Source organism: Nipponia nippon, unplaced genomic scaffold (assembly GCF_047370975.1).
Source record: "Nipponia nippon isolate SJK-2023a ecotype South Korea unplaced genomic scaffold, ASM4737097v1 scaffold_22, whole genome shotgun sequence".
Taxonomy (NCBI): Eukaryota; Metazoa; Chordata; class Aves; order Pelecaniformes; family Threskiornithidae; genus Nipponia; species Nipponia nippon.
The window spans coordinates 870,008-1,014,186 of NW_028262339.1; the positions used below are offsets into that span (position 1 = coordinate 870,008).

Consider the following 144,179-nt stretch of genomic DNA (forward strand, 5'->3'; position numbering starts at 1 on the left):
GATGTACCCCCCACTTGCCCCTTGATGACCTCCCCTTTGTATTCGTCATCTGCTGTTATCATGTCCCTTATTCTTAAAAACACTCAGAAACCAAATCTAAGGTGGTAATACTCCCTGCAAAAAAGCCCTTTCCTACAGCAGAGGAGACCATACCATACCTAAACCTGAGGCCCCAGACCAGTTCTCCAGTATGCTTGCAAGTGCTCCTGCCCGAACTTGGCATTTTATGGACTTTGTGGTTGATGCTTTCACTTATCAAGAGACAGGAAACACAGGTTTTGCACAGGAGTTTCTACATACACAGGAATTTTGGTCTTGGAGCACCCCAGATTTCTAGATCTATAGATAAATCCTCTTCTCAGGTCTACACTCACCTGTTGCACAGGACCTGGACTTTATGTCAACCCTCCCATGACCTCTTTCTCATACCTCCTGGAAAAACTGGCCCAAGCAAAGTGAGAGGACACTGTAGCAGATCAAACTACTGTAAGCCCTGCCTTTGGTGTGAAAATCAGTGAGTTCAGATTATTAAAAAGGTGCTTTGAGTTCCAAGAGCCTCACGAGGTGGAGAGTACCTCCTACCATGTGCTTGTCATCCTCTCACCACAAAGGGGTCCTGCCCTCAGCTGGGGCTCTCTGCATATGGGACAGAACATAACCTGAGGGAGCTCCCCAAACAACTGATGACTACTGCAAGAAGCACATATTCTCTCTTTTTTTCCCTTAGACCTCACTGACAGGTATGGAAACCAGGCTGGAAGAATAAAAAAATTGGAGCACACTTTAGGATGAGTTTTGGAGCATGTGACTACATGGGCCATGTGTGCTCAGCCCCCAGCACAGCAGAAGGGGGAAGGTGTATGCACGCACCTTGTCTAAATTACCAACATCCTGTAGAGTATGGTCTGTGGAGCTGAAATATCCATCTAGTTATCACTATATGCAACAATAAAAAAAGCAATTACCCCTGATAATTCCTCTGCAGTGTCTATATTGAGGTCTTTATCCCTTTTTCCTTAAAAAAAAAAATTAAAAAGTCACAGTCAACTCTTCAGCTCTTATGATAGCAAAATTTTAGATCCAACTTAAACACCTAAGGTGAAATTTTAGATCCAGCTTGAACACCTAAGATGAGGATGTAATAGCTAACTTTTTGGAATTTAATCAAGGCTCCTCTATCTCACCCAAATTACAGCCCACTTAAAAATCTTCTTTATGGATATTGGGAACAGCACTGAAAGCTTTATCAATTTCCACGTAGCACAAAAAGACCTTTCTGAAGTCAGCATCTTACATCAATATATTGCCTTTATCTACCAAACCCATAATCTCCTTAAAGGAATGAATAGGGTTGTTTTGACAAAAATCTGCCATATGGCAGCAGGGAGCCCAGCATTAATAGTGCCAAATCCTTGCTCTGCATTTTAAACACAAGAAACTTCCCCAACAGCTCAGTCATGATCAAGCATGCTTCAGCATCACAAGAAAACACTACTTTTCTCTTTACTTAGCTAGTTTGCCCACTACTGTTTGCTGGTTATTTGTCACCTGCAGGTATGATCAGCTCTTCACTAAGCCAGTGAACTGGTCCACATTGGCAGAAGACTGGGAATAGGAGCAAAACTACTGGTTTTCCATATTTAAAGCAGGGGAAGAGAAAACGAAGAATTAGCTAGTAAAGTCATCACTGCTATGCAGTAAAAAAAGAAGGAATCTTGAAGAAATTGTATCAAACACTGTAGCATTTGAACCCCATTTGCTACCAAGGAGAACAAGACATATTTTTCTTTGTCTCTCATAAACCAGGTTTCCAGAGTCTGGTTCTGCAATATGTTATTTTTCTTGACCGAGTTGAAGGATAATCCATTTTTCTCTCATCTGGAAACATCTCACAACACCATACTCTGCATTTATGGAGTACCTTTAGTCTTGGCTGAAATGTTTATGGACCATGGGCCTCACTCCAGTTTCAGCTGTATCTGTGCAAGCCCGTGCTGGTTGAGAGAGACAGAGATATGAATTAGAGGAGGGCAAAAATCACTTCAGTGTGTGCAACAGCAAAACAAGAATTAACTCCATATGAAGCCCATTTGGCTCTGGCAGGGCTTATTTGTTTTCTCTGTTTTTCTTTATTCCTGCTGCTCAGCATACAGAGAAGATAAAGAGATGGCTGTAGATCACCTTGCATAATAGAGCAGAATTTCTTCCAGGGGATTTAATTGGTACGGGAAAGATAGTAGATCTTGGAGGCCTCAAAATAGATTGAAATCCCATTTCATCAGGTGCTGTACAGCTACCCACTAAATAAAGAGTCACTTCCCCAGGGACCACATTGCATAAAGCAGCCATATAAAGTGTGAGAAGGGAAATTAAAAGTATAGAAAAAGTGAGGTGAATCAGCCAGGTCACAAACCTCATCAATAGCTCCCAGTCCCCTGCGGTACCTACTAAATACCTACTCACACAAGCACAGGTTAAATTATCTTCCCAGGGAAGCACAGCCTTCCTCCCGCACCCTCCAGGCAGTCTCAAGAGCTTGAGGTCTGACCACATGCAGTGCCTTAAGAGAACAAAGATCCCATAACACTAACATAACATGCAATGTTCCTGAAACACCGAAGTCTTTTAGAAATTATTAGGAAACCTTCTAGTTTGAAGCACCGGGTCAGCCGAAGGCTCAGCGCCCCGATGGCATGCAAGGCTTGCTGCATTTGCTGCGGAACTGGAGTGATAAACCCTGTGTGTGAAGCACATGCTTCTTCACACTGCTCTGCCGACAACCAGGTTTGTTCGGTGGGTCTGCAGAGGTTGAACATCTGTTAAAGTTTCACCTAGAGGAGCAGAGATGGCACCATTTCTCTTTCAGAGATCTCCCCAGTGTGTTCACTGATGGATACCGTGAGGAACTCCTTTGCCAGGAGTTTTCCCCAGATCTCCATGAGTTTTAGACGAAATGCAGAAGTTGGGCACACTCAAGGATTTTTGCCTTTAAAAGCCCAACACACTGGCACTGTTTCTAATCCAACTTATTTCTCTGTCTAGATGAATCAAGGAATTTCTTTTCCAAAACATCCACTGTGGGATTCACTAAAGTTTCAAACACCTTTTTCTCATGACAAGGACTGCGTTGGGGGCAGAGAACTGGAATGAGATAGACCCATGCTCGTGGCACACAGTGGGTGATGGTGCAAACCTCTCCTGCTCTCACTGCTGCTGTAGCACTGTGATCCTGGGGTCCTCTCTGGCTGCTCCCAGCCCCTGAGAAAATAAGAAAGATCTTACAGAGGAACTATTTTGTTTGAAGGGCTGCCAGGTGGAACCTGGCCAAGAGGCAGCAGACCATGATGGACAGACCCACACCATTTAGACAGCAGCAGCTACCCAAGGGAAGAATCCGGCCAAGGAGGGCAAAACACACGCACACACACAGACTCACACGCAGGCCCATTGCAGCTGGAGGTCAAAGTCCAATTAGGCACTTTATTACTCATTTAAGTCTTGTCTGGCTTTCAGGGCTAGAAGAATTGTGGTGTGTGCACGTGAATCCACGCCTCTGCTGGGGATGAACAGTGATTTGCATTTGAAGCGAGTCACTGATCCCATTCCCAGGAGGTTTACTTGATGCATGGCTTAGCAGAGGGGCAGTTCAGTTTTATTTACCACCGGACTTGGCACACGCTGGCGGCTCCGTATTCACTGGCGGCTCTGAGGACATCAGCCCCGCGAGCTGCTTCTCATTTTCAGAGACCACATAGAAAGATGGTGACTGCAGGTTTGCACAGGAGTGTCAGCTCCTTAGGACTTCTCACCTCCTGAGCCTGGTCATCTCCTCTGTAACTGATACTCTGAAGAGCTGAAGACTTTCCTGAGCACTTTTGGCATTCTGGGTAGAAGTGATGTTGTTGTTCTCCTTAACCATGTTTTAAGATACCACTGTCAGAAGTAAATATACTATTTATATAGGAACTTGCTCATCTTTAAGTATGGGCAGCTGGGTGTGAAACTCCGGCTTTTGTGCTCCTGGAAGAAGGTGGTTCTGCTACGTGTCACTGGAGAATCAGTTGCTTCTCAGTCAGCACTAAGTTCTCAGGTCTGACCTTGATCTTTTAGCATTAGCTAAGGCCGTGTTGTCCAAAACAGAGTCCCAGCTTCTCGATTTCTGTGTGACTGCCCTAAGCACAATTAAGACAAAAAGTGTGTGACATGCGTGCAAAAGTAAAGAATTTCTTATTCAACAAAAAGGTCACATTGACCAAATAACAACCTAGGTGGGACTTGTACTCACTCTTCACCTATTAGGTAGTAAGTGCTTTCATGAAGTTAAAAAGTCAAGTGCCTGCACCACAGAGCTCCTACTCCGGGAAAACTGTAAAATCCTTTTTACATTAGCCAGTTTTGAAAGCTGGAACAGGTATTGGGAAGATCACTGTCCTTAGGCTTGCAATCTTTGATGCAATCTACGTGATAGGTGGCTGCCATGATATTCTTGTTCTGCTAGTATAGCACACATGCAATATAAGATGTCCTCTCTAAAGATATTTTAGCTATACTCAATGCTGCATAGTTTTTGTGGGCAGAGGAATATCAACTTCAGTATCTCAGCAACTTGCATGCCCAAATTCCTAGTCACCATATTTGTCCACACAAGGCACCAAAAGCTTGTGAAGATATGACAAAAAGTTTACCAAGAGTGTGTATGTGTGTGTGAGAGGGGTTGTCACAAAACCAGTTTTAGATCTACAGGGTATTGTCCAGGTCACCAGTTATCTTCTTGAAGGGTTTTACAAAATCCCCCATCTTTAAAACAAACAAACAAAAAAACCCAACTCCCAAAAAAACCCCCCAAAACCACACCACACCCACCAGCAGTAGTAGAGGAACCAGCCACTAATGATTCAGTTTCAGGGATCTGACAAAGAAACTGTCAGGGTTCAGTGGAAAAGCAAGGACAGCAACTGAAAAGCAACTGAGAATAGGAGATTACTCTAACCTTGCATTTTTAGGCTTCTAATTTCTGTGTTTACAAACTGCAGGTTTCCTACTGAAAAGAAACATTTTGCACTTACAGAGAAGATGGTGGTTAAATGTCTTCCCCTCCCAGGGACGTGGCAGTTCAGTTTTTGAACAACACCTCCCACCAATGCGCAACTACTCAGCTGGTATTGCCTGGGTAAGGATGAAGATTTTGATCCCCCGTCCAGAAGGCGCCTACAGAAATGGTCCAAGCTCCTTCAGTCATAGAATTATTTAGGTTGGAAGATCATTGAGATCATCAAGATCATCAGGTCCAATCATTAACCTAACACTACCAAGTCCACCACTAAACCATGTCCCTAAGCGCCATGTCTATGCATCCTTTAAATACCTACAGGGATGTTTAGTTGATTTTCAAAGGTCATACTGTGTGTGGCAAAAACAGCACTAAAACATGCGAGGCATCAGCCAAAAAGGATAAAAAAAAAAAACAAACCAAAAAACAAAACCCAAAACAACTTAATTTGAACCTGAGCAGCTTGTTGAGCTGGGATTGGTGGCCTCATTTACTTGGTGAAGATAAGAAAGAGCAAAGCATGGAAAAGCCGAGGTGGAGCAGAAAAGGCAAAGTGACAGACTCTAAAACAGAGGGTTAAACCCCCTGACACAAAGATAATCAAGAAAGGCTAGGACAGATGTAAATGTCAAAAAAATAAACACAGAAGGAAGCAAGCGCATGGTAGGAACTAAGGTATTTTGAGTCTTGGTTCAGAAATACCACCAGCCTCAGCTGGCGGGAGCTGAGCAGACAGAAAATGATGAAATAGGGCAACCAAACAGTCCCAGGGAGATGTGGCCCAGAGGCTACCAGAAATGAGAGGTTGATCAAGGACAAGGGTGGAAGCTGGATGTGGTCGACACGCATGAAAAACCTCAACACTAACAGGGAATGTAACAAGGGAGCAAGTGAGAGGATTTAAAAATAAAGCTTTATCGGCTTCCTAAATATATTTATGCTCACTCAGATCTGTCCTTGCACCAGTCTCCTGTGTGATAGAAACAAGTCAAGTGCAGTCAAACAGCTGAGAAGGTCAGTTCAACAGGGTGAACACTGTGTGTCCTGGTTTCAGCTGGGATAGAGTTAATTTTCTTCTTGGTAGCTGGTATGGTGCTGTGTTTTGGGTTTAGGATGAGAACAATGTCGATAACACACTGATGCTTTGGTTCTTGCTAAGTAGTGCTAAGTTGTTGCTAAGTAGTGCTCACACTGGTCAAGGACTTTTCAGCTTCCCATGCTCTGCCAGGTGCACAAGAAGCTGGGAGGGGGCACAGCCAGGACAGCTGACCCAGACTGGCCAAAGGGCTATTCCATACCGTATGACATCATGCTCAGTATATAAGCTGGGGGAGTTGGCCGGGGAGCAGTGATCACTGCTCGGGGATGGGCTGGGCATCAGTTGGTGGGTGGTGAGCAATTGTACAGTGTATCACTTGTTTTGTATTATTATTATTTGATTTTATTATTTTTTTATTATTGTTATTATTACTATTACTACTGTTCTATTTTTATTTTACTTCAATTATTAAACTGTTCTTATCTCAACCCACGAGTTTTCCCCTTTTACCCTTCCGATTCTCTCCCCCATCCCACCGGTGGGGGAGTGAGCGAGCGGCTGTGTGGTGCTTAGTTGCTGGCTGGGGTTAAACCACGACAACGTGGAAATATAAAGCAGTTGTTTCGGATGACAAATGACTGAAATAAGAGAGCTACCAGGAAAGAAGAGTCATCAATTCATCAGATGCCCAGGCACATGGAAAAGTGACCACCAATATCAAATTCAGCTGCAAAAAAAGTTATTTAGACATCAAAGTAAAGGCCCTGGATCTTGAAAGGAATACAAAAATACCAAGGGGTGCATAAAAACTGGCTGAAAGGATCAAAACTGAAGTTGCCTTTCCTCAGCAGTCTAAACAGGACATACACTTTTTAAAATCCATTCCAACTTGCAGTACTTAGGCAGCTGAAAATCCAGCACAGGCTGGGGCTGTGTCACAGGAGGAAGGGCTTTTCCTCCCAAATCTAAAACCATGTGCAAATAAATACACAGGCAGAAAACTGAGACATCCAGTCCTGGAGCCCGGCCAGCAGCACACTGATGCACAGAGACCACTCTCCTGAGCTTAAAAAAATAAATAAAATAAAATACTCTCTTTGCTTTTGGACTTTCTACCTGGAACATTAATTTGGAATATTATCAGTTACACGTTTGGAGGAGTCTGGTTGTTTAATATCCATCTGTTCCTTCTGGTGTAGAGACACAGATTTCCCATATCTAGCTGCTTTTCTCAGGTCAGCACTGCACTGGTTGGGACAATATATTGGGAGCCATAGCCCTGCAGTAGCTCAGATCTCGGCAAAACCAATGCTCTTCTCATACGGTGGAGCACCCAATTCTGCAACTGGTACATCCTAAAAGGAGCTGCTTAGATTTATCCGACTGCCTAAATGCAATATGAGCTTTTTCTAAGTCTGGCCCTCATTATACATCCTGAGCATCTGAAAAATGTTGCCTGAGTGCTTGGAAATGCACCCCAGAGTGACTGCGTCGTAAGGGTTGGATCAGCATCTGAAAGCCTGAGTCCTCCAAATGTCCTGAACCTGCAAAACTGGGCAAGAGCCACTGCCTGTATTACTGGTATTCTCTGATTTTGCTTGGAATGGGCCCATACCACAAAATATAGACTCAGTACAGTTTCAGGGGTTTAGTAAACACTAGCTGGGATATTCGCATCTCCATCTATTAATTATTATCCAGTGTGTGTGCTGCCATTACTTATAGGTCAGCTAAAGGGCTTGCTATGCTGAACCGGGCTCTGCACAAGTCCAACAGCACCACCCCAAGGAGTTTGTTATCCAGAATTTGCACTGGGGACTCAGGTTACACCAGACTCTGGGGAATTAGTGGTAGGAGCTGGCCTTTTCATCTGGCCACCTCTTTAGTTTAAGCACCTGGAATCTGGCTATTCAGAAAGTCTTGGAAAAAAAAGACTTGGGGAGATAAGGGGAAACAATCAAAATACTAAACATCGAAACAGCAGGAGACAAAATTCAGCAAAACTGAGGGGCAAAAAAAGATAAAATCATGATGATTGCATGAGAGGAAGGGGAAAGAATAATTTGGATTGATAAAAACGTTTCAGATACAGCTGCTGAGCAGAATCATAGAAAGTCCTGAGTTGGAAGGGACCCACAAGGATCATCGAGTCCAACTCCTGTCCCTGCATAGGACAACCCAAAAATCACACCATATGTCTGAGGGTGTTGTCCAAATGATTCTTAAATGTTGTCAGGCTTGGCACCGTGACTACTCCACCAGTGCAGAGTAGAGCGGGACAATCACCTCCCTCGACCGGCTAGCAATACAGTGCTTGATGCACCCCAGGACACGGTTGGCCCTCCTGGCTGCCAGGGCACACTGGTGGCTCATGTTCAACTTGCTGTCGACCAGAACCCCCAGATCCCTCTCTGCGGGGCTGCTCTCCAGCCTCTGGTTCCCCAGTCTGTATGTACATCCAGGGCTGCCCTGTCCCAGGTGCAAAATCCGGCACTTGCCCTTGTTAAACTTCGTATGGTTGGTGATTGCCCAGCTCTCTAATTTGTCCAGATCTCTCTGCAGGGCCTCTCTGCCCTCGAGAGTGTCAACAGCTCCTCCCAATTTTGCGTCATCGGCAAACTTTGATAACAAACCATCCAGTCCTGCATCCAAGTCATTTATGAAGATATTGAAGAGCACTGGCCCTAAGATGGATCCCTGCGGAACCCCGCTAGTGACTGGTCATCAGCCTGATGTAACCCCATTCACTATAACCCTTTGAGCCTGACCCGTCGGCCAATTGCACACCCATTGCATTCTGTGTTTATCCAGCTGTATGCTGGACATTTTGTCCAGGAGGATACTGTGAGAGACAGTATCAAAGGCTTTACTGAAGTCCAAAAAGATTACATCGACTGGCTTCCCTTGGTCAACTAAGTGGGTAACCTTGTCATAGAAGGAAATCAAGTTAGTCAAGCAGGACTCTCCCCTCATGAATCCGTGCTGGCTGGGACCAATGACTGTGTTGTCTTTCAGGTGTTTTCCAGTAACTCCCAGAATAATCTTCTCCATGATTTTGCCAGGCACAGAGGTGAGACTGACAGGCCTGTAGTTACCAGGGTCATCCCTGTTGCCCTTCTTGAAGATCGGGACAACTTTTGCCAGCTTCCAGTCAACTGGGACCTCCCCAGATTCCCAAGAACATTGAAAAATCATTGAGAGAGGTCTCGCTATGACATCAGCCAGCTCTTTCGGTACCCTGGGATGAATCCCATCGGGCCCCATTGACTTATAGGGATCCAGCTGGAGCAGCAAATCCCACACAAGTTTGGGGTTGGTTGGGAGTCTGTCGTTCTCGCAGTCATGGTTCTCTAGCCTAGGGCTCTGGGGGTCCCAGAGCCCATCATCGGTGTTGAAGACCGAGGCGAAGAAAGCATTAAACGCCTCTGCTTTGTCTATATGTCCCTGTTTGTGAGGTGACCGTGCTCATCAAGTAATGGGCCAATGTTATTTCTTGCCTGCCTTTTGCTATTTACATATTTTAAAAAGCCCTTTTTATTGTCCTTCACAGTACTGGCCAGCTTCAGCTGTAGTTGAGCTTTGGCCGCATGTATTTCCTCCCTACAGTGGCAAACGGCATCTCTGTGGTCCTCCCATGTCACCTGACCTTGCTTCCACTGGTCATACATTTTCTTTTTTTGTCTTAGTTCTAGAATAAGATCCCTACTCAGCCAAGCCGGCCTTCTACCTCGCCTGCTTGACTTCTGACATTTTGGAATTGCCTGCTCCTGCGCTCTTAGGAGGTGGTACTTAAAAAGTGACCAGCACTGATGGACCCCAACACCTTCAAAAGCTTTTTCCCAGGGGACCTTACTGAGTAGTTCCCTGAGCAGCCTGAAGTCAGCTCTCCTCATATCCAGAGTTGAGGTCCTGCTGGCAGTTTTCCTCCTGTTACCATAGATTTTAAACTTCACTGCTTCGTGGTCGCTGTGGCCAAGGCAGCCACCAATCGCCACATAACCCACAAGACCCTCTCTGTTAGTAAGCAGCAAGTCAAGGAAGGCACCTCATACAGTCAAAAACCATTGCATTTTCAAATACAACTTTGTGACGCAGCATGCTCTTAGGAAGTCGCCTGATGGGTCTATTCCTTTATTTCCTGCCCAGGGACACCCCTTAGTCTTCAGCAACTACAGCTCAGGGCAGAAATCTACCCCTCATAATTTCTGTTTACTGATTGGGCTCAAGAGCACAAAATGGGGCTAGGCATACTGAGATGTCAGTAGTCCATTTCCAAATTGCTCCATGTTCTTCAGAACTTTATAAGCAATAAGCCACCTCCTGTCAGATATCTTCATCCCTTGCTATCTCCTTTTTCAACAGTTGGGTTGAGGCTGCATGAATCAGTGAGGTGTAAGAGAATAAAATTATTCCTTGAGTCTTGACTGGGTAAAAAGTGATTTTACATGTTAACCTTTTCAATATTCTCTGGAAGTCAAATTATAGCTAAATAATAGTCTGGGGCACTTTAGAAAGGAATAAAATGTACTGAAAACTAAAATGCTTCCATATTTGTTTGGCGAAGGTGGTACAAGACTACTGAATAGCTGCTCTGCATGGGGCTGAAGTTTTCCCCTCCTGGGGAGGATGTTAGCACAAGCTTTCAGTTCCACATGGAAACCACACATTATAGCTTCATGTACTAAAAATCAGCAGCACCATCGTATCCCTTCACAGAGTTGGAAACATGCCCAGAGAACCTTCACAATCATTTAGCAGGCATCAAACAGCAGAAAAAGACATCTCTGTTTCCATTGTACATCTTCTTTATAAACTAAAAGCACAGCCAAATGGTGAAATTACACACAATCTGAGCCTTGCATGTCCAAAGCAGACTGGTACCTTTTACGATGGAATAATAAATTAAATCAGAGCTGCCTCATTCTTCTTCACTCTTACCACCCCCTGAGGTTCATGGTGTTTAGTGGTTTCTTTAAAATCTTAGCTCCTGGGCTTCTGTGCTTACAGGAAAAATTTAGCTGTTGCCAACATAAAACCAAAAACTGTTTCTTGTGGATGCTGGAAAAGCAATGATCAAAAAGCGCAAAAATTAAAAGGTAAACAAACCTCACTGAATATGTTATTTCAAACAAACCACTGTGATTTCAAGCAATTTTCTGTGTTTGGAAGAAGAGATAGGGAAGTGATTAACTCTTAATTAATATAATAAGTGATAGAGTCAGGGCTAAAGCTGACACTGAATTCAAGTGCTCCTATAAGACAGAGGTGAGGAGGGACTGTTTCAGGAGACACCTTCATTTCTGGAAATGTGCTCCTGGTCGAGTTCAAGATCTCTAAGCACTCTAAGCAGCACTACTTCTACTGTATTTTCCCCATAATATAATCATTTTAAACCAGAAGGAACTATTGGGAAGCAAAATTTTCAGTTTCTCTTTTGAACTCTACCATGCAACAGTTACTTCACCAGGAAATAAGTGGCCAACAAATTGGGGTCAACAGAACTTTTTTTCAGGGTTTTTTTTCTTTTTTTTTTTTAAGTCTAAATTCTGATAACTACAAAAATGAGAAACTAATAGCACCAACAGCCAGGAATGATTCTGCAAATCCAAATTTTTTTTTGAAAAAAAAAAGTTTCAAAGTGTCTATTTCAGCAAAAATATTAGCTCCTGATACTGTGTTATTTGAGGATTAGGCTACAGAGATGCTAAAATCAGACAATGGAATAATTTCAAGGTAGATTGTTATAGAGGGGACTATTTTGTTATTGTCAGATTATAGCATTTACCTCATGAACATCAGCTACAGGTGAAAAGCAAAAAGCATCTACCTAGGAATGCAATCCATCTATAGAGATTGGTTTGAGGGGAAAGAAAAAAAAAAGGGGAAAAATCATGATTGAGGATGTAGATTTCTTCAGAATGGTAAAACTAAAGCTGGGTATTAATAAGCTTCAATCAGTAAAATTGACTGACATTCATTAATGAGTTTTTAAAAATGTGTTTTATGAATGCTTACATGCAGGACTGATATATTTGATTCTCCCCAAAGTCATACCTCCCAGGTTATAGCAAGCAATCCAGGCATGGGACTAGGGCTCAGCAGATTTTTTTTTTATGTTTTACTGATATGAGATTGCACTGGGGGGTTTCTTTGAACAGCAGCGGCTGATGGCAGCAAACCAATTTCTCCAGCTAACATTTCAAGGAAGTAAGAAGTGTCTTAGCCTGTGTTGAAAGCTTCTTCTGTCACTGCGTAGCATGGGCATATCCGCTGAATTAATTCTGCAAAAATCCCCCTCTCAAGTAAGTGCTCTGAAACTTTCTCACAAGATGAAACACCGCGAATTTCTCTGTAGTGAGAAATTTCTGTGTCTGTCAGAAGCGTAAAGTTGCCAGGAAAAAAAAATATAGCTTTGCAGAATTTACTTAGGGAAAGACTTCATAGTTGGATTTTCTTTTAAATATTTGTATGATGATAGGCTTTCCCTTCTGCAGTCAAAGATCTGGAGAGGGACCGGGAACCCCACCAACCCTTCCCAGCTTGCAGGACAGGATGCTTTAATGGCACCTGGTGCTTTTACAGGCTGGTGCATTCCTGTAACACCCATCTTATGCAAACAGCAACAACCCGTCGGGTAAAACACCGCTCAGCCCAGCTCGAGGATGGGCAGTTCCTGGCTCTCAAGAGGCACATTTGGTTCATCGTCTCACTGGGAACCTTCCCACCCCGCAGGGCATGATGGGGTCCCTGAATAGCCACTCTCGTTTATAGAATCATAGAATGGTTTGGGTTGGAAGGAACCTTTAAAGGTCGTCTAGTCCAACCCCCCTGCAATGAGCAGGGACATCTTCAACTAGGTCAGGTTGCTCAGAGCCCTGTCCAACCTGACCTTGAATGTTTCCAGGGATGGGGCATCTACCACCTCTCTAGGCAACCTGTTTCTTCCCTTGAAGATGGGCAGCACACATACATTGTGATTTTTGGCCACGGGGACTTATTTGTCCATGGACCATAGGATGAGGCTTTCATCAGAGAGATCCTGATGGTGATGCGCCTGGTTGTCATTTCCAACTGAGTCTCCTTCCCGCTAACCCTGCATATAAAAGCTGGGTACTTTGAGTCCCTGCCCCAAGCCTTTACCAGTTAATGTGAAACACATGCAATGGCTAAAGAGTGATAAATAACAGGAAGAGGTAACAACAGGGAGATTAGCTAAATCTGCTGGCTGAACCATGTCCAGATAAGTGCTCCCAGCTCCCCCACCCATCGAGGGAAGCTGTCACGAGTTGAGTCCCATTTCGACTCTACTCGGCACACAAGCCAAATCTGCCCCAGCCGCAGCAATACCTTCAGAGCAGAACATGCTCAGCCCAAATCTTGCTCTTATTATTCACAAACCATAATTAGAGAGGGCTTTCTCCACCCATGTGGTACACAGCAGAGCTGGCTGCATCATTTACTTTGATGCTGAGCTACATCAATCAATTTGTCCCTATCCAAGGAGCTATTTGGCCAGGAGACCCCCAACCCGGGGAGGAGATCATGTACCTTGAAGGGTACCAGCTCAGAGCTTCCCTTGGACATGGGAGAAGCAGGATTGTACTGTTCTTTGGAGCAGAGCCATGAGCAGTCATTGCTACCAGCTCTCCCTTTAAGGCAGATCTGAAAAAATTATTTTCTAGCTCCTTTCCATATGAAAAGCCCTAAAAATGTGAATGAACCAGTCGGTATGGCTGAGACCAGCTGCACTTTGTTTCTTCAGCAGGATGAGAACAGCCTTCCCAACACATATATTTGATGGGAAATTACTTAGTTTAGTGTTGGTAAAGCTCAGGATAACATCCTGCCTGGAACAGCAGCAGCAGATAGGTGGATGGGGTCTTTTAAGCCCTGAGGAACAGCAAATTTTTTTTTTAAGTCTCATTCCAAAAATACTACAACAGTATTTGCTTGTAGAAATATTTAGTTCAGTCTGGGACTGCCCTTCCTGAAGCCAGTGTGGGATTATTTACCTAGGCAGAAAAATCACAGGTAGGAACAGCATGACCTCAGCTGGGATCTGATCCAGTCATCGGTCAAACAATCAGCCTGGCAGAGCAGCCCGTGGGGCCAGATGATAAGTCTTTTCCCTCCTGCCCCGGAGGAGGGTGCAATGTGAAAGCTATTGCATCTCCTTGCAGAGCCCCCGAGCAGGGTAAGAAGATGAAGGTAATTTTGCTCATACTTCCCCCATGCACATGGGGGCCCAGTGTCCTGTGGCATCCCCCTGTACTACTCAGCCTATGGTGGTAGAGTCATGGAGGATTAGGGGAAAAACACCCATTTCAAGCAAAGGCAAGGGTTCTTAGAAGGTCAAAGGCTATGGAAGAGAAAAATCACTGTCCTACTCACAACTCTTTAACAGGAGCATATTAGGACAATAGACATCTCCTGTTTTCTGGGTATGTGCATTAGGTAGAGAAGAGTCCATCTGAAGACCTAACCAGCAGCTTTTGATCAGATCTGTGTTGCAGCTCCCTAAACACACAGAGGGACTGGGCTGAGCCTTGCTGAATGCTTTCACTCCCTGACAAAGTTTTGATCAAATTCTGTTGGGAAATTGTCTCAAGCAGTTTTCCCAAGACAAGGGAGGCAGCTCCCACCCCCAGAAGTTGCCTGCTTCAGCCAAACACCATATGGGTCCCTCTCTCCTTTTCTTTTCCACTTCCGATCTGATGTCAGGAGGTGTGTAATTTGCCCCTCTTTCCATCCTCCCCATCATTACTCTTGCACTTTCCCTGGCAGCTGCTGCTGCGGTAGCAAAGGTGTGTCAGAATTGCACCCATTTCTCTCCTGCAATGAGGTATGTAGGTCAGGAGGGTGGCAGAGCATGGGCTGCAGGGACAGGCGTCCTCAGGCATCCCCATGCTTGCTGTCCAAGGGGGATGATGGTCTGATGGCAGAGCCAGGACTATGGCATTTTGGTGAGGGTACCACAGATGGGGCTGCAGCCCCCTGTACCCTGTGACATCTTTTTCCTACAGATAAAATAGGGATCTCATCATCTTTGGTTCTGGGATGTCTCATGCACACCAGGAGGAACATAGAGAGTAATATAAACCAGAAATATTTCCCAGACCTGGCAACCTCATAGCAGATAATGAGAAACATTTTCTCTAACAGAAGGCTTCCAGGGATAGAAACATTAAGAAATCATCTTAACATTAAAAATCAAGACAAATTATTCCAACCCAAGACAAGGATTATATAAATCTGTGAATTGGTCCCAGCGGTAGAAGGGGAGAAACAACAAGCATCTTGTTGAGAGGCCATGCAGAGGTGGGTACTGCTCCAGGAAAACCCTGGCTAAGCTGTTGGGGGCTGACCAGTCCCTCTGTTTTACCCCAATGCCGAATAGTAATAGGGTCTCGGCCAGGGTCACCATCCCAGCCAGGCAGCACTGCTGGGGGCAGCAGGCAGGACACCGGGGAGCAGCCCGGAACAGGAGGTGGAAACCTGCTTCAAAGCAACCTCAGATAAATGCCACAGCTAAAAATCCTCTGGGCCAATTGCTCTGCAACTCCCAAAGTTTCTGTCTTTGTCCCAGACGACAGGAATTTTGTTGTAAGAGTGCCAGCAGGTATGCGGAGCCCACAGAGCATTTACAGGATTGTATTTCACCCAGGATAGCAGTGACTCATGCTTGGATAAGTAATATTTTTTTTCTCCCTCTATACTTCTTCCCCTGCCCCATCTACACAAACTAACGCGGGTGCAGAACTATAGAAACTGCATTAATAATGGTCTTTTATGTGGGTTTAATCATCTCTCAGGATCTGCCAGACCACAAACTTGAAACTTTATGAATGTGACTCACTCCCAGAGCAAATGTTCATTGGTCGACAAACTCTCCTGATCTCGTCCTGTAAAAGTCCTTTTACTATTGGAAGAGAGGGCCTGAGGTGTTACCTATGCTGCAACTGAAGTTCACTGACTCGAAGTAACCCCAGATACTGGTCTCACATGATTTTATACTCATTCATTCATCTTCGAGCAGCCTGACAATAAATACTGACCTCTTCAGCAAAAACCCTTGCAGAAATTCCCCTTTGTACGGACACACTTCCTACTTTTGCAGCCAACATGTTTTAGAGTAAGACTATCTGCAAGACTAAAAATAAGTTATTTTTCTCCTCAAATGTATTAAAAATCCAGATTTGCCACGGTGCACTTAAAGAAAAGGATTTTGATGAAAAGCCTCAGTCTGTTTTGATTCAATATCAGATCCCACTTAGGAGCTGGTGTCTGACCTGGAGATAAATGCAGTACAGCTAGAGATGAATGAATTTTAGAAACATTTCTAGAGTCAAATATGGGCTTTGCAAGTGATTCATAAAGAAGAAAGCTGATACATATGGATGCTGTACAGTTCAGCACTGGCAATTTAAGGTGAGCCGGGGTTCCTGCAATATTAAAACTTATTGAATTGCTGTACTGTACAAAGATCTCCAAGTTCCTGCTCTTCTGCCTCTCCCAGAGCTGCAGATGGATGGAGGATCCCAGATCAGGCTAACAGACAGTGTTTTGCACACATAAGCCACGGAGCGGATTAGAGGCTCATGAATATCATCACATATCAATCCTAGCCCAGAAAAACAGAAAGGAGAAATTTCCTGGTTAAAAAGAGCCAGGAAATGTCAAACTTGGCAGATGTGTCAAATTCAAACCCTGAACACAGGTGATGGGCTCAGCTGCTAAAGAGGAAACTATTCACAGAGGGGTCATATAGAGATGTATAGATTTGACCTCCTTAACAAGCATCTGTTTTTCAAGTTCACCATGTACGTGAGCCTAGAGGGGTGTCTCCTTTGTATGTGTTTATTTATACATCTGCATTCGTAGCACTATATGGAATATCTCCCACCAGGACCAGGGCTGCTTTTCAGGTAACCTCCCAGGTTACAATTCCAGTGGAGCAGAAATCAGCCCCAAAATCTGGACCAGCTCATTTCAGTAACACATTTACACCAGTTAAACTGCCTTATTAGAAAATTCAGAGCAAAGCAGACGTGAGAAGTAAACGCATTCATAAATTGCTTCTCCAAGGCACGGTGCTTCTCTGCAGAACAGGACATAATAAAAAGCTAACATCACCACGGCTTGTCCTCCCCAAACTGAGCATTGGCTCGCACATTAAAGAAAACATCTTGGATGTCTGTATGGAACATAGCCACTTGCTGGCAGCCTACCATAACATTATATACATGGTTATTTTACCTTCCAATTACACATCCCCAGGGTGTTCCCTAAATAGACTATGTTAGATTATATTAGGTAACCTTCCTTTTTTTGATAGGCACTTATTTCTGCCCCTCCCCCCCAATTTATTCCAACCATACTGGAAGGCTGAATTAAAAGCACTGTTGAACTCTGAAGCACGCTAAAATCTTACTTTAAAAACATAACTTCTGTTTTACATGCTTCTCAAAAGCCTTCAGCATCCTGGTGTATTATGGTGATTACTGTCCTGGTTTCAGCTGGGATAGAGTTAATTTTCTTCCCAGTAGCTGGTATAGTGCTATGGTTTGGATTTAGTATGAGAATAATGTTGATAACACACTGATGTTTTAGTTGTTGCTGAGTAGAGTTTACACTACTCAAGGACTTTTCAGCTTCCCATGCTCTGCCAGGTGCACAAGAAGCTGGGAGGGAGCACAGCCAGGACAGCTGACCCAGACTGGCCAAAGGGCTATTCCATACCATATGACATCATGCTCAGCATATAAGCTGGGGGAAGAAGAAGGAAGGGGGGGACATTGGGCATGATGGCGTTTGTCTTCCCAAGTAACCGTTACGCGTGATGGAGCCCTGCTTTCCTGGGGATGGCTGAATGCCTGCCTGCCCATGGGAAGTAGTGAATGAATTCCTTGGTTTGCTTTGCTTGCGTGCACGGCTTTTGCTTTACCTATTAAACTGTCTTTCTCTCAACCCAGGAGTTTTCTCCCTTTTACTCTTCCGATTCTCTCCCCTATCCCACCGGTGGGGGGGAGTGAGCGAGAGGCTGTGTGGTGCTTAGTTGCTGGCTGGGGTTAAACCACAACATTACTCAAGTTACCAATACATTTTTTCCCAGAGCAAACATCTTTACTGAGTATTTTTTCTCCCTTCTCTGCAAGGAAGCTGGTACTAGGGGTCAAAGAGGAGTGGAAAGTCCCAAGGATGGATGGATGGAGAATGAAAGGATGTCTCTTCTCTAGCTATCTGCTTTGGACACGATAGCCCACTTGCAATACTATAGATTTTCTATCACATAGGAAAGGTCACTCACATCACCATTTTTTCCATTCTGTATTTGCACAACATATTTGGCTTCCCAGTGAGCTGTGACCATGTCAATGTTAGCAAACTCCAATCCAATGTTGACATCTTTTGCAAACACCTGCTTCATTCAAACGGCACTAAAAAGCACATTAAATTATTTGAGATGTCAGTGGAGCTAATTAATATGCACATGGATATTTTTCCAACATACTCATGAATGGGAGAAAATCCTTAATTACCACAGATTAGCAGATCTCATCTGTTAAAAAACTAAAAAAACCCCCAGCCTTAAATAGAAACAAACATACTTATTTGGTCATTGTGACACCAAGGTCAGTCCCGTCCTTCTGTCAAGCTCTTTGTCACCCAACCTTACAGAAGTCAAACATGCCTACAAATTGTTGTGATTGCAGTCATCTGTATGTGGTTAGTAGTTGGGCAATGCTGGGAGACATCGCTGTACCGCATCCATCACACATTTCAGAGCCTTGAACCCCATCCAACATCCCCCAATTGCTGTCATCCCATGCTGAGCAGGAGATGCAGCAGGGCAGCTCCTGAAACTCACTATCTAACTGCTTTCTTAGGAGCTGATACAAGAGAAAAAGAGGTGCAAAGCCAACCTAGCAATAAAATAAGTTCCCAGTCTCCAGCTGCCATAAAAGCTTCAAAAAACCCCAAACATAATCAGTGATTGCCAGTGCTAACATCTGGATTCACTGGATCCATGTCATGGCTTTGCTTTGCTGTAATTCACCTGTGAGATAAATTGTTCAATGAGCTGCATCAGCTATAAGGTAAAATAATATATCACTATATGCCTTTTAGAAAACCTGAAGCACATAGATATCTCGGTTGAGGTCAGGCTTTCCAGCACTCGAGGATACCTGCCCCATAAGCCTATGGGGCTCCCCAAGGCAGCGTGCATGGCAGACTTTCCTAGAAGCCTGCTCCAGTAATTTTGTTGTCAGATCATCTCTATTTAAGGGTGTTCATAGAAGACAGAGAGGGATAATCATCGCTGAGCAGGAAAGCACAGGCTGCATGAAATCCAGAGCAAGTGTGCTGTGTTACCACGAGGTACAGCTGTTTGCCTGCTCTGGCCCCCCAGTCCAGTTAACTGCTGGGAGATGGTTATGGAGTGATGTGCTGCAATAGAGGCATTGGGTTGTTGGTTTTTGGTTTTTTTTTCATAGAGCTAATATCTTGGGAAATTTTCCAAGGCGGCTAGAAACAGAGATGGACGTGCCAAAACATGATGCACGCTGGACACCGCTCCCCACTACAGCCTGCCAACTAGCTTCTCCAGCCAGCTGCTTTATTAGATGACAAGTTTTTCCATGCGCCAGGATCAAATTTAGAAGCAGTGATCAAGCTAGCAGCAAGACATACAGATGGTTTCTTTGTCAGGACAGCAGCAGGTATAGCTCTTCCAGCTCAGAGGCTTAGGATCCATGCCGTCTGGCCTGAGGTCTCCCTGTTGACTCAGACCAGTCATCCATTTTCCTAGGAAAAACCTTAGCAAATGGGATTCAGGTTGGAAGAGCCAAACCCACCCCAGGTAGGAGATGCCGGATGCTTTTATCTACCCCATGACCTGCACCCTTGTTCTGTGACCCATACGTTTATTTGCTCTGCAGGTGTGGCCGATTCCTGGCCTCTTTGGAGAGCCACCCCCTGCTCCAAGAGACCTTGGTGACTGCCGTTTTCCAATCATTATGTTTGCAATAAAATTTGAGCAAGCCCATAAAACCAAGGGAAAAATCCAGCTTGAGTGCTAGTTCAGCCCAGGAAGAAGCAAGAGTTACACCAGGTTTAGCTCGGAGGCGCTCAGATCTTAGCCTGGGCTTGCTGCCAGGAACAAAAAGCTTCCTGCAAACCCAGTCTGGAGACAGAGCTTTGTCATGGCCTGGATTTGAAATACCTCTGAAGGGGCTCCAGGAATCCCCATGCACTTGAGCAAGGACCCTGCCTGGAGCAAGGTGGGATGGACGGCAAGGACCCAGAAGACAGCACTAGGCAGCAGGCTGGGAGGGTTTAAAATTTTGAAGTTTAGGTCTGAACTCCACCTAAATCCCATCTTAGACACCTGAGCTTTGTGGTGGGTCACACTCCAGAGTGGGACAACTGCTTTGGCTCACTCAGTGCTTGGGCTGCTCCCTAGGGCTGACCAGCATGAGAACAGCAAAATCTGTCTCCATCTCTAGCACAGAGTCATTTCCTCACCTTGAGTGAGGACCAAAGCTGCGTGCCTCAGTTTGCCTACCTGCTACTGGAGCCCAGCAGCACTTATCTAGCAGTGCTTTGAAGTCTTTCAGTGAAACTAATACCACATGTGAGACCGAGGTATCATTGCAATGTAATTATAACAATTTCCCTTATTAAATGTAGCTTTTTCATCTCTGCTGAGCGCTTTCTCTGCTGGTTTGCAGGAGGCAGAGCACAACCGCAGGGAGTCCTGCTCACACCACCACTGTTTCAGGCCATGTCGTTCAACTCATACCACCCTCCTGCACCATATTGCCTTCTGGAATGCACAAAGAGAGCATGGGAAGCGTGGAAGGACCAACCCGTTGATCTACAGCACTCAGAAAAATCCTGTTGTGCTTGCTCCTTCTCCCTTGCCTCTGCTTCTTTGTAGTCGTGACCTCTCCCTGGTGAGGCCAATCTTCTCCATGATGGCATTTCAGAGCTGACCAGGGCACTGAACAGAGAATTAGCCAGAACACAGCATTCTTTGTTAAAATACTTATTTTAATATATGTAAATGGAGCAGGTTACTGTTCAAACTCTCGTGCCCATCAGCAGGTATGGACCTTCCTTGAGTGGCAGAAGCCAGAGCATAACAAGCCTACATTTCTGTGTGAAACATAAGCTGCATTCCTCCATCCCAGCAGAGAAACCTGACTGCCTAAAATAAAATAATCAAACTTGTGATATTTTGCAGGGCAAGAATGCCCTTTATCCTTTCCAGGAGGCACAGGGTTTTCATGTCATCTCTCCTTGCTGCCAGATTACTGTCACTCAGCTGGCTTAGGGATCCTGAACATGGCACAACACCCCACAGTGCAAGATGGCAGTACCTCCAGACCCTAACAACTCTTGTTGCTCCTTGTCCTTGTTTTCCTGATGTTCCTTTGTCCTTTACCTTTACACAATGTGGTGACACTAGTTGTCAATGGACTGGAAACCTTCACAAGAAGGTAGCACTACTCATGGGACTTCATTATCTCATCATGCTTTGAGGCACTGAGCTGATATTTAGATACCTCCTGGTGTCTGAGATGGGAGAAAAGGGTTAAAGCAGTCTCATTCACCGTATCTTTCCTGTCAATGGCAAAATACTTTTTTCAGATGCTGACTGCTACTATCAGGTTCATGCTGGGGCTTCATGGACCCAAGAGCAGGACATTCAGACCCCCATTCACAGAACCCTGTCACTTGAAGCCCAGGACTTGTTCCATGTTTTGGTCAACCTAGTCAATAAACACAAAAATCAAGGTTTGACTGCGGGACATGGAAATCTTTCGTACATGCAGGAAGGGAGCTCCAAGATAGATCACAGGCTTTCATGCCATGGTGTTTTAGTGACTAAGAGTATTGCAACACTATCCCATGGCAGAAAGCAGTTGAGTGGAGCCACCAAAAGGAAAAGCAGGGTGGGATTTTGTTCTACGTGGCCCCTGTAGCACTGCACATCGTTATTTTTTTGCTTTTAGTAGCTTTTAGGGCTAAAAGGCAACAAAGAAAGCAAAGGAAAGAAAAAAGGAAGAGGAAGAGACAGAGGGGGAGGAGGATTAGAGGCTAAAGGGCACCCAGAGCCTCGTACAAAGCACTTCACTTTCTTTTTGATCTTGTCCTTGATCAAGAAGGTCCATCCCACTTTTGTACAGTCACAGGTCATATTGTGACTTGTTTTCTTGACCGAAAGAAATACAACACCAGATATTCGCAGATATCAGCTCTCATATACAAACCTGAATAAGGGTCACATTTTCAAAGAGGTCGGTGTCTATTATATCCTAAACCAAGGACATAAGAGGGCCCAAAAGATCTGGGGTTTGTCTGCAGCTCTGCTTTCCATGTGAATGTAGACAAGCAGTTTAGGATCCCTCTCCCTCCACCATGCCTCACGTTGGCAAGTTTTTAAGCAAACTGGACAAAGAAGGAGAGATCTCAAAGAATTAGTTTTTCTACAAGATTTCTGAAAGTTTGTGTTGGGGAGAACAGAGAGAGAAAGAAAGACCCTCTAAGTGTATCCACTCAGAATAAGAATCAATCTATGGGTCCATATCCTATTAAATATTGGAAAAACATACACCACAGAGTCTTGTCCACCAGAAAGCTTTCAATCAGAGTTCATACTTTCTTAAACGCCAAAGTCAATCAACCTCAAGACACAAAACCATAGGAAATCAGGCTTCCTAGTTGCAATGCTCACAGGAACATGGGTTTTTCTTCTCTTTTGGACAACATACAAGAAATAGAAAGCTAGTTTCCAAACCATACAAATTTGAAATGAGCAACTGTTCACCAGGAAAAGACCCAGAGCTAATTACCAAGCTTGTCTAGCAACCTCAACATTAGGCTCATAGGATGATTCAGGTTGGAATGGGCCTCAGGAGGTCTCCAGCCCTAACCCCTGCTCAAAGCAAGGTCAGCTATGAAGTCACACCAGGTTGCTCAGGGCTTTGTCCAGCTGAGTCACAAAATTCTCCAAGGATGGAGGCTGTACAACCTCTTTGGGCAGAGGCTCTCCCTCAGATCCGTAAGTTGCAATGCTCATGAATGGGAAGGTATCGATTGATGGCAAGTGAATCACAGAAATCTCATAGTCGGAGAGTGCCAACTGATCTCTCTCTTGGGGTTCCTCATCTTATCAACACTTATTAACACCAGAAGGACTAATAGTTTTGATGGAGTCCAGAATAAAACCCGCATTATTTAAAAACATCTCTGCAAAGTAAAGTTCTCTAGGGAAAGTGCAGAACAGTCTTTTTCCCTGCAGCTGCATTAAAAAAAAATCCACTCACTGCTCACAGTGATCTCAGTCCCTAAATTTAAACTAGGAAATCAGCTGTCATTGAGAAAGTAACCTTGGTTCCTGACATAGCCTGGAGCTCCTCCATCGCAATAACAATGCTCCAGTGATCTGCATTGCCTTATGTGGGAATATGCCTCCTCTGGTCCCTGACTGGCCCCGGGAAGGAGGGGTGCACAAGCAGGTTCAACTGGTGTAAGGTATGATGGGTGCAAGTCTTAGCCCATGCTGAGGCTTACTTCACATACCCTGCCATGCTGCAATACGATCAAGCCCTAAAAAGACTTTGGCAAGACCAAATGCATCTTAAGAGTGGTTAGTAGATCCAAAAAGAGTTAGCCCACGGCTACTGCTAGCAAGCAGTCCATGGATAGGTCCATAAATGCAGCTATATGAGATTACAGCCCATCACAGATGGGGACTGGTCTCAGCCACGAGGTTCTCCCAGTTCGGGTATTTTTACGTAATATTTTCTACATTGCATATATATTTACATACTTATTCCCTACTTTCCCACATGAGTAGAGCCCATTTCCAAGAACCTGATGCACATTTTATGCGGTGGGTTAGAGACAGCAGGAATTAAACAGTTTAGATCCTGATCCAAAATGAAGAAAGCTGTAACCACATCGTTATTGCAGCCCTGGTTTTGGCTGTCTCAAAGCACTTTCTGAGGTTCAGTTCTGCCCCAATGTTAGAGCAAGCCCATGTGCTAAAATTTGGATACGATTAGAAAAAGAAGGTGTCTTGGTATAACCAGCAACTTCTTACTTCAAAGATATGACTGCAATGCGTAACTGTGCCGATGGGGAGGAATTGGTGCTAATTTTCATTCCTGTATTATTCACAGGCTCATTTCCCTCTGCGGTTCATACCTCGCCAGAGGCAGCAATGAAGACCCGTCTGTGGGATTATTCTTGTTAATGAGTGAAAGGGAAAGAGCCCAGAATGACTCGGTTTCCAGACTGAGTTTCAGGGATTGGCACTCAAAATAACTACCTATTTATCTGTGATTTGAATTTGTTTTAGTTGGGAAATCTTGTTTAGGCTCAGCTTTTATCTCAGCTGACAGTCCCTTAGTCATCACTGTTAGAGCACACGCACATCCTGGTGAGACCGGAGTAGGGTAACAAGCACAACACTGCTATGGGTCTTTATATCTCTCTAATCCTTTCCTTCACACAAAAATACGGCTCTGGTGACACAAACCTAAGCACAAGGCATCTGGGATCAGCTCAGCTTTCTTGTACTTATTCTAGACTCTTTTGCAAGACTCTTCTTCACACCAGTGTTATGAAAGTATCTGTGATAAAGTTGCTGACTCAAGCTTTTTTCTCGTGTACCGCACCTCTGCAATACATAAATGAAAGGTTACTCACCCCATTTTTGCATTCAGCATCTCCCAGCTCCTCTCCCCCTCATTCACTGGACTGCTGGAGATTTTTCCTTTGCACAGACTAACAGTTGTGATGCTCCTAGCAAGGGGACTCAATACTGAAATGCAGACACCGCTTCTCCACTTTGCTTCTATCAATTTGAGACATTTTCCTTCCCTCCTCTTTAGTCATCACTGCCTCTTTCATCTCCAAGAGCTCATACTCAAGAATGCCACAAGCCCAGTTACTTGACTTCTTGCTCTTAGGTGCAACTCAACCATCCTTGCATGTCGGTAACCAGAGCTCAATTTTCCTCTATCCTCCCTCCCAATTTAAAATCTAATTTCTTAGTACTATCTCAGACTTTATCACTCTTCCCCCCACTAGCACCATTCAAAGCCACACAAGTTTCTTACTTTCCCATCAGCATTACGCTCCACACCTCCTGGTAGTGGAGACATCAGGGGAAGCCAAACCACAGGGACAAGTGCTGGATGGCAGCAATGCCAAGAAACTTGCAGATTTCCTGTTGGAGCACCTATGGAAAAGGAACGACTTATTTTTCCTTTGTGCGTTCCCATTTATTCATGCCGAACACTCCCCAGTGTTTCCCATCTCGGCAGAAGCTACATTTGCTGTATGCAAAACCCTCATTCAAAAGACAAGACAGTCATATGCCATCAGGGTAGTTGCCCCTGAATGTTTCCTGGGATCACAGCATCAAAGTGTTTGTATTTGTATTGTTTTAATCAAAAATAATTCTCCCCACCCTCCAAGAAGCGAGTTCAAGAACAGTATTTTTAAAATAATAATTAAAAAAAATTCTTTAAATTATTTCAGAATTTCTTGAAGACCACTTATTTTACTATCAACAGAAATAATCGGATTTCAGAAACTATTTGAAAAACCTTGCCTTGAATAAATGAATCCCAGTACACTTAAGAAGTCACATCTACCAGTTATCAGAGGCCACACACATTTGTAAGTACTTGTATATAAATTATTTCAAAAATCACCTCGCAGTATTAAATGCAGTATTTATTAGAGCTACGGAGTGCTTTAAAAAAAAATCCTGTTACTTGTTTAAGAACTTAAAAGCTTTTTGGGGAAGGGGTAATCCATTTTGGAAAGCTTGGTCCACATTTCTGAACCTGCTGATAAGGTCAGTGTGTTTGTACCAACATATCTGTCACTTCCATGAAGAGATGAATAAGGTATTTCTATACTAAAAAAAGTTGTGAATGCAACTTCATGTATATACTTAATACATATAAAATGCCTCATTTTTAAAGATGATAGAGCTGGATGCATTTTGCAACTTCTTTCTATCACATCTTAACTATTTTTTCTTCCAATAAACCAGAGATATTTTTATTTTCTCTTGATTTCTTGAAACAAGGAGACTTCATGCATCATTTGGCAGCTCTGTAAAAGCAGTTTGTACTTGAATTTCCAGAAACACAGTGTGTTATTTACATTGCCAGTTGCAACACTTTTTTTCTGTGTAAAAGCTCCCTTAGATTTCACCAATCATTGCCTTTTTTTTTTTTTGAATAAACAGTCACTGAAGGCAAGAAGAACACTGCACGGCAGAAAAATATCCCAGCTGCTCTTAGAGCTGGAGGCTAAATACAGATACCACGCTCACTGCTGGCTTAAGTTGATAAACTTGCTGGGAATTCGTGATGCAGCCCCAAAATTTCAGCTTCCCACTGACAGGGTTGATGCACAAAATATCTCTGTCTTTTAATATGATATTTTCCAGGGGAATGTGTTGATTAGCCCTCAATTTGTAGAAAATGCTTTGCTCACTGATGTTTTTCTGCCCTGTGAAAGTGTTTTGGGATTCTCCAAGGAGATGGTTGGATAGGAGAATTGGCCAAACGTTAAGGAATAGTAGGGAAGGTAAGTTGTAATAATCAAATGATGCCGATGCTCAAATACCAAAATACACAGATCGCATATTGCCATCTGCTCCTACTCAAATGCACCGACTTCAGTGTCTGTCGCTGCTCTCATTAGAGCAGGTATCAGCTCTGCTCAAACCTCTACCCCTTCCCAATTGCTTTCTAATGGGAGGCCACAGAAGAGCAACACTAGTTACAGGGAGACGTTATCCCTGAAACACTTACTGGAGTCTGCAAACATCCATGCTCATTTTTCTTTAAGCAGGCCAGACATTATAAAATGGGAGATGCCATGTGATTGCAGAATTAAGAGTTGATGTTCCACATTTACAAGGTTTTAGAAACAAAACAAGAGCTTGCAGTAAATTAACCCCATTGGAACAATATGTAGAAAAAGAAAAAAAATAAATCCTGGAACGTACAACTCTGCAGAAGTAAGACATGATACCAGAAAAACCTCCAGAAAGCTTGTTTTTAGCTCTAGAATTTCACATTTCCAAAACGCGCAGCTCGCCCCACATTCCCACCCCTGCAAAGGGGAGAGGAGAAGCTCAAGGTATTTAGCAGACATTAGAATCTATATTCTGCAAGTGGCAGATGCAAAGGAAGGGATTAATTTCCCCTAACATAAGTTGTCTAAAAATCAAATGGCTTCTTGGCATCTTGGCTTCTTTTTTAACACAGATTAAAAAAGCTGCTATGTGCAGGTCTCCATTACTTTCTCCCCAGAGATTGTAGAAAGCACTCAAGTGCCAAACTTAAATAGGGGGATGAAATTAAATCAGAGGTATCCCACCCTCAGCACAACTCCCGAATGCATGGCCCAAATCCAAAGCGCACTGGAGTCCCTGGAAAAATCATGGCTGTAATTCTGGAAGGGTGTTTTAGTCCTCTGCTGCTGCTGCCCAGAGGTTTGGAGAGGTCAGGATGACTCAGAGGTGCTGCGGCAGCCAACCAAAGCAAACTGCCGTGCTGGCTGGCAGCACCTCCAGCATCCTCCAGGAGAACACGCCAGTGTCCATTTGCTTTGGTTCAAAAGGAAAGGCAAACATGGAAGCAGCAAGGTGTTTGCACTCTTACCTGCTCTGCTGAGATTAATTGCTTGGGATATTTTTACTGTTTGATACTGCTGACACCTACCAGAGCAGCATTGCTCTGCAAAGGCATGCTCTGAAAGCATTTGAACGAGTATCTCTGAAGTTCAAATGCAGGAGTTATAGCCAAATCCATAAAAAGGTTCAACAGGGAGAAAAAAAAAAAAAAGAAAAAAAGAAAAAAAAGTTTAAATTTGTCTGTGACTTCACAGGATCCTCCAGCCTGAGAGTGTTTTGCCTTTGGGGGCTTCTGCACTGTAATAACTATGCATGCATGCATGCAAGCAAGCAAATGTGTGCGTGCATGTGTGCATGCACAAACCCAGAAGAGAATAGACTCTGACCAAACCAGCTTCTCCTCCTGACAGCAGCACCCTGCATGACCCCCACACTTTTAGTTGAGTGCCTGAGGCAAAGGGTATCCCACTACCATCACCCCAAAGGTACAGTATGGTAGCATAGGTGTGTGCAGGGTGCTCCGGTGAGCGTGCGAGCAGCAATACAAGCCCTCAGCTGCCAGAAAAGCCTTCCTGGATGAGTGAGGGTGACTGGGAGACATTTAGAGATCTAAGGGGGGCTGCAGGGTTAACACCTGGGAAGGAGAAGTCCTGGAAAGGAGCCCCCATTTTTATTGCTGGAGCCTTGCACTGCAAAACCCAATATAATGCTTGCAAGCAAGCACTTTGCCCTTTATCAGTCACGTATTTAGCACCCAGCTGTCAGGGGAAGGTTTGCAGGGAGCAGAAGCAGCTCATCCACATTTTTTTTTACACGGCAGATGCTGGTTTTCCATGCACGCTGCCAGCTCCACACAAACTTTTTTTTTTTTTTTTTAAACACATTACATTGAGAAACAAAGCTTAGACGCAAAACAGTGCCCCTGATGAAATGTGGAAAGAGCCTGGCCTGGCTGCTGGTGACTGCTGGTATTCATCTGACTAAGCAGCATTTGACATTTGGGCTTGGTGGGTCTCAAGTTTCCCTCTAGTAAGATATGGGCTGACTCCGCAGCAGCCAATCTTGGTTGGAGGCTGCAGATGATGCCGGAGGGAGGCGAGGCGAGTTATGCACACATCCCAAATGACAGAGCACGCTGCCGGACCGCATAAGTGCAGCTCCAGTGAGCCCGACCTCAGTTGCACCAGATGCATGGCACCACTGCCCAGTCCTTCTGCACCTTCTGGGGATGCTGTTCAGCTGAAAATTCCTCTCTTTTTTTCACATTTCTTGGTGGCTTGTACTGGTTTTTGCTTTTCTTTACCCAGTTACGAGAGTTTTGTGTTTCCTGTTGCCACGTGGTTTATCTTCTGTTGTAATCGGAGGCAAGTGGAAGCTATTTTACAAGACCAGCATTGAATTTCCCAACCAAGGTTGAGCTTGGTGCAATATAACCAGCAGCATAAAGGGAAATCCTTTCTGTAAGCCAGTGTTTCAGAAGAAACCTGGTTAAACTGAAATCATACCAAAAGTGGCAGGCTTGCTGAGAGCTGGCTGCGTGTTGCAAGGAGCCTGAGCTGAATCCACAACTCAGACATGTCTTCCCTGGATGGAGAAAATCCAAGCCAGACACCAATACCACAGTTGAGTCTCCTGAGAGGTGTAACCCACAAAAAAATCCCACTCTGGACAGATGTGTCACTGCTCAAGCACAGCGAGTCAGCTGGAAGGAGCTGGCTGTAGCGTGTTTTCCTTTGATGCCTAAATCTTTAAGTACAATTTAGTAGAGAAACTTTGTGGTACTGAGAAGATCTATAAAATCCTTTAAGCTTTACATTTCTCTATTTTTGCTGCATCCACATGTTTCTTCCTCCTCCCCACCCCAAGATTTTGCATTAACTACAAGCAAGGACTAACACAGGGGAATTGCAGCATAACTAACATGAATACTAAAATAAGTGCCATTATAAGGGTTGTTAAAAGTATTACCTGTTCCCGATTCGAGTACTAAAATCCTTCTCGACAAAATTTAAAACAGAATTTTTACAACAGTTTTTCAATGAGTAAAAATCCTTGATCACCTTATTTTGCACCAGACCCCTCATGACTCTTGCTTGCAACATTGCCATGCAGTCTCCCAGCTCCTAATAGCGCTGTCCCTCAAGACCCGCTTGTCGCCCTCACTTCCACTTGAGACCCCTGATGAGTGGAAATGAAATTTGCAGAACTGGTTGCAGAACTTGTGCAAACTAAGTTGAGCACGAATGTAAATACATCTTTTGGATGACAATAAGCTTCTATGAACCCTAAAGTCCCAACAGGCATCCAGTCATCCAAAAAGCTATATAGGGGCCCCTGATCCCAATCCCATTGAAATGAGTGGGAAAAAAACCCATTAACTCCAGATCACAAGTGCTGTTGAACACTGCAAACCCACAGTTCATAAACTGTATTTGCCAGGTATCCCCATCCCTTGCCTTCAGGTGGTGGATGGCCTCATCCAAGGCTGGTTTTCTGCATGGCACCTGGCTGTCCCAAAGCAGAGTCCCACTGCTCTTTGCCAGCCCAGTGGCAGCCATCAGCAAGACCTTGGGCAAAGCTCAGCCCACCACCGATCCCATTTCTTTGTAGGAAGAGATGCTGGAGCCCTCCTAAGTGGAGTCTCAGGCCATCGTGTCTGCCTGTGATCAGCCATGTGATGTGACTGCAGGGACACACAGGTTTCATGGGTGCTGCACATTATCACAGTCCAGTCATGCAAGATATGGCGCATTCCTGAGCACAAAGTACATCTGAGATACTCATCTCCTCTGCAAATACCAGGTAGGCCTTTTCAGAGGCAGCTTTGAGAATGCTAGTGTGGACAAATGATGGCTATGAACAGTCTAGCCTCAGTGGCCCACATGAACAGCTCTGCAGACGTTAGAGGGAAGGGTTACCAAGTATCAGTTATTATTTTTGGCAGACACATGATGTCTGTAACAAAAATGTTACATTAAGGGCTGCACTGATGGAAAAAAGAATAAGCTATCAAAAAATAATAAATCTAAAAAGGAAATGTTAAAATTATCTGTGGGGATGTAGTTTAGACCTTAGTAATAATTCAGTTTTGGTATTAAACTGAAAAAGGTCAAAAAAACACAAATGAAATTTTAGGAATTATTTAGGCAATGAGTAGAGAATAAGATAGCACTTGACTGTGCTACTGTCCAAAACACACATTTTTAACACTTTGTGCAATTTTGGTTCATTCATCTCAAAGTGCTACAGCAGAACTAGAAAAAGTTGAGACAGAGTAAGGAAGGTGGGGCATGGCCTCAATACAAAGGCTAATTAAGTAAATTAGGACTCTCTGCTCTGGAAAAGGGATGTCTTAAAAGAAAACAGTAAATATATACTAGAAGGGGCATGGATCAGGCTGATGGAGTCAGTTGTACACTGTTTTTTACAATACATGAGTTAAGGCTGTCTGATGAAGCTACTACATAGCTAGATCAGCACAAACAAAAGAAGGGACATGGTTTAGAGGTGGACCAGACAGTTAGGTTAACGGTTGGACTCGATGATCTCAGAGGTCCTTTCCAACCTTAATGATTCTAAGATTCTAAGGTGGTTCTTCGCCTAGCATGTACGCAGGTGCAGATCTCAGTGCCGCGGAGTGGCAGATCTTTAAAGTTAACCTGTGTTCCCAATCAAGGTCAGAGAAGAGAAATCCGCCAAGGATTACTAAACACATTGAAACCTTCCCAGCCTATGAAGACCTTGAGCTGCAAAATGGCTGGAGGCTGGAAGAGTGCTTTTGGGAAGCTGGTCATCTGCTTGCCTTGGTCTTATGCTTTTCCCTTGATATCTGCTTTGACTGACATCAGAGACAGGACTTGGTACTGCATAGACCTTTGGTCTGACCCAGTATTGATTCTTTTATGTGTTTCTGCTATTGGGCTACTTTATTCTATTCAATTGATTTAATTATAATGAATAATCAGGAAGACAGACTTCTTAGCATGTATAAGGATTGGTTATTTTTAGTATTTAGCTCCTTTTATGATTTAATTCCAAGCCATTATTGAGAATATCATGGTTGATTTGACTAATAGATATATTTCTGTATTCTTAATATTGTATTATTAATAAGATAATTGCTTTCAAGATGGATTCCCCTCTTGGGAATCTGCATAGAGGGCAGAAGATTAGTGACAGTTGAAAATATCCTATGGTCTTGCTTCCTTTTGAAAGTCTCTGCATGTAAATGGTGGACAGCTAATTCAGGCAGGAAGACTCCCTCTATGTAGGTTTCAGAAATACCTACACTGTCAAAGGGAAAAGCAGTCATTTAGTTCAGGAGGACTGGTGTGTCAGACACCTAAAGTAGTATGCAATATGTAGAGCGATGTGTAAAGTAGTACGGCAAGCCCCCTCCACAGGCACACACACATGCACACCCTGTATGAGGCAAACTGAGCCCCATGTTAGCACCAGTTCCTGAGCTTAGTGTTCGCAGTTGAAAAGTCACAAGGTACAGCGGTTAATGGATCATGTCTGCAATAGGCAACATATTCTTTCTGTCTAGCTCTTTGGCTGAGGTTTTAAACCAAGGTAAGTCTGGACTCAGTCTCCTCTTTGCCCTGGCCGCACATTCCCAACTCCACCTCTTGTGGTGGCACTAGCACTTGTACAAGGGCTTAATGAGGCAGTCAGGGGGTTGGTGTAGCTGAAAACTCACACACATACACACACAAAGGAAGTTACAGATGGGTTAATTCTGACAAAAGGCAAATCGATTTAAAATGTGTGGAGTTGCCTCCTTTACCTCCCCATGCATCCCAAACCCTCTGAGAATCATCCAAATCCACTTTGGGAAGCTGATTTTCTTACACAGTGATCAAGAGCAACCAATCTTGTTACACATTCCAGCCCAGAGTAAAAATTTTAAACCAAGTAATCTGTTTTCCACAAAAAATGTTAAAAATTAACAGAAAAGGGCTAATAGGGATGACAAAGACTCAACATAGACCATGGCAAAATGTTTGAAAGTCCAGCTGGGTCAGCATGCACTTGATTTCTTAACCAGATGATATGAACCTTGGAGGGACTAAACAGGATTGAATAGTGAAGAAGTCAGGATTTTAGGGAGAAAACACAGAAGCCATAGTTTAATGCTCCTTTTCAGTACAGACAAAGACAAGTATACCAGTGTTTTGATCTGAAGAGCAGTCCTGCAGGAACAATATTCATATCCTTTAAAGTGAGGCTCTGAAAAATAAATATGAAATTGATATTCAAGTCAGGGTTCAAAGTAAAACCCTCAAAAGGCATATAGTGTGGGTGTCATGTCCTCAGCAACAGCTGTATCACTATCCAGTCCTGCTCCTCATGCACAGCACTGCTTCCTACTCTAGACGTACCAGCACGCATTTACCCATTACATGCTGTTTTGACTGAACTATGTCCTACCTAGCACAGAGTATATACATATTTTTACCGCTTCTTTTTCCAGGTGAGCAAAGCTTGTGCCTGTCACAGGGAAATTATATTCACAGGAAATAAGGTAGCCAGTAAAGAAATGTTCCCATTCACCTGTGATTCCCAAAATTGAGACCTGATACAGGAGGCTGCTAATGCAGCCTACATAATTTCATGCTCTCTAGAGCAGCCGGTGTGCTCCCCCAGCAGCTTCAGCCCATTTACCAAAGCATTAACCTTGATACAGCTCCAATAATCACTTGAGCTCATAACAATAGTAGGTATCTTCCAAATATTTCTCAGACAGGAGTTATAAGTACATGATGAGAAGCTGAGAACCTCTATCTCCTCAGAATATGCCTTTATTTACATTTTTGACCATTTTTATTTTGAAAACATAGTAGTTGTTTTCTGGTTTGTGGAATTAAAACCTATTCATGCTTCCTTTTTATTTGTCTGTCACAAAGAGTTGCTCAAGCATTTGGTAGGCATTTTTTAACCAAACCTGACTCCTTTAAATATTGCAAATGAATCGCATATGAATTTTAAATTAATAAGGTGAGATGAATTTAAGTCTTAATGCATTGCTTTTTTGTTGCTGTTGTTTTTTCTTATATTGTTTGCAGCTTAAACCTGTTAAGCTAATAAAAAATAATACTGAATATCCAAAAAAAAATCTTTTTGGTATATTCATAACTAACTGCTGAATTGGACCTATTGTCAACTGATCATTTGCTAAATTATCTACCATTAGCTACCGAACCTTGAGTTAAAGATGAAACATCAGGCAGGAGGGTGGGGGAAAAATGTGGTAACAGAATCAAGTGTCATCTAGTTGACCAGATGTACAGAAGTGTTCCTTATCAAATTGCAGAAATCTTACCCATCCTATAAGAAAAAATCTCTTGGATAGCAAACAGGCCAGCCCTCAATAAGTGGAATGAAACCTGAAGGTGCTATGAAGGGATGAACTATCTTGCCGCAGTATCTTTTAAGACACATGTTGATCGCTAAATATACTCCCTAATGGCTGTTTGCGGATAGCTATAGGCATCTTTTTAAATATTGGAAATTCATGACATAAAGGAGGCCAGAGAATGTGAATTAATATTCTGATCTGAGATCCTCAAATGGCAGATCCCTCAAATAAATGGCAAAAACCAACTCAGTGGTTTTTGAGGTTCCTGAGAGTCTCAAAACCTACAACACCAATACCACCAAAGCATTTTTTTCTGGCTAACAAGGTAGTGGGAAGTTTCAGCTGAACCCTATAAATTTTGAGACATAATAGCATCTGTTGTGGCATAGTGTAAAATGACTGAGGCCAGAGTAATATGTTCTTGTCAGAGATTTTATGAGCTGGCAAACAACAAAGTAAGCATCAATGGCTATTAATTTGGGCCATGAGATAAGAATAATCAGCAAGGTTCAAGTATACAATTCCCCAAAAGGAAGGAAAATGAATTACTTTTCTCAGACCTGTGTCTACTGTCACAAAATTGCAAAACTTCAAATACTTTTTTAGGGAAAATTGAGGAGATCCTCAGATAAGATGCAAAGGCTCTGTAATGGAAGACTATGAAGGAAACTTTCACTAGAGAGAGTGATCCCATTCTATTACCCCAGGAGGAAGAATGATGGCACCCTTAATGTGAATAAACCTTAAGGACCATATACTGCACACACACACACAGAAGTGGCTTTTTGCTGATTTTCGTTGAAATAGTCCCATGGAAAATGTCCAGCAAACTCTAATGATCAGATATATACAGAGTAGGACATTTGGCAAGCACTCCCCTATGACTAGACAGGATGTTGTTATTAGAGAATTGTGATTCACCATCAAAGTAGTCTCTGACGAGATAACAGTTAACTAATTTAACCTTTACAGAATAGGTATGAGGCTCTGGGTATGGTAGAAAAAGGACATGATGAGATAGAAGAGGAGGAATCTGTGCAAGTACTCCTGCCAAGGTCAGATCAACCAACCACTCGCATCAAGAGCCGCATTAAGACCAGCACCGAGAAGAAACAACAGCAACTTATGGTTACAGGTGACTCCCTCCTGAGTGGAACAGAGGCACCCATTTGCAGACCAGACCCTCTTTTCAGGGAGATTTGCTGCTTCAGTGGGGCCCGAATCAGGGATGTCACCAGATAACTGATGAGCTTAGTACAGCCTTCGGACTATTACCCACTCCCACTCTTTCATGTGGGTACTAATGATGTCGCAACAAGAAGACCAAGGTTGATCAAAAGAGATTTCAGGGTCCTGGGAAGGATGCTAAAAGATTGTCCTGGTTTCAGCTGGGATAGAGTTGATTTTTTTTTTTCTTCCTAGTAGCTGGTATAGTGCTGTGTTTTGGATTTAGGATGAGAAGAATGTTGATAACACACTGATGTTTTAGTTGTTGCTAAGTAGTGCTTACACTAGTCAAGGACTTTTCAGCTTCCCGTGCTCTGCCAGGTGCACAAGAAGCTGGGAGGGGGCACAGCCAGGACAGCTGACCCAGACTGGCCAAAGGGCTATTCCATACCGTATGACATCATGCCCAGTATATAAACTGGGGAGAGTTGGCCAAGGGGGGAGCGATCGCTGCTTGGGAATGGGCTGGGCATCGGTCGGTGGTTGGTGAGCAATTGTGTCGTGTATCACTTGCTTTGTATATTATTATATTATTATTACTACTATTACTACTATTCTATTTCATTTTAATTCAATTATTAAACTGTTCTTATCGCAACCCACAAGTTTTCTGACTTTCACCCTTCCAATTCTCTCCCCCATCCCACTGGGGTGGGGGGAGTGAGTGAGCGGCTGTGTGGTGCTTAGTTGCCAGCTGGGGTTAAACCACGACAAAGATTCAGGAGCACAAGTAGGGTTTTCCTCAATCCTTCCAGTAATGGGGGGAGACTTTGGAAGAAACAAGTGAGCCCAAGGCATCAATACCTGGCTCCAGGACTGATGCCTCCACCAAAACTTTGGTTTTTATAACCATGGAAGAGTCTTTGAGGCACAAGGTATGCTGGGGCCTGACAGGATCCACCTATCCCAATGGGGGAAATGCATCTTTGCTCATAAGCTGGCAGGACTGATTGAGAGGGCTCTAAACTAGAAGATACCATCAGGAGAGCTGAAGGTAGGCCAAGGGTTGGCATGGCATTGCCTGAGGGTGGCAATGCTAGTGGGAACATTTACGCTACTCCTGGGAGCACTGAGGGCTCAGGAGCATATCTGAAATGCTTGTACACCAACGCATGCAGTATGAGAAACAAATAGGACGAACTGGAAGCATTGGTTAGTTCCCGGAGCTACGATGTCATTGGCATTGGTGAGACTTAGTGGAATGGGTCCCACAACTGGAGTGCTGGGTTGGAGGGCTACAGGCTGTTAAGGAGGGATAGGCAAGGCAGGTGAGATGGAGGTGTCACATTTGGTATGTAAGGGAGAAGTTTGACTGTACAGCCCTTACAGTTAGGGATGATGTGGTTGAGAGGCTCTGGGTGAGGATTAGGGGGATGGAAAAAAAAGCAGATGTCATTGTGGGTGTCTACTACTGATCGCCCAGCCAGGATGTAAGCACTGATGAGTTATTCTGTAGGCAATTAGGAGAAATCTCTGGATTGGTAGCCCTTGTCCTTATGGGAGACTTCAACTTCCTAGTCATCCACTGGGAATACCATACTGCTGTGATGAGCAGATCTTGGAAATTCTTGAAGTTTGTAGGAGATGTAGATAACTTCTTGTCACAAGTACTCAGTGAGCCAACTAGGAAAGATGCCCTCCTAGACTTGTTGTTTGTGAATAGAGAAGGACTCGTGGGAGGTGTGATGGTAGGTGGCTGTCTTAGCCACAGTGATCATGAAATGTTCAAGTTTAAAATTTTTGGTGTAATGAGAAAAAAGGACAGCAGAGTTGCTACCCTGGACTTCAGGAGAGCAAACTTTAAGCTATTCAGGGAGCTACTTAGCAGTGTCCCCTGGGAATCTGCTTTTGAGGGATTAGGAGTCCACGAGTGCTGATCGGTTTTTAAGGAGCACCTTTTAGAACCACAGGAGCACCATCCCATGGTGTTGAAAGTCAAGCAAGCAGGGCAGAAGATAAGCTTGGCTGAACAGGGAACTCCTTGTGGAGCTCAAGAGGAAAAAGAAATTGTATGATCTCTGGAAGCAAGGTCAAGAGGAAAAAGAAATTATATGAATGATCTCTGGAAGCAAGGTCAAGCTTTGCAGGAAGGTTACAGAGCCGTGGTTCACATATGCAGGGAGAAGAGACGAAAGGCTAAAGCTCAACTAGAGTTGAAACTGGCCAGTGTTGTGTCAGGAAACAAGAAAGGCTTTTTTAAGTACATTAATATCAAAAGAAGGTCTAAAGAAAACATTGAACTGATACTTGTTGAAGATGGTCACCTGACTAATAGGGATGAAGAAAAATCAGAGGCATTCAGTGCTTTTTTTGCCTCAGTCTTTAATAATACTGATAGACCTTGGGCTACCTGGTCCTCTGAGTTGGAGGACCACGACTGCAGGAACAGTGACTTTGCATTTGTGGATGCTGAAATTGTAAGGGACCAGCTGTATCAGCTGAATGTTCACAAGTCCATAGGTGTGACAGGTACACTCCTCCCCACCCTGAAGATCGGGGCTTTTAGGTGATCACTGGCTTTTCGCGCCTCATTTTCGCACCTTTTGTGCTCTGCCGTGCCCCCAGGCACATACACCCTTCACCAGGGGGAGCAGGAGGAGCGGGGCCTCTCGGTCGCCAGGCAGGGTCCACAACCAATGAGGCACCTTGGCTCGGAGAAGCTTCTGGATCATGACCAATTATGACCACAGCTCAGATCTGACCCAGGGTATAAATGGGGCGCCGCCAGAACCCCCCTTTGAGCGGTCTTCTCAGAGCAGCGGGTCTGTGTTCAAAACCTCTCCCCTCGGGTTGGGACGCCGCCTGAGGAAACTTTCTGGGATTGAGTGTCCTCACCTCCTTTGGGTGAGTGATTTCTTCTGGATATCCTTGAGTGAGCTCTCCCCCGCACCCAGGTTGAGCAATTACATCTTCTGGGTACCCAGGGAAGGGAGAGAGTTTTTCCTCCCTTTGTGAATGAGTGTGTGCGCGCACTTTGGATCATCATTGCCGTGTGTATAGCTGTGTAGTAAAAATACCCCGCCCGACTGACACCTCGAACCTGTTATGTGTTAAATGTTATCGGAGTGTTGATTGATTTCAGTTTACCCCTGTTTCTCATTGGTTTCTGTTATGCGGTTTTGGTTGTTTTGTGCAATAAAGTTGTTTGAGTTTGTCCTTAGTTTTGGTTAGTCTTAGTGTACCTCCGTGACAATAGGGCCAGATGGGATTCATCCCAGAGAACTGAAGGAGCTAGCAGATGTTATGGCAGGACCCCTCTCGATCATCTACCAAAGGTCTTGGGAGTCTGGGGAGGTCCCTGCTGACTGCAAGCTAGCCAATGCTATTCCAACTTACAAGAAGGGTGTGAGGAAACTACCCAGAAAACAACAGAACTGTTAGTCTAACCTCAGTAAATGGAAAAACTATGGAGAAGATGATACTGGGTGCTACTGAAAGGCATTTCAAGGACAATGCAATCATCAGGCACAGTCAACATGGGTTCACATAGGGAAAATCCTGCCTAACTAACTTGATATCCTTCTACAATAAGGTCACCGACCTAGTGGATGAAGGGAAGGCAGTGGATGTAGTTTTTCTGAATTTTAGTAAGGCTTTTGATGCTGTCCCTCACAGCATCCTTCTGGACAAGTTGTCCAACTGTGAGATGAGCAGGTACACGGTGCGCTGGGTAAAGAACTGGCTGAAGGGCAGGGCTCAAAAGGGTAGTAGTGAATGGGGCTACATCTGGCTGGTGACCAGTCACCAGCCGTGTTCTTCAGGGCTCAATTCTAGGGCCAGTTCTGTTCAGTACTTTTATCAACAATATGGAGGCAGGAGTTGAATGCTAGTGTTTGAATGTTCCACCACCCATTGCTCTCAGTGTAGTCTTTAACAGTCCATTGTATCGTTCTATTTTCCCAGAGGCTGGTGCATGATAGGGGATGTGATATACCCACTCAATGCCATGCTCTTTGGCCCAGGTGTCTATGAGGCTGTTTTGGAAATGAGTCCCGTTGTCTGACTCAGTTCTTTCTGGGGAGCCATGTCACCATAGGACTTGCTTTTCAAGGCCCAGGATAGTGTTCCGGGCGGTGGCATGGGGCACAGGATATGTTTCCAGCCATCCGGTGGTTGCTTCCACCATGGTGAGCACATGGCGCTTGCCTTGGCGGGTTTGTGGGAGTGTGATCTAATCAATCTGCCAGGCCTCCCCATATTTATATTTCAGCCATCGTCCTCCATACCAGAGAGGCTTGAACCGCTTGGCTTGCTTGATTGCAGCGCATGTTTCACATTCATGGATAACCTGTGCCATAGTGTCCATGGTCAGATCCACCCCTCGATCACAAGCCCATCTATAGGTTGCATCTCTTCCTTGATGGCCTGAGGTGTCATGGGCCCATCAAGCTAGGAATAATTCACCCTTCTGTTGCCAGTCCAGGTCCACCTGAGCCACTTGAATCTTAGCAGCCTGATCCACCTGCTGGTGGTTTTGATGTTCTTCAGTGGCCTGACTCTTGGGTACGTGAGCATCTACGTGACGTACTTTTACAACCAGGTTTTCTATCCGGGCAGCAATATCTTGCCACAATGCGGCAGCCCAGATGGGTTTGCCTCTGCGCTGCCAGTTGCTCTGCTTCCATTGCTGTAACCACCCCCACAGGGCATTTGCCACCCTCCATGAGTCAGTACAGAGATAGAGCACTGGCCACTTTTCTCATTCAGCAATATCTAAAGCCAGCTGGATGGCTTTCACCTCTGCAAACTGACTCGATTCACCTTCTCCTTCAGCAGTTTCTGCAACTTGTCGTACGGGATTCCATACAGCAGCTTTCCACCTCCGATGCTTCCCCACAAGACGACAGGACCCATCAGTGAACAGGGCATATTGCTTCTCATTTTCTGGTAGTTTATTATACAGTGGGGCCTCCTCAGCACGCGTCACCTCCTCCTCTGGCGATATTCCGAAATCTTTGCCTTCTGGCCAGTCCATGATCACTTCCAAGATTCCTGGGCGACTAGGGTTTCCTATTCGAGCCCGTTGTGTGATCAGTGTGACCCACTTACTCCATGTAGCATCAGTGGCATGATGTGTACAGAGGATCCTCCCTTTGAACATCCAGCCCAGCCCTGACAGTCGGGCTGCCAGGAGGAGCTGTGCTTCAGTACCAACCACTTCCGAAGCGGCTCGAACCCCTTCATATGCTGCCAATATCTCTTTTTCAGTTGGAGTATAGCCAGCCTCGGATCCTCTGTATCCCTGACTCCAAAACCCTAGGGGTCAACCTCGATATTGCCACCGGTGCACCGTTGTGGTAGCGATTGGCACCTGTTGTTCTTTGACCCTCAGCAACCCCACAAGAGAAGGGTCCTTTGAGAGACCAGGCAGGGTAGACAGCTGTTTAATTTCCTCCATCTCCAAGGCAGCTATGCCAAAATCCCACCGGTACCCTTTTGGGTCCTTGAAATACCCTCTCCTGAGGTAGTCTATGCCAAGGATGCATGGAGCCTCTGGGCCAGTCACAATGGGGTGCTTCTGCCACTCCTTCCTGGTTAAGGTCACTTCAGCCTCCAATACAGTCAGCTGTTGGGATCCCCCTGTCACTCCAGAAATACAGATGGGTTCTGCCTCTTTATAGCTTGATGGCATGAGGGTACACTGTGCACCGGTGTCTACTAAAGCCTTATACTCCTGTGGGTCTGATGTGCCAGGCCATCGAATCCACACAGTCCAATACACCCGGTTGTCCCTTTCCTCCACATGGCTGGAGGCAGGGCCCCTCTAGTCCTGGTCATAGCATTCGTTACCCACTTCTTGTAAATGTGAGTCAAAAATCCCTTTATTAAGATCAGAAGCAAAATCAGCCCTTCTGCTCACTGGAAACTGGAGCAGCAATTTTCCTGGGAGAACCCCCTTTTGTGATTGGTTTTCCTTGAGACTCATGTACCCGTGCCTCTAGGGTCGAGGTAGATTTTCCATCCCACTTCCTCATGTCCTCTCCGTGGTCACGCAGATAAAACCACAGGGTGGCCCATGGTGTGTATCCACTATATCTTATCTCTTGTGCAGAGGGATGCTTACTCCTAATGGCTGAGATACTGGTCCGTGCAGGTGAGGAGTAGGACATATCCTCTTCGAGTTGCTGGACCTTCTGGGACAGTTTCTCCACAGCCGAGACGCTGGCCCGTAGGGAGGAAGAGAGACTTTCCTCATATTGTCGGAGTTGGCCAGCCAATTCATCCACTGTCTGTTCCCTCTTCATCTTTCCAGGTCAGTATTGCCAATGAGTTTGCGTGCGATGATGGCGCGCTCCGTACAAACTTCCGCCACATGGGTTGTGTGCATTGGACTTCATCTGGATCTTTGGATAACTGCTCATTGTCCAGGTCATTATAAATCACCTCCAGCACAGCTAATTCCCCCAGGGACTGGATACCTCTCTCCATGGTGGTCCACTTGCCTGGGTGACATATATAACATCTTCCTTGAAGGGATACCTTTCCTTCACGCCTGACAGGAGTCGCCTCCAGAGGCTGAGGGCTTTTGCCCCTTTTCCAATTGCTTTGTCAATGCCCCCTTCCCTAGAAAGGGATCCCAGCTGCTTGGCTTCCCTACCCTCTAATTCCAGGCTACTGGCCCCATTATCCCAGCATCGGAGCAGCCAGGTGATGATGTGCTCGCCTGGACGATGACTGAAATCTTTTCACATATCTCACAGCTCACTCAGGGACAGGGATCGGGTGGTTACCATCTCATTTGTGGGTCCTGCCTCTTCCTCCTCCTGTTCTCTTGATGGCCCTGGTTCATCATCAGCCCTTACTAAACGAGTTGATTTTCTTGTGTATTTTTTTCTTGTGTATAGGGGTGACTGATACTGGCACGGGTTGTTTCTCTGGCGTAGCGACTGATACTGGCACGGGTTGGTTCTCTGGCGTAGCCACAGCGCCTGTCACGGGGGCTGGCGTAGCCACAGCGCCTGTCGCCAGGACTGGCGCAGCCGCAGTGCCTGTCGTTTTGTCCTTCAGATCCAGAGACCTTCTCTTCCCTTTGAGGGTTCTGAACAGTGTTGAATAGGGCTCGGTAGGCATGGGCCAGGCCCCAGCACGTTTTATTGATCTGTGTCTCTGTGGAGTTGCCAGGGTGACAGCATACTTTTTCCAAATACTTTACTAGTTTTTCAGGATTCTGCACTTGTTCAGGGGTGAAGTTCCAAAACATTGGAGGGGCCCACTGTCCTAGGTACTTGCCCATGCTCTCCCACACACCCTGCCACCCATAACTATCCAGCCTTGGAGGAGATCTCTGGATGATATTCTTAAGCTGCTTATTAACCTTCTTAGACAAAACTGAAACAATATTCCCAAGAAATTCCAATAGATATATCTTAACTACCCAAGGATGTTCAAGATACTGAAAAGTTGTTGCAATGAAGGAGGAAACATCATAGAAGAAAACAACAAAGGTGCCATTCTGTATTTCCTCCATAAAAAACCTCTCAGAGGAAGAGGTGTAATTGCTAATTCCATGAGGTGGTACCCGAAGTACAGTAATGGCTTCACTACAGAACCCAAATACCAGATAACACTCAAGGTCAGTGTTTTAATAACAAATCTCCCAGGCAAAACATCACTAATCACTGCAGAGCACAGGGAACTGCAAAACCCAACACCAATCTTTAACACGTACTGCAAAAACAAGAGCATGGTGCAGATCAATTAGACTAATACCGAGAACAGATGAATCAATATTATGACCAGCAACTGTTAACAGATACAAATTCCTTAATACACTCTGGTTAATCTGTTATTATCTCAAACTCTTCAAGCCCCATGTTGGGTACCAAAAAGGACTGTCATGGTTTAACTCCAGCCAGCAACTAAGCACCACACAGCTGCTCGCTCATCCCCCCACCCCAGTGGGATGGGGGAGAGAATTGGAAGGGTGAAAGTCAGAAAACTCGTGGGTTGCGATAACAGTTTAATAATTGAAGTAAAATGAATTAGAATAGTAGTAATAATAATAATATAATACAATAATAATATACAAAGCAAGTGATACACTATACAATTGCTCACCACGCGCCGACCAATGCCCAGCACGTCCCCAAGCAGCGATCGCTGCCCCCTGGCCAACTCCCCCCAGTTTATATACTGGGCATGACATCATGTGGTATGGAATAGCCCTTTGGCCAGTCTGGGGCTGCTGTCCTGGCTGTGCCCCTGTGTCAGTGTGCTCCCCCTGTACCCTCCTGCCTCCCCCCCCATCTGACATTTTCCCATGGCCCTGCTCAAGTGATAATCACCAGTGGCAGTTGAGATGGATGCATCCGGCTCAGAGTGGATTCGAGGGAGACAGACAACAACACAACAGCCAAGGGCTAATTTATGGCCATGTGTCCACCTAACCACAGTGCTGGTCATTGTCCAACTCAAGCTAGATTTGGAAGAAACTAACATATGAAGTTAGTATGTAAATATGATTATGAGTCAGTCATCTAACCCCCATAAATAGTGAGCAGCCCAAGAGTCCTCTGAGCTCTCCTGCATGGCAGCGGGCTGCATGCCAGGATCTCCCCTTGAGTAGGGACGCCTCTCAAGGTTACTCCTCGAGGCTGAGAGAATCCTTATCACATCAGATACTTGGTAAGTGACTAATAGCATGCTAAACTTTGAAATCTTAGCTAGGTGATATAAAGGATTGGTTGTGCATATATAATCCTTTAGACATAAACCATTGACCAAGTCTGGGACTAGGATTGGATCCAGCCGCACCTAGACTCCTCTCTGAGAAGGAGTTTAGAAAGCAAGGGGGTCCTCTCTGAACCTCATTACTCAACGGGAGGGTCTCCCTGACAGTCTTGTCTGACCCTGTCCTCTATGCAGTTAATAATTGAGTGTATCTTGCCATGGAATCTTGTTAAACCACTGTCGCATTTATCATCAAACTTTGTTATCAATAAACATATTGCTCTTACAAGTGCACTCTCACTCCATCTGCGACAGCCCCCTCCCAGCTTCTTGTGCACCTGGCAGAGCATGGGAAACTAACAAGTCCTTGACTAGTGTAAGCACTGCTTAGCAACAACTAAAACATCAGCGTGTCATCAACATTATTCTCATCCTAAATCCAAAACACAGCACTATAGCAGCTACTAAGAAGAAAATTAACTCTATCCCAGCTGAAACCAGGACAACCTTTAGCAAGTTTGCTGATGATACTAACCTGGGAGGTGCTGTTGAATTTCTTGAGGGAGAACAGGCCTTGCAGAGGGATCTGGATAGACTGGAGCACTGGGCAATCATCAGTGGCATGAAATTTACCAAGACCAAATACCTGGGATGGAGTAATGCTGGACACAAGTATAAATTGGGAGAGGAGTGGCTGGAGAGCAGCCCTGCAGAAAGGGATCTGGGGGTCCTGGTTGACAGCAGGCTCAACATGAGCCAGCAAGTGTGCCCTGGCAGCCAAGAGGGCAAACCGCATCCTGGGGTGCATCAAACACATATAACTAGCTAGTCAAAAGAGGCGATTATCCCGCTGCATTTAGCGTTGGTGCAGCCTCACCTTGAGTACTGCGTGCAGTTCTGGGCCCCACAATTTCACAGAATCATAGAATCATAGAATCATTAAGGTTGGAAAGGACCTCTGAGATCATCGAGTCCAACCGTTAACATAACTGCCAGGTCCACCTCTAAACCATGTCCCTAAGCACCACATCCACACATTTTTTGAATACTTCCAGGGACTGTGATTGCACACTTCCCTGGGCAGTCTGTTCCAATGCTTAACCACTCTGTCCATGAAGAAATTTTTCCTAATATCTAATCTAAATCTCCCCTGGCACAACCTGAGCCGATTTCCTCTTATCCTATCCCTTGTTACTTGGGAGAAGAGACTGACCCCCACCTCACTACAACCTCCTTTCAGGTAGGATCAGGCCCACTACAGGAAATCCTGCCTTCTCAGACTCCCCCAAACTTATCTGATCTCATCCTCAGCTATTTTCTGCTTTTCATTTCATTGGTACCCTCTCCTGATTCGGTTTATCATAGAATTGTTAAGGTTGGAAAAGACCCTTAAGATCATCAAGTCCAACCGTTAACCTAGCACTGCCAAGTCCACCACTAAACCATGTCCTCAAGCACCACATCTACCCTTCTTTTAAATACCTCCAGGGATGGAGACTCAACCACTTCCCTGGGCAGCCTGTTCCAGTGCCTGACTACCCTTTCAGTGAAGAAGTATTTCCTAATATCCAACCTAAACTTCCCCTGGCACAGCTTGAGGCCGTTTCCTCTTGTCCTATCACTCGTTACTAGGGAGAAGAGACCGATCTCCTTTCAGGTAGTTGTAGAGAGCAATAAGGTCTCCCCTCAGCCTCCTCTTCTCCAGACTAAACAACCCCAGTTCCCTCAGCTGCTCCTCATAAGACTTGTGCTCTAGACCCTTCACCAACTTCGTTGCCCTTCTCTGGACACGCTCCAGCACCTCAATGTCCTTCTTGTAGTGAGGGGCCCAAAACTGAACACAGTACTCGTGCGGCCTCACCAGGGCCGAGTACAGGGGCACTATCACCTCCCTGGTCCTGCTGGCCACACTATTCCTGATACAAGCCAGGATGCCATTGGCCCTCTTGGCCACCTGAGCACACTGCTGGCTCATGTTCAGGCGGCTGTCAACCAACACCCCCAGGTCCTTTTCCGTCGAGCAGCTCTCCAGCCGCTCCTCCCCAAGCCTGTAGTGTTGCATGGGGTTGTTGTGACCCAAGTGCAGGACCCAGCACTTAGCCTTGTTGAATCTCATACAGTTGGCCTCGGCCCATCAATCCAGCCTGTCCAGGTCCCTCTGTAGGGCCTTCCTACCCTCCAGCAGATCGACACTCCCGCCCAACTTGGTGTCATCTGCAAACTTACTGAGGGTGCACTCGATCCCCTCATCCAGATCATCGATAAAGATATTAAACAGGACCAGCCCCAACACTGAGCCCTGGGAAACACCACTTGTGACTGGCCGCCAGCTGGATTTGACTCCATTCACCACCACTCTCTGGGCTCGGCTGTCCAGCCGGTTTTTAACCCAGCGCAGAGTGCCCTTATCCAAGCCATGAGCAGCCAGCTTCTCCAGGAGAATGCTGTGGGAGACAGTGTCAAAGGCCTTACTAAAGTCCAGGTAGACAACATCCACAGCCTTCCCCTCATCCACTAAGCGGGTCACCTTGTCATAGAATGATATCAGGTTAGTCAAGCAAGACCTCCCTTTCATAAACCCATGCTGGCTGGGCCTGATCCCCGATTGTCCCGCATGTGCCGCGTGATGGCACTCAAGATGATCTGCTCCATGACCTTCCCCGGCACCGAGGTCAGGCTGACAGGCCTGTAGTTCCCCGGATCCTCCTTCCGGCCCTTCTTGTAGATGGGCGTCACATTTTCTAACCTCCAGTCAGCTGGGACCTCCCCGGTTGACCAGGACTGCTGATAAATGATGGAAAGTGGCTTGGTGAGCTCCTCCGCCAGCTCCCTCAGTATCCTCGGGTGGATCCCATCCGGCCCCATAGTCTTGTGGGCATCTAGGTTTAATTTAAGAAGTAGGTACTTGAATGTGTCCAGAGGAGGGCAACAAAGCTGGTGAAAGGGCTGGAAGGCATGTCCTGTGAGGAGCAGCTAAGGACTTTGGGTTTATCTATTTTGGAGAAAAGGAGGCTGAGGGGCGACCTCATTGCTCTCTACAGCTTCCTGAAGAGGGGAATTGGAGAGGGAGGTGCTGATCTCTTCTCCCTGGTATCCTGTGATGGGATGCATGGGAAGCTGTTTCAGGGGAGGTTCAGATTTGACATTAGGAAGCATTTCTTTACCAAGAGGGTGGTCAAACAATGGAACAGGCTTCCTAGAGAGGTGGTTGATGCCCCCTGCCTATCAGTGTTTAAGAGGCATTTGGACAATGCTCTTAATAACATGCTTTAATTTTTGGTCAGCTCTGAAGAGTTCAGACAGTTGGACTAGATGATCATTGTAGGTCCCTTCCAACTGAACTATTCTATTCCAATTACATGGTTTGTAATATTTTTTAAAAGTTAACTGTGATATAAAAGGTGTAATCTTTCTCTTCTAGGAAGTTTTGATACAAATGTTTATTAGGCTATTAAGGAAGAAGATGTGAATCATTTACAATTATGTAAGACAACGGACTATTTGGGTCACAGGAGTAAGTTGTATGGAAAAATTACTAGATAGGAAGAATGGTTAAATGAGTGAATGTGTCTTCAACTTTTACATATATAATGTCATGAAAATTAATCTGTGTCAGGAAGTCATATGGTCCTTTGAAAAACTTTCAAATGTGGCTATAGTCACAGAATCCATACAATTAATCATAATGTATTTCTGAAAGCTTGACCACATTCAAGCTTTCCTTGATGTTATGCTGTGCAACACTTATTTCTACAATAGCTTTCTATTGACAGGCAGATGGATTTGATTTTAAGTACTGAGATTCCTTTATATTAATCTTATATCACTGAAAAGCAAAAAAACTACACAGGAGGATCGCTAGACTCTTAAATTTATTTTTTTTTAAATCATTAAAACACATGGAATAATTTTACAGGAAAAAGAAAATGCTGTGCAGAATGATGTGATTTCTCTTTTGTAAAAAGGATGGAAATTCCCTCTTATTCCTGTTAAGTGGTATAATTAAGAACGGTACATTCTGATTCTCTTGCTCTGCTTTTATTTTTTTTATAGGATCATCATTTATACAATAGTTAATCCAAGAAATTAAAACAATTAGGCTATGTGGAATTCACTAGATTAGAGTGTCCCTAACACTAGCCTCTCTGTGCCAAGTGAGAAGATGAAAACCCTTGGCTGCATTTTGTGCTGGCTTTGGCTGGGATAGAGTTAATTTTCCTCATAGAAGCTAGTATGGGGCTATGTTTTGGATTTGTGATGAAAACAGTGTTGATAATGCAGAGATGTTTTTGTTATTGCTGAGCAGTGCTTACACAGAGTCAAGGCCTTTTCTGCTTCTCACACCACCCCACCAGCGAGGAGGCTGGGGGTGCACAAGAAGCTGGGAGTGGATACAGCCAGGACAGCTGACCCCCAACTGACCAAAGGGCTATTCCACACATGTTATGCTCAGCCTATAAATCTGGGGAAAGAAGAAGGAAGGGGGGGGACATTTGGAATGATGGCTTTTTGTCTTCCCAAGTAACCATTACACATGATGGAGCCCTGCTTTCTTGGGGATGGCTGCACACCTGCCTGCCAATGGGAAGCAGTGAATGAATTCCTTGCTTTGCTTTGCTTGTGCGCGCAGCTTTTGCTTTACCTATTAAACTGTCTTTATCTCAACCCACGAGTTTTCTCCCTTTTACTCTTCCGATTCTCTCCCCCATCCCATTGTGGGGGGAGTGAGAGAGCATCTGTGTGGTGCTTAGTTGCCAGCTGGGGTTAAACCATGTCAATTTGAAGGTGGATTCCCCTGACTCAAGCTCTGCAAAAGAGGGACATCATGCTTTAAATGACTCAGCACAGAAGATATACTAAATGGCTCAGATAAGGGGTCAAGACAGATGGGTTGTGTCTGCAGCAAGGGCTCAAAATGCAGACCCAGAGTGACCACCACACAAGGACAAGAACATAAGCAGCAGCCCAAGGAAATTGCTCTAATGTAGATGCTGTTTTCCAAGTCTTCTAAAATTATATAGGGGATCAACAACCTCTAGAACAGCCTCAAATTGAAGCAGGAGTGATGGTTTAAAGCTCTTGCTCTTTTCCAGACAAGTTCTACACTATAGCTTGTCCATTCCCTCTAACATTAGCTACTTCAGTGCTGAAGTTAAGAACTGAGCTGAGCCAGACTCCCTCCATCACTTAAGCTCTTGTTATATACCCAATTTATTTATTCCTTTTTTACAGGCTTTTATTTGAATGAAAAAATGTTTATCTTGCAAGTTATTAGAACTGTATTACAACCCTAACATGTCTTTTTATAGGAACAAAACAGATTACATGCTGTTCTGATATTTTTTGTGCCTGCCGAATTTCAATGAGATATTCCTGATGTTTGCAATATTGCTTTCAGTAGGCCTTTCTGTTGTATATAGTGAAAAGCAGTAAAATACTGCTCTTGCAGTGCTGTGTGGAAAGGCTCTATGGCTAAAAATAGTGATTTTACTAATTTAATCCATGTAAGAAATCTCAAACATACTTTGCATTGATAAAATACTTATGTATTTGTGTGTAGCCTTTATCTAGGGAAATAGACTGTTCTATTGACTTATATTTTTTCAGTTAGGCTGATGCTTTAAAATAAGACATGAAATGTCATCAGAAAAGCAAAAAGCTCTGGTTAACAGATTATCATAACAAAAAAGTGAAACAAAATTAAAAGAGAAAAATGATGCGTGGCTTGTACAACTTAGAGTGATTAATTTTATGAAGCCAGGAAAAATGACCTCATGGTTAACAAACTGGCTGAATAATAATAAATATTTCTTCTGCTACTACAGACTTTCTATGTGTACATAGGTGAGTCATAATACCTTCATAATTCTGTTCCTTTACAAAACCGTAATAGGATAATAGCACTGCTATGCCTTTACAGAGATACTATAAGGATAAAACGTTTATAATTCTGAGGCATTCAGATGCTATGGTGACAAATGCCATTTAAATCTTTCAAATTGGCAAAATTATACATTTTCTCAAAATAAAACCTGCATCTCATATGGGACTGAAAACACCTCTGCGAATATTAATTTATCTTCATTGTTCAACAAATGGATTTTTGCCTGCCTTCGAGGAATATTTAACTCACACAATGAATGAAGCAAGGATCCTATCCACAACTCCTCTATGTCATTTTTTTTTTTTTTTTTGCTTCCATTCAAGTTTTCCTTCTGTGCTCAGAACCAGGGCAACTCATCTTGTACCCCTTTGGATCAGGTGCACTTTCAGGTGTGCAGATAAGCACAGCAAGCAAGTCCACTGACTCAGTGGTTCTCCCAGGCTCGCAAAGCACAGCCACCCACAGTGTTCCCATGGAGGGCTTTGCCCTCTCCTCTGAGTCATGCTACTATCTTCAGCATACTTTTGTTATGACATAACCACCTTTCCCACAGACACAAGGAGAAATTGCAAACACCTTCAAACTTAATCCTACTTGCTGTATTCACATAATTCTCAGCTTTTCCCAATAACTACTCTCTCTAATTTAGGAACTAAATAGAAGAGACTTAAGAGTGACAGCATCTTTCAAACAATAAAGCACCTTCTGGCACATTTCCAGAGTTGCACTTGCCAACATGTTCAACCCAATCCATGGTCTCTTCTTAAAGAAAAAAAAAAAGTCTTTATAAAATATGTTACTGTTTTTTAAGCTATTTCTATAGTCAGTGGAGCCTATCTGCTAAGTTAAAACCTTTTGAAAAACTGCAATGATTTTTTTCATTTCAGTGAAATTTGTACCAAGAAGAGGAACAAATTATCCTGGCTTCCTTGTCAAGGCAAAGGCATTTCCGCAAATGAGTACATCTGTCGTGGTTTAACGCCAGCCAGCAACTAAGCACCACACAGCCGCTCGCTCACTCCCCCCCGGTGGGATGGGGGAGAGAATCGGAAGAGTAAAAGTGAGAAAACTCAGGGGTTGAGATAAAAACAGTTTAATAGGTAAAGCAAAAACCATGCACGCAAGCAAAGCAAAGCAAGGAATTCATTCACTACTTCCCATGGGCAGGCAGGTGTTCAGCCATCCTCAGGAAAGCAGGGCTCCATCACGCATAACGGTTACTTGGGAAGACAAACGCCATCACGCCCAATGTCCCCCCCTTCCTCCTTCTTCCCCCAGCTTATATACTGAGCATGATGTCATATGGTATGGAATAGCCCTTTGGCCAGTCTGGGTCAGCTGTCCTAGCTATGCTCCCTCCCAGCTTCTTATGCACCTGGCAGAGCACAAGAAGCTGAAAAGTCCTTGACTAGTGTAAACTCTGCTCAGCAAGAACCAAAACATCAGTGCGTTATCAACATTATTCTCATCCTAAATCCAAAACACAGCGCTCTACCAGCTACTAAGAAGAAAACTAACTCTATCCCAGATGAAACCAGGACAACATCTTATAGAACTGCTCCTCAGCACTTTTCTGATCTATTGGCAATCAATACCGAGTCGTCTCATGCTGAGGCAACATTGCACTTTGCCTGCAGGCCTCCATTTTCTTCTGTTAATTTTGTGTGGCTGCAAGTAACGTAGGAAGCTCTTGAGGACAACGCACAGCCCAAGAGCCCTGGGAATTGATCCGCGTGGAAGGAAAACAAGTGCATGAAAGAAAGAAACAAAATGAATATTCTAAGTTTAAAGAAATCTTTTGCTATCTACATTTCAGTGTATCCTCATATAAACTTTTAATCTTTGACACAAAACAAACATAATTTAAGTGCTTATTTAGTGTGCAAATTCTTCATCACTTCTTAAACTCATAAATAACAAAGATGAGGTATGGCTTATAATACTAGAAGAAGCTTGCCAGTGCTAAGTTTCCTATCTGTGCTCTTTTGTTAATTATAATTTTGTACACTTTAAAGTCATTGGATTAAATAGCTACAGAATAAATTTACAGTGACAGTTTATGAAGCACACTCATGGCTACTCCAAGATATACAGCAAGAGTCAAACTTTCAGAGTACCTCTAAACATTTTCTGCATAAATATGGACATTTCAATTTGCAGATACAATTGTGCCCCTGCTTATTTGAGTACAGTGTGCAATCAGATGGGCTTGAATGTTTTGTGCATACATTTTTAGGCCTGCCAAAAATCTGTTTCAAGTTCAAACAGTTACATGACTTAATGGATCAATCCTTTATGGTCCTCTTGACCATAAAAACCTTTCTTGGAGTATTAAGGGTTCAGCTGGACACACTAAAATGAGCAGAAAAATAAGTCCAAGGTATTTCAGTAATTTTCACCCAAAATTCTGCAGGTGTTTCTATATTCTGAACTGTCATTATGGTATTCGATACATTCTCAAAGTCTGCAAGTTCTACTTCATGAACTGACAGTCTGCTTTCACAGAAGTGACATAAAGAGGAAATTTTGAAAATGATGCTTTTTCCTTTTGAAAATTGTAAGGTGATAAAAAAGACTGGGATTGCTACGTACAAGCTGACTTGTTGCATAATTTGAAATGAAAAATGATTCCACATACATAGGTATATAAAAATATGATTATGCATTTTCCATATTAAAAAACATTAGAATCTTTGAACTCAGTTACTCTCCAAAAACAAGTAACACTTGGAAGTATGTCCTTGAATATCACAAAATGCCATAAGGCTGTTTATTCTTCCTTTGCATCATTCACCTACATGCTTGACTTGCTTCTTGTTGTTCTGCTTCTTTTTTAATGCATCAGAGTTTGGAAAACATTCTGACCACTGCATGTATATCTAAGTTTATAATTTTACAGTAACATTTTTGAGGCAGACCTGAGCAAAATTTTCTGCGTAGGCTTTTTTCTTCATTTCTCCATTTTCTTCTTTAGTGGTCTCTTGAAAAATCCAGCCTGCAGAAGAGGAAAAAAAAGTGACTAAGCATACAACCCATATTGGTAGCATTCATATGCTGGTTCTTACTACTATTTTAATGCTTTCAGTACAGTAAAGAGTCATTTAATATTTTATCAGTGAAGTACAACATTGTTTTTCCTGGAACGGAAAAACTAAAGAGACATGTCATGAAAGCAGACAAAAGGAGTACAGTTAATATATAGTGAGCGATTGCTGAATCATTGTTATGCTCACATAATGTCAAAGGCTAAAACACTTAATAATAGTTAGTACTCAGTTGAATAAATAATACTTTATTTTATACTTGTCAAATTTTTCAATTTTGAAATTATAAACTGTAACCTTCTAACACAAGTATAAGCTGAATATTTAGCTTGGAGAAGAGCGCCCACTTGTGGCAATACTTACACCACAGGCCTAGCATCTCGCACTGAGAAAATCTGGTTATCAAAGGCCACAGCCAAAGCTAATAAACAAAAAAACCCTTAACGGTACTAAAATCTCTTTTTATTTTTCTTTTCATAGCATACTGACAGTACAGGTTTCAATTGGTTAGCATTGCATGATACACTTGAGAAAAATGTAGTGTTATTAGTTATTTTGTCATTTCTACAAGATTTCACTCTACTTATTAGATACTATTAGTGTCTGTGAGGTTCTAGTTATGAGAAGGACATGGCAGAGAAGTTAAGCATATTTGTTTATTTTCATGAAGACAAGAATGTGCAGCTTACCTTCCACAAGGCAAATATATGCAGTGCAAGAATCAAGAGTCCAGCGAAGATACTCAGGAGGATAACCCATAAGGGGACTGTACCCGGTGGGAGTTCTTTGGAAATCTTAATCATGGTCTGCAAAGTGTTCAGAATGTAAGCAATAAATAACTTGTCCCTCTAAAACATCAACAGAGTAGCACAATTTTTACCAGTATGCACTGATTTTCCAGGGTACCACTTCATTCTAAGTACAGGAGAGAACTGAGAAAATCTCTAATGTGAAACCTTGTATTTACATAATATTTTGCACTTTGTACGTGCATTCATTTCATGAGGATTGGCCCTGCTATGAGTCAGTAATCATTGTTAAAGGAATCAGTACCAAAACCATGAGTAGTTGAAGTGTATGTTAGGGAGTTTCTTTAGTATATTCTTCATCACTCAATGCCTGCCTCTCTGAAAGGTGGCAGTGATTACACTTAATTGATTTAGAAGCTTGTTAAAAGGCTGTGTTGATGCTAATTTAATTTTAAACCAGGTTTATCTGGTGTAAACTAAACTAAACTAAGAAATATTCACATTTAAATGAAAGTGACCATATATGAGTTTGAATTATTTTAACTTATTAAAGAGACAACTTTATAGTTCAAAAAAACCATTAGAGCACTGAACACTAAGCATTCAACTTGAAATTATGTCTTTTAAAAAAGTTAATTCTGAAATTCTTTGGTTTGTAAAGGCAGCTCTCATTAACTGCAAGCCTCTCAGTTGTGTTTTCCCTCCTGGATTTAATTTCAACCTATCACTTAAAAGAAATGCCTGGATACAGTAACAGCTAATAGTTGACCTGTGATGTTTGTATTTTGGACAAGATCTAATTCACACTGAATGTTAATTTGCTCTAAATTTTTGGGGTATTAACAGTAATAACACATAATACGACTTGTGCTTAAAAATGTACATTGTAGTAAATAAGCCCCTGCATGTACAAGTAATCACAAAAAAACAATGCATTAGCCACCATAAACCTCTTGGAATAAAAAGTATGAAAGGCTAAATAACAAATCTAAGAAAATTTCTTTCTACATTTCTCTTTATATCTGATACCACTGCTACAACATTATATACAAGTTCTTATTAATAGCCTATGAATAAACAACTCTGGATTTTTAATAGGAGCTCATTAGTACAATGTTGTTTCAGATGTAGCATGTAAGAAAATGACAGGGAACTTCTGAAAAATAAACGATCCTGTTTCAAATATGAATTATTATAATATAATATATTATTATAGTATAATTATATTATTGTATTATAATTATATATAATTGTATAACCATATCATTATATTATAATTATAATAATCTATTATACTATGATATTATTATATATAAAAATATGAAATTAATGAAGTGGAAAGAAATAATAAATAAAGAAATAATAAAGAAAATACAATGTACAAAGTAGGATCACTTCTAAATGACTCAGGACATTTTTTAAAATACTATCGATTCATTAAAAGAAGAATTTTAATTATGCTTTTAATTTAAATAGATGCAGGAAGCATTTATACTGCAACAGGCACAAATACTTTAGATAGTACTTCTCACCCAGGTATATTGGTGGGTAACAGGATTTCAGTATCATCAGCTGGCTAATTCTGACATTTTCTATTGTAATATGAAATCACTTACTTGTAATGTACTTATCCTACTCTGAATACAACTGCTAACAATCAGTTCACTAGTAATGAATGATAACGAATGATTCAGTAGCAGAATAAATCCTATGAAGAGTAAATCCATGAATTATCATGTTCTTATTACCTCCAGTTTTTGATGGTCATTTCTTAAAATCAATGATGAGTTTTCACTCCTAAGTAATGCTTTCACAACAAGCGTTAAGCTGTGAATATTCGCCTGGAAGAAAAGAGAAATGCCTATGGTTTATAATTAGGTATTTTGAAGCAGAAAGCTTCGTAGAAACGAGAAGGGTGAAAACAAAACTTAATGCCAAAGTTTTGGGAGAGATGCTGAAAAACGTGAGTCAGTGAAGCTGCTCATGTGCGTCACCTTCAGCACACACATCACTGTTTGCAAGACAGCAATACAGCTTTGAAAGAGTAGAAAGCAGAAATTTCAAAGAAATACTAATCCATCCTGGAATACTACTTTGACCACAGGGACAAATTCGGGCTTTCTAAAATTCTGCTGTATCTCCCCCTCCTGTCCCATTATTTTCCAGAGACAAACAAAGACACAAAACAGGAACTCAGTATTAAAAATTCATCAACTGAAGAAAATAGACAACAGCCTGGTGTTTGTCGTAACCATCAGACAATACTGAGGTGTGCTCTGAGGTGCACCCTCTCTCCTTTGCTATTTTTGATCAAAAAACCCTTTCTAGACCTGAGAAATCTTTCAAGATTAAAGCTTATTTTAAAATTATATACTTCTATGTATCCCCTCCTTACATCTGCTGAATTAGAATTTGTGGATGCATAAGTGACTATTAAAAAAAGGATCATCAATAGAGAATAAGGGGTGTTGCTTTTTTTTAATGTGTTTTGAAATTACTGCTAAGTTCTAAGTACCTACTTTAAGGATAATAAAATGCATGTAAGTTAGTTTTGAGGAAATTTAAAAATAGCAAGAGAAATTGTTTCAAATACTAGAGGACTATGGAAACTTAAGAAAATTAAAGATATAATTTCAACAGACATTACAAACAGTGGCTTAAGTTTCTCAAACCCAAGAGTATTCCGAATGCAAATGGAATTTACTTACTTTTATGATGGTAGGTTTCCATACTCTTAATGAAACATTCACTTGAGATATGTCAGATGGGACCAGGGCACAATTAATAGATGCACAGCTGTATGTATCACAGTCCTGTTTAAAAGTCACCAGAATGAGTTAATAGTAAGAGATTTTTCACATTAAAATAAAAACATGTAAACTGGTATGTATCCATATCATAGATTTGCTGTGACATCAACACTAAATTGATATTAATTACTGGGGCTTTTTACATAAAAATTACACTGCAGTATATAAAATGAGTTGAGATATTCATGCTGTGGTAGAATAGTCCCAGTTTTTGCAGGCTTGCTTAGCCTTGAGGCTAAGTTACTGTAGGTACACAGCAAAAGGCATCAGCAGAGCTCCTAAAGGAGGCACAGCCTGTAACAGCAAGAAGCGTTTTTCTGCCAACACAGCTATGGCTTCTCTGCAGTGTTTCTTAACCCTTTCAAATTGTGGGACACCTGAATCTTTCAAGCGGGGCAGGGTGTGTGAAAATTTATGTGTGTCTACTTCCCAGTATCATTTGCTAGCTGGGAGGGCAGCAGAAGTATGTTCAACACTTTGGAAACATTTGCTTAGCCTGGACCTTTATCACCTCTGTGAAGGACATATGATAAGCAAAATACTCTTCTCATGGCTCTGTTTCATTCACACCAGAAACTCAACTTGTACCTCTATGCTGAGGAGGTAGTATGATGGTTTACCCCGGCATGCCAACATAACTATGTCAGCAACATTATACTTCGCAACTCTTCTGTCTAAATGCGAGAGGCTAATCCTTTCCAAATGGAGTAATCAATTATATTTCTACCAACTGCATGGAAAATCTGCTAGATCAGAATGGTAGCATTTGAAAGTATTTTCAACTGCATGTCTAAAAAAGTTGCAAGGGACATGAGAAGCTTTAAAAATATTATTTATTAGTTACACTGGGAATATAGAAGGTGAAGATTTACTCAGCTGTGTGCTACTGTTATTTATACATTTACTAAAAAAACCAAAACAACAAATTCAGTTCCACATACAGTTTTGTAGCCAAATAAAAATTTAAAAATATAGCTAGTCTACATAAAGATGCCTTTTCAGGCTATTAAGACAAAGTGAGTTTCCATAGGATACAGTTTGAAAGAAGCTTTTAAATATTTATTGCAGAAACACTCAGCTCAAAGATCTGGGATGAATAAATATACTATATGTAGGCTTACCATAATTGTATCCTTTGTAGGTTCTTTTATTTTTGGCAACACAAATGGTTTCCCAGTGCTGATCTTTAAGGGATCTACAGGGTAATTAGTTTGGCAGACGGCATTCTGTTAGCAAAATACAAATATTATTCTTATTGTCTGAATATCCAACCTATTACCAAGAAAAGCTCTGGAAACAAGCCAACATTAATAATATTTACTAACTGCACTAAGCCACTAAATGCAATAAAACTGCATATTGGGAAAGTGCAGAAGAAGAAATTCAGATGGTGTAGGTATTGAAGTATCATTATTCAAACAACAAATTAGCTTTTTATGAGATAGATAATTTAACCTAAACTCTATCCTGCTATTTAAACATCTGTAGAATCAAACAAGAGCTTCCTGCAAGATGACCACTACATGAACCAGGAAGAGTTGGCTATTAAGAGAGCTAAATAGCTTTTGCATGGGAATCCACAGAGCTTCTGCCTCAGCAAGCAGACAGGAAGGTTAAGTGCCTGTTAATTCAGGAACTTCTGTTGTAGTGCCCGGGGAGGGGGAGGGGGTGCTGGAGCACTGGTAGCCCTCCATGGCTCCTTCAAAGGCAGCTGGCAAATCCTTTGGTGTCTTCGGTGCAGGGGGAATTTTTTTTTTTTGTCTAGGTCATTCACTTTCAGATTACTAGTGTGAAGAGGATTGCAAATCCCCTGCAGCGCACTTTGGCACGCTACTATCACTGTTTAGCTAATGATAGATGAGTTATACCTACAGAAAAATGCAGTCTTGTGACCTTATGTGCAAACATGGGTCAAATGTGATGATTGCCTAGGAACGAAAATAATGGGGGAAGGAATTTAAGAACAGACATAATTTCTTTGCAGTCTAAACATGAAATATTTTGTTGTATGTTTTTTATTTTTAATTTTTTGTTTTAAAGTGAACCTTGAACTTTCATTTAGACTGTTTCTTTTGTTTTTCAGTGGTGCAACACCTCAAAACTAAGTGAAATATTTGGAGAGGTGCGCATACGTGTCTCTCTCTGAGGGAAAGATTAAAAAAAAAAAAAAAAAAAAAGGAGATTCAGGTCACCACTTAGTGATATTTGGGTTGTTCAGCCATCCAGTTATTGATATAGCTCTAGTTTTAATATCTACAGATCTGGAATCTGGGACTTGCTGGAATTGTGATCTCCTCCAGCTGCTCTGGAGGAGTAAAATGGAAAAACTAAGCGTCCTCAAATGAAGGCTGCAGTGAAGAGCATTTGAAAGACATGACCTACCACTCCCTTCAAGATGTCTCAGTGCCCCAGACAAGCAAGAAGCCAGAGGATTGTTAGTGCCAGAGAGCAGGAATTCAGGAAGACTAATTTCAGTAACAGAAAGAGGAGGACTGAACAGGAGACTGAGCTCTAGATTTACATAGCAGAACTAGAGCATTTGCAAAACTAAGAAAGGAACTCCTGTCCCTCATATCTCAGTCTGGACCCCTCATCACTTGGCAATATATCAAATTAACCTTGTTATGGTCCAATTATTGTTCAACACCATGTTAAATTTGCTTGTTTCCTTTTAAGAAAATTTATATCTCGGTCTTCTTATGCACATCTTTACATATTCTTAAAACACCAGCATCCTGTCTTTTAGACTAAAAGCAAGATCTACCTTGAAGCAAGGCATAATCCCAAATGTTTGCACTTTGCAGTTCCTTACACCAAAAAAAGTTTCAAATTTAAAATAATAATAAAAATACAAATTCCTAGCTTACTTGGGAATGTGACAATGCAGTAAGGTAGAGAAGAGTATTCTTGGCTGCTGTTACATTGGGAAATAAGATCTGCAGTGTGAGGTTTGGCATTGGAAAGTATTCACCATTTTCAATCTGTAAGAAAAAAAATGTTTTGATTAGTACTTTCCTTATTTTATTGTGGGTTTTTTCCCCTTTTCTATGTTTTTTCTTTTTTTTTGTGGTGTTTTGGTTTTTTTTGTTTCCACAGTCAGTTACGCAAGAAGTGATGTGATGAACGTTTCCCCCCCGAGAACAGCCTGTTGTGAATTAGCAGACACATTCTCCTGTGGTCTTTGGTAATGGAATGTTTTATTGAAGGAAATTAAATGAACAGGATGAAAGGGGCCATTTTGACATAAATTCCTTCTTGTTATCTTGTTTACTGCATCCTCTTACCATCCAGGACTTCTATCTAAGGTCATTTCATTGCAATTTTTAATAAAGCTCCCAAAATGCTTTAACATGGGAGAGGAGCCAATGCCGAGTACAGTGGCTCCTGCTGGTTCCTCCTCAGGTGTGCTGAGGCAACAGCCCTCCTGCTCACCTGCTCCTCTCCCCTCTTTTCCCTGAGAAGATCACAGGACATATCCGTAAGCTGCTGCTCCTTCTGAACAGGCCTGCTGTGGCCGAGGATAGAGAAAACGCATCAGTGGAATTGGTGGCAGGGGAATTGGCGATCCTGTCTCAGAAATGGACAAGCTTAATAAGTACTCAAGATCCTGTTTAACTTTTTTCTTCTGACTACTCATTTGTGATAAGCTGCTTGCAGAGATGAGTTACGCTCACGAGATCATAAATGGTATGCTCTGCAGTCCACCAGCTTTTATATTCAGAAAGCAAAGATTTTGAAATGAGATTAATAATGTCTTAAACATCCACAAAAAGCCTCGGGATTACTGCATTTTAACTCTTAGAATAAAAAAAAGTAGCTGAGTAAAACACTGTGGGCTAACAAATAGAAAAAAAACCTTTGCCATTGCTGTTTAGTGAGAGTGAGACTTTTCCCATGCCAATTTTTAATAGACAGAAAGTTGATTCAGAGACTTTTTTCCTTGTATGTGGGACCCTTGTTCAGCTTTGGATTTGACACTGGGAAACAAGGATGTTCTCAAGATAGATAACTAAATTCAGTCCTACTGCAACTTGAGGCTGGGCTTCTAGTCCATTAAATATCTTTTCCAAGTAATTTTAGTTTGCAGTATTCATTCCATTAGGAAGACAACGTTCTTAGAGTATGGCATTTGCCTTTTTCGAAGTTGACCAGATTTTGGAAATATTTGTTCTAAACTGCAATGAACATAGGTCAAGTTCTCCTTTACCAGGGCACACTCTCTTTCCTGTGCTGAGGGCGGCAGCTCTAAAACCCACCAGAACTACTCTGCAGGAGATGGACCACTCTGAGAACCTCTGACTCACCTTATTCCAAAGCAAGCAAGGGAAAAAAAAAAAAAAAAAAAGTGTTAAACACAAAATTCTCATGTAGAAGGTTTAACATATTGCATAGCTGCTACTTAAACAATAGGCTATCAATCACATTAAGTGAGTAAAACCACATAAAAAAAAAGTATATAAAAAAAAAAGAAGAGATGAAGCCAGTACCTATATCATGCAGTTTTAATTGTTTCTTACCCTATAATGCAGAGTAACTTCATCCCCAATCTGCTCTGTTGTGTTAATAGTGATAGGGACAGTATCATTTGCTGCAATTATAACATCGTGCTCTTTTTGAGAACACTGCGGGTTAAAAAAAAAACAACAAAACACAATAAGCACAAAAACTTCATAAAAGCTCTAGCAGTTAATAATATGTCTTTTCATTATTTCATTAATCCTCCAGGACTAGTCTTGCAATGTGTACTGCTACTTCCACTAAAGTACAACTCGTCCATTTTCTGAGTAGTGCTCACGTTTTATTATGTACATTTCAAATGCTTTGTTCAGATAAAAGTACAAAATGAGCAAATATTGTTCCCAAAAATAATACATCAGGGCCTGATTGTGCTGTTCTTATTCTAGCTGTGTAGTTCCTTGTCCTAAGTATTACCATGTGAAACAGGAAGTGTCCTATAAAAGAGATAAAGTAAAAAGAGAACAAAACCAGCATGTTCTAAATTCAAACTTGTTCCCTATGGGACAAAGGCTGGATTTGAGCCATGAAATGAATCCAAAATGAATTTGACTTAATTATTTACACCTGCACACCATGCAATGTACTTTACTGATAATATTTATAATGGTTTTCAGGGGTGGAATTTAACTGAATTCTAGCTATTTCTGAAAATAAAGTATACTACAAGACCTGCATTAAAGTTTGTCTGAACTGATAAAAACAAACCCCTGAGAATCTAAAATTAAGGCTAATTTTTGAAGCTGGAAATCAAACCCTACACCATGCAATATTATAGTGATACAAACTCATGGCCATCAGGAAGCTGGAAGTGTTTACTTTCTTATGTACTTGAAATGCCTTTGAATGAATAGAGCAAAACACAAGAATCAACAAAAGCTGCTGTTGTACTTGCAAACTGCAGATCAAATATAAATAGATAAAAAAGGAGCTACAGCAAGACAGGGACAGTGACTGCTCCATTATCTCATATAACTGCTCTTTTCGATGCAGCCTGTGCTTCCTATTCATGAGACTAGAAGCTGTCATTTGTAGATACTAACTGAGCACAGCTCAACAGCAAAACAATACTATATTCTCTTTGAACACCTGCTGTTTACTATGCTAGCAAAAAGAAGTACAGAGAAGCATCAATACCTTACAAATATTAATCCTACTTCATATTTTACTGGAATTGTAATGTGTCCTCTGTTGTCACTCAAGGTCTCAGGTGGTTCTTCACTGTCACTAAAATAAAACAACATATGCCACTCAGATCAGGCTGTGATATTCATCCGCACATGCAACAGGACTACTAGGTGGGAAAGGACCTGAAGAAAGCGAAATGCCTACAGCTCTGGGTATGAAAACACACTACCCATTTCCAATTAATTACTATCTCCTAAAAATAAATTCAAAAGACTATTTCCAGTAACTAAAAAGGTAAATCCTGCACCAGTCCCATCTCAGAGATGCATCTTTGTTAAAATTACAGACTGCAGTTGACTGAATGAAAATGGACCAAATAAGGGCCACTACTCTCACACCATCCCTGTATTATGCAGGGACAGTGAACACTGAGTGTGTTCCTTTTACCCATCCAGCTCTATCACAGAAAACTTCTGCAGTGCTCTTGCTCTTTGAGGGCCAGACCTTTTTGTTTAGCATAAACTATGATTCATGCTAAAGTATGAGGCAATTTTGTAAGAGAATAAACCTTTTCTGAAGGCAAAACTGCTGGGAATTATGACTCATTTATGATTCTCAGACTCTAGAGATAAACAGCTATTTAGTCCACTCAGTCCACTGCTGGACTGAGTACATCCATAAAGTTGCCAGCTCTACAGATTGTTTAACCACTTCCGAGTTTAGAAAAGTCTTCCTTGTTTTACTACGAAACACAAAGCTGAGAGCTTTCTAAGAAAAAAACCACAAGCTAAACAAGCAATGATTGCAACTAACCTTGTTGCATATACATGAATAGTAGCATTTTCCAGGAGATACGATGCATTGAATTGGAATGATATTTTGAAGGAAATATGTTTGGAGAAATACATTGCACATTTTAAAAGAAAAAACAAAAAGGAAATAAAAGCACACTAATAAGGCTTGACCTAATGAAAAATTAGTAACATTTTGCTACTTTTATCTATGGAATCCTTATTCACATTTTAACCCTTTTCTATGAAGGAATCCACTTTTTTGAATTTGCCCCAACCAAGAAGGAAATCTAACAGTTATCACTTATTAAACAGAAGCCTCCAATTTTCAGAACTAAGAAGCCTCAGTAAAACTTATTATATAGTATATTAGAAATACATAGCTAAATAGTTCTTAATACAAACCAACTGGTCTTGCAAGCAATTTATCAAAACCATTTTTTTTCTCCAATGAGAACTGTCAAAGCCTGGCAACTACAGTGAAGATGAGCTGCCTAGATAAGGCTGCTGGAATCTCACTTAATATATAGTAAAACACCTAAAATACCAAACAGAAATGTTTACAATGTAAATAAATGACTACTAGGTCTCACAAAAATTCCGTACTCATTAGAGCTAGGACAAATCTATCACAATTTGGCACTACACAAGATTTGGGAACACTGTCCCAAACATGTCCCTCTTCATATCCTGACACTTAAGGGTAATTTTATATGAAGCAAAAGTTTTACTATTTGTTACTGTACAGGATTTTTGAGCCAAGACTTTTATTTTTTCCTTTATGTGTACAAATCTTTATTACAAAGTGACCCAGAGAAAATTGTCTTAGATATTTCTTCATATTAAAAAAAAAAAGAAAAGCCAGGAAGAGGCTTTAAAAAGGAATGTATTAGGGATGCTTATCAGTGATTAAGAGATGAATTAATTTCTGAATGCAAAAGAGAGTATGAAATTTCTAAATTTAGGGATCTATAGCTACAGACAAACCGACAATTAAAGCATGAAAAGAAAATGAGAGAACTCCAGTAAAGCTGGGAATGGAACATTTGTGGGCACTGGCATTGGGTAGTCTGCTCATTTGGCTTCAAGAAAGTAATAGCTGATTTACTTCCTACAAGTCCAAGACATAAGCTGGAATGTGTATATGGGAGGCAATATAAGAGGACATCTCTCCTGATCCTCCCCCTCTGTTATGCATCTGCAACGCAGACCTGATATGATAGGGGAACAGACAAGAAACTGCCAGGAAAGGCAGTTTGTCTTATTTGCATACAATTTGATATTTCCCAATTCAATATCAGAACTATTTCAGTGAGGCTTAGATGCATATTTTCTAAGGCTAAGTTTAGCTAAAGCTCCCTCTCTATTCCAGCAGGAGATGCAGACTTATCACTAGAGCTATTCAAGCTGGAGCTCAATTTTTAAGTGGACTGCTTGCTGGAAAGGCCTCTCACTCCCCACTGAGCAGAGGTGAAGTCTTGATGTCTGGCATTGGCAGATCCAGATTAGCATTTCCAGATACCAGCCTATTCTTTTTTCAACTGATTAAATTTTATATACAAAATAAAGTTGTAGGCTCCAACCTGTGGAAAGCCATGGTATCTAATGTATTATCAGTATATCCTAACCAATATCCTATACTTCTGAAGACAGACCCTTCTGGCCAGGCATGCCACTTGCCTTCTGTCAGTGTCAATGATGGCAATACGCACCTCCTCACATACCACATCTGACTGCCCAGGTACTGAAAACCTGATGTTTTCCTGTCTGGCTCAGTGCAGTTCATATCAAGGATAGCTTGGGAAACATGCATGGACAGGTTTTGGGGTGAATACAAGACAAAAGAAATTCAGAGGTTATAGGGACTGCCCTGGCCTTAGAACAACATGGAGCAACAACTTGCATGCAGGGGAACTTTTTACCTCTTCTGCAGGTTTTAGAAATGGATATCCCACTTTACAGGTGATGTTGTGATTAGATTCACAACTATCTTTATATCTTAAAGGAAAAAGAAAGTGAAATCATGACCACGTGCAAACTCTTTAAATTTTGACTAAGCATCAAGGGCTTATAAAACATATATACCATTGTCACTTTTCATCATCAAAACATCACAAGAGTCAAAGCCTTAATTTAACTGGAACAAAAATAGGAAGCCACAACTTCTGCAAAACAATTTCCACCTATCGACATTTACATCAACTAGTTGCCATTAATCCCTTCCAGTGAAAGTGTTTGGAACATTAGCAATTATATACAAACTGGACATCATGCAAATTAGCCATGGGGTCTAGCAGATCAACATATGTATAAGTACACAGTTTTTATATGCAATTTTGTAAATGTGTTCCTAACTTAGCAATAAAAGTGACATTCAAACTCCATACATTATGGCCACAGGGTCGGCAACAGTGCTATGGATCCTTGACTTCTCTTAATGTGCAACATCAGGACTTTTGATTGAAAACAAACTTCTCAAATGTTTCCCACCTGAACTGAGGTGAATTCATAGCATATCTACTGAGGCAGGCAGAAGAACAGCTATTTTGGAAATGCTGTCTGAGGTAGGGATGAGGCAGGCACTGATCTATGCTGCCCTACCATGACAGTGCTTTTTCTATACATGTGCAAAAGGAGAATTCTAGAGGCTCAGGAGCCGTACTGATGAATAACGAGGCATTTCTGGATCTACAGATGTACAGATGATTCATGATTCTGACGTTCATCTGAGATGCAGGCACTTACTGTCTAAGTGTCATTGTGAAACTTGCATCTGTCATTAATGGAGGCTAGGCCATAGTCCACTCAGGTCAAAATAAATACACTCTTTTAGAGGTATAAGCAAGGACAGCACTCCCAGGGAATCTCTTGCAATCAACTGAGATGATGCCAGAGCAGTGAAATTCAGGCTTAATACAAAGGCTTCCTCAGATCTCCCCAGCAATATACGTTATGATAAATGTGATAATGTGAAAAATTCCTACCTCAATGCCAGCAAAAATAATATTTGGAGAATACTGAACCAAACTCTGGTATTATAAGCACTGTCTTTTTTTGTTCTTGACAGCTGGATGGTGAACTTATTGTGTGACTTTACAATGAATGGAGAAGAACTGTAAAATAAAGAAACAATGTTGGACATCTTAACTTCGAAACTGTTTTTAAAATAAAGAGGAACTTCTTTCAGTGTCCAGACTATATTGTTTCTGATTTGGAAATTATGCCACAGCATTATCTTATTTGACTACAGAATTTATAATTTACGTAGAAGTTTTGTACAGATATCAAGTGATACAATAAATCCAGTGTAGTTACCTGTCTCCAGCTATGCTTGCTATTACATTCAAAACAAGATCTGAAACACATTTATTTTTGGCTCCACAATCTTTTGTGAAAGGAATCTGCAACAATAATATTTTTATTCTCAATTTTATTACATTATTAAATACTTGCATTTTAATTCATTATCTAATTTTATATAAGGTCTTCTGTCTAACAATCAAAGAAGTCATCCCTAATATTAATCAGTTAAACATGCCAATATCCTGTAAAATGCACAGATGAAACATAACCTTCCTACTCATTCCCTTATAAGTGATTCATCTAGGTTAACAAAAGAGGCAATAGTAAAAGTACGAATGATACCAAGCACCATCAAAGCATATGACTAACATTCCTCTGCTCTATCTATGTAAAAAATGACAATAAAATTGCTTGTACTCTCTTCTATGTTCTGTTAACTCTGGACAGCTTTGAAACCCCAGGCTGGTTCCCAAGCACATTGAATCGAGTTCTTCACTCCTGAAGGCTCATTTAGAGGGAACATCTTTTGGATGGGCTAAATGACCCTCCCTCTTTAGCCAATTTGTGGACAATACTTTCAGCTCTTGTGTGGGCTATGAATTTTACCTTAAATACTTTGGTTATTAATGCAGAATCTTGCTGACTTACATATTCAGATATTGAATTTGGCAGGTTGCTATCAAGAACAGGTCCACTCTCTGGATCAGAAAAATTTAACTCCAGCAAAACCTTTAGAGTCCTGAAAGTCAGGCTTATCCTAGAACATAAAGAAAACAAAATTGCTGTTATAGACATTCACTTTAATGTCTAAAGAGGTTAAAAAACCCCAAACAATGCTGAGGTTATTTTTCAGTCACACTGTTGCCATCCTTGCTTAAAGAAGCATTTGAATGCTTGCAATTGATAAGGCATTTAATGCACAAGCCAACTCTTATAAATACCTACTAATGTTTTTGTGTATCATCTCATCTCATCATAAAAATGTCACATAGCCTAAGCTTATCCAACACAGTTTCATTTAAGAATGTCTCAGAACTGTCAACTCATAGCCTTTCCTCTTTTAGTTGTCCTTAAAGGATCAGTAAGAAAGATGAACAGCAGCGCTATCACCTTGTGTGAAGTCAAACTGAGACCTGCTGTTAGGAGATGTACTGCATATTCAAGCAAATTCTAGGCATCATTTATCATTAGTTTTGTATTATGATAAAACTGTGAAATTGCTAAATGTCTTAAATGTGGGTAGCTTCTAATATATACCTCACTCTGCACATTAGTTACAATCTGGGCAATTTCATACTCACAGTTGCTAATTACATTTCTGTTTCATGGTGAATGAGTATTCTCTATCCCAAACCTAATTTGCAAGTTTTTGTCTATATTTTAGCAGAAGGAATTGCACAAATATGCAAACTAGACTTCCAGCCCACGTTCTCCTGCTGAGTTTTGAATGCACCTAAACTATTAATCATGACAGCTGCTTAGTTCCACTAAAAGTGTTATGCTCTTTCTTAAGACAGGCAGAAAGAGACAAAGGTAGAGTAGACTGTACATATAATAGCTTATATCTATATACATATACAAATATATAAAACCTAAGTAGTAAACAAATTTTATGTACAATTCTTAAGATTAATTCTGGATGCAGATTTTTTTTGTCCAATTTACAATTAATGGAATACATTTGGATTATTATGTCAACATGAGAAACACACTTTAAATGATTTACTTGCCAACATGTAGAAGTTATGTTTAATACATTCTGACCCTTTGACAGTTATATTTTTTTTTATTTTCCTCTCATGGCTTTCTGTGAACAAGCTTCGAGATATTTGTCTTTGTGAGTCAAGAGTAATCTAATACTGCAGACCTGCAAGGGAAGTCAAGATCAATAGTTTGAACCAATTTGCCTCTACACATTCTTATTTTTCCCAGTATCTTAAATACCCTTTGAATAGTGAATTTAATAGAGCGTTGCATTCCATTTTTGGAGAAATAAATGAATGTGAGCATAGAAGTTTTATACTGTAAAGATTCCATACCTTAGTGCTTATCTACTTACTGGATTCAAATATACCTTCCTTCGATTTTAGTCTGGTCTCAAAACAAATTGTGGCATTTATGCATATTGTTTTTCTTTTTTTTATCTGACAATTTTGTCATTAGATATTGACGCTTTTGGGTGTAAATTGCATGGAAATGTTTACTTCAGCCACATCACGAGACCTTAACAAAAACACACAAAGAGAGAAAGTGCCTTGAAAATAATAGCAGCAACTTTTTTTTTTAACTTCTTAAGAATGAACTTACTTATAAAATGTGTAACATATTGAACATTAAAATACACATATATGATTGTCTAGACAAGTAATTAACTGTAGACCCTATACATAGTACCAGTAAACAACAAATTAAAGAGAAAATGGTCACAGGGTTTCTCCACAGCGCTGTATTTGCTTCAGAACAGATACCAGATGAAAGGAAACATTTTCAAAAGCATTTAAGCAATTATATAGAGTCAGTTCCATTTTAAGAGAGACTGAAGACCGAGACCCATCCTCAAGGGTATCCACAGGTGAACATGTTATTATACACGAGCTGGAGGGTAGTGTGTCATCTCTTAGGCTGTGGGTAGATAAACAGGCTGAGATTTACTACCAATTTGCCTCACTTAACTCCCCTTTGCCCCTGTCCCTGCCTCTCCCTTTGCTCTGGCTCAGTTCCTTTTTGGCCTCAAGATGAAGTATGCCAGTGTACTAAACCAGCAGAAAATTTAGCTGGCAAAATAGCTTTCTTCAGATTTGTGATCTAAACAATGCAGTGAAGGGGCACCTCATTGCATTCACACATGGAGCTTTTAGAAAGACAAATTACCAGATGAAGGTGAAGAGAAGCTGGCAGCTTGAGGATGGTAGCAAGACCTGACAAACTTGATGGTGAATTAGGTGGAACAGCAGGACAGGGAAAGCAAGGAGCTGGCTTAGCAATTACCTTACCAGAGAGAGAACTGTCAAATAGTTTTAGTTGTGCTTTAGAAATGAGGGATTACATGTTACCTTGTATATTTCTTACTGGTATTTTTCTCTTCTCCCTTAAAAAATATATTGCTCATTATTCCATCTGAATCATGCTCTTTTGTAAAGAAAATGAATTCACTGTTCACCAGAAAGTTTAGTTAAATTTTTCCAAAATTTTCTGTAGGGAGTCAAACTAGAGTTTTCTTATTAGGAAGTCAAATGAGTTTTCTTAGCAACCTCTTTACCTTTGAACCCATCCTTGATATTGCTAATAAGATAACATGCAATGTATTGTAGAAAAGAGAACACTTCGGGGTTTTTTTTTCTATTTTAATTTCTATTTTCACAAGTGGAATCAGTTTCTATTTTGAACATGATCTAGGAGGACAAGGTCTTCATGCTAGGCTAACAAGGTTTCTAAAACATTCCTATACTTATTACTATTATCCATTAAGTTTTATACTACTTCCTCCAGAGAGACATGATAGTATGAAGATTCACAGCCAGTGTCAAAGTATGAGATAAAACCAATACAAAACCAGTATTCTCACAACAGTCCAAACTGTAGTGCATGCAAGTTACATAGGTATCACAAGAAAAATGGTTCTTTTCTAGCCTAACAGCTGCTGTGAGTATCCGTACCAGAAGAGGTCAGCTCCACCAAGGCCTCCAATGGTAACATCAATCAGTCCATCATCGTTTAAAATCCATTTCTCCATGCGCAGACTGGACAAAAAATTTCACTTTTTCCCCATCTCCACCTGATGCAATACACCGTGGAAAGCATTAAGAGGTTTATGTAGTGCACATTGAAGGATTTTATAAGAACATTCAAGATGCATTTGTTGGCAGTTAGACGGCTTTTAAACTCTTTAAATATATTACATTTTCATTACAATAGTCCTAAAAGGGTTACCATGGTGATGAACACACTATAAATTTTCAGAATTACAAAATATCTACTTTTCTGGCTGTACAGAACATTTCAGAAGGTTTCTAATAAAAACATGCAACTTTCTTTTCTAATAATATTAGAGTCACATTTGGTTAAATCAGACTGAGTTTAAAAGTACAGAGCATTTTAAAAAAGAAGCTGTCATGACTGGTGAAGTCACAGTTTGATTCTACATTGGAAAGAGATGGGAATATGAGATTTGTTCTACGTACACTTACAGCAGCTGCCAACCTGTAAAGTTTTACTTCATACCTGCATGTATTTTTTACTGATTGTGTTGCCACGGCCATAATAAATGTAAACAGCTCCCCAATGATCATCCTCTAAGGGAGATCCTATTACAATGTCATGATATCCATCAAGATTGAGATCCTTCACTGCAGCAATCGCAGTCCCAAAGCGTGCACCACAAGGCTCATTAAGAATTTTGCAGGTGTCATGTTTTAACATCAAACAGCATGTTTGCTTTATAGGTTCAAGACTCATCTGATATTCAAACTTTGTCTGTGAAAGAACAGATTTAGAGTTTGTGGATTTCCATCAACATTTTAGCAATACAGGTTTTTAAGAGCTCCTGTACAGAAGACAAACCTGATGAATTAAATGAAACAATTACATCCTATTCATAATGATTGAGTGCACTGTAGAAACTGTGATTCTGTAACTATAATTCAAGTGTTCTTTTTGAGCAGCGGGTAGGAAAAAACATTCTTGCTCCCTCTCTCTCTGCATCTAGATGCTTATGCATATTTCTTGAAGTTAGAGGTTCACAGGAAAGCATAGTATCACAATAATATTTGAATGTTATAAGTAAACCACTTCATTCTTAAGATAGATAGTGTAAAGATTTCTTCCAAAGGCATTCTCAACCTGAGAAGCAAGCCAAGTTTCTGATGAAACACAGATGGCAATACTGTTATTCCAGAACAAGAGACAGCAGTTCTCTTACGTAGACTGAATTCTATCCTCAGTAGACACATACTCCATGGCCTTACATATGAATTCTTCTGGTCAACAGTGTCCAGTGTGCATCCTAGACCAAAACCACACATACAGTATGGTACGTAACCAGTCTTTCCAAGAGATTGGCCCCATGAGTTCCATGTTAGAGATTAGCAGCATCAAACAGTTGCTGCATCTCCTTTATTTGGAGATGGATAAAAGGATTGCACAGGAAAAACAAATTTCAAATCCTTGAATTACTGGAGGACATGGAATTTTTGTTTTCTCGCCAACTCTATTCACCAGCATTTTTTTGTTAGCAACATGCATGTAGAAACTGGAAGAGTTCCTTTTCAAGTAGATCCAGTCTCCTCAGGCCCTTTTCTTGCAGTAGTATTTTAGGAGGCCATCATTCCTAGGACCTACTTTGATATCCGTTATAACAATACACAACAGTACTGGACTAAAAGAAGAAAAAAAGAAGAAAAAGTATGCATAGACAATGGAAGGAGAGACTTATCAAATTAAGAAACTGAGGTGTATCTGGTATATTCCCCAATCTAGTCGTGACATGCTTAAAAGCGTTTAGATGTACGGGGTTTAACTCTAGGTTGGTAAGCAAGTCACAAGAATATTGGAGTGCACACTTTTAGGATGGATGAGCCCTACTGTTCCCTAATGAGTGAAAGCAAGAAGAAAATGTGATAGAAGATTAACCCTATGAATTTGCATCTATGCCATATTGCAGTTTACAGGATATAGTGCTTATCTATATAATATACTCCATTAGAAAAAAAGTGAGAAAAAAGTTTGAGAAGAAAATTTTCAGAAAATAATCTATATTATACTCTCAATTGTCAAAATCATGTTTCTCTGCTTTCAACAGGTCATCTTCCCCAGCTCGAATTATCATATTTCTTTAAAATAAGGATATGAGGACATTAAGGAACATGTTCTGTTCCTGGTCAATAAACATTATCCTTACCTTATTCAGACCACGAACATATACTTTCCCTTGCTCCTCTTTTTCAGTTCCCATATACATAGGAGCTCCAACAATAAGGTCTGTAAATGAGTCCCTATCAATGCCGACTGTGGTAATAACACCCCCAAAGTATGACCCAATCTGCAGTAAAATATAAGGTATAAATCAGAAACGGAGTCAGCAACATTCCCTATTCAGAGATCTGTTTTACAGTTGCTTACAACAATGCCAAAATTTAACCATTAGGCAGAAATTTTCTTTGCTACCTAGATCTTTTTGGTCTGTTTGCCTTTGAAGCTGCTTTTTCTGTTTCAGGGTTTGTTGTCAGATTTTTTTATTTAAGAATGGTCCATTCAACTTTCAACTCTCCTGAGTTTGAAAGGTACAAATGGTGCCTCCTACCTGCTTAGGGGAGTAGGACCTCTTAAGACAGCATTTGAATAGAAATGTCTTGGGGAAGCTAGTTTTCTCTTCAGTCCCAACAATAATACATAGAAGGAGCAAAATCAATGATCTTAGGCTTGCCAGGGAAAAAAGGTAGGATGATGGATAAGAGCTCTGAGATAACACAGTGCAGGCAGTCTCCAAAATTCCCAAGTTGCAACTGAATGCAGAGGAACAAGATCTACACAAAGAGCTAGATACATTCATAGACTGGGTACAAGGTGTTGGATTTATCTGATTACATTCACTTTACAGCTAAGCTAGACACCCTGCATTTCCTTTACACTCAACATGAGAAGCAGACCCTTCTGTGGGATGAGATGCATCCTGCACTAGAAGATGCTTCAAATAGGCCAGATCCCTCAAACTTTAAAAATGCCCACTTCCCTTCTTTGACTCTAAAAGGATTGACTGATTATCTGAGCTGCAGATATCAGTTGTAAAAGATGAAAATTAGGTAACTTGAATTCTCCTGAAAGAAGCTTGTACTGCAGCCTGGGGAGACCAGAGTAGGCAGGTCTTTCAACCCTCATGTGCATAATATTATACTACCATCTTTAATTATGTGATTACATGTTTTTTCCTGCAGGAACAGCTCTCAATGAGCTGCTACTCAACATAACAAGCAGCTATTCAATATTTCATGCTATCCCAGCTGATCTCTCTTGCACAGAACCCTGTTTGTCACACCCATTTCCTTCCAGTGACATACCCCTTCCACTCAGTGGACAGAGAAAATTCAAGTGCAGAGATGGCTACAACCACTTTGACACTGGCAAAGGTTTGGCCCACAAAGAGAAAATTTCCAAGGGTCTCTGACTACTCTAAGTCCACTTTCCATTACTTTCTAGACCAGAGCATCTACCTAACCTTTCTTTCTGATCTTGTTTAAAACTGTTTCATTTGCTCTTCTGATACAGAGTTCTCATTTGAAATCATCATTTCTATGTCTCATGCCATATTCCTATCATATGTTAATCATGAATGCATACTTACTTGTTCTCCATTTAACCTCTGAAGTACTTGTACCTCTTTTCCTTCCATTTTATAAATGATAACTTGGCCAGTATGATTGTATCATGGCTGTCCTGCTATATACAGTACGCCTCCAGGTGTCAATGCTGAATTCACACTATATCCTAGGAAGCAGAAAAGAATTCAAGATGCAGTACACACAGAATGCACCAGAAATACTTGCTGTGATTCAGAGCCTTTTTAAGGTTTATTCTACAACTAGATGTTTAGCCCTACTTATGCTAGAGAATAATAGCAGAGTCCAACAAAAGGACTGGATGTATATTTGCCTACAGTCTCAGAGTCACGAGCACCACTGTGTCATTAAACCTGTTCACAGGCTGGTGAGTCATGTTCACTTTGCCATTCTTACATAGTGTAAGAATATGATGGTACTGATGAAATAACTGGTAAATAGCTGGTTGAAAATCTGCTTTCAAAGAACAGTTGTCACTGGCTCACTGTCAAACTGAGAGAGTACTCCAAGTGTGATTCTGGGGGCATTTTGAACCTAGCTCTGTTTAATATTAACAACAATTTACCAACTTGAGTGAAGGAAGACAAAAAATTTGCAGATGAATCAAAACTGTGGCAGGGTTGCAAGTATTCTGGAGGATAGGATCTAAATTCAAAGTGACTTTACCAAATCTGAGATATAAAAAAAAATAGCTAATGGAATTCTGTAAAGATGACAAACAATGTACTTAGGGGAAAAAAAATGAAATTATTCTAGTGCTGACTCTTCATCAGTGAAAACGTGGCTTAAATGAGATAACAGAGAGCAAACAGAACCACAAGGTGCAGAAAGCAAGACCCAGAGGAGAGAGCAAGGCCACTGACATGCTTTTTGGTAGAAAAGGCTGAGAGGAAAACAATAGTCTGCCAATATGCAAAACATTATTATAAAGAAAATAGAGGTAAACTGTTGTTCTTGACCACTGAGTGACAGAAATTGGCTTAATTTTAAGCAAAGATTTAGACTGAATATTGTATAAAACTTTAACTGGCAAGGCAGAGAAAAACTTAAGAATACTAGGGGAATCTGTGAAATCTTCTCTGAACAGAATAGACATCTCTATTGGGGAAAGTCTAGATATGCTTAGGGCTATAAGTGTTTGGACTAGTTTTTTGATAGTAGTAGTGATTTTTTTTTAAAGAAAAAAAAAGTCATATTGTAGACATGTCCATACATTATAAATTTTCCCAGGCTCCCAGAATATAAGATAATATTCTGTAAGAGAATCTTTGTGAATAAGATTAGAGAGAGGTTTTGTAGCATTTGTTGAAATGTGTTATAAGATGGGCTATTTCTCTTACCTAGATAGGCTGCAAGGGGTTCATTTTTTTCTGAAAGCCTGTCATGAAAAGTGTCATTAGTTGGCATTGAAATACCACTGTCCTTCACCATGAGCACTGTGCCGTTCCAGTCATATGCTCCAACAGCTCCAAGCATGATCCAATCCTTATGCAGAGAAAAAACAAAAAGCCTGTTCTCTATGTGAACCACCTTTAGATGTTCATTGATCATGATGCTCATGTTTGGGTAATGCTTCCTGTATAGCTGCAATATTTAGCACTGCTTTTCCTACTATAATATGGCCCCTACAATCATAGTATGTCTTCCCCTATCTGTTAAAAAAAAAACCACAGTCAAATAAAAAAAAAAAAATAAAAAAGGACCATTCAGGAAAAGCAGCAGAATGAAACATAGCTCCTACAACTTCAGCCCACTATTCCAAGCCAAACAGAAAGACAAAAGGGATCTAGCAAAGCTAATCAGAGAATACAACACTTAAATGCATTTCCCAGACAAACTTTTGGAAACTTGAACCTTTCTCTGTTGAATCTGAGTATTTAAAAAGAGCATTTTGTCAATGAGAAACGATTTGCTGACCTTTCTTGCCTAAAGGCATGAACATAGTCTTCTAGATAAGACAGACACCAGATTTTGTCAATACACCAGATTTTGTCAATGCACCAGAGACTGAAGACCCACTTCTGAATAGAGGTTCTGATGACAGCAGGTCAGTTCTTTGGGAACTTCAAGAATATACTCTACCAAACAGATAATCTTATAAACATTCCTCAGGCTCCCTGTCAGGATAATTTCTAAGGTATGATACACCATCTGAAGCAAAATATATAATGCAGTGCAGAGAGTAAAAATGAATGGAGAATATTTCTGCAATAAAGTATTTATTTTAAATCATATTGAAGGTCTTTTATTCTCTGTTTTACCAGTGATATGCTGAGCTTTATGCAAAGCCATGTTGAAGGTTTTCTTATGTATGTCAGTTTGTCTTGGATTGCTCAGTGTTTGCTCGGTTCAATTACTCTCCTATTTTGTTCTTTTCCACTGTCACTCTTTTTTGTATCTTTAAAGCTTAACTCTTCCCAGTTCTTTTGATCTCATGTTAAATTTTCATTTAATTTGTGTACACTGAGCAGATCATCACAATGGATACTTTCTGATTTTCAATAAATAAATATGTAGGGAGTGATTTTCTGCTAATACAAATTCCCAGGGATTTTTTGCATCCCAGTTTAATAAATATTTACCCCTTGAGAACTGAGGTATTAAATGTATTAACAGAACTAAGAATATGTTGTGTTACTAATAATACAGATCATATCCATTACAGAAATATCCTTTATATATATATATATATATATATATATATCTTCTGTCTCAGTTTCACCAATACAATACAATATCAATTTATATATTTATAGAGAACAGTTTTATAGTTCACAGAATGGTTTGAGTTGGAAGGGACCTTTAAAGATCATCTAGTCCAACCCCCTTGCCATGGGCAGGGACATCTTGCACTAGATCAGATTGCTCAAAGCCCCGTGAACCTGACTTTGAACACTTCCAAGAATGGGGCATCCACAACTTCTCTGGGCAACCTGTTCCAGTGTCTCACCACCTTCATCATAAAAAATTTCTTCCTTATATCCAATCTAAACCTACCCTCTTTCAGTTTAAAACCATTAACCCTTGTCCTGTCACTACAGATGGGGGGGGGGGGGGGGGGATCTTTCTCCATCTTTCTTAACGTATTATAGAATATTCTCCTGATAGGAAAGTGCTATGGGAGCATTAAATTTAGAGTTCGTATGAAGAAGGTACTTATTCTCTTCAGCTTTCATTGTTTATAATCATTCTTTATATATACATTTTACAAAAAACTAACTGGATTACAGGAAACTCCAAAACTTCCAACAGCAAACAGGACTGTACAAAGAATTCTGAAGTGCTCATTCCAAATTTATGCCATTACCAAGAAAAATCTACTTTGTAAAAGAACTTCTATTTTCAGTTTGTTTACCTGAGAATAATGAGCACTGAAACCAGCTTGAGACATTTCCATTTCAAATGAGGCTTCCTGCTGGTCTGCTGTTGCTATTAAACAGAAAAAAATAAGTTTTAAAAATAAATTAGTTTCAATCTGAAAAAGTATCTGAAGAGTGTAATGAAAATACTCATATGATAGTAAAGGATAACAAAATTAACTAGAATATTCAGTGAATATAGTTTGCTATAGATTTTTTTATAATAAATACAGAAATTAAGACCCTTGTTAAATGCTATCATTAAGTACGAGAGTTTCCATTTTAAGATCATGTCTCAGAACTTGTCCAAGAAATATTTCTGGGCTAAAACTGACCAGATTTGACCTCAGGCTCATGGTAAATATGTTTGGAATGTTTGATTAATATGGTTAAGCCATTTTCCACTTGAGCTAAGCGAACAATAAAACACCATCCATGTAACCCTGGCCTTGTACTCAAGCAACTAAAAATTTGTAGGCAGCTGGTAGAACTTTAAACGAAAAACACTCGATGTTTGTATGAACCTTTGTCAAAAAAACAATATAGGAAAATCTCAGCTGTCCACGATTCATAAGCCTCAGGGAAAGGCTTGGGAACTATAACCCTTCCCAGAAAGTTACATGAAAATCTTCCTGTTTCTCTTAAGTGACTATGAATAAAAAAGGTATCAGGTAATTTAGTACTAGTTTCAGTATTTTCAGGTAGTCATATGCCAGTTATTAAACTCTGATGGGCTGCTTTGCTGTCAGGTACACTTGAAAGATTACCAGGGAAGAGAAAGATCTGCCTTTCCCCTACTTAAAAGCAATACTCAAGGACTATTTTGCCACCATAAGCACCACAAATAAGGTAACTATATTATGCATATTGAGAGCAAGATATGGTAATGGGCAGTAGCAGGGAACTATGAAATCTGTTCTGAGGCTTGTCCAAGAAGTGTTCACAATTTGCTACCAGCTGAGTGCTGGGGCAAACCTCAAACTGTGTGAATGAAACTGAGGCATAGCAAGCCATGGCTGCATGAATTTCAGGCATCTGAACTATTAAATGATACTGAAATTTGATACTCAAACTAAACCACAGAGGTTGCTCCCTGGGACATGTCATCTTTGCCAGTCATTGGGATTTATGGCCAGTCATAGGAAGGAGATGTGATCTCAAACACAAAACGTTGAACACACAAACATAGGCCATCGTGTTTCACAAGATGCAGCTGCTTTGCTAAGTCTGAAAAAATTATGGTCCTTTTTAAACATAAAACTCTTAAGTTGCACATTTGCTGATAAACAGTATTTTCATGCAGTAAAAGATGCTCTTTAATGAGCTAAGACAGGACTCTCTCAGTTTGAGGCAGAGGACAATGCTGGTACTGTTAGTACATGCAGCTCTGAATGCTGCTTAGATAACGTCCCCCAGTCTAACTTTCCATTGAGTTTCAAACTGCCAAGTATCCTACAAATGATATTTTGTGGAAAAAAAACCAACAAAAAATCCCAAACATTTGTGCCTCCCTACAGATTGGATAAAACATAAAATTGCTGTTAAAACCAGAAGTCCATGCCATGAGACACAGAGGCATACGAAAAAGATTATGTGTAAAAATCCACTGGTTGTCAAGCGTGGGTTTTTATTGGATTTGATTTTTCGACTCTAAAAAAACTGCAAAGGAAAACTGAAAGGCCAAAACCAAAAAGAAAACAAGAAAACCAAGAAAGAAAATCCAATATACTATTACACTAGTAGGAAGCTATTTAGATTGAGAATTTAAACACATTCAGATACAGAATTTCAAGAATCAAGGTTCCTGTGATCTCCATGTTATGCAAAGAAGTTAATTCAGCTACATCGTATGGGGTTAATTCATCTTTTCTACATTGCACACATCCAATAAACTGGATTGTCACCAGAAAGCTGGGTGGGACAGAATTAATCTGCTTTTCTCCCCTGCCACAACAATGCATCCATGGACACAGTTGCAAATCTAGAATAGCTCCTGAAATGCTTTGGGAGGAACAGGAAACCATGCCTAAAGAATCAACAGAAATTGATTTAGTCAGCATCTTCTAGCTCCAGCCTTACTAACCCATCAGAACAACTCAGTCTTGCTATGTTTTGACACAAACCTAAGATCCCACTTCCAGTTTCCATTCTGACTTCCCTTGCAGCCAGATTATGTGATTTCTGGGACTACCACAGGTGGAGGAGAGGGCATAATTTCTTGTCTCGTACCACAGGTATCTTATACAGAAATCTTAGCACAGTTCCTAGTGAAGATCTGAAAACCAAGAAGCCTTTCGGGAGCAGCGAAATTACCTAGCTTGTCTCTTACAGTGTGGATGAAAATTTTCCACTTTTTTTTGTTTCAAATATATATATTTTTTTGTAATACAGCCAAGTCTACCTAAAATAAAAATTGAAAATAAGGCAAACATATCAAGGCACAAATATCCTAACAGTTCATAATAATTTTATGTTAAATAAAAAGTAATAATATTCAAGAAGTAGATATTTGTTACTGCATCTTTTGCAGAAAATTAAAGCTGAATTCAAGGACTACAACAAAACTTGTTGATATTTAAAGAGGTGCAATACACTTAAAGTACCAAAATACATGATGACCAGCATTGTTCATCTCAAGAGCTGACTATCATATAAACCAGATAACATTTCTACAATTTAATCACACAGTTAGCTTCACCACACCAACATAACTAAATTTGTTTGGATATTTTATTAAGCTATAGAACTTCCGTAATTTTTTCTTATGATTAGAGAAACTTATTACTAAAATCAATGGAAGGGTTAGAGCTCATGATATAAAGCATTCTCCATCAGCAGGGAGTTCAAGCCAGCACAGTTCACTATTTGGGCAGGTTGGGATATCACGTGACAGCCAGGCACTACCTAATGACTGTTGAAAGAGGCAAGGTGGAGTGTGACAAAGTGAGACCATCTCTTCCAGTGGCATCTAGTTGTTCAAAGGGTTGATCTATGGCGTGAAAACTTCATTTTGAGTACGCAGATGTCCAGAAACTCAGTCATGTTACATCTTATAATCGTATCATTCGCCCATTGTCATGGACTAATAAAGCAGTTGTCGTGGTTTAACCCCAGCCAGCAAATAAGCACCACACAGCCGCTCGCTCACTCACTCCCACCCCGTAAGATGGGGGAGAGAATCGGAAGAGTAAAAGTGAGAAAACTCATGGGTTGAGATAAAGACAGTTTAATAGGTAAAGCAAAAGCTGCGCGCGCAAGCAAAGCAAGGAATTCATTCACTACTTCCCATTGGCAGGCAGGTGTTCAGCCATCCTCAGGAAAGCAGGGCTCCATCACGCATAACGGTTACTCCGGAAGACAAATGCCAGCACTCCAAAAATCCCCCCCTTCCTTCTTCTTCCCCCAGCTCATATGCTGAGCATGATGTCATATGGTATGGAATAGCCCCTTGGCCAGTCTGGGTCAGCTGTCCTAGCTATTGTCCCTCCCAGCTTCTTATGCACCTGGCAGAGCATGGGAAGCTGAAAAGTCCTTGACTAGTGTAAACTCTGCTCAGCAAAAACCAAAACATCAGTGTGTTATCAACATTATTCTCATCCTAAATCCAAAACACAGCGCTCTACCAGCTACTAAGAAGAAAACCAACTCTATCACAGCTGAAACCAGGACAGTATCCACCCCTTATTCCATACCATTTACGTCATGCTCAGGTACCACATTATCCAATACATCCTCATTAACCACCACCCCACTTATTTTATGGACCACCCCTGTGAAATGTCTGTAAAATGTCCATAAATATCCACAAATGTCCACATAATGTCCATTGAGTTCATTTAGTCCATGACTTTGGGCTCCATCTGTGATGGTGGTCACTCAGGACAGGAGAGGTGGTGTGTTGCGTGGAGTTATTGGGCACCAAAGCCAGCTCAGGTCGGGGCACTGCTGCACTTGCACTGCTTCTTGTAAGGCTTCTCCTCCATTGGTTCAGGTGGGTCCTGCTATGGTAATTCCCATAACATGCAACTCAGATCATGGGTTACAGCAATTTAAAGGTATTTCCATTACAATCTCCACCCCTGGCCCCTTTGGACCAGACCATTGGGCTTAACACTGCAATGGACTCCTCCCCTTGCCCCTGCTCCGGCTTGGACTTATCCACAGACTGCAGTCCCTTAGGGGTTTACCTGCTCCAAGTGGAGCCTTGTCTATGAGCCACAGTCTCTCCAGGGGTATATCTGCTGCGGCATGGATTTATCCACAGCCACAGTCACTTAGAGGTGCACCTGTTCCCGCATGGCCTTCTCCATGGGCCACAATGCCTTCAGAGATATACCTGCTCCAGCATGGCCTTGCCCGCAGCCACAGTCTCTTCAGAAGTAAACTTGCTCCACCACGGCCTTACCCATGGCCACACGCTTTGAGGTGCTCCAGCATGACCTCATGCACAGCCACAGATGCCTCAAGGTGTACCTGCTGCAGCATGGACTTATCCACAGCCACAGATGCTTCGAGGTGTCCTGCTCCCACATGGACTCATCCACAGGTCACAGTCCCTTCGACTTGAGTTCACGCTGGAGTTCCATCCTGTCCAGTACAGAAGCACAGAAACAGCAGCGATGCCCTGGCCATCTGCCAGCCCAGGCACAGGGCTGTTGTTATCAAAATGTTCCCAGGCACAGCACAGTAAGATGATAAGCAGTACAGCAGTTCAGCAAGCAGCAAAAGCAAAAAGCAGCCACTAACGAGCAATAGACTAATACACAGAAAGGCAAGCAAGCCCCGTGGCAAGCACAGAAGCCTGCCGATTAATAGCTAAACAGCACTAACAGCTATAAATTCGATCTAGCTCATTCCAATTAAATCTGTCGTTATCTCGAACCCTTCGAGCCCCACGTTGGGCGACAAAAAGGACTGTCGTGGTTTAACCCCAGCCAGCAACTAAGCACCACACAGCCTCTCGCTCACTCCCCCCCGGTGGGATGGGGGAGAGAATCGGAAGAGTAAAAGGGAGAAAACTCATGGGTTGAGATAAAGACAGTTCAGTGGGTAAAGCAAAAGCTGTGCGCGCAAGCAAAGCAAGGAATTCATTCACTACTTCCCATCAGCAGACAGGTGTTCAGCCATCCTCAGGAAAGCAGGGCTCTATCACGCATAACGGTTACTTGGGAAGACAAACGCCAGCACTCCAAACATCCCCCCCTTCCTTCTTCTTCCCCCAGCTTATATACTGAGCATGATGTCATATGGTATGGAATAGCCCCTTGGCCAGTCTGGGTCAGCTGTCCTGGCTATGCTGCCTCCCAGCTTCTTATGCACCTGGCAGAGCATGGGAAGCTGAAAAGTCCTTGACTAGTGTAAACTCTGCACAGCAAGAACCAAAACATCAGTGTGTTCTCAACATTATTCTCATCCTAAATCCAAAACACAGCACTCTACCAGCTACTAAGAAGAAAATTAACTCTATCCCTGCTGAAACCAGGACATTAACTTTTTATTATATATCCATATTTAATAGGCATAACTAACAGATTTTATTCTACTAATAAAAGACAATGGTTTTTCTCACTTTTTTAGAAGTACAATGCACAAATTGAAGGCTAAGTTTTCAATTTCTGTTTGAACAACTATTTTTCCACTGAAAGTGTAGTCTTCCTAGTAAACAGAGACTTCACAAAAGAGCCCCTGTTCAATGAACTTCAAAGTACTCAGTGAGCTTAAGTAGGCTAAACTTCGGTCTTTAGAGAGATTAAATTCTCCTCAAATGAATTTGTTTTAAAAGTGAGGAAAGAAAACCTTCCAGAAAGCAAAAAGATAAGAATATATAAACTGGAAAAAACATTTAGTAATAATCAGCTGAAAATAGTAATATTTGATCAAGCTAAATGACACACTAACAAAATACCTAAGTATGTCTAAGAAATATAGCTCCAATTTAAAAGGCTTTAAAATACTCTCTCATATTTGTATTATTTCTTGACATTCAAATCAACATTATCTTTTGTTCCAGCTATAAACTACACTATTCCAGGCACTTGGAAAGTTGAGATGTTGAAAAAAAAAAAGTCCAAATAGATGGATGTTTTCTTTGTATGACATGAATCCCTTCAGAGTTGGCCAGTATAATTTATAACTAATAAACTCAGTCTTCTGTTACCAGTAGTGTGCTTGAAACAGACAGAGTTGGACAGTGTTGCCTAATTTGGATGGATAATGTAAGCAGACATTATGAGAGAATGACTTTTCTCTGCTAAAATCTGAATATCATGAACATTTCCGAAGGAAAAATATATCTTGCCAACTATGCACCAAGTCCATGTTAACTTGTATAGCAAAGTAATATGTTGCAATTAATAACTAACCAAAAAGAGAACCTAAAGGTATAGGCAGACAGACACACGATCATGGGTAGGGTCTGGCAATGCATTTTTACCTAAGGGAAGGTAACTTCAGATTTACCCCAGCTAAAATGGTAATGGTTACTTACCCTTCTAGTCTATTGTCTCCATATACTCTAACCCATCTGAATATATTTCACATCATTATGTTTTTGATGCCTATTGCAAAATATCTTTATGATCAGCATAAAAAAATACCTGCATAATGCATTTTATGCAGCACAATACACTCTAAAGGAAGATAAAAGCAGGTGATCTGCTATTTGCTTCAGTTGTAATGCAGGCATGAAGTAAAATTTTAAATCATGTCGTACCTTCCAGGGCAAATATTCTCTCTCCAAGTGCTTCAACAATAGTTACAAGAGCTAATCCATCTGAGACATTGAAGCAATGTTTTGCAGTAGACTTACCAGCAATTGATTTTATTTCCTCTACAAATTTGTCAGTACTTAAATTTCCTCTGCTGTAGCTGCCAAGAATCTAAATAGAATTAAAAAAAGTAGTCAAGGATACATTTTATACCCTGTTTTAAAAAATACCTTTGAGGCAGGTTTTCAGAGAATACTGGGAAATCATATTTAACCTTAATTTTTTCTGTTAAAACCTCTCTCAAATTGATTTGAAGCTATTCTTTTCCAATGAGAACAGAATTGTATGAGGGCTCAGGTTTTTTTCTGAAAATATCAACAATAGCAAACAAAGCAACTGTATGGTGTTATGCCTGCTATCCTCAACTGTCCTTTTTTTTTCTTCACAAATTCTAATGATTTGTTGAAGTAGACCTTAATTTAGAAAAAACCCCAACAAAACAAACAAACACCACCCCAAACAGAATGCACAATTGCACTGGCTTCTGCATGGGTACCATCAGTTTTCCTCATAACATGGTATATGAACAATTAATGACATGCTTAATTAGGCATAGTATAATTATTTTTTGTGTGCAAATTTGCCCTAGAAATACATATAACAACAACACTTGCATTCAGTGTTAACGACTCCATCCTGGTACAAGACTTCAGACAAGACTGTAAAAACTCAGGATGCCTCAGAACAAAACAATTCATTTGTCAGTCTGGGAATTGGAGAAATATTTTTCACAGAAAAAAAAAAAATTATTCTACACACTTAACTTGCTTTGAGAGGGAAATAAAAAACAAACAACTTCCACGTTCTAGCATTCCTGGACACTGGAGCAATTAAAATTTGGTTCTAGACAGGAATTTTATTGCTAAAAATTATTGCAGCTTCAAGGACAACTTTTTCTTTAATGATCTCTAGCTTTACAAAGGAAACCACTGAAAATTTGTGTGCTACTGGATTCAACTTTAGTTTTATGTCTTTCTTTAATTTAAAGATAACATCTTTCTTGAAAATGTATAGTTCCATACCACCTCATTGTACCAAAACAAAGAAAGATATAGGAATGGAGAAGCAACAATCCACTGTACCTTAAAAATTAATGAGAAAACAGATGATTCCAGTATAGAATACACAAATACAGTGGAGAGATCACACCAAATCTATCATTAATGTTTCCATATTTCTCTATATGGGTTAACCTCCATCATGTTCATTCTCTCATTCAGCTACTAAGTTTGCTCAACATGAAAATGACAACTTTAGAATGCCAGCACACAGAACAGCCATAATAAACCTAGTTTTTGTTGATGGTTTACAACTGCCTTTTTTTTTTTTTTAAAGTGGGTAATGTGTCTATAGAAATTGCTCAGAAGATCTGAACTAATCCACTCTGTTCAATATTGCTCTTAACAAAAAGGATTAGGTTTTATACTGCCCCTCAAACTCTTTCTCCTTTTTCTTCACACGCACACACACCTATCATCATCAGGAAGACAGATGCTTTTTCTTATGTTCTATCATAAAATCAGAAAGCAAATTTTTAATGTCTTTTTTCAGCATCTTTTTTTTTTTCCTGTCTGAAATGATTATATTTCCATAAAGGTTCTGTGAAATGAACCTTTTATACAGACATTATATTTGGAAGATGAAACATGTTTTTAAGATTCTGAATTTTTCCCATTAATTTTCACTTACAGCAATAGCAAATCTCTGAATGTTTTCATCTTCACAATTATCAATCGCTTCTTTTAATATGTAGTTGTCATGTGATTCCCCATCAGTCACAATAACCATTACTTTTTGTACTCCTCGTCGTGCGCCATGAGCCTCAGTAAAAGCCTCTTTCCTAAAGGGAGCATAAAGGGGTTGGAGAAAGACAATGTCAGCATTCAGCACATGCATCATTTTTGCACAGTCAACCATAAACTAAAAGATTTTATATTAATTAAGAAACAGGAAAAGGAAATCAATATTAACCTTGAACAAACAACAACAACTGGAACTTACACAACAGTTCACAGCCAAAGAGTTTTACAAGCATTCATTCGTTATTTGTTCATTTGAGAGTGACAGCAGAAAACACAATGCTAGATAGTGAAGAATTCTTCTCCCATCCAAATAAACTTTTGGCACCTTAAAACAGCTTTTGGCAGCTAAAAAAAAAAAAAAAAAAACAACCAAAAAACCACAAAACCAGCCAACACCCCGCTCTCCCCAAACTCACATATAAAGAAAAACTCTTTCCACCCTACAGCAGCACTTCAAGTGTTTATTCAGCTACCAGCACACCTCTGCACACCTACAGCAAAACTGGGTGTTGCAGATGTAGCAGAAGTAGTTTGCAGGTGAGCGGAGGTAGGTTGGGGCGACCGGTTGAATTCTACAGCCACAGATGGGCAAAGGGGCACTGAGGTTTTGGGCAGCTGCTCACCCAGACTCTAAAGGGGACCAGAAAAGGCAAAGCTGGATTAGGGCTTGTCGTGGTTTAACCCCAGCCAGCAACTAAGCACCACGCAGCCGCTCGCTCACTCCCCCCACAGTGGGATGGGGGAGAGAATCAGAAGAGTAAAAGGGAGAAAACTCGTGGGTTGAAATAAGAGCAGTTTAATAATTGAAGGGTAATAAATTAGAACAGTTAAATAGGCAAAGCAAAAACCGTGCACGCAAACAAAGCAAAGCAAGGAATTCATTCACTACTTCCCATTGGCAGGCAGGTGTTCAGCCATCCCCAGGAAACCAGGGCTCCATCACGCGTAACGGTTACTTGGGAAGACAAACGCCATCATGCCAAACATCTCCCCCTTCCTTCTTCTTCCCCCAGTTTATATACTGAGCATGACGTCATATGGTCTGGAATAGCCCTTTGGCCAGTCTGGGTCAGGCCCCCGGCTGTGCCCCCTCCCAGCCCCCCCCCGTGCACCCGGCAGAGCAGGGGAAGCTGAAAAGTCCTTGACCAGTGTGAGCGCCACTTAGCACCTATTTAACAACAGCTTAGCACTACTTAGCAAGAACCAAAACATCAGTGTATCATCGACATTGTTCTCATCCTAAACCCAAAACACAGCCCCATACCGGTTACTAAGAAGAAAATTAACTCTATCCCAGATGAAACCAGGACAGGGCTCTGGAGGAGAAGGAAGGGAAGCAGGGCTTCCTCTTTTTAGAAAAATACCACTGAGCTCTATCTAAGACTGGCCACACGGGTGAAAGCTAAGATCCACCGCTGATGATGGCCAAAAGTGGATGGGTAGGAAGATTGCAAGAACAGAGGAAGCTTTTCCTGATACTTCCTGTATATACAAGCCTGCAACAGTTTGTGGTGCACAGGGACTTTCTGAACCACGTGTGGTTTCTGAATATTTGGCAATTCTCAACTGGCTCTGCTTTCGTAAACTTGTTCGGACTCCCTCAAACTTCTACTTGTATCTAAGGAAAACAGTACTGGTGAATATGTAAGAATTTCATTTTATTTAAGACATAATATCAACAGAACTTTGGTCAGGTAATCAAACAGTTCATCAGAAAGATGCTGCACATCTCAACTAGATGGTTGTTTGGAAAGGAAGAATGCAATCTTTTACGGAATAAAGCCATGCTGTCATGTCGGAAAAAAAAACGTAGAAAAGAGAAAAGATATGAAAGGTTTAGTAATGCAGATCATTGCTATATTCATGTTTATCAGTGAGGTCCATTCTTAGGTATCCTTTTGTGCTAATACTATTTCTGAGCATTTTAAATGACTTCAGAAACAGTTTTTATTGAAACAGACAGCAAACAAACGGCAAACTTTGTCCATTTGAGCAAGTAGTTTCAACTATTTGCTCAGTAATGGTTTCAATGAGCACAGAACCAGGACAACATTGTAGGGTTTTGTATCGGGCGTAAAGTGCCTCTCACTTTCTTCTTTCTTAATTGTACTCTGGTTTCTTATCTTTCACATAGTCCATAACCAGGTCTGATGGGCTAGGAGTGGAAATGGATAACTGCCTGCATCAGTCATCTGGGAGTTTGATTTTGCATTTTACTGTCTGTTCTACAAAAGTCAAATTTCATTTTTCTCAATGATCCAGAAGCTTCAAAAACTTCAGATATAAAATTTCTAGACTTGCTGACAATTGTGGGCTCAAATCCCATATTAATCTTAACCTCAGAAGGAAAACAAATTAACGTTAAAAAGTTCTATTTTCTCCTGTTTCCTCTGAAAAACTTAATTTCCTTGATCCCTCTACACACACAGTTCCTACCTGCTCTGTGTGGACAAAGATTGTCATCCCTTTGCTTAGGACTACAACCTTGTTTCCATGTCTTTTTTTCTTTCCCTATTTCCTCCATTCAAGAAACAGCTACCTTTTCTGGGTGCCATATACAACTGCTCTAGAGGTTGGACAGAGTCTGTTTATCCATCCTCCTCCTAAATTTCATTTGCTTAGCTAAAATGAAGTCAGATGCCAGCCACATCATATTTTTGATTTATAAAATCAGAACTGAGACCATTCCTACCACATGCAGGACTATTTTGTGAACGTACCTTGCCTTATCTATTCCAAGAGCTGTCATAGTTTGTGTGCCACCCCGCTGGCGTATTCTCATAGCTGCAGACATCACGTCTTCTGTTATTGAGTATGTATTCAGGAAAAATTCATGGACTACAGTCTGTCCGTACTGAACAATTCCAACCTAAAACACACAGTTTATGTTAAAAATCAACCACCCTTAAAGAAAGCATGTGTCTCTCTTGCAGCGGTGTAAATGCCTGTCTGTATCTAAGACAGGAAAAGAATTGAACTCTGTGTGTTTCCCCCAGTATGAAACACCTATTAGCATTTGAGCAAGATTGGCTAGAAAACAGTCAATATCTCATTAAATGTTTTGAAGTTTCTAAATTGGTTTTATTAAAAATAGGAACAAAACCAAAAGGCTCAACTCCTTGCTTTTCCTGACTTGTGGTAATCTGTGCTGCAGCTCTGCTCTCCTCTAGGCCAAGGCAGACGAATGCCCTAACCATCAGTCACAACTTTAAAAAATAGTTTTCCTTATAGCATACGAGGCTATGTTTCACTTACAGCTTTGTTTTATCCAATTATAGTATTCCTATACCCAATAAGCTATTTACCCTAAACCTACCCTAGAAATGGCAGTGCAATGACTGACGAATTTAGGCCCTCAGGGTGAGAGGAAGACCCAAGTACCCTTATCCAGATGAAGACAGCAGGGCAGTCCAGGACATGGCCGTTCTCCCAGCAGGAGGTAAGCCAAAGTAAGACACCTGACAAGTGCCAGAGGGGACAAACTGGGTAAAATAGTGGCTCCTGGAATAGGAGGATGATGGAAAGACTCAAGATAATCTCAGCAGGACAAACCTTTTTGTGAAAGAGCAACATATGGGATTGGAACCCAACCACAAATGCCTGAGGGAACCTGCTGCAAAAACAAATGTGAAATAAAAAGATGAGCAATATTCTTAAATATTAATTAATTTCTCTCATTCATTTCTGTCAGTTTTAATGCTTTGGTAGGTTCCTGACAACTTTTACTGGGAAGAATCGACACAATGTTCCACTAGCATATTTCAATTTTACGTTACACATGGGAATTTATAGGTGTTATTTAGGATAATGCAGTATTATGTGGCATATTTATTTCTCACTCATCTATTATTAAAACCACTCTAGCATTTAGATACTAAAGATCAATAAGACCTCTAGGATGTTTATGCCATCGTATTATTTTAGAGGTGGCTTAGTATGTACTTTGCAATTGCTTTATAGGTGCTTTCATAAGCTCTCAGATTCTGCACAATGTTTGTTTGCTGGCATCCATTCCTTGTATTTAAAACAAAAGGGTGACTTGTAGTAGAATGGTTACAGTTGGATAAATATTTGATGCTAAACATTAATATCACGGTCATTATGAAAACCTAGTTGTTGTGGTTTAACCCCAGTCGGCAACTAAGCACCACACAGCCACTTGCTCACCCTCCCCAACCCCAGGGGGATGGGGGAGAGAATCGGAAAAAAAAAAGGTAAAACTTGTGGGTTGAGATAAAGACAGTTTAATAGGATAGCAGAGGAAGAGAAAATAATAATAATAATAATAATAATAATAATAATAATAATAATAATAATAATAATAATAGACTATACAAAACAAGTGATGCACAATGCAATTGCTCACCACCTGCTGACCAATGCCCAGCCCATTCCCAAGCAGCGACCACTGCCCCCCTGCCAACTCTCCCCAGCTTATATACTGAGCATGATGTCATATGGTATGGAATAGCCCTTTGGCCAGTTTGGGTCAGCTGTCCTGGCTGTGTCCCCTCCCAGCTTCTCGTGCACCTGGCAGAGCATGGGAAGCTGAAAAGTCCTTGACTAGTGTAAGCCCTACTTAGCAACAACTAAAACACCAGTGTGTTATCAACATTCTTCTCATCCTAAATCAAAACACAGCACTATACCACCAGCTACTAGGAAGAAAATTAACTCTATTCCAGCCGAAACCAGGACACTAGTTACATAAGATTATGGGACTATAATTATAATGGTATGTGGTAGCAAAATCTATCCTACTTAATTGCTGTATCCTTTTGAAAATACAATCACAACTGGAAGAACTGGTGTAAGTTCAAAGTTACAACAAGTTGCTCCCTTTAAAGATATTTTAATTCTCTCTTGGAGGCATGCCCTCCTCCACCTGCAGCTGAGAACGTCCGGAGGCTGCACGTTCTTGTGGGCAGCAGCCTATTAATCCTGCACAGTGTTTACACAACAGGCTGGGGCACACACTGTATGACAGCTCACAGCAGTCATGTGGCACCAGCTAAATCCCAAGATGAAGATTAAATTTTTAACCTGTTCCCTTCAAGGCAGCTATTTTGTGGCATGCATCTAAAGTGACATACAACATAATCTGAACAGGATGCTGCTGGTCATTTGAAAAGACTGCCATTAACCGTTGATAAATGGGAGGTCTTCATCGTGCTTGGTTTTTTGGAGCAGGAGGAGTGCATCAGTTATTCCATGACCATGCACAAGCATAGCCAGAGACTGTTGTATGCCAGGGAGCCCGCCACTGTGGATTCATGGGCTCCTTATCTGCAGTTTTGAGGATTTTATTGCTACCAAGGATTAAATCGACTATTGACTGCTGCCAGGAACAGGATGAAAAGTATCTGCCAGTCTTTCATGATTCTAGAGACCCATGTTGGTGTTGTCTTTTTCCTAAAAAAGGATTACAGGCTGAGACATTGAGTTGTATCATTTCCTCTTTGAAAGGAAACGCTGTCCATGATCATAGCAAGTAAAGATTCTGAGCATTTCCTTCTCAGGAAGTCAATGGGAAGAACATCCAAATCTGGAAAACTGCACTGTGCTGCATAGTTTGTAAATGAGGAAGGAAGGGGGGGCACGTGTTTATCTTACGGGATACAATTGTTCTGTGGGACCCTTCCTTAGCACTAGCTTTGAAAACACTGATCATCATGTTCTACCTATTTCATGGCATCAAAGATGAGGCATTCCTCAAAAAAGGGTAACAAAAAGCTTCCCAGAACTGACAAAATACGACTAGGCTGCATGTTCCAGTCTCCTGCAGGATAATAGAATCAACTCCACCTTGTAAAATTAGAATTATATTCTATTAGATAGCAATGAAGGTTTGAGGTTTTGCAGTGTTTTAATCTAATGCAAAGCTATAAATGACACATATATGAGATGCAAGTGTGCCTTTATGGGACAATAAACCTGTTTAAACTGCATAACTTCAGAAAGCCCCTAATAATGATACTTACAGGCATTGTATGTTTTGATTTGCTTGTTTAATTTAAATCTGGAAAATGCAATAGTACTACACAAAAGGATGTAATTCTGCTCTGCTCCAGGAAACCTAATATTTTTCCCATCATTACTGACCATAATCTATTGAACATCTTTATAATTCCTAAGTTTATGTTTTGTTCCCTAGCATTCCATGGCTTTTATATTACACAAGGGAATAATTCTTTAATTGTCCCCAGTTCCTGTGAAAAAGTGTTGTAAGAGAGAACAGGCAAGTGAAGAACTGTTCTATTTTGGGACAAAACATTTTTGAGGGCAATTATTTATTGTTGTTCTATTAGTGAACACAGCCCCTTACTTGGAAAGCATATTCTTGCTTTATGTACTGGTTTGGGCTGGGATAGTTTTCTTCATAGTAGCTTGAATGGGGTTATGTTTTGGATTTGTGATGAAAATAGTGTTGATAACACACTGATGTTTTAGTTACTGCTGAGCAGTGCTTACACAGCATCAAGGCTTTTTCTGCTCCTCAGACTGCCCCACCAGCGAGTAGGTTGGAGGTGCACAAAAAGTTGGGAGGGGACACAGCTGGGACAGCTGACCCTACCTGACCAAACGGATATTCCATACCATATGACATCATGCTCAGCAATAAAACTGGGGGGGGGGGGGAGGTTGGCGGGGGGGCACTTCTCGGGCACTGCTCAGGCACTGGCTGGGCATCAGTCAGTTAGTGGTGAGTAATTGTTTTAATTTGCATCACTTGTATTTCTTGGGTTTTATTTTCCTCTCTCTTTGTTATTTTGTTTTCCTCTTTTCCTTACACTTTTTAAAAATTATTATTTCTTTTTAATTATTAAACTGTTTTTATCTCAAACCATGAGTTTCTTTCTCACTTTTACCCTTCCAATTCTTCCCCCATCCCACCTGGGGTGGGGGTGAGTGAGTGAGCAGTTGTGTGGTGCTTAGTTGCTGGCTAGGCTTAAACCACGATACTTCACCAATAAATTATTAAACTAATCTATTTGGTAAAAACAACAACAACAAAAAAAACAAAATTAAAGGAAAACCATTTAGTATATGGAAATGATATGCTAGGATTTCCACTACTGGGATGTGGAGGAAAATCAGAAATATTTTTGGTTGTACTTAAATCATGTTAAAGATAAAAGAAAAGCAGAGATGCCTTGGGAAGCACTAATGGATAATACACTTTAACATATGGAGAGCTTGCTAAAAATACCTGAATCAAAGCAAAAATGAATTAATTCTGGTACATTTTGTTTGCTCCCATGGACTCAGACAGAAACTACTTGTAAACTATTGCAAAGGTCTTTCTTCATCCTGAATCTTTTCAATACCTCTTTAATACACTTATATTTGTCCAGAGACAAAACTGATCATAAGATACAACATGACATGACTTACTAGTCCACTGATACAGTCTCTTTGGAGATATAATAAGGTAGAGGTCAAACACCTATAACTACCTATGTCATATATTAATAGAGAAATAAAACCCATCTGAAAAGTTTTGAATGCCATTCTAACATATCTTTAAAGCTGGAATTGAACATATCAAAGTACTGTGCTTTCTCTTTTGAAATTCTTCTACCACAGAAGGTTGCTCTGTCCTGGTTTCAGCTGGGATAGTTAGTTTTCTTCTTAGTAGCTGGTAGAGTGCTGTGGTTTGGATTTAGGATGAGAATAATGTTGATAACACACTGACGTTTTGGTTCTTGCTGTGCAGAGTTTACACTAGTCAAGGACTTTTCAGCTTCCCATGCTCTGCCAGGTGCACAAGAAGCTGGGAGGGGCACAGCCAGGACAGCTGACCCAGACTGGCCAAAGGGCTATTCCATACCATATGACATCATGCTCAGTATATAAAGCTGGGGGAAGAAGAAGGAAGGGGGGGGACATTGGGTGTGATGGCGTTTGTCTTCCCAAGTAACCATTACGCGTGATGGAGCCCTGCTTTCCTGAGGATGGCTGAACACCTGCCTGCCAATGGGAAGTAGTGAATGAATTCCTTGCTTTGCTTCCATGCGTGGCTTCTGCTTTACCCATTAAACTGTCTTTATCTCAACCCATGAGTTTTCTCACTTTTACTCTTCCGATTCTCTCCCCCGTCCCACCAGGGGGGAGTGAGCGAGCGGCTGTGTGGTGCTTAGTTGCTGGCTGGGGTTAAACCACGACAGTCCTTTTTGGCGCCCAATGTGGGGCCTCGAAGGATTCAAGATAACGACAGATTTAATTGGAATGAGCTAGGTCGAATTTATAGCTGTTAGTGCTGTTTAGGTATTCATCGGCAGGCTTCTGTGCTTGCCACAGGGCTTGCTTGCCTTACTGTATATTAGAGTCTATTGCTCGTTAGTGGCTGCTTTTTGCTTTTGCTGCTTGCTGAACTGCTGTACTGCTTATCATCTTACTGTGCTGTGCCTGGGAACATTTTGATAACTGCAATGGCCATGCACCTGGGCTGGCAGATGGCCAGGGCATCGCTGCTGTTTCTGTGCTGCTGTACTGACAGGCTGGAACTCCAGCGTGAACTCGAGTCGAAGGGACTGTGACCTGTGGATGAGTCCATGTGGGAGCAGGACACCCCGAAGCATCTGTGGACGTGGATAAGCCCATGCCAGAGCAGGTATGTCTGAAGCGTCTGTGGCCGTGGTTATGTCTGTGCCGCAGCAGGTATACCTCTTGAAGGGATAGTGGCCCAAGGATAAGTCCACGCTGGAGAAGGTACACCTCGAAGCATCTGTGGCTGTGGATAAGTCCATGCTGCAGCAGGTACACCTTGAGGCATCAGTGGCTGTGCATGAGGTCATGCTGGAGCACCTCAAAGCGTGTGGCCATGGGTAAGGCCGTGGTGGAGCAAGTTTACTTCTGAAGAGACTGTGGCTGCGGGCAAGGCCATGCTGGAGCAGGTATATCTCTGAAGGCATTGTGGCCCATGGAGAAGGCCATGCGGGAACAGGTGCACCTCTAAGTGACTGTGGCTGTGGATAAATCCATGCCGCAGCAGATATACCCCTGGAGAGACTGTGGCTCATAGACAAGGCTCCACTTGGAGCAGGTAAACCCCTAAGGGACTGCAGTCTGTGGATAAGTCCAAGCCGGAGCAGGGGCAAGGGGAGGAGTCCATTGCAGTGTTAAGCCCAATGGTCTGGTCCAAAGGGGCCAGGGGTGGAGATTGTAATGGAAATACCTTTAAATTGCTGTAACCCATGATCTGAGTTGCATGTTATGGGAATTACCATAGCAGGACCCACCTGAACCAATGGAGGAGAAGCCTTACAAGAAGCAGTGCAAGTGCAGCAGTGACCTGACCTGACCTGAGCTGGCTTTGGTGCCTGTCCTGGTTTCAGCTGGGATAGTGTTGATTTTTCTTCCTAATAGCTGGTATAGTGCTGTGTTTTGGATTTAGGATGAGAAGAATGTTGATAACAAACTGATGTTTTGGTTGTTGCTAAGCAGTGCTTACACTAGTCAAGGACTTTTCAGCTTCCCATGCTCTGCCAGGTGCACAAGAAGCTGGGAGGGGGCACAGGCAGGACAGCTGACCCAGACTGGCCAAAGGGCTATTCCATACCACATGATGTCATGCCCAGTATATAAACTGGGGGGAGTTGGCCAGGGGGCAGTGATCGCTGCTTGGGGACGTGCTGGGCATTGGTCGGCGCGTGGTGAGCAATTGTATAGTGTATCACTTGCTTTGTATATTATTATTGTATTATATTATTATTACTACTATTCTAATTCATTTTACTTCAATTATTAAACTGTTCTTATCTCAACCCACGAGTTTTCTGACTTTCACCCTTCCAATTCTCTCCCCCATCCCACTGGGGTGGGGGGAGTGAGCGAGCAGCTGTGTGGTGCTTAGTTGCTGGCTGGAGTTAAACCATGACAGTCCTTTTTGGTACCCAACATGGGGCTTGAAGAGTTTGAGATAATAACAGATTAACCAGAGTGTATTAAGGAATTTGTATCTGTTAACAGTTGCTGGTCATAATATTGATTCATCTGTTCTTGGTATTAGTCTACCTGATCTGCACCATGCTCTTGTTTTTGCAGTACGTGTTAAAGATTGGTGTTGGGTTTTGCAGTTCCCTGTGCTCTGCAGTGATTAGTGATGTTTTGCCTGGGAGATTTGTTATTAAAACACTGACCTTGAGTGTTATCTGGTATTTGGGTTCTGTAGCGAAGCCATTACTGTACTTTGGGTACCACCTCATGGAGACAATTAGCAATTACACCTCTTCCTCTGAGAGGTTTTTTATGGAGGAAATACAGAATGGCACCTTTGTTGTTTTCTTCTATGATGTTTCCTCCTTCATTGCAACAACTTTTCAGTATCTTGAACATCCTTGGGTAGTTAAGATATATCTACTGGTATTTCTTGGGAATATTGTTTCAGTTTTGTCTAAGAAGGTTAATAAGCAGCTTAAGAATATCATCCAGAGATCTCCTCCAAGGCTGGATAGTTATGGGTGGCAGGGTGTGTGGGAGAGCATGGGCAAGTACCTAGGACAGTGGGCCCCTCCAATGTTTTGGAACTTCACCCCTGAACAAGTGCAGAATCCTGAAAAACTAGTAAAGTATTTGGAAAAAGTATGCTGTCACCCTGGCAACTCCACAGAGACAAAGATCAATAAAACGTGCTGGGGCCTGGCCCATGCCTACCGAGCCCTATTCAACACTATTCAGAACCCGCAAGGGGAAGAGAAGGTCTCTGGATCTGAAGGACAAAACGACAGGCACTGCGGCTGCGCCAGCCCCCGCGACAGGCACTGCGGCTGAACCAGAGAACCAACCTGTGCCAGTATCAGTTGACCCTATACACAAGAAAAAATACACAAGAAAATCAATTCGTTTAGTAAGGGCTGATGATGAACCAGGGCCATCAAGAGAACAGGAGGAGGAAGAGGCAGGACCCACAAATGAGATGGTAACCACCCGATCCCTGTCCCTGAGTGAGCTGTGAGATATGTGAAAAGATTTCGGTCGTCGTCCAGGCGAGCACATCATCACCTGGCTGCTCCGATGCTGGGATAATGGGGCCAGTAGCCTGGAATTAGAGGGTAGGGAAGCCAAGCAGCTGGGATCCCTTTCTAGGGAAGGGGGCATTGACAAAGCAATTGGAAAAGGGGCAAAAGCCCTCAGCCTCTGGAGGCGACTCCTGTCAGGTGTGAAGGAAAGGTATCCCTTCAAGGAAGATGTTATATATGTCACGAGGGCAAGTGGACCACCATGGAGAGAGGTATCCAGTCCCTGGGGGAAATAGCTGTGCTGGAGGTGATTTATAATGACCTGGACAATGAGCAGTTATCCAAAGATCCAGATGAAGTCCAATGCACACAACCCATGTGGCGGAAGTTTGTATGGAGCACACTGTTATCGCATGTAAACTCATTGGCAATAATGACCTGGAAAGATGAAGCGGGACCAACAGTAGATGAAATGGCTGGCCAACTCCGACAATATGAGGAAAGTCTCTCTTCCTCCCTACAGGCCTGCGTCTCAGCTGTGGAGAAACTGTCCCAGAAGGTCCAGCAACTCGAAGAGGATATGTCCTATTCCTCACCTGCACGGACCAGTATCTCAGCCATTAGGAGTAAGCATCCCTCTGCACAAGAGATAAGATATAGTGGATACACACCATGGGCCACCCTGTGGTTTTATCTGCGTGACCACGGAGAGGACATGAGGAAGTGGGATGGAAAATCTACCTCGACCCTAGAGGCACGGGTACATGAGTCTCAAGGAAAACCGATCACAAAAGGGGGTTCTCCCAGGAAAATTGCTGCTCCAGTTTCCAGTGAGCAGAAGGGCTGATTTTGCTTCTGATCTTAATAAAGGGATTTTTGACTCGCATTTACAAGAAGTGGGTAACAAATGCTATGACCAGGACTAGAGGGGCCCTGCCTCCAGCCATGTGGAGGAAAGGGACAACCGGGTGTATTGGACTGTGTGGATTCGATGGCCTGGCACATCAGACCCACAGGAGTATAAGGCTTTAGTAGACACCGGTGCACAGTGTACCCTCATGCCATCAAGCTATAAAGAGGCAGAACCCATCTGTATTTCTGGAGTGACAGGGGGATCCCAACAGCTGACTGTATTGGAGGCTGAAGTGACCTTAACCAGGAAGGAGTGGCAGAAGCACCCCATTGTGACTGGCCCAGAGGCTCCGTGCATCCTTGGCATAGACTACCTCAGGAGAGGGTATTTCAAGGACCCAAAAGGGTACCGGTGGGATTTTGGCATAGCTGCCTTGGAGATGGAGGAAATTAAACAGCTGTCTACCCTGTCTGGTCTCTCTAAGGACCCTTCTCTTGTGGGGTTGCTGAAGGTCGAAGAACAACAGGTGCCAATTGCTACCACAATGGTGCACTGGCGGCAATATCGCACCAACAGAGACTCCCTGATTCCCATCCATAAGTTGATTCGTCGACTGGAGAGCCAAGGAGTGATCGGCAGGACTCGCTCACCTTTTAACAGTCCCCTATGGCCAGTGCAAAAGTCTAATGGAGAGTGGAGACTAACAGTAGACTATCGGGGCCTGAACGAAGTCACGCCACCACTGAGCGCTGCAGTGCCAAACATGCTAGAACTTCAATATGAATTGGAGTCAAAGGCAGCCAAGTGGTATGCCACCACTGACATCGATAATGCGTTTTTCTCAATCCCTTTGGCAGCAGACTGCAGGCCATGGTTTGCCTTCACTTGGAGGGGTGTCCAGTACACCTGGAATCGACTGTCCCAGGGGTGGAAACACAGCCCCACCATTTGCCATGGACTGATCCAGACTGCATTGGAACAGGGTGGGGCTCCGAAACACCTGCAATACATTGATGACATCATCATATGGGGCAACACAGCAGAAGAGGTTTTTGAGAAAGGGAAGAAAGTAGTCCAAATCCTTCTGGAGTCCAGCTTTGCCATAAAACAAAGGACCTGCACAGGAGATCCAGTTTTTAGGAATAAAATGGCAAGATGGACGTCATCAGATCCCAATGGATGTAATCAACAAAATAACAGCCATGTCTCCACCAACCAGCAAAAAGGAAGCACAAGCTTTCTTGGGCGTTGTGGGTTTTTGGAGAATGCATATTCCAAATTACAGTCTCATTGTAAGCCCTCTCTATCAAGTGACCAGGAAGAAGAACGATTTCAAATGGGGCCCTGAGCAACGACAAGCCTTTGAACAAATTAAACAGGAGATATAGTTCATGCAGTAGCCCTTGGGCCAGTCCGGGCAGGACAAGATGTAAAAAATGTGCTCTACACTGCAGCCAGGGAGAATGGCCCTACCTGGAGCCTCTGGCAGAAAGCACCGGGGGAGACTCGAGGTTGACCTCTAGGGTTTTGGAGTCAGGGATACAGAGGATCCGAGGCTGGCTATACTCCAACTGAAAAAGAGATATTGGCAGCATATGAAGGGGTTCGAGCCGCTTCGGAAGTGGTTGGTACTGAAGCACAGCTCCTCCTGGCAGCCCGACTGTCAGGGCTGGGCTGGATGTTCAAAGGGAGGATCCCCTGTACACATCATGCCACTGATGCTACATGGAGTAAGTGGGTCACACTGATCACACAACGGGCTCGAATAGGAAACCCTAGTCGCCCAGGAATCTTGGAAGTGATCATGGACTGGCCAGAAGGCAAAGATTTTGGAATATCGCCAGAGGAGGAGGTGACGCGTGCTGAGGAGGCCCCACTGTATAATAAACTACCAGAAAATGAGAAGCAATGTGCCCTGTTCACTGATGGGTCCTGTCGTCTTGTGGGGAAGCATCGGAGGTGGAAAGCTGCTGTATGGAATCCCGTACGACAAGTTGCAGAAACTGCTGAAGGAGAAGGTGAATCGAGTCAGTTTGCAGAGGTGAAAGCCATCCAGCTGGCTTTAGATATTGCTGAACGAGAAAAGTGGCCAATGCTCTATCTCTGTACTGACTCATGGATGGTGGCAAATGCCCTGTGGGGGTGGTTACAGCAATGGAAGCAGAGCAACTGGCAGCGCAGAAGCAAACCCACCTGGGCTGCCGCATTGTGGCAAGATATTGCTGCCCGGATAGAAAACCTGGTTGTAAAAGTACGTCACGTAGATGCTCACGTACCCAAAAGTCAAGCCACTGAAGAACATCAAAACAATCAGCAGGTGGATCAGGCTGCTAAGATTCAAGTGGCTCAGGTGGACCTGGACTGACAACAGAAGGGTGAATTATTCCTAGCTTGATGGGCCCATGACACCTCAGGCCATCAAGGAAGAGATGCAACCAATAGATGGGCTCGTGATTGAGGGGTGGACTTGACTATGGACACTATGGCACAGGTTATCCATGAATGCGAAACATGTGCTGCAATCAAGCAAGCCAAGCGGTTCAAGCCTCTCTGGTATGGAGGACGATGGCTGAAATATAAATATGGGGAGGCCTGGCAGATTGATTAGATCACACTCCCACAAACCCACCAAGGCAAGCGCCATGTGCTCACCATGGTGGAAGCAACCACCGGATGGATGGAAACATATCCTGTGCCCCATGCCACCGCTCGGAACACTATCCTGGGCCTTGAAAAGCAAGTCCTATGGTGACATGGCTCCCCAGAAAGAACTGAGTCAGACAACGGGACTCATTTCCAAAACAGCCTCATAGACACATGGGCCAAAGAGCATGGCATTGAGTGGGTATATCACATCCCCTATCATGCACCAGCCTCCGGGAAAATAGAACGATACAATGGACTGTAAAGACTACACTGAGAGCAATGGGTGGTGGGACACTCAAACACTGGGATACACAATTAGGAAAGGCCACCTGGTTAGTCAACACTAGGGGATCTGCCAGTCGATCTGGCCCTGCCCAATCAAAACTTTTATGTACCATAGAGGGGGATAAAGTCCCTGTAGTGCACATAAAAAATATGATGGGGAAGACAGTCTGGGTTACTCCCGCCTCAGGTAAAGGTAAACCCATTCGTGGGATTGCTTTTGCTCAGGGACCAGGGTGCACTTGGTGGGTGATGTGGGAGGATGGGGAAGTCCGATGTGTACCTCAAGGGGATTTTATTGTGGTTGAAAATAGCCAATGAACTGAATTGTATGATGTTTGTTGCTATATAATACTGGATGTCATCACTTCTATGGTTACTATGTGCCATATCAACAGTATACAGTAAGAATCACCCAAATTAATGAAGAATGAACTTTGAGGAAACCAAGCAAAGTGCAGCAGTGATGGAACCAGAACTGACTTCAGCATGGAACAATCCACCACCACACACCATCTCTCCTGCCCTGAAAGACTGTTATGATGGATGAAGCCCAAAGTGATGGACTAAATGAACTCAACAAACATTTTAAAGGGAAAGCCTATGGACTAAGGAAATTATATCTATGTGTGTGTGTATATCTAAATCTATATCTCTATATATATCTATATCTATCTCAAAAGACTGGAAAAGCAGTGGTGATTAATTAGAATGTATCGGAAAAGTGTATGACCTGGGCATGATGTTTATGGTATGGAATAAGGGGTGGATATTGTCCTGGTTTCAGCTGGGATAGTGTTAATTTTCTTCTTAGTAGCTGGTATAATGCTGTGTTTTGGATTTAGAATGAGAATAATGTTGATAACACACTGATGTTTTGGTTCTTGCTGAGTAGAGTTTACACTAGTCAAGGACTTTTCAGCTTCCCATGCTCTGCCAGGTGCACAAGACAGCTGACCCGAACTGGCTAAAGGGCTATTCCATACCATATGACATCATGCTCAGTATATAAGCTGGGAGAAGAAGAAGGAAGGGGGAGATGTTTGGCATGATGGCATTTGTCTTCCCAAGTAGCCGTTACGCGTGATGGAGCCCTGCTTTCCTGGGGATGGCTGAACACCTGCCTGCCAATGGGAAGTAGTGAATGAATTCCTTGCTTTGCTTTGCTTGTGTGCACAGCTTTTGCTTTACCTATTAGACTGTCTTTATCTCAACCCACGGGTTTTCTCCCTTTTACCCTTCCGATTCTCTCCCCCATCCCATTGGTGGGGGGGAGTGAGCAAGCGACTGTGTGGTGCTTAGTTGCTAGCTGGGGTTAAACCACGACATGCTCATATATAAAAGATTAAAAAACCCACACCCTCATGTTAAAAAGACAACTATCTCTACAAAAGTTAAAAAGGCAAAGAGAAACGTAAAAATGATCTTGCTTTGCAGTTACATTAAAATGTAGAATAAGGCAGGGAGAAATATTTTGGTCCTACTTGTACCATTTTTTCTCATTTAATTCCTTCTTCCATTTCTACTTCTCTTTCTTCACTTCCCCTTTACTTCTTTTATCCCTAAGCTCAGGATATGCAGCTTAACCATCAGTACCATGTTGTGGATTTTTTTGAGAATGGAAAGAGGAAGGGAAGGAAGTACTTCTGAAAAAATTATACCATAAACTTTGGCTTTTGCATCTGAATCTTCTGCCTTTCAAATTTGCCAAACATGGAACACTGAGGAATTTCTCTTCTGATTTACCACAAATCTAATGACTGTTGTTCATGGAGGGGGTAAGCAAGAGTGGAAAAAAAATAAAAATAAAAAAATCTCCCAAGCCTCTAATCAAAACATGGTTTTTAACAAGTCATACCCAAGCCGCTAAGGAGTTATTCTGTAATCGCCTTATTCCTTTCCCGTACAAGAAGAAAACAATCGGAAGTCAGTGAAAATCTACCAATTTCAACATGCTCAAAAATACACAGAAGATGAACATGGAAAAATCAATTTAAACAGACAGAAAGTAAACTGTTCCTTTCTATTCTGCGCTCCCAGAGGAGATAGGAGAAACAAGCCTGCTCTGTTGTTTCTCCTCTTCCCCATTCAACAGTCATTTAAACACAGTTTCTGAGAAAGGAGACAGTGTGGGTAGAAGAGACAGTATACGTTTCTTACTACCTTTAGCAATGCCAGGGTTCTCAAACAGGTTGCTCAGAGGAAAGGAGATGGATGGGATATATTCTGGGGAGTGGGGGGAAAGGTAAGAAGTCCCAAGAAAATTCCATCTAACTTTTGCCTTCCATTTCCAGTTTTTCAGTCTTTCTCTCCCTTTTCCCATTCTTATTTCCCTCTCAAATGTTTCTGCTCTTTAGCAACCAGAAGCTGATGTTCTTGAATGAATAAGTGCATGTGTGAGAAGCGGGGCAGCTATGCCAAATTGTGGAAAGAATGGGTTTTGTAGGTGGAGATGGCTGGCTGCTGGAGTGCTGGCAAACAAGCGGACCTTTTGTGCACAACCCACACTGACAAGGCAGGATTCAAAAAACAAACATGAGAGGTGTGGCAATGTAAAAATTTAGGAATTGCAGGGTGAGGAAGAGGAGTGAGGGTGCAGTAGAGTTGATTGCCCTGTTTACTATTCCCATGAAGCCCTTTGGGCAGAAGGCAGTGATGATTTCCATGCAGCCATTGCCCTGTACTAGGAAGTTCAACTTTCAGTATTTTCCCAAGATGCCACGTGTTTGACTAATCACCAGCTTAAGGAACTGGGAAGACTCTTCTTCTCCCCCCCCCCCCCCCCCCCCCGTTAAATTTGATGAAGTGTTTTTCCTTCTTCCTCACAATATCTGGAAAAACAGCGTGTTTAAAAATAACAGGACACGATTGTAAAGTTGACAGTTTATAAGTAATAATTTTATCAGCCAGTGTTCACTACAGACAACAGGGGAGTTGGGTGGTAACTCAGAAAACCCCAATTAACTTGGAAAATGACAGGGATACTCTCTGCAGACAGGTATCCTTTACACCTACTCACAGTCTCCTTTGTGAAGGCAGTCTGACACAATTCAGGCATGAGCTGAATGTTAGGAGCTAACCTGAAGTAGCAAAAAACATAAGTATTGGCCTGCAGCATGTCAAATATCATACAGGATCCCAGAAAATCCTTGATTTTGGGAGGGAGGAAGGGAGAAGTGAAAGGAAGACCCTGTTTCTTCTGTTGCTGTTAATAAAGCTGTCTGTGTTAAAACATATCCCAACATCTGTGTTTCCCCCTTCCCTGATTTCTGCTCAAATTGCTATTTACATACTCTGTTCAACAGACTGTGAAACATGGTTAGGCATTGGAACAGACTGCCCAGGGAAGTGGTACAATCACAGTCCCTGGAAGTATTCAAAAAACGTGTGGATGTAGTGCTTAGGGACATGGTTTAGAGGTGGACCTGGCAGTTAGGTTAACAGGTTGGACTCAATGATCTCAGAGGTCCTTTCCAACCTTAACGATTCTATGATTCTATGTGCCAGATCCTCAGCTGGGGTAATTCGCTGTAGCTGCATTAATTCTGGTGGAACTGCGCTGATTTATAGCAGCTGGGAATTTGGCCCTTTCCATTTTTCATATAAATGCAGTGTCTACCATTAATAACATGCAGCTTAACAGCCACTCGTTAATTATGATTTCAAATGTTTAAGAGCTGTATGTTCAGTGCTCCGTGGTACAAAATTTTGAACAGTGCTCCAAAAAGCTTATAATCAAAGGCTGTCTGAACCATTTATGTGCGCCTCAGAGGAGCAGAAATGACCTTTGTGCTATGAAGTACAAAAGACAACAAGAAGTGGTTGTGGAAAGGAAGGAAAGTGGCATAGGACAATGTTCAAACAGCCTCACTTAATGCACTTAACTTTTGTCTCTAGGTTAGAAAGTCAGTTTCTCCAGAATGCCTGAGCAGTGGGGGAGGGAGAGCCTCCCTGACATAGCTACTTGGCAGCAGACACTGACTTAGTTGTGGTTTCAGCTATTTTGCTTTAGTACCCCATTGCCATAAGTTCTTCATAGATGATACTCTCATCCCATTTCCTGTAAATCCTTTTTTTCCTCACAAATTAAACAACAATAAAATATCTAGCACGTTACCTATGTTTGCTGAGGACCTATATCCATGTTTTTCAGGAGGCTGTTTAGGAAGGCTGTGACACTCTCCCATGGATAAATGCTGTTGGACCTGTCAAGGACTATGATGATGTCCAACTGGGTTTTACACTCTGCAACACAAATTGCCACATAAGAATTGATACTAACAAGGATCAAATATATCTCACAGCTCCAGTTACTTTTGTGATTAGTAACAACAAACACATATCCTTCTACAGTGGGGCTGAACTGACATGTTTGATGCAAACTGTCATTCATCAACTTTTGCATTATATTTTATGTGGTTTGGTGTTCCCTTTATCGGCAAGGCACTTTCTTGTAAGCAGAAACTTAAGAATGGGATTAGAGGATCACATAACTGGAGTATTTGTCAATGTCAATCTGCTCCTCTTTGATTTTCCAAAGGACCAGGTCTTTAAGATTTTTATCTATATTACTAAATTGGGTTTGTATTAGGTCTTAACGTGCCATCATTATTTTAAAAGTCTTTTGTCCGTAAGTAAAAAACATAAGCAACTATTTTTAGCAATTGTGTTTAGATGTTACATAGCCCTCTAATGATTATTTATACTGAGATAAATTCCAAAAGTAGCAAAAATTTAGGTCATATACGGACAATAAAAACATTTACTTAACTTGATAATGCTGACAGCTAAGGAAAGCAGTTCGTACTTTCTGGTATGCCTGTGGATACACATTTGTCTTGTTTGGCACTTTGTATTTTCAGACACACACAAGAATTCCTGTGGCATGCATACCTTGCACAGATGGAGCAATCGCCTCAACAGTTTCAAAAGTGGAGCTGACATTAGAGCAAACTCCAGTTGTGTAATGCAAATGCCCACATTTATAAGCATAAAGTGGTCCACATGCCTTTAACAGATGAAAAAGGTTGAAGTGTTTGGTACGGTACCTGAGGAAAATACAGACTCCTTTTAAAATTGGCAAAAAGTCCTTTCTTACCAGAAAGCCTCCTTTCAGGTTAGTCACTAAGGTTGTTCCAAGAGTCATGTTTTCTTTTACTTCCATGATGTCAGGAACTGAAGTAGCAGCTATAAATAGATTAAAATGTTAAATATTTGGGAATGTGAAAACAAAATGTTAAAGTATATATCCCCTAGCATAGAGCTTCCAGCTACTAAAATAAAACCCAGACTGACACTGGTTCCATCAAATATTTTAGCACCCTTCCTGCTCCTTCTTCAATTGCAACAAAGAAGAAAAAATTCCGAGACTGGCTTTTATCCCAGAAAATTTGTCTGGGTTGCTGTCTTAAATAGTTTTCTTGAACCGCAAAAAAAGAAGGAAAAAAACCCAAACAACCCCAAAAAACAGCACAACGAAAGCAATAGATTACTGTTGTCCTATTATTACTATTACTACTATTATTATTACTATTACTACTATTCTATTTCATTTTACTTCAATTATTAAACTGTTCTTATCTCAACCCATGAGTTTTCTGACTTTCACCCTTCCAATTCTCTCCCCCATCCCACTGGGGTGGGGGGATTGAGCGAGCAGCTATGTGGTGCTTAGTTGCCGGCTGGGGTTAAACCATGACAACTGTTCACACAGTTTTGTTAATTAGAACACAAAAACATTCATTTTTTTCACCCTGTCCTGCCATAAATGAATGACAGCTTTTATGTTTGTTACTGTATCATTACTGACATTTAGGTTTTCAAGGGAAAAGAGGAGATGATTAAAAAAAATACCATGACAGGTGTATTTAGTGAAATTCATATTAACAGGAAGTCTCTTCCTGTCTACATTGCATATCTCTTGACACAAGCAAGAAAATTATTAATATTTACCTATACTGTATTAAGGTGCTTCAGCCTGGTTCTGGCTAGTTATGTTCTCATCAAAAGCCTACTCATGGCATTATGAAGGCTCTCATTGGCTTCAGAGAGCTTTGGAAAGGGTAACCCATGAATCTATGCTCCATGGCCTTTCTGGCTCCATGGCCAGGACTACCAACCAGAGTCAATTAATGCCAGTCATAATAATGTTTTGATAACACAGCCAAATGCCCATTCTAAAATTATCAGCACATTTTCCATAGGAGAATAAGAGGCTTTAAAAGAAAATTATTTTTGATGTTAAAAACTTCCTTCACGTTTAGGTCTGGAATCCTAAGTACATTTTCTCTACAGAAACAATTCTAATGCATATTTATTAGCTAAAAATCTCCTTTATTTTCTTCCATACCTGGTAAGTTCAGTTTTATGCAGGGTGATTGGTTATTCTTTCCTACAAGGCATTTGTATACATCTCCTGTTCTTTTCTCAGGTTGGCCAACTAATGGTGAACCAATAAGAACCCTTCAAATGAAATATGTTAGCTGAAATTTCTTCTTTCTTAAACAGCATGAAAGTCAGCAAATAAAAATTACAGAGAGAGCAGCTGCAGCAAGCTCTGCACAGAGTACAGGATGGAGAACAAGAAAAGTATCTACTATTCTAGTTCAGATACAAGGAAAAGCAGCCATTCTGTCTCCTCTTTAATAAAGGACAGAGAAAGGAAATGTGCCTATATACCAAATTACACAATAGAATAATGTTAAAAAAATTCCAGTGGAAAATATAAGCAGCATTGGTGGGTGGATGACAAGTATTACAAGTAATACATAAGGAAATATCTGTTTTGGTTAATATCTCCTTGATTTTAATATATTTTAGAAGAAAATGTATTTTCAATTCTGAGACCCCAAATGCCAAAGGAGAGGCTCACAGGCACCCAGAAGAAGAATTCAGTCTTAAGTAACGTGAGCCAGAAATGTAAAATACATAATTTTTCCTCTCATTAATGAAAAATAATGTCATTAACAGGGTTAATTATTAAAAGCAACTTCAATTTTTTTAAATTTTAAGGCTTTTTATCCTGTGCACTCCCCCTCCAAATTTGGCACGATCAAAAATCACTATTCTCATATAGTACTTTGTAAGCACCACAAGTTAGCATCCACTCCTAAATCCAGTTTTCTGCAGGAAATGCTGTTTAGAGACGGACACTGTTTTTGTTCTCAAATCTTCATTAGCTACACTAAATAGCCCAGCATTACCCAGCAGATAACAACTGGCTCCATTAAATGTGTAAGGAAGAACTTGGATTAAATTAGAATTCACAGTACACACTGGAAATCGAAATCCTGCCATTAAGAGTAATAGTTCGGTAAGATTTGCTCCTGGACACTTAGGTGATTGTGAAGAGTTATTGAGAGAACCATTTCTATATCTTTAATCATAAATTAATGAGTCTAGGCAGAAGATATTTGAATAGAATGACATAATAGGTAAAATGTAGCCTACAGATTAAAAAGAGACAGAAAGAAGAATTTAAACCCAGTACACAATCTAGCTTTTAAAAAAACATACTGGAACAGCTCAGTGTGGGCAGCAACTGCATCCGCACCACCCTCACCCTCTGTGTTGAGGCCATCGACTTTGACTCACAGGCCTGCCAGCTGCGGGTCAAAGGCACCAATGTCCAGGAGAATGAGTACGTCAAGACGGAGGCCTACCACGCCATCAAGCTGGAGCCCAACCGGCAGTTCATGCTGGCAAAGAAGTAGTGGGACAGTGTGGTGCTGGAGCGCATTGAGCAGGCCTGCAGCCTAGCCTGGAGTACCTGGTCACTCCCAGTGTGACCCTGTACCTGTGCCAAGGTGGAGGTGAACATCCCCCACAAGTGGAAAGGGAGCTGCACTCAGCACGACCTGGCCCTGGAGAGGTTTTACGAGCAGATGGTGCAAGCAATCCAGTCGTATATCAACTTTGAGGTGGTGAAGCGTGTACTGGTGGCTAGCCCAGGCTTTGCGCAGGAGCAGTTTTGTGACTACATGTTCCAGTAGGCAGTCAAGATCGCCAACAAGTTTCTGCTGGAGAACAGGCCCAAGTTCCTACATGTAAGGAGCTAAACTGTCTCCAGAGTGGGTAAAAAAGATGCTTAAGAGCTGTCTGTGGTAACAGAAATTAATTATAAGGGTGATGGGAAATAACTCACTTATTAGAAAAAATAAATTTCTGTCTGAATATAATAAGGAAATTACAAGGTAGTTATTGAAGATACAGGGATGGTTCTTTCCTAGGGTACCTTAATGTGGAGTAGAGAAAGTATTAAATATTTTAAACTCCCTATAAGTACACATTTAATCTTCAGTTAAGAGTGAAGTACAAGTTGGAAATTAGTTTAACTGTAGTGTTAATCTGCCATACTGTATAGCATGCATGTTTAATAACAGCTTTCTAAAGCTTTTTAGAGAAGAAAAAAAGTACCTGGATATGATATAGGTTAGTTAATGTTGAAAGGGTTAAAGCCAAGATATAGACAAAGCCACTGCATCAAAATGCCTCCTGAAAGAATTAAAGCCTAGGGGCAAGGAGGACATTTTAAATATCTTAGTCACTTAACTAAACAAAAGAAAGGCCTTTGTGATTTAGGGAGTAGTTAGAATGGCTGTAAGATAAGGGGGCTCCGGGATAATCCCATCTCAGACAACTGGGCCTTGGGAGAACAAATGCACGGAAGATAGGAGGTCACAAAAGAATGATGACAGCCTTGAAGGACACCGTTTACGTGATCCTAGGACTGAATTTGCACAGAAGCAAAGGTCAATCAGCGAACACAGTGAAGAAGACTACGAGCCTTCATCTGAAGACCCCCAAAGACCCCTTGAAGACCACCACGGGAGACGACTGTGCATGCGGATCGGACATTTGCATATGTTAATAAGTTCCAGGAAATCTCACGGAAATCCTGTGAGTATGTAGGATTTTATAGTATATAATCTCTGAAAGTCCACCAAATCGGTGGAGCACTTATGGTGGAGAATCCCCAGTGCTGCCCAGCGCTGCAATAAAGGATACCTGCTTAATAGTAACTTCGTTGCTATTGAGTTTCATTTCAGGGACTCTCTGAATACTCGGTTTCTCCCTTGGGGAGATTCAGACTGTGAGGAGAAGCATCTGTGAATTTTTGTATCACAACCTACAGATTTCCTGCTCTGTATGTCGCTATGCTGAAAGCAACTTGAAAGCTTGAGAATTTAACAGCAGCTCTGGAGTTTAATTTCAGAGATGTTCAGACCTATCACACTGGTTTAGATTCCTGTCTTCCTTCAGCTACTGGAAGAGTCACCTTTCTGGCTCATATTATATTTTGCTCTTGAAAGGTTTCAGGACAGTTTACAACAATATAGCTTACTTTGCAAAACCCCAGCTCCTTGAATGAATAGCATTTCCTGAAAGTCTAAATTAGCTCAAAGAAGGTCAGTATTAGTCTCCCATGACCCTCAAGCAGGTATATATTTAAACATCCTACAGTCTGGGCAATCAAGAGCTAGCATTTTCAAAAGTGGGCTCTGAAATTTCATTTCAGTGAACGTCCTCTATGGCTAATAGTGAACACAGAGTTGCAGTGGTGGACAGACTATCAATCAGAGCCACACAGCCCTGGTGCTTGCAGGGGAGATTGTTCAGGCACTGCAGAACAGCCTGACCTGGCTGTCAAGCAGTCACATGCCCATTGTCCCAGGCTGCCAGTAGGAGTCCCTGGGGTTAACAGAGAATGTCAAATTACTGGCAAAGCTCTTGGAAAAACAGAGAAATCTGCAAAGAACAATGGAGATCTCATGATTCCCAAACCTTTTACCATTCAGTCATTATTTCAGTTCTCCAGCCCAGTGATTAGCCTGTGAAGTTTGTTCTTACGAGGGAAAAGCATAAGCAGGTGTTTATCAAAAGATATGAGAAGCAACGATATCGGTAAGCACATCAAAATGCAACTTCTAATTCAGGAGAACAACAAGAAGGAAAAGGCATGTTAAGAAGGCTGCTCCAAGTCCCAAATGCGAATATATTACCAATTTCAAGACATAATTAGCCCTTCAAAAGGGAAGGCGGAGTACTGTATTAATAAATATTTTGACAGAGAAATCTTCCCACCAGTTAAAAAACTCAGTTCAGACATCCTCTGACAAAAATCTTTAGGGTGGAAAGAAAAATACAGATTAGCTAGGCAAAACAGGAGCAATTTCACTGGCAATACAACATAAGGAAAAGATAAATAATGATTTTTATTCAGTAAATGGAAAAAAGAGGGCTCAGGCATAACATAAAATTTTCTCAGCTCCAGCAAGGAGAGAATTTACCCACTTTGTGAACTCATTTATGTCTTTGATGAAAAAAAAGTAGATATAAATTTGGATGTTTCAGTCTCCCAATCTTTCCAGGTTTCTTCAGGACTATGCATTAGTCCATAGAAATATGACTAAGACTGACAGAATCTGACCCTTACTTATGGGACATACTTACAAATAATAGTATAGCACCTGAGTCACTGAATATCTGATAATTTGGAGTTTACTATTAAGAAAAACAAAACAGATGATTACCATTTTCCTTCCTCATATTCATACTGTTGAGCCGTGTACCCGAACATGTCTTCCAGAGGCCCACTGAAGGTCACTGCATTTTTCACATCAACGTTGGAAGAGCCAATGAGGTTGTTAAGCCCCGGTCTGATTGTCAGGCTCGGGGAAGGTTTGTAACGATCCCAAGGGCGAAATTAAGACACGAGGTCATATGCCGCCAATCAGACGTTTTATTGGGTAGATATAAAAGAGTAAAGCGATAGGAAAGGCAGGAAATATTAGGAGGAAATTAAGCAAGCATTCAGAGAGATAAACAAAGGATAGTCACCACCATGGATCCAGCGGCATCCCGTTGGTCCTGTCTTCAGTTTTTCGGTGGTGGATGGCCACACTCAGGTTTCGTTGTGCCGTCTTTTATCTGGTGTTGGAGAGGGAGTTTGCCCTCTCGTTTCTGTTTGGTTACCCAGGGCAACATCACGTACCCAACACATGCACATCTACTGGTGGGGCAAGCAGCCGGACCGGATACCAGTTGGTGTCCTATTCTTGGTGGTGCCTGATAAGCCAAAGAATGGCCTGCTGCTTCAGCAAGTTTGCACAAGTTTCCTTGCCAGATGGTGGTACTTGATAAGCCAAAGAGTGGTCTGCCCTCGGGTCTTGTCAGACAAGAGAGTGGTCTACTGTCCGGTCTTATCAGATAAACACACACAAGCAAGCTTTGAGACAATTGTTCTTAACGCTTCAGTCTCTTACAGAGGTGAAAGAAAGCTTTAAAAAAAAAAAAAAAGGTAGTATGTAGCAATACACACAAACCCCAAGACTTTTAAGAAATCAAGGTTCAATTATGACTTACTGAGGGTACAAGTTGAAAATGGAATTTTGGGCATATTTATCACAGCTGGTAAGAGATTTAAAACATACTTCCTCACACATACATACGCAGCTATAATCAGAGATGTCAGCAACTGGACTTCTGTATCCAAAACCTATTTTGCGAAGTCCATCAGTCATTTGTAAATCACATTTCCAAAAACATTATGTAAATATTATTACCTTTAATAGTAAATAAAATGACAGGTGGTTTTACTCCCTTTAGCTCCATGCATTTCTAATGTAAGAAATTTACACAAAATATTCCTTCCCTCATTCAGGGTAGTAGTTCTCAAGTTTTCATAAATTTAAGAATTAACTGATTTTCAACTAGCTGCAGAAGGAAAACAAAGAAGAAAATGAGGGAAGCTTTCAGATGTATTTAATTTTAATCTACATTAGAGAAAAAAAAACCCAAATAGTTTTCTCTTAATTCTGTTCTAGAGTGCCTGTAAAACTTTCCTATTTGGAAAAGAACAGAATAAATTTTTAATACAACCAGATGTTATCTCAGAAGTACCTGTATGAGACTATTTGCAGAAATCCAACATTTACCCACTTAGGAAAAGTTGCTCTACAATGGTGGTATTGGACTGTGATGAGATCAGTCATGAGAGCAGATGCTTCTTCAGACTGATTTCCCATACACAAATACTCAGTGATCATCATCAGGGAAAATACTGTAAAAATGTGATTGTGTAGCAAATTTCAGAAAGATGAGGTATATAGGGTGAAAATTCCAGCTTGAAGCAATAATCATATCCCACTGTGAGGCTCATTAAGAAGCCAAAATTACTATTTATACATACAAATAAGGCTATTTATCTTTTCTTTATTTTTTATTTCTTGCAGTGATCTCTTCCATTCTTGTCCTGTTGAAGTCAATTTCAAAAGCAACCACTGACTCCCCTGCTGCAGAGCTGTGTATTTAATACACAAGAGCCAAAAATAAGTTGAATTTGTAGATCAAGACTAGTTAAAAAACACAATTATACACAACTTCCATTTCAAAGAAGCATTTCATGATCATTTGCTGGCATTTAACAGCTACATAAAAATACCCAAATCCATAATACTTGCTGCATGTCAAAGCATCTAAATAATGTCATTACTAAAATATGTTATTCACCATTGAGACGATGATATTTTCATATAAAGCTTGTTACTATAATTAAGCTTCCAAGCTGTCAATGCTAATCTCTCTCAGCATCTTATTTCCTGCTTAATGCAGTAAAATTATCACAAAAGACTATCACTTAGTAGGTATTTCCAGTTTCACTGGACAGCAAAAAGGGAAAAGTTTCATTTGTGTTGTTTTAGTTTTTCTTTCTCCAGTCAGAGTCAGGAAATACAAAGAAGTGAACAAATTAAAACAGAGTTTACTTTTATTCTTCAGAAAAGATTCATTGCAAGTGATAAGAAAAACTTCATGGCTGACAGTCTGAAGGGGAGGGGAGGGGAGGACGACACATATTGGGTGTGATGGCGTTTGTCTTCCCAAGTAACCTTTACGCGTGATGGAGCCCTGCTTTCCTGGGGATGGGCTGAACACCTGCCTGCCCATGGGGAGTAGCAAATTAATTCCTTGTTTTGCTTTGTTTGCGTGCACGGTTTTTGCTGGTTTTTGCTTTGCCTATTTAACTGTTTTATTTTACTTCAATTATTAAACTGTTCTTATCTCAACCCACGAGTTTTCTCCCTTTTACCCTTCTGATTCTCTCCCCCATCCCACCGTGGGGGAGTGAGCGAGCAGCTGTGTGGTGCTTAGTTGCCGGCTGGGGTTAAACCACGACAGCCTGTTCATGTGTAATAGGTGTTTTTCTTCCCCTACTCTCGGTTATCAAAGCATAATTAAAAATCAACAAAGTCTCGCTTTTAAAACTTCAGTAAAATTATCATTAGTTCAAATCTTTTTTGTTAAATTTCAGAGTAAAAATAATTGCTGCTATTATTTTTGATACTACGTGTGGGATTCAGGCCATGTCATTTGGATTCCCTATCTACCTCCTAGACAATGAAACCGTTCTAATGAGATCACCTGCTAAAGCGTCTAAGTTCCTTATTTAGTCAAAGCAGCAAGGTAGATGCAAAATCCAACCATGTCAACTTGCTTCAAAGATCTCCAGAAGTCTGTTCACTTTAACCACTGAATAAGATGGACAGAATGTCCTTCTAGAGGTCTTCAGAGGCATGTCTTTTTTCCCCTTGCTCACCTTATGATGATATTTAAAACATATTTTGAGATGAACTATTAAAGGCCACAGATTCCAGCTCACCTCTTCAAGTTTATCTTCTCCTAAAGGTTACACGTGCACTCTGTGCTCTATACACTCCATCATGATACCCTCCAACATCATTCCATCGTCTGCTGACAAGCAAGGAATTTCTTCACAACGATGCAGTAATAACAACTACTGTGATTTTTACTATGTATTCACTATACTAAATGGTCATGAAGTTTCCTGAATTTGTTAAGCAATATACTCAAATCTCAGTTTTAAAGAATTCTAATCCTTATAGCTATAACAGAATGTTTGAAAATGTGAAATGCTAAAACAATCAAACCAGAAGACAAATAAAAAATGCCAACTATTTCCTACTAACCCTCCAACTCCTCGTGCTTCTGAGTGAGGTCAAATTAGAACCAGCAATAATAATAAATATTTTTCTTAAAAATAAAGCTAGAGGAATCAAAAGAAGCTAGGATGGGCCAGACTGGTCAGAAATAAAAAGGTAACAACTCCACACAGCAGGGAATAGACCCATAGACCTTGTCAGCAAAGGATGTTTCAGATGCTAAACGTTATGTGTTCAACAGGTAACTAAACACGGTCTTGATTTGATCCAGTATGGCTATCCTTTTGCTCTCTCAACTTTCCATACTATCTTAGCCAGAAATCACATGCTTTGAAGTTTGATTTTGTACACAAACTGTGGCATGTTTTAATATGCAAATGTATAACATGACCTTCTGTGGCTTCCATGTGCTATGAAACATCATGAGCATAATGCTTTTGAATAAAAGTAAGGGTCATGATAAGCAGTGTAAGATTAACTTATAAATAATAGATTTAAAGGTATCTTATTACATTTTAAACAGATTCTGTAAAATGAAATCTTACTAGTCAAAGATATGTTAAAATCTGCAGATGGTAAACAGAAAAGTAGAGTTTATGGTGACCCACATTACACTGTCAACTAACAATAATTACTTCACTTATGGCAACCTTTCACATTTTGTTTCATTTTTCAGTACAAAGAACATTGTACACATGAGCTGACAATTCAGAACATTTAAAAATATTGCTGATCATGATTATGAAAATGATACTTTATATTAATAACAATATCTAGGCTTGTTCTCCTCCAAAATACCAGCTTCTAAGATGTTCATATTCTCATCTGTTTCTAGCAAACTTGTGTAGAAGAAGTAAAAAGACTATTGGCAGAAGCAGTGGAAAAAGAAGAGCTACAGGGAAGTTGGAGAGAATTCTTTTGAGAGTTATGGGGATTAAGGAGAAAAAAAATATGGGGGGGGGCATGTACTATTGACTATATACTTAATCACAATTATTGTAGGTAAATTAAATTAAGATTTTGAATTATTTCATGTTGCGTTAACAGAATGACTAAAAATTCAGATCAAAGTACTGATCAGAAATGCCAAATATAAATGTTTATCAATGGATAAAACTGAAATTCCAGCTTTTAACTTCTTGTTATCCAAGAAACAAGACACTGTAGAAAACCTGGGACAATGTCCCTCTCACTACTGATTTAAACTGAGGAAGAAAACTAGCTGGTGCATGCGGCATTCTTTGCTGAGCACAGTCTGTACCTATAAGTGAAAGGTTAGCACTCAGTCACCAAGACAACAACCCAAATATTATTTCTATTACAAACCTAGAGTGATAGCTCATATTTGTCCAGTAGCCACTAATACATTTTTTTCTGTTTTATTTAATGAGATCTTTTAACCAAACTTTCATGCTGTCTGCCTGATCATTCTGCCTCTAAACCGTGCAAAACTAGATTTCCCTGGCACTTGTCCACGTGCATATTGCCTGACCTTTGCAAACAGAGAACTGCAGAATAGGCACCCATATTTTTCTAGAACAGATTGATATAAACATAACCCAAACTGTAGATCAAAGTCTAACACCTGGCTTTTTACTGATGAAAAAAAGATCACTGCAAATCACCCACAATAAATGATATCATGAAGACTGACTTAACCAAGAGAAGAGAGTAAATTCAGTTCGGATATTTTACCTGTGTGTGGTCTGTAGCAAATAACAATTGCATCCTCTGTAAACAGTGGTTATTCTGAGAAATACAAATGTTTTTTCAAAAATAGGAAAGGACAAATTTGCACTTTACATTGAACAGGGCTTACATGTTGGCCATACACTACTTCTCCCCACCAGCATGTGATCAAAGTGTTCCAAAATAAGATTTTGAATTATTTCATGTTGTGTTAACAGAACAACTAAAAATTCAGATCAAAGTACAAAGTTTGTTCCATTTCACACTTACTGCTACAGCATTTCAGGTGCCCTTATTAATTCCTCTGCATTTTGCAAGAAGAGACTGAAACAAAGCAGGTCTCAGTGCAATCAAGAAGGAGTAGAAATGTCTTGCAAAAGTATGGACAACTGGAAAATATTAGGAAACTCCAAAAAAGTTATTAGCAGAAAAAAAAAATCAGACTGCTTCCATCCTGGACAATAAAAGAGGACAGAGAAATTTAAGATTAAGATTAAAATAAGATTAAAATTTTATAGAGTTCTCATATACCTGGACCTCTTGGGGGAGAAAAACAAACAAACAAATTACAACAATATATTACAACAAGTGATGCTGCAAATGACACAGGAACGCAGTACACCAATACAGAACAGTGCATCTGATCAAAATGTACTGAAAGCTACGTGATATTAGGAAGGATGCCCTAGTATATAAGGCAATAACTGCCTTTAAAAGTATTTTATGCTGATATTGCAAAAGACTACCTGCCTCTGTTGTGATCTTCGAAAACATATGAAGCAAACAGCATAAAAGGAAGTATCTGGGATGTTGGTGACAGTTACTCAGTGAGGGGAGCAGGACTGGGAGTAGTGGCTTGGCCTCCCACAAAAGCTTAATGTCAAAACAGGGGCAAATAGTATCATCCTCTGCAATTAGAAAACTTTCACTTGAGGAAATTGATACCACTGAGTGTTGGCATGTGCAAGCTTGTGCTGCTGCTCTCAGCTAGCTGGAATCAAGCCAGTAACAGAAAACAAGCTGTTTCCTTCAGTAAGTGCAGCACTGAGCCTGAGTAAATAAAACCTCCTGAAAGCTGGATCTTTTAGCTGCATCAACACAACACATTGGATTTAGGTTCAGGGCTAGACTGCATCTGGCTGGTAGCAAGGGAAGATTAAAATGCATCTGCTTACAAAGACATACTGAAAGGGTTAAAGCCAAGATATAGACAAAGCCACTGCATCAAAATGCCTCCTGAAAGAATTAAAGCCTAGGGGCAAGGAGGACATTTTAAATATCTTAGTCACTTAACTAAACAAAAGAAAGGCCTTTGTGATTTAGGGAGTAGTTAGAATGGCTGTAAGATAAGGGGGCTCAGGGATAATCCCATCTCAGACAACTGGGCCTTGGGAGAACAAAAGCACGGAAGATAGGAGGTCACAAAAGAATGACAACAGCCTTGAAGGACACCGTTTACGTGATCCTAGGACTGAGTTTGCGCAGAAGCAAAGGTCAATCAGCGTACACAGTGAAGAAGACTACGAGCCTTCATCTGAAGACCCCCAAAGACCCCTTGAAGACCACCACGGGAGACGACTGCGCATGCGGATCGGACATTTGCATATGTTAATAAGTTCCAGGAAATCTCATGTTTATGTAAATGATTTCTCGGAAATCCTGTGAATATGTAGGATTTTATAGTATATAATCTCTGAAAGTCCACCAAATCGGGGGAGCACTTATGGTGGAGAATCCCCAGTGCTGCAATAAAGGATACCTGCTTAATAGTAACTTCGTTGCTATTGAGTTTCATTTCAGGGACTCTCTGAATACTCGGTTTCTCCCTTGGGAAGATTCAGACTGTGAGGAGAAGCATCCGTGAATTTTTGTATCAATACCTATAAAAGTGCTATTTGTGAAATCACGGCTCAAACACATGAAAGTGGATTCTTTGCTGGACCAGTAAATGGGAGAATCCTCACATTTTATTTTTTGCTTCATTTGTGATAACGTCACTGCAGGATTATAATCTTGTTTTATGAAAAAGAGATTTAGAGACAGACATCCCAAGCGAAAGAAAATACGATAGCGTAGTACAATTGCCATCTGTGAGCTCAGAGGCCACAGTGCTTTGGCCCAATAGTGGAAGGCCAAGGAGGCTGTGGTAGGAGTTCCTTCTGTATTCAGTTCTGGCTGGCTAAATATCAGTGTATTTCAAATAAAGCTGTATATTGAAAAAAAAGTTTCAACTTCTGAAACTTCAGTACTGCTTAAATCAAGCCTTTTATCTTTCAGGGCTACAAAAGAACCTTTGTATAATTTTGCCTCCAGCATTTTTTCTTTAATCTTTAACCTTTGAAGAGCAAAAGACTGACTTTCTGGAATAAGCCCAAATAATTAAAAAAAAAAAGACTTCTTATTAAAAGTAGATAAATATCCCAAAAAAGACAAAGAAATATAGATTTGAAAGTGGTTCCAGATTCAATAGACACATGCTTTTCAAAACCAATTAAATGCTTTGTACAATCCATTAAGTAAAGCTTCCTTTGCTGATTTTCTATTGAATAATTTGTACTGGAAAATAGCTTTATATTGCAGTGTCAAGGCTGAAAATATACTGAATCCAAGCTTTGTAACGTGGTCCCAAATGAGTGACACAATGCAACAGGCAAAACTTTTGAAACTACAATAGCATAGACCAAGAACATGCACCTCACTTGGTTGACAGTCATCAGAATAAAGTCATTTTGTACAAAGGTTGGAAAGTAATCCTCTCATCGGCATAATTCTTAGCACTTGGCAGTTTCTCTCAGAAGGGAGAAAAAGCCTTAGAAATATGCACATACAGAAATCTTTGTGAGGTCAGCTACTAGACTTGTACAGAGGCTTAGAAAATTTAGCAGCTTGATGAAAGTGAAATAACTTATAGAATAGAAAATGTTTCAACTTGTCACCAGTGATCTCCAGTCCATCTTTTGGATGTAGTACTTCCATTAGTACTTAACTCCATTCAAGTCCCTGTAACCTTTGTGTTCACCTCTAGGCCCATCCTCCTTTGCTATCAAAGACAGACCATTTCCTCCTGAACATCCCACTATAACTTTTGTTTCCCACCATCTAGCTTTATCTATAAGCCCCCAGGACCCTTTATCACTTGACTTTTTTTTTTTTTGACATGGAAGGTATTTATAGTCATTTGTATTTAACTCAAATTTCACAATTTCACACCAAAAACATGGTTAAAATGATCACATATGTTATCTTCTGAAATAAAAACCAGAAGCTTAAAAAGGAGCAAAAGATTCATTTCATGTAAAAAGTGAATAAACAAGGACTCTTCAACCTAAAGAAAAATGCATTGTGAAGACAATGCTCTCCAAAACTGCTCATGGACCTGTAGGATTTCCACCACTCAAAATTACTCTAGGTTGATAGGAAGGGTCAAGTACGATGTTCAGGATGTTTTTCTACAAACTTTCTACTTGCTCAGTTATGCTGAATCCCAGTTTTGCAGGCTGATGTCCTGCTGCTGTAAGCTTTCCACTGTGTAGCCTTGTCGAAACTAGCATGGTAAGCCAGGTACAGCTATTGCTGTGGGAAACACACATTAAAATCCTTAGCAAGCCCCAAAGTCACTTCTTCCATAGTGATTTTTTTCATTTGACTTCACATTGCTAACTGGACTGCTTTTCCTACACTAAAAGGCATACTTTACACATTTGCAATTAATTCTGTTGCTGTTACACTAAATGAAAAGGCCAAGTAGATTCAATAAGAATCTTATGCATTTTTTTAAACAAGTATGATGCTAATTGAGTATCCAAAGCCTTATTATTCTTATCATGCTAAGTAATTCCTAACTATTTCTAAGTATTCTTTTCAGATTTCCTAAGAAATTAAATTCTGTAACGCTTGCTTAACAGGAGGAAGCAAACCCAATTTTTTTTCCACACTTAAGCAAGTAGCTCCCATACATTTTCTAGCTTATGTAATCACATAAATTACTTCACCTCAAGCAATAGTTTCTTCAACATTATGCCTATGATTCAATCCAAAGATGTAGCTGGATTGTGCAATAGGTAGGTTAAGGAGGTTAACCCATCACTACCTGTTTAAAAAAAAAAAAAAATGGTATGACTATCTTTACATAGCACCACTCCATTATGGTTAATAATCAGTTAGCTTAAATGCATCTTTGAATCAGAGAAGTATTTTACAATATCAGAGTTGAAGCTCATAATAAAAACATATGAAAGCTTATAGAAATACATCAGACATTTTGAAGCAGAGATGTTAATGTGATGTGTTCAACAGTATGTGTCATGCCTATTCTCCACCAAAAGGATGTTTATTTTGAGAAGATGGAGACTGGCAACTTTTATCATTATGCAATATGCTGTACATCTTTTGTAATCTCAGTATACTAGTATAGGATCAAGGAAAGAGAAAGCACTGAATACTCATCACACTGCCCAACCTTGTGAGTTGGAGTAAATTACTACCTGTCAGTGTTCAAATGTGAATCGCAAGTGCCATTGTCTACATATTTTTAAGTTTCTTTTGAATCCATGCTTTGTACTTGTGCTTTCCCTTGCCAGCTAGCAAGTTATCTTTGAAACATGAAATAAAAATACTTTGTAAAAAAAAAATTATCAGAGAAAACTGCCAAACACTGCAGCCAAATTAATGTACTTCTGAGGGTGGGTATTTTGTCACTATGCTGTTATTTACACATAAAAAATACTATTCTCTTTTAAGAGAACGTAAACCATAGTGCACACACAAAAAAAACCCAAACAAAATCAGTCTATCTGATCAGTCAGTCTATCCCATTGAATTTAAAATCACCCATCTATAAAACTCCCCAGGAGGACAGAAATGATCACAATTCCTTTTGAAAATTCTGGAAAATGTGATAATCACAGAACTGATGCAAAAAACGATGCCTAGCTGAAAACTCATGTTACTATCTCCCCACCAGGATGAAGGACAATTATTTTTTCTTTTTGCCTTCCTGACCTGGTATCATTATTTGTTAATTTTTTCCCCAATTGTTTTCAAGGATTGTTCGGTAAATTTTCTCAAAGGTTAGCAGTCTTAAGGCTAATATCAGAGTGGAAATGCTTTGGTGGCAATAAAAGCTTTCTGAAAACCATTAACTTTTTCCATTTCTTTATTTCACAATGGCTACAAACTCCTGTCTTTCATCACCTTAGGCTGAGCATAAAAATTGGCTCACTCTCAACCAAATCACTCAAGGCTTCAGGAAGAGAAGAAATCTTACAAAAGGAAGCACAAATATCCTGATATAACCCTCTCACACCCAGCTAGCCAAAGCACTACAGAACTTAAATCCAAGCCATTTTTTATATAGTACAGGAAAAACATATACAGTCAACACGCATGCTAAAAGCCAATAGCTCATATTTGATGTCTTATAAAACACATCAATATAAACTCAGCTGTGATCCAAAAAACTGTAATAAGTGCAGTGGAATGGAAAAGATGGAAGCTTACAAATCTCTCTTTTCCTTTGGTCCAATACAGCTCTGCTATGCAGTGATTTGGGGGGAAAAAAACAAACCCAAAAGCAAGCAGAGAGCTTGACCAGAGAAAGATTTCAGAGCCAAGCAGGGATGTGCACACTTCAGAATTTAATCTCAGATGTGCATATTAAAAGGAAAAAAAAAAAAAATCAACTTGCAAACTATAGTCAAGTTGTATAGAGAACACCTTTCCTAATATTTCTGATAATACAGCATCTATGATAATTTTCACTAAAACACAACATAACATTCATTTTCTTTATCTGAGTCATCTTCTAGTAGAGTAAGAGGGAACTGCTATGTTGCTCCAGCTTCTTATGTCATGGCTACATAAAAAAGAATTCTATGTTTCCCTGTTCACAATACTTACTGCCTTAATACAACAGGGACTTGAAAACTCTTAAACTTTAAACTGTCTCTTAGCACAAAGACTTTTACATTATTTTTCAGACAAACTCATTATATAAAGTGCTGCTAACAGGTTCCAGCAAAATGTAAATCAAAAGAATTTTTACAAAACTGAACTCCATTTAAACAGCATAGGGAAACGCTACAACAGCCTAAGATAGAAAACACTTTTACAAATGTAAGTATCCTAGTAAAGTTTAAACCTTTTTTTTTTAAATTTAAATAATCATACTTGCAGTTTTCTGAGAGCAGAACTGAAGAATAAGAGATGAAACCTACTGTCACTAAAAGTGACTTTTGAAAGGTTTAAAAATGCTTGACATTGAGCTTAAACTGAAAAAAATGAACCATCATCCAAATAATTCCTCTTTTCTATTGCTTATGTTAATTCTTTGCAATGAATCAACTGTATTGTCAATAATATTGTTCAAGATGTTGTTTTAAACTTCTATCAGTAACCAGAAAACATGACTACAGTGGGAATATAGTTGATAAGAGATCGCTACAGGCAGTAACGGAAAATAAATCACATATCTGTTGAAATGCTGGAATTCCACCGTGAATGGTCCCCAGCTGCTAGCACTCTCACACCACAAGGTCAGATGAAAGTGCCTCTTCATCCCCAACTGTACAGCAGCAAAATGCCCACAGGGAATGCCAGCACAGTGTAGCAGGCACTGCCTGTTTACACAGATCAGCTCTAACCTGCTTACTTGCAAAATCTTGAGCCTGTCTCAAGCACACACCGGCATGGATAATCATGGTATCAGCTCTCTACCAAGACATACAGAGCTTTTCTGGTTTGAAACTGATTATTGCTCACTGGTGAAACAGAAGATAATCCTCAGCCAGTCTGTTTCCTTACTCTACCTACAAATTGTTACCTGTGATAAGAAATCTTTTCTTGCACTGGACAGTTTAAAGAATATGGCTCAGTGATAACATACATTTTACATTTTTAACTGAGAAATCCAAGCAGACAAGAATGTGGAACTGCAAATGACCACAGTAGTCATTAAATCCAATCTTCCATGAACATAAACACCATAAAACAGCTGCCTAATCTAGAAAAGGCCACAAAAAACCACCATCACATACACATCACAAAAGACACTGCACCCTAAGAAAAACTGAAGATCAGCAATACAAAGGTTTGTTCATTTGGACAAAAAACACAAGAACAACTGGTATTGCACTAGGCAATTCATAAACTGTTGCTGCACATATTTACTTAAGCAGCTTTACTCTTCTTATTGTCTAAGACAATCACAAGGACTTTCACAGGCTCATCGTTTTATATGTTAGTAGTTAATCTCCAGTCTACCTGTGTGGTGAACATAATTTACAGGCAATAGATAAAAGCTAGCTTTCTGTAAATGGATTAATGTACCGGTAATTCAGGAAGTGGCATACAGTGTTCACCTGAGATAATCAGAAAACCCAATGCAGGCAAAATGCCAACTTCACACCTGTATCTCTCAACTGAAATGAAAACAAAAGATACCCCTCTAGAGTATGTTAGAAACTTATTCCCTGAAATATTAAAGTGTGACATCTTTGAAATGGAATATACTCAAGATCTGTGCCTCTACCATTGTCATTTCACAGTGCAGTTTGGGAAATAAAGTAATTTTAAAAATTGCAGTAACAGTTTATGGGGATTTAATATTATTATTTTGTGTTATATTTTTATAGTCAAGATACTTTGTTTTTCAATTTAAAAGTTAATAAATTCTCCAAAAGCCAGTATATCACCATGAATTATCAATATTGAATAGCAATATATTGAAAACTTAAGCATAATAATATGCATCATCAACTATATCTACTAACTTTTAAAGATTAAGACACTCAAGTACCAGTAAGAGCATGAGCACCTCTTTTGCTGTACTGTTGGTGTAGGGATTTTACTGGTAAACCAGTTGAAAGCACTACAGAATTAATCCCAGATCTTTGTACTGCAAATGTTCTTTTTTACTGGTCAAGAAACAATTCAGGGAAATTTGGAACTAGCCATGAAGAGATAAGAGGAAGGTTTGTTCCCCCCCCAAATTAAAGCTGGACTCTAGAGGTAGAAAAAAATCCTGTTTTTTAGATGCAGTTTAAGATAAAGATTTCTACATGAATTACTAGCACTAACAACTTATGTTTCCCACCCACAGCACATGAATTACACCCGTGATTTTAAGATACCTGTCTGGCCCAGTCCTGTTCAGAAAGTATTCTGGCATTACCAGGAGTTCCATAAAGAACCTGTTATTCCTCCTTTCCAACATCTGCATCAACTTCACAAAAGTACTATGGAAGCTTAACATTGAGGAAATTTTATTTTCTTGTGTGGATGCCACTTGTCCAGGGTAAACTGAAGTTTGCAAAGCTAAGGTCAGTTTTGGTGATATTTAAGAGTGACTCAGTCCTCTGAAGTCAACAGGAGCTGCAAGTGTTAAAAAAGGACCTCCTAAAAAGGCACAGAAGAACCTCATGCCACCAATTTATGTCTCACGATACTCCTAGAACTTTTGTAAATACATGTTACCTTATCATAGATTTATCATCAGCTTTATGCAAGTAGAACCTTAACTACAGTTTCAGCAGCAGAGAGTGGCAATGGATCACTTTCAGCTTTTCCTTCCAGCCCAGCTATGAGGCAGCACAACAGTGCAGATGCTGCACTATTTTTTTTTTTCTTCATTCTTCTTTGGTCTATAGCTCTTTGGATACTGCAGTTGCCTTTGCCTAAAACAGACTTTTCTAAGCTGTGCTGAGATAAACAGAGGATCAACTCACAGCAGCTCGCTTCAGAATCATTGGAAGAAGCATGCTTTCTAAAGGAAACACATTTAACAATCAATGACTTGAGTCTGATGCCTGTTTACAAATAAAATGCTCAAAAATTATTTTTTAATAAATCTTTAGAGCTCCTGGAGGACATCAAACTGACAGAGATTGAGAGGAAAGTACTCACTAAACCCATATCAGGTACCTAATCTAAGCATTTTTGCATTGTCAGATCAGACAGCTAATCCCTGCCTGCTCACTCCATCCTGACATGAGGTCAGTATTGCGGTGCTATCTGGTGTATCTGTTGAGATGTGGCGCAAACATATGCGCTAAGAATTGGACTGATATAAAGGGGGAAACACAATACTCCACTAAAATAACAACAGCAAGCGCTCTGCTTCTCTTCAGAGCATAGGGTACAGGACTGATGAATTGATTCCTATCTATTGCTGGCAACTACATCATATTTTTCAGGGTAAACAAATTCCATATTAAAGCGACCTTTTGCTCTGATTATTCTGACTGGAAGGCTGTTCCAACTTCTCATTTTTCCAGTAGTAGGAACTTTCTGCTTTCAAACATACATTTATTTCTTGCCAGTTCTTATGTCAAAATAGAAGTGTTTAAGCTAGAGAACAAAGTAGTTTTAAAAGTGTTCTAGAAGTAAAAGTGAAAACATTCAGTTTCAAAATACTACTGTCTAAAGCCCTAAACGTTTTTCAGTGACAATTTCAATACTCTCTCTCTCCCTCCCTCCCTCCCCCCCCAAGACTCTTATAAATCTTTATAACCTATTTAGGTTAGACTTACAGTTGTCAGCATTAATTGTCAACATCATTAATTTCATTCTTTCTGAACACTTAATAGGAGTTTTGTCTCGTAACAGAAATAGCACATAACCATGCAAGTAGACTTGGATAAAACACATGCAGACAATTTGCAATTGCTTAAGCAATCATAAATCTGTTGTTTACCAAGATCACAATGCTTGACTGTCTATTAATAGATTTTTAATAAGTGATTTCTGAGGCTTTCAAGAGAAAAAGTCTAAAAACACGCCATTTGACTGACTTGACTTACTAGTCTGGTTATCTTAAAAACCAATGCTTTAGTTGAAACATAACCTAAAACACTGTTAAAAAAAGACAACAAACCTTTTAACATTTTTTTTTCTGCTTTCTCTTACTGTTTCTTCTCACTAAACTCCCCTTCAAAAACTCTGGAAGGTTTGTTTCAATCAGCTTCTGTTGATTTTTTTTTAACTCCAACTAGAATTTTTTCCTTAGCTTATCACTCTGACTGCCAACGCAACACATTAAGGTGTTTGTTTCACAAAGCACTTCCGCACTACTTTTTTTGTAAAAGGAGGCGTTCAGACAGATATGAAAGGAAAACGGACAGTCTTTCACAAGTCTCTCTCAGATACATCAATGACTCCATGTGTGAGACTTGTGCAGCAGGCCCATCAGAAATTATAGTGACTCCATAGTGACAGGATTAGCAAAGTCTCTTGAGCTCTCAATATCTCAATTTGAAGTCTCAGCCTCAGGCTCAAGGCTCTAAAAGCAAGTTGTGGCCATTACAAGAGAAACACAGATACTGCAAAATCAACTACTGTTATGTTATGTCTCTCTTCTGTTCCCACCATCTGCAAAATCAAACCAAAACTGAAAAATGGTAAGTCCCAACAGCATCAAAACATTTATCATTCAATCACTTTGTAACAAGTTACAGGCATATATCTAACAAGAACTGAGAAGGGAAAGAATGACTCCCAGACCTGTATCATTCTCCACATTAGTATGGCTTGATGAAGAAGAAACTTCTTTTTTGTTTAATAGTCATCAACCTAAACCACCTCAGCTGCACCTAGCTCTGCATTTTAAGAGCTTAATTCCAAAATAAACATTTTAACTGTATCTTTAAAAAAAACAACAAAAAAACCCCCCACCCAAACCCAATAAAAGCAACTGGTATATCAGAGAGCAAGAAAAAAAGTCAAGTCTGAAGTTTTACCATATCTAAAAAGGACAGAGATAAGCAGTTTTCTGAAGTCATTACTTTTTTTTAATTAATATATCCTGAAGGAATTCCAATTTTGGGTTATAAACAATGATTCCTAATTGTAGATTGTAGCGTTCGTTACATATCAAGGTTATACCGGCGGATCTCCAGCCAACCCGGGCTGAGGAAGGAACAGTCAGCACAAACAGTGTGGGCGTTCAGCTTCAACGTTTATTGCGCAGTAGTTTACCTTTATACTCCCAGCAGTAGGCGTGTCATGTTATAAGGGGCAGAGATAAGGAAGGGTCGACCCTTAACTCTTCCCGTACAGCACGTGATCTTCTGGTCGCCAGCCCTTATCTTTACTACAGTAGATCTTCTAATTGCAGTTTCACATTTTAAAAATTGCTTTATTAGATCTTTTGTAGAAGAAATAGACCACACACTGTACAAACGTGGCTTCAGATAGAACAGCATAAACATTTTGAGAACATGTTTTTCCTGTAAAACTAGACATCTATTCCTTTATGAAACAGGCTTGTTTTCTTAAAAAAAAACAAACAGAGATGAAAATCTCAGAGAAAAGTAAAGTGGTCTGTCTGACTCAAAAAGATCACATACACATAATTCCACCTTTTATCCCCACCTTGCCTTTACAAAACTGAGCACATTTTCTGCATGGATAATGCTGCTTCCAGAAAGAAATTAAAGAGGCTCAAACTGTAAATCAGTCAGCTGAGAAGGTAGCTATAATATACCTTCACAGAAAAAGGTAAACCAAGGTCAGCAGCTCAGAAGTTAAATTAAGAAATTTTCAAAGGATAAGTTTTATATTCAGGACTACTTAACCTTTGAAAAAAACAGTAGCAAATGAAAATTACTTCAGACATTTACATGGCTTTAAAAACATCATGCTAGTTACATCACAAATTAGGCTGAAGAGCTATAGGCTCTTGTTACATGGGTGGTCACAAGATCATTTATTACCAGCATTTTACTCAAATAGTGTACAATGGTGAAGACAGGAAGGAGAGAGATGACAAATTCCCTAGGTCAAATACTGCTAAGTGGTTTACAATTTTATAAACTGTTTTTATCAATAGAAGATTTATCTTTTATTTGGCTTTACAACTAGGATTATTTTTGTCTCTTGCTGGTGGTGACCTATGTTTTGCAAACTTTACGTGATAAACCACCACAAAAAAAAATTGATATAATAACTGGATTTAAATGCCAAAGGTGACATAATTAACAAACTGGGGCCTGCTCCAAAGTATGAGGTTGAAAGAGAGGTTCTATGACCTAAATCAATGAATTTATTTGAATCTTTGAAGCTAACAGCACAGCAGGGTTCAGGATAAAGCCAATTTCATGATACTTTTTAAAGCTTTCTTCCTACCAAACATAATAAATATTAAGAAGTCCTACAATGTATACTCATATATTTTGAAAACTGAAAAATTGGAAGAGAAAGCATGCTAATAATTTACAAAATTATGTCAGAACCTAATCAGAAACTAAACTGAGATACTGTTTGAAATTACTAAATGCTTTATAGTGTAAGAGAACAATTTTCATATTGTGTACAGGTTTTAGTTCATGTATGTTTAGTTCCGAAGAAAAGACACAAAAAATATTTTCCCATGGCTCTAGCACTTACTTATTTCATCTGCAGATAACGTGCATATTCTGTGTGTTATCTCTGCACAGACATTAAGGTCTGTGTTAAGCAAGTATCTTTGCAAAATGGACTTCTCAACTATTCAAATTCCTTTAAGTGTAAGATACTACCATCCCTGGAACTTTGCCAAGCCAAGAATCTGCAACTACTGAACACAGCCTACTTTCAATACCAAGCCCTTAAGCTGTTTCCTGAAACAGGATGAATTTGTCTACATAGTGATTGTATATTTATTTTACTACAAAAATGCTTACCCCCCCCAAATATTCCCACCCTTCCATACTTTGGGGAACTAGATGTATATTTCTTTCAGAGACTTAATGTCATGAGAGCAATAGCTAAGAAAAAATATTCATAAATTGTAAAATCAGTGCAGAATTTTAATTCTAAGTGTAAATAATTAAAATAATCACTATGAACATATTTTCTTACCATATCTTTGCTGTTATACCTTAAAAAAAAAAAACAAACAAAAAAACCAACACATAAGCAGCAAAACAGCTGCTTCTTTTTCTTGGTGATACACTACCACAAGCACAAAATATAGACTTGCAGAATTGTCATTGTAATCTTATTACAGTATGCAGCAAAAACTCTTCATAATTTCTTTTTTAAAATGGAATAACTGGAATCAATTTGGTCTATGAGGTTCAACAAGGCTAAGTGCCGGGTCCTGCATTTGGGTCACAACAACCCCATGCAACGCTACAGGCTAGGGGAGGAGTGGCTGGAGAGCTGCTTGGCAGAAAAGGACCTGGGAGTACTGGTTGACAGCTGCCTGAACATGAACCAGCAGTGTGCTCAGGTGGCCAAGAGGGCCAATGGCATCCTGGCTTGTATCAGGAACAGTGTGACCAGCAGGACCAGGGAGGTGATACTGTACTGTACTGGCCCTGTACTCGGCCCTGGTGAGGCCGCACCTTGAGTACTGTGTTCAGTTTTGGGCCCCTCACTACAAGAAAGACATTGAGGTGCTGGAGCGTGTCCAAAGAAGGGTAACGAAGCTGGTGAAGGGTCTAGAGAACAAGTCTTATGAGGAGCGGCTGAGGGAGCTGGGGTTGTTTAGCCTGGAGGAGTCTGAGGGGAGACCTTATTGCTCTCTACAACTACCTGAAAGGAGGTTGTAGCGAGGTGGTGGTCAGTCTCTTCTCCCTAGTAACAAGTGATAGGACGAGAGGAAATAGGCTCAAGTTGTGCCAGGGGAGAGTTAGATTGGATATTAGGAAAAACTTCTTCACGGAGAGAGTGGTTAGGCATCGGAACAGGCTGCCCAGGGAAGTGTGAAAACACAGTCCCTGGAAGTGTTCAAAAAACATGTGGATGTGGTGCTTAGGGACATGGTTTAGAGGTGGACCTGGCAGTTAGGCTAACAGGTTGGACTCGATGATCTCAGAGGTCCTTTCCAACCTTAACGAGTCTATGATTCTAATAAAATAGCAAACCATTTCACAGCCTAGGAACAGTTTGATTTGTCTCTTATTTTGCTGAGAATTAGACTAAGAATTGCTTGGTGTACTACAATTTTGAATATAAGTATCATTAGTGTACAATTGCAACAAATAGGCATTACTTATAAGAAGGGAAATACTAATATACCAGCTTATCTTAAAGAAATTAATGACTTTGTTTAGACATGAGCCTATTTAAAGCAATAATTTGCTAAATATAAATAATATTTATTGAAGGTCAGATTTTTCTACCTGTTTCATATGCTTTTCACATTTAACTCTGTTTGTAGCAGGAATCAGCGTGCTTTCTAGCTGGCAAAGTATATAATCAGCTTAGACAGATTTTTAAAAGAAAAAAAAATTAATTTAACCAGTCCTAACTGCTGAAAGAATCCTACCTGAGCATTCTATGACTTGTGGCACTCAACACCATTCAAGACAAAAATGCAGAGCTCAAATAACATAGTTTATCTGTACAAACTGACTATAAACAACTGTCTTAATGGGTTTGTTTGTCTTTAGTGAGAGAAGAATAAAGGTGTTAATAAAGTACAGCTCTAATGTAAGTTCTGTTCATGCATTCCTTAGACTGCATGGATGATGGGAAAAGGGGAGACAGCTGTTAACTCTGTCCTGGTTTCAGCTGGGATAGAGTTAATTTTCTTCTTGGTAGCCGGTATGGGGCTGTGTTTTGGGTTTAGAATGAGAACAATGTCGATGATACACTGATGTTTTGGTTCTTGCTAAGTAGTGCTAAGTAGTTGCTAAGTGGCGCTCACACTGGTCAAGGACTTTTCAGCTTCCCATGCTCTGCAGGGTGCACAAGAAGCTGGGAGGGGGCACAGCCAAGACAGCTGACCCAGACTGGCCAAAGGGCTATTCCATACCACATGACATCATGCTCAGCATATGAGCGGGGGGAGTTGGCTGGGGGAGGGGCAACAATCGCTGCTTGGGGGCGTGCTGGGCATCGGTCGGCGGGTGGTGAGCAATTGCATAGTGTATCGCTGGCTTTGTATTACTATTGTACTATTATTACTTGTTTTTATTATTATTGTTATTATTACTATTACTACTGTTCTTTTTTTTTATTTTACTTTAGTTATTAAACTGTTCTTATCTCAACCCACGAGTTTTCCCCTTTTGCCCTTCCGATTCTCTCCCCCCATCCCACCGGTGGGGGAGTGAGCGAGCGGCTGCGTGGTGCTTAGTTGCCGGCAGGGGTTAAACCACGACAACTCAAAATGACTTCTCTATCAAGGAGTTTAGGCTGATGTTTCAGTTAGCAATAGATCATACCAAATTCACAGAGCTGGCACACATAAACATTTTGGGAGTACCGTTAAAAACGCTTTTTCTAGAATTATTCTACCCAGACTAAAAGTTTTGGTGTTTTTATTTTTAATCTTCCATTGTTATGTCCCTTCTTCCATATTTCAAAAGTTTTCCATGGTTTTCTTAAATGAAATTTATTTTTGGCAAGTCTCTCCAGTTCACCACCACCACCACATTTAAAAAAGGAATGCTTATTTACACACACAACCTACACCATCAAACATTGGTTTAAATTGAACAAACAATCCCTTTGCAGATATGTCAGAATCTGAAAGCAGTTTCTGTTTCCCCAGCCTAACATTTATTGTTCAGTGAAGAAACAAAACTCATAGTGGCTCTCAATACTTTGAACAGATCAAATAATTGGAAAAGTAATTTTGATTTTTACAGTTGCTATTATCTTAAACTGAAGTTCTATTTATAAATTTGTAATCTTTACTTCTATATCACAGCTTAAGTATATTTTTAGAGAGGTACACAGGTAGTCAAATACCAGATTATGAACTTATTTAAACTATTTGCTGTCATAAGGTTCCTTATGGAAACTAGGGTCCTGATTGTGTAAGCCTTACTTTTAGTCATACATCTTCTCAGAACTGGGTGCTAAATAATGACAACATTCAATGACAACATACATCACACTTTGTTAGCCTTCAGGACAACCTCCCAAGATAACAGAATTATTAAAAAGATAACTGAAATGGATGCACTGAGCTTCACAACGTCTTGCATGTATTATCATATTAGGAAGGAAATGGTTAATTTAAAGGGTCTGGTTTCTGAAAGACTGCTTCAAAGGTTTCACAGAAATATTTAAGTGGTTAGAGTCATAACATCAAAAAACCCCTAATAGATTATGTTGATCCCACTCCTTTGCCACATCTCAGGAAGAAGGGTGAGTTCCTAAGAAGATCAAGCATAATTTTGATAGGTCTTGCATGAAGAAGTTTACATTTGTTTTATAATACTGTTTTCAAGCAAACAGAAATAGAGAGTCTGACAATTTTCTCCCTCTTAGTTTATTATCTTTTCATACACATTCCAAAACACTACCTTAACATGCAGAATGAGCAGTTTTGGGGAGTCAAATCAGTTTCTTGTACTGCTGGAAGTCCAGGGTGTAACTTGCAAAAACAGTCAGCTCCAATTCACAGTATATCAATAATCATTACCATAGAACAGATATCCATTAGTATGCTGAGCAGAGCTATATACTGTAAGAAATATTATCAAAAACTTAAATTACATGTCACGGCACATCTGCACACAGTATTTAGAAAGGGAGGGCCTTTAATGTCATTTCAATGTGACTTGAAAAAGAAACTGTGAAATGAAGTCACCGTCATCAGTCCTCTTCAGGGCTAGATTCATCTTCCTGGTCAGAGAGCTCGGCATCAGGAAAGCGCAGGATGGCTGCCACCCCATCAGCTGGCCAAGCTGCTCTCCAGACACACAAAGGCTGGAGAAAGCACCCACATTCTCCTGTATGCTATCTACCAATTTAACGTATTGGGCGCATGCAGCTACATACTGGTGCCGGAAAAGCTCATCACTGATTAGCAAGGTATCAAAGGCCGTGGCTTCATTGGCCTTCTCCACATGTTTTAGACCATGAAAAGCCTGGTCAGGCTCATGCTGCAGCATTTTATAGAAGTCATCTAAGGCTTTGACGTCACCAGCTGCCTTAGTGTCAGAGAGACAGCTAGTTACAGCTGGGTCACAAAGGGCTTCCTTTAATGCACGTTTATATCCCAAGGAAGAGTGGACCTAGAGTAAAAAAAGTCAAAGGTTTGTTTTTTTTAATTAAAAAGGACCATTTCCTTGATTAGCCAGTCACAAACAGCTTCTACTACACATAATATTTATCTTGATAATTATTCGAGAAAGTTCTCTCTTCCTTGAAACCTACATGATTCTTTTCTTAAAAGATCTCTCCTGCAACCCAAAGCCTAGCCCAAATCCCTTAAACTTTATTTTAAGAAGTGCAGGAAAGATGTTTCTCTTATTCAATGACTGTTAAATATGCAAGCTGTTGTACACAGTTCCCAAGGTAGGGCCACCTGAAACTACTAAGAAATTAAGGCATAAGCTTCTTGCTTTTAAAGCATTCAAAAGATGACCTCTTAAGACTGCAAAAGCATCAAGTCTTGCACAACTGCATGGCTACCATGCTCACAAAGCCCTGAAGTACCTTTCACACTTACTATTGTCACTTTGCTATAAATGCAAAAGGAGGCTTCTTGGTGCAATTTGACTCCTAAACTTAGTGACCATGAAGTACTGGGACACGCCTCCCACACACACACTTTTGCAAGCATAGACAGGCCTGCTCCAATGCAAAAGTGATACAACCATCCTTATGAGAGGGACAACTTATTTTAGGCTCTGAGTTTGCCTATTTCAGTGAAAGGCAAAAAACCCCCACACAATCAATGAGTTGACTAAGGAACAGGAAAAAGTGTTATGGTCTGCATAATTTTGTACTAAATAGTTAAAGATTAACAGCAACATTGATACAAAAATTCATGGATGCTTCTCCTCACAGTCCAAATCTCCCCAAGGGAGAAACCGAGTATTCAGAGAGTCCCTGAAATGAAACTCAATAGCAACGAAGTTACTATTAAGCAGGTATCCTTTATTGCAGCGCTGGGCAGCACTGGGGATTCTCCACCATGAGTGCTCCACCGATTTGGTGGACTTTCAGAGATTATATACTATAAAATCCTACATATTCACAGGATTTCCGAGAAATCATTTACATAAACATGAGATTTCCTGGAACTTATTAACATATGCAAATGTCCGATCCGCATGCGCAGTCGTCTCCCGTGGTGGTCTTCAAGGGGTCTTTGGGGGTCTTCAGATGAAGGCTCGTAGTCTTCTTCACTGTGTACGCTGATTGACCTTTGCTTCTGCGCAAACTCAGTCCTAGGATCACGTAAACGGTGTCCTTCAAGGCTGTTGTCATTCTTTTGTGACCTCCTATCTTCCGTGCTTTTGTTCTCCCAAGGCCCAGTTGTCTGAGATGGGATTATCCCTGAGCCCCCTTATCTTACAACCATTCTAACTACTCCCTAAATCACAAAGGCCTTTCTTTTGTTTAGTTAAGTGACTAAGATATTTAAAATGTCCTCCTTGCCCCTAGGCTTTAATTCTTTCAGGAGGCATTTTGATGCAGTGGCTTTTTCCATCTTGGCTTTAACCCTTTCAGCACCTAAGGGTGGGTGTTGTGTTTTGAGGAGCGATGGAGTAATCTGCTGCCTGCCGTCTCCTCCCCACCAGCAGGGGAGATACCGCAAGCCAGGGCCACACAGGCTCAGAGATCTCTGAAGGGAAACCTTCTGGGGGATACTAATAGGCAGCTGCAATGCTCCTCTGTGCTGTGAGGCAGGAAAGGACTGTGTAATTGGCGTATTTCCCCCCAAGCCCCCACCCTACAGCCTCTCCATGAGTGAGGCAGGAGGGGGTTGGGGCCCGCGCTGATCCTTTTCCTCTAGCTCTTTACAGAGACGGTTCAAATTTCCAAAGGCTTCTAACACAGTCCCTCACATTTGGGAAAGAAAAACAAACAAACAACAAAACAGAAACTAAGTAGTTGTGGAAGGTCTCTTCCTCAATCTGTAACTGTGACAAGAAAAGTAGGGCTAAGTAGCCAGTTTTCTTGGTGTGATAAGTGAATGCCATGGTACCTCAAGAGTCACAGAGGACAGGCAATATTACCTAACAGCTGCTGGTGCTTAAAAGAGGCGACTAGTAAGCCAACTGTTACAGAGTGAAATGAAAACCAGACCCAGGCAACATCAGAACCTGAACTGTTATTTTGACATTGCTCTTGAACTGAACTTCAGCTTAAAGTTTTTGGTTAAACTTGCAGTATCTTTTTTTTACACATCCTAGCTTCAGTTACGCTTCAGCTTATGCTGAAACTTGATCTGCTTCCTGAATCTACCAGTTATTTCAGTCAGAATGAGACAGTTCTGAGAAGCTTCAGAGACAGCTAAGTGCATTTCAAATCAAGTTTGATGCTGATGAATATAAATAATATGCATTGGAAAAACCTGTAAATTATCACTAAAGCACAGATTAGTTCAGTGATATTTACACAGAAGAGGGACCTGAACAATAAGTAAACAGCTCAATTTGCAGCCTAGACAAATTTAACAAACCAGAAATAATATAAAAAAAAATGTAATTATGCAAATACTACAGCTTATTTTGAAATGGTGTACAGCACTGAACGCTCCATTTCAGAATGAATGTTGTAAATTTAGAAAGAATAAGGAAAAGAAATTGAAGAGAATAGAAAAAAAAAAGCTTGTATGAAGGATTGAAAAGAATGCAAATATTTGAGAAAGTAGATAAACTAATGTGCCATAAGTGTATCAGGGCAACTGGAACAGATCAAGTAAGTTTGGAATGTCTACACATTCAGTTTGATAACCAAAAAGCAATAGAACATCTTCTTAGATATGATAAAGTGGCAAATTTAGAATTAAGAGGAAGTTTCTGGTTTCTTTAGTTTTTGGGGGTTTGTGTGGGTTTTTTTTATTATTATTATTTTGGATTTTTTTTTTTCTAAAAAAAAAAACCAAAACAGTGTGGATTGTGGAATTTGCTGACTTGGAAAGGCTTTGGAGTCAAGGATTTAATGAGATACAAGACTACTGTGAGCAAAAATTATCCTCTATCTACCATTATGGTGTACATATAAATTTCTCTCAAGTATATATCGCTAATTAGTTGTTGGGACAGGACACTGAACTCAGATTTGGCCCAGTGTCCTGGTTTCAGCTGGGATAGAGTTAGTTTTCTTCTTAGTAGCTGGTAGAGTGCTGTGGTTTGGATTTAGGGTGAGAATAATGTTGATAACACACTGATGTTTTGGTTCTTGCTAAGTAGTGCTTACACTAGTCAAGGACTTTTCAGCTTCTTGTGCTCTGCCAGGTGCATAAGAAGCTGGGAGGGAGCATAGCCAGGACAGCTGACCCAGACTGGCCAAAGGGCTATTCCATACCATATGACATCATGCTCAGCATATGAGCTGGGGGAAGAAGAAGGAAGGGGGGGGACATTGGGTGTGATGGCGTTTGTCTTCCCAAGTAACCGTTATGCGTGATGGAGCCCTGCTTTCCTGAGGATGGCTGAACACCTGCCTGCCAATGGGAAGTAGTGAATGAATTCCTTGCTTTGCTTCCATGCGTGGCTTTTGCTTTACCCATTAAACTGTCTTTATCTCAACCCCTGAGTTTTCTCACTTTTACTCTTCTGATTCTCTCCCCCATCCCACCAGGGGGGAGTGAGTGAGCGAGCGGCTGTGTGGTGCTTAGTTGCCGGCTGGGGTTAAACCACGACACCCAGTAACGTGTGTTCAGCATTTCTAAGCTTGATATTGATGTAAAAACAACTTTATCAGATATCAGGATTTACGAGACCTCAGACTCTCTTCCTGTGAGTACATGTGCTTAACTGTCAGCATGAATAGTTTTACAGAAGTAAGCTGGACCACCCAAGGGAATATAACATAAGCACATGCATAACTTTGTTTAATTTCAGATTGTACATATTCATAATTTTGTATTAATGTTTTGTGGCTTAGGCAGAGAACATGTATTCAGCTTTTCTTTAGGAGTTCCTTTCACTTGTTATGTAAATGCTGTATGGGGAATTTATGGTGAGTTTTCTTCTTTACATTCTTTTTGATTATAAAATTTCAAGGGTAGACCTCATGCTATTCTTTCAAGAAAAATTAGCTGTAGTGCATATTACCTTCCACATTAATATCCATTTTATTTTTTATTCTTTTTCTGTTGTTGGTTCCAGTCTAATTTTTTTTACAAGCAGCCTCACAACCCTAGATATGCTATATATTTCAGATAAATGTTGCAAGTTGGCATCCAGTATCACCCAGTAGAAAGTAAACATTCAGTTCATGCAAGCAGGTAACTTGCTGCATTAAAAAAAAAAAAAAACCCAAAAAAACCCCAAAACACCCCACCCAAAACCACAAACACAAATCAAAGACACGCCCCCCCCCCCCCCCAAATATCAAAGAACAACAACCCTGAAACGAAGTTGCCACTCAACATATTAAATTGACTGTTATTGTAGAAAGGGACATTTTGAGATGCACTGAAGTCCTTTCTCAAACAAATAATAATGAAATTTTATACAGTTATGAACAACGATCCACAAATATTTATTGGCAACTGTAAACTTCAATGATGTTATCCATAATTAGCAAATCCATTGTCAACTTATGAAGGAAGTTATTTACTAGATGATGATTCTTTGCCTACTCTGGTAAGAAGTACTGGGTATTGTTATTTGTTTGAATATGTCAAAGAATGACCACAGTAGAAGAAAAATGACATCTCCAAAAATTTAAGAACCATATAACTGTAAGTTTTTAAGTTCATACCAATTTTGCTAGTATCAGGGACAGAAATTAATTTGACCTCAGCAGAGCCAAAACAAGTGGATACTTATAACTCTATTACAGTTTTAACGTAAGAAGTTCAAAATTACATGGTCTGTTCCAGTCTTGGTAAAAGATTAAGACTAAGTGTATAACCTGTGAGTTCTTGTCATTTATCACTTTTTTAAAAAAAAAAAACAATTTTTTAGATACTAATAACTGCAGCAATTTGGCATTCACAGACCTTCTTGACCACAGTACAAGACAAGATAAAAATGGTGATAGCGTATATTCACAGGGTTTTTGGAGCCATGCTGTTTTTGAAAGATTATTGTTTTGAAAACATTTGAGACGCTGTCCTTCATCTTCAAGTCTTGATCTGCTTCTTTATGAAGACTGGTTGCGTACAGATTTTAGACAAGGACAGGTCACATTCATAGGAAACCCCTTCTCCACCATATTACAGCCATTGTAGCTAGAACTCATGCAAACACACTAAAGTCCTGGATAAGAAAAACTAGTGGGAAAGAATCTCAAATAAAGGGGGAAATCTACTGAGAAATGTTAGACGTTATTGTTGCAAGAACAAAGGAAGATAAAAGATAAAGATGGAGAGAGAAACTGGGAAACATGCTTTTTCATGCTTTCCCCTTATCCTGTGTCTGTCCTGCCTTTGCAGGCTCTGGACAGAGATTGCTTCCTTTTCTGCATACAGTTCTGTCTTTATGATTACTGTTTTTTTCTTTTATAAGATGAGTACTCTTAATTAGTATCAATAACACGATCATCACCAATGAGGAGAGAAAGAATTCCAGAAGGGAGCAGGCTAAGCATAAAACTAAGTGAAGAAGTGTTAAAAAGTAATGGAACCCTTTGGATTGATCTCTTTCTTCCTCTTTTGTTGAAATGTAGGGCTTGAGGAAACTTCAGCAGATCCCTAGTCAAACCACTTACACTGAGGCCAGGTGAAGTAAACCTCAGCCATCCCTGACAGGTGTTTATACATCATCATCAAAACCTTCAGTGAAGGAGATTATGGGGGGTGGTGGTGCACACAGTGTAATTCATTACCTGAAGAGTAAGAAAGTTCTTGTGAATATTCCCTAAGTTTTTTGCACAGCGAGTTATGTTGATTTTCTCATGTCCTTTGTTGGATATGCAGAACCAAATTATTCATCAGTCTCTTTATAAACCAACATATGCAATACAGAAAGCCATGAGTGAGTGCTCTCTCAAAACAAAGAAAACATTGAGATTTGGAATAATATTCTCAGGTAATAATACTTGAGTAAAAATGTATATTTGAAATTCTCAACACTTTGCCCTTAGTTTTCTCTCTTCTACAGAAACAAGTCTCATTCATTCATTCTTTCTCCATAGATCATATTTCCTCAACTCTTACCAGGCTTGTCACTTCTCTGTGCACTCCTGCCTGTTTGTCTGCATCTCTCAGACTTCCTGTACTCAGGATTCTCAGAGGCCTCATCAATACCAAGTTGAATTTAAAATAAAAATCAGTATAAATAGACAAACATACGCCTCTATGCACCTCCTTTATTCTACGTTGTTTTTCACTTCTAGTGCATGCCAGATTATTTGCTTTTTTTTTCCTCTAAGAGGAACACATAATAAATTTGTATTTTTTTATTGTGCTGTAATTCTAAAACTCCTTGTCCTTAGTTCTATTACATTTTTACTTGTTTATATAGGACTATTTCTCTTATTTATCTGAGACAATTTGAATCCCATTCCTAGTATCTGCAGTGCCTCCTCTTATTTCTGAGTGTATTTTATTTCACACCAACTTTTTTTTAAGAAAAAAACCCCAACCAACAAAAACTAATAAGCCCCTGACAGATTTGGATGTGACCCACCCTTGAGATGTCTTCCTATCTGACAATAAACCTTTTTTGTCATTACTGGTGAATTATCTGTCAGTAGTACCAGTGGCAACTTTGCAACTCTGAAGGGAAGTTGTCGTACACTAAGTTGTTGCCACTTTACAAAGCCTCCTTCTGTAAAGGAACACAAACAAGAGCATATTTTGGAGAATATCATCATGTAATAAATACATCTATGAAAAAGGGCTAAATATGGCACACCAAAGTACTACATTCAGATTTTCACATTTTCCTGTATCTGTTCTTTCTTGCACAATAAGCACAGAGTGAAGAGGGAAAAACCCTAGTCTTGCCTTTTCCCCACTTGCTGCTGCCTACATTTTGAGAACTCTTATGAAATTGATTTCCTCCTCTGTACTGCCACAGGTTCACTGTGTGCTAGTGCTGGGGAGCTCAATGTCAAAGTTTGCAAGCACATGAATCTCAGCATTGCCTTAGCCTCTTTAACACTTGTTAGATTCCCCCAAATTCAGATCCAAAACATTACTACAGATTGACTAGCTAGGGGGAATGTTACTTGCTGTATTTGTTTTGCTACCCCCCCCCAACAGTCAAACAAGACAAGCCCTCCCCCAACCCCCCCCCCCCCCAAGTAAGTCCCTAACAATAAATGAAACCCTAAAAGAAAATATTACATATTCCATCTCCAGATGAACTCATCTTTCTGAAGTTAGTTGGGTGCAGTTAACCACTTCCTCACTTCCCCTTTTACCACTCAGAACATCTGAAAAAAAAAAAAAAAAAATAGAAAAAGCTACCCTAATAAAAAAAAAAGTTGCCAAGTACACCTCTTTTCCCAAGCCAGCTTCAATTATAGTATTTCTTCTCACCCATTCATCCTCATCTAGCAGCCCTCCCCCCCAATTTTAAGATTGGTTTAGGGATTAAAGCTCCCAGAGAGAAGCAATCCGAAGAAGTCCCTTAAGAGCTCCAGCTGGAGGGCAGCTCCGGACAGGGCATTCCTGGGGCAGGTGGAGAGATCGAAGAGGGGGGACATGGTCCCCCAGGTGTCAGCCCCCAACAGCCTCACTCCCCTCCCGCAGGGAGAACTGCTTTCGGGACCTAGACCTTCAAAGCAAGAGAGAAATGGGGGTTTCCTCACCTGTCAGCAGCCAATAGGAGACAGCCATGCCTGGGCTCTTGCGAGCCCGGGAGCAAGGATGGTAGGAGCGGTCCTGCCGCCGGCGCGCCCGGTAGAGCTGCACTGCGAGTAGAGTTAAGCGTTCTATACCTCCCGTCTGCCTTACAGCCAAGTTAAGCATTTCCTATTTGTTATTCAGCCTTTACGTTGGATCTTCGCATCAAGAATAATTTAGCTTCAAGCCCCAAACACCTTTAAACTTTTGAAACACCTACCCACCTACCTCCTCCATAAAACTAGCTCAGCACTAAGCTATACAAATAAAGCCAAATCTCACCAGCTGGAACCTCTGAACAGATGAGCAGACCTTAAAGGGGCATCTGCCCACTCATAATTAATTAATTAATTAATTAATTAATAGGTATATCCCTCTGGCTACCCCCCCTGCTAGGAGAGAGCTGGGCATGCTCCACAGCCATCTCTCATGCCCTTCTCAGCAGAAACACATCGTTGAGATGTAGGGTGTGTTTGGCTAGTCACGTTTAATTTCTCTTGCATCACCCCTTAAAAGCACGCTCTATGGCCAGTCATTTGTCTGCAGGAGGAAGCCAGCAACCCCTTCCCCGTTCTCAGCAGCTCTGGGAATGCAGTAACTCTTCTGACAGAGGATGATTTTCTCAGATCTTTGCATCTCCTAGTGCTTTGCTGCATAGAGGAAATACCAGATAACTGCCTTTGCCCTCATCTACCGAACGTTTGCGTGGCATCCTTTCCTTGCCCCCCTGAATGACTTCACTAATAAATCACTGAATAAATCGCAAAGGTAATAATCAGCCAGATTCAGGCCTGTGAGTAGTGATTTTCAGGATTCATTAAATGCTCAGTAAAAAAGAAGCTTGCAGGTCTTTTTATTTTTGTATTCATCAGAGTGATGCTCAGGTGGAGTGACTTCCCTTTAGCAGTGTATGAATTTTCACACTGGATCTGCTGAAAAATAATTTTGTTGTTCATAAAACAAGAGAACCCAAGGTCCCTTAAGCAAGAAAAATAGAAGTCAACATACTCTATAAGGATTTGGAGACCTTGGTGCTACTAGAAAAATCCTATATTTTTTCTTTGAATTGGAGCAAAGAATTTGGTGAATAAGTGGAAGTTAGTGGAATTTTTGTAAGTTCCTCTGAGGTTAATAAATTACAGCTGTTAATCATCACTACAGTAGTTAAATACATCTTCCAACTTCTGTCTTAAATTTTATAAGAACATATTGGGTGCACCTTTACTTGTAGGTCTGTGGAAATGCAGATTTTAGAAAATAGTGCACAATTTCAAAGCTGCATTTAAGAGCAAAGGTCCTCATTCAGCAATAATTTATGCATATGCTTGCCTTTACACATTAAACTCAAAGTTTATGACCTTTGGAAGAAGGGGCAGGCAACTCAGGAGGACTACAAGGATGTCGTGAGGTTATGCAGGGAGAGGATTAGAAGGGCCAAAGCCCAGCTGGAACTTAAACTGGCTACTGCCATAAAAGACAATAAAAAAATGTTTCTACAAATACATTAGCAACAAAAGGAGGGCTAAGGAGAATCTCCATCCTTTATTGGATGCAGGGGGAAATATAGTGACAGAGGACAAGGAAAAGGCTGAGGTACTTCATGCCTTCTTTGCCTCAGTCTTTAATAGTCAGACCAGTTGTTCTTGGGGTACCCAGCCCACTGAGCTGGAGGACAAGGCTGGGGAGTAGAACAAAGCCCCCATAATCCAAGGGGAAATGGTTAGTGACTTGCTACAGCACGTAGATACACACAAGTCTATGCGGCCAGATGGGATCCACCCAAGGGTACTGAGGGAGCTGGTGGAAGTGCTCATCAAGCCACTTTCAACCATCTATCAGCAGTCCTGATGAACTGGGGAGGTCCCAGTTGACCGGAGGTTAGCAAACGTGACGCCCCTCTACAAGAAGGGCCGGAAGGAGGATCCAGGGAACTACAGGCCTGTCAGCCTGTAGTTCGGTGCCGGGGAAGGTTATGGAGTAGATCATCCTGAATGCCATCATGTGGCATGTACAGGACAACCAGGGGATCGGGCCCAGTCAGCATGGGTTTCTGAAAGGGAGGTCCTGCTTGACTAACCTGATCTCCTTCTGTGACAAGGTGACCTGCTTAGTGGATGAGGGGAAGGCTGTGGATGTTGTCTACCTGGACTTCAGTAAGGCCTTTAACACCATTTCCCATAGCATTCTCCTGGAGATACTGGCTGCTCATGGCTTGGATGGGTGCACTCTTCGCTGGGTAAAAAACTGGCCAGGCCCAAAGAGTTGTGGTGAATGGAGTGTGAATGGATAAGTGAATGGATAAGTGCACTCTGCGCTGGGTTAAAAACTTGCTGGATGGCCGAGCCCAGAGAGTGGTGGTTAACAGAGTCAAATTCAGTTGGCAGCCGGTCACGAGTGGTGTTCCCCAGGGCTCAGTGTTGGCACCCTCAGTAAGTTTGCAGATGACACCAAGTTGGGTGGAAGTGTCGATCTGCTGGAGGGTAAGAAGGCCCTACAGAGGGATCTGGACAGGCTGGATCGATGGGCCGAGGCCAACTGTATGAGGTTCAACAAGGCTAAGTGCCGGGTCCTGCACTTGGGTCACAACAACCCCATGCAACGCTAGCGGCTAGGGGAGGAGTGGCTGGAGAGCTGCCTGGCAGAAAAGGACCTGGGGGTGCTGGTTGACAGCCGCCTGAACATGAACCATCAGTGTGCTCAGGTGGCCAAGAGGGCCAATGGCATCCTGGCTTGTATCAGGAATAGTGTGGCCAGCAGGACCAGGGAGGTGATAGTGCCCCTATACTCGGCCCTGGTGAGGCCGCACCTTGAGTACTGTGTTCAGTTTTGGGCCCCTCACTCCAAGAAGGACATAGAGGTGCTGGAGCGTGTCCAAAGAAGGGCAACGAAGCTGGTGAAGGGTCTAGAGCACAAGTCTTATGAGGAGCAGCTGAGGGAGCTGGGGTTGTTTAGTTTGGAGAAGAGGAGGCTGAGGGGAGACCTTATTGCTCTCTACAACTCCCTGAAAGGAGGTGGGGGTTGGTCTCTTCTTCCAGGTAGCAAGCAACAGGACGAGAGGAAGTGGGCTCAAGTTGTGCCTGGGGAGATTTAGATTGGATATTAGGAAAAATTTCTTCACGGAGAGAGTGGTTAGGCACTGGAACAGGCTGCCCAGGGAAGTGGTTGAGTCCCCATCCCTGGAGGTATTTAAAAGAAGGGTAGATGTGGTGCTTGAGGACATGGTTTAGTGGTGGACTTGGCAGTGATAGGTTAACAGTTAAGGGTTAAGGGTCTTTTCCAACCTTAATGATTCTATGATTTTTTTCAATATTCATTCACAGTTTGTATAGATAAAAAATGGCTGTATCACAAAAATAAACCATCTCAACTTCTCTGTAACTTTTTATTTGCACACATGATGATTTTAGACCAGGAAGACATGAGTTTATATGGTATCATTTACTGTTATAAATCTCTTTATTTTATGATTGTCACTTTATACTCATGTAGAAGGATTTTTATATTAGAACAGAATTTAAGATTCTTGCAGACAATACCTCTAATCTTTTCATAATTTCTTGTGCTATTTCTATTTCCTTTGAGTCAGCTTCTGACAATGAAAATATTTAATTTTGATCCTGATTCACAGTTTTCTCCTGCAACATGAT

At 41.0% G+C, this 144,179-nt stretch overlaps 1 long non-coding RNA gene and 1 pseudogene across 1 annotated transcript; both read right to left on the reverse strand.

Moving 5' to 3' along the window:
* Positions 1–51,559: 51,559 nt before the first annotated feature.
* LOC104022056 (integrin alpha-1-like) lies at positions 51,560–111,107 on the reverse strand (annotated as a pseudogene).
* A 22,801-nt stretch (positions 111,108–133,908) lies between these two features.
* Positions 133,909–141,072, reverse strand: LOC148055417 (uncharacterized). Its single transcript, XR_015705373.1, has 3 exons — positions 140,499–141,072; positions 140,032–140,120; positions 133,909–134,008 (listed from the first exon to the last, which is right to left on the reverse strand). It is a non-coding gene; the product is annotated as an uncharacterized LOC148055417 (long non-coding RNA).
* Positions 141,073–144,179: the final 3,107 nt, after the last annotated feature.